This window comes from Rhipicephalus microplus, chromosome 7 (assembly GCF_043290135.1).
Source record: "Rhipicephalus microplus isolate Deutch F79 chromosome 7, USDA_Rmic, whole genome shotgun sequence".
Classification (NCBI taxonomy): Eukaryota; Metazoa; Arthropoda; class Arachnida; order Ixodida; family Ixodidae; genus Rhipicephalus; species Rhipicephalus microplus.
The window spans coordinates 4,235,357-4,379,535 of record NC_134706.1 but is presented as its reverse complement, the minus strand read 5'-3'; the positions used below and the strand labels follow the sequence as shown (position 1 = coordinate 4,379,535).

At 43.7% G+C, this 144,179-nt stretch overlaps 1 protein-coding gene and 7 non-coding genes across 8 annotated transcripts; all 8 read left to right on the top strand.

Annotated features, from left to right (window-relative positions):
* Positions 1-54,761: 54,761 nt before the first annotated feature.
* On the top strand, positions 54,762-94,921 carry LOC142766801 (GTP-binding protein Di-Ras2-like). Its single transcript, XM_075868021.1, has 5 exons — positions 54,762-54,863; positions 84,198-84,430; positions 87,966-88,133; positions 92,042-92,383; positions 93,251-94,921. The coding sequence occupies exons 2-5, from the start codon at positions 84,260-84,262 to the stop codon at positions 93,386-93,388; spliced, it is 819 nt and encodes a 272-aa protein (XP_075724136.1). The 5' UTR covers positions 54,762-54,863; positions 84,198-84,259; the 3' UTR covers positions 93,389-94,921.
* Positions 94,922-113,215: 18,294 nt separating this feature from the next.
* TRNAT-CGU (transfer RNA threonine (anticodon CGU)) lies at positions 113,216-113,288 on the top strand. Its single transcript has one exon. It is a non-coding gene; the product is annotated as a tRNA-Thr (tRNA).
* Positions 113,289-113,670: 382 nt separating this feature from the next.
* Positions 113,671-113,743, top strand: TRNAT-CGU (transfer RNA threonine (anticodon CGU)). Its single transcript has one exon. It is a non-coding gene; the product is annotated as a tRNA-Thr (tRNA).
* A 382-nt stretch (positions 113,744-114,125) lies between these two features.
* On the top strand, positions 114,126-114,198 carry TRNAT-CGU (transfer RNA threonine (anticodon CGU)). The gene has a single exon. It is a non-coding gene; the product is annotated as a tRNA-Thr (tRNA).
* A 382-nt stretch (positions 114,199-114,580) lies between these two features.
* TRNAT-CGU (transfer RNA threonine (anticodon CGU)) lies at positions 114,581-114,653 on the top strand. Its single transcript has one exon. It is a non-coding gene; the product is annotated as a tRNA-Thr (tRNA).
* A 382-nt stretch (positions 114,654-115,035) lies between these two features.
* TRNAT-CGU (transfer RNA threonine (anticodon CGU)) lies at positions 115,036-115,108 on the top strand. The gene has a single exon. It is a non-coding gene; the product is annotated as a tRNA-Thr (tRNA).
* Positions 115,109-115,490: 382 nt separating this feature from the next.
* TRNAT-CGU (transfer RNA threonine (anticodon CGU)) lies at positions 115,491-115,563 on the top strand. The gene has a single exon. It is a non-coding gene; the product is annotated as a tRNA-Thr (tRNA).
* A 382-nt stretch (positions 115,564-115,945) lies between these two features.
* Positions 115,946-116,018, top strand: TRNAT-CGU (transfer RNA threonine (anticodon CGU)). The gene has a single exon. It is a non-coding gene; the product is annotated as a tRNA-Thr (tRNA).
* The last annotated feature ends 28,161 nt before the right edge of the window (positions 116,019-144,179 follow it).

The window sequence follows — 144,179 nt, the reverse complement described above, 5'->3', positions numbered from 1 at the left end:
TACAGTAGCTGCAGGCAACAACGACCGTCACCCGTTCACACCCCGGCAGCAATGAACAGTTGCAACTTAAATCATGAGACCTCGATAAAAGATGAGATCACCTTGGCAAAAACAGGCTGAAAGTCGACTAGCCCAAAATCGAGAGAGCATCAGTCAACGAAGGAGGAAAAGAAATTGATGTAAAGGCAGGGGGGTCAACCAGGTGCAAAAAATTAATGAAAAGATGAAACAAAAATAGTGAGGATGGATTTAGATGGAGCACTACCAGATTTATCAGATAAAAGAGCATACAAGTGTGCTTGCGACCGGTGAACCTCCGAGGGCTAGATTCCTGTACGCTTAATTGCCGGGTTTTGTAGCGAGAGCTACGTTGGACGCCTTCCATCACTGTTTTAGGTAGTTAGTGGAAAAGACAGAGGAAGGACGGGTCACATGCTTCGAGAAGCATAACCGTACAAGAAACCTAGCAAAACAAGAAGGTTGACCGCACTTCTCGCTACTCACATACAGGCATGACCCAGTTAAGCCACAGCCATTTTTTTTTTTACTTACCACGCCACCACCAACGAAAAACCCACGCCAAATCACGAACTGCTTGAAGTGAGAGGAGCTTGCTCGGAGATCATCGGGCAACCCGTGAATCCTCGGTACAAATTCCTGTACCGTTATATAAAGACGCGGCCACGTTGCTATTTGTATACGCATTTTTATACGCAATGTTTATTATTTACATTTTGACGCACTATATACACATATTTACATTTTGATGGGCTACATACACAATTTACAATTTGATGGAGTATATATACAGTATATACACAAGTGTACGTACGTTTCTACGAATTACAAGAAAGGCATCCCTCGATAAGTTTGTGGGCCCGTTTACCTTTCAAAATGACTGTTTTGTGACCTGTAAAGTACGTGGCTGAGGGATCTTCGATGGTAGGATTCAAGTGAGAGAGAGTTCCAGAAGGCAACTTTGGTACAGGTCCCTTTGACGGTGGTGGGAAATGGCAGTCGTACGGCATGCATCAGAGAGTGTAATGGCACATCATGTGTTGGGCTAGCCAATCGTTTCGCATGACGTCCACCTTGTGGTTCCTGACGAGTACGAAGAAGCCGTGTCTGTACTCGGGTCTTTATCGATGCATCGCCTTACAATGCAGCGCTCGTACAATGCTGATTTTCCGCTCAAATTACCGACACCTTCACTAGCATTTCTTGCCAAGCGGCCTGTTCAACGCTCTCTAGTTGGAACAGCAAGCGCTGAGCAGCTGTTCAATGTGCACATATTCCGTAGTAACGAGAACGCTCCCATCCCGCCCAAATCACCTTCCACCGACGATTCAGTACCCTTCGAGAAAATGGTTTCGGTGTAATAAAAAAAAAGTTTCCATCAGAACATTGCCTCAAATAAGAAACGCGAAAGTCAGGTGTACCTTCAGGATCGTTCTCTCGGGTTTTCTCAGCAGAACCTCGCTTCAAAATACAAACGAAAAAATGGTGTTCAAAGTGTCAGCGATTTTCATCGTCTCAAAGTGTCGTCGAGAATGCCTGCTCGGTCGGTTTGGGGGTTTCTCCTCAGGGCGAGACACCAATGGCACTAACACTATTGTCTTCAAATAAAAGGCACGCACATCGCGAAAGCACGCAATCTTCTTTTAAAGGTATGCGGTGTCAACAATTTTTTTACCCTTTTATCGTTGTTAAGCACTTCGTTTTTTTCTTATCCTTTGATAGAACTAAGAACCGCGATTCACACATACAAATTCAGAATGACAGCATTGGTTGTCGCTCCTTTTTCTGGGTGACTAAGCGCATCTCGTGGTAAACGGATGTTCTTGTCTTGGCTCCGCGAAGATGGGTGTTAGTGTTGACCCTCGATGTTTCTGGTCGTCTGATTTTTTGTGGTGCTATGAAAGAATGAATTACATGAAAGTCACACGTATCTTATCAATTCGCCTAAGATGTCTGAAAGGTGAATGCCACCTTATCTTTCTTTCTTTCAGTAAATTGTATTGATCGAAGTGAAGGTGACGCAAAGGAAAATTTGAAGGCCATATGCTAACCAGTGCCCAGTCATGCATAATTAAGACCGGTGATGTGCAGAACACATGAAACATTAGTGCATACATACCTTATTTTGATATAAATGCGTTCTAGTCTAAGAACAGTACATTTGAAGAGCGTGGATGTGTACATAAAAACAGAACAAAAAAAAACGACTCACAGGGAACCAACGCCAAACTATAATCGACTCTAATCATACAGTACTTTCCGATCACAGAGGAATGAATTCCTTGATATGAAATCTACTTTTTTGGTGTTGCGATGAGAGGTTCGTGCGCGTCTAAAGGGAACAGCAACCAAACCTGCCCTGCGCGAAGAAAGGGTATCTAAGAGCGCAGCATTTTTCAAGGTAACCATATAATACAACGTTTTCCCAGCAGTATTCACATTGGAATTCGGATAACCTCGCCTAGGTAGCCAGTCTTGCAATTAGACATGTGATACACAACCATAATCACAAAGGTGCTTTCGTAGAAACGAAATCTGCTGAATTAAACGGCATTTATAGCGGCTCTGTGTTTATATTACTTTTTCCGGTTGTTCTTTAGTTGGTTTCTTCAGTGGAGATGTTACCACCTTCATTCATTTTTATATTTATACTTTGTGTTCTATCGAACAAGCAAGAAAATACTTATTGATGGTTCTTTCAGAGCAGGGAAATTGTAATTAGGTTTTTCACATTGCCGTCGCTTTGTTTGCATAGAGCTTGAAAGATTCAATTTGATGCCATAGAAAGTAGTAAAATTTGGTCGTGAACGGCATCGGTGAGCAAAAACAAAAACAAAAAATATTTAAAAAATTTAAAAAAAACCTTTCTTTCTTTAATAACTCTCGGGGTTATCGTGAGCCGTGACAATGATAGTGCCACATGCATGTTGACATCCCGTCAACATGCATGTCGGCGCCACAGATGTCACCGACTTCCTCCTACAGGACGTGGTTTCGCAACATGTAGCTCCACGCCAGCCGCTTACAGACCGTGGCCGCACCTTTCTATCAAAGGTCATAGCCAATATCCTACAGTCATGTGAAACGAGGCAGAAGCTCGCTAAGTCGTACCACCCGCAGGCAAATGACCTCACGGAGCGTCTGAATAGAGCACTTACAGAAATGCTTGCGAAGTATGTTTCTTCCAACCACTCGGACTAGGACATTGCTTTGCCATACGTGACATATTTGCATATAATTTTTCTCGCCAGGACACTGCAGCTTACTCTCCTTTTTTTCTGTTGACCTGAAGACAACCTACATTACCCCTAGACACAGTCATTCCGTCTACCGTGACACGGACCAGCGAATATGCCTTTGACGCTGTCACTCGGGCTGCCCATGCACGTGAAATCGCCCGCACTCGCTTTCTGGCCTCTCAACAGAACCAGCAGCGTTTCTACGATCAGCGGCACCGCGAAATGCACTTCTTACCCGGTTCATTGGTCCTACTGTGGTCCCCGATCCGTCAAGTCGGCTCGTCGGGAAAACTTACCCGCTACACAGGTTCATATCGAGTCCTTCGTGAGGTTACTCCTGTGACATACGAAATTGCCCCTGCTGCCTCATTGCCTTCAACTGCCCCACAGACCACCGATATCGTACATGTGGCACGCTTGAAGCCTTAACACTCTCCCGCTGACGTTGACATCTAGATGCGCCGAGACGGCGCCTCTGCCGCCGGGGGTTATGCTACATGCATGTTGACGTTTTGTGGGACGATGCGCGTGTGTGCGGGACGAAGAGGACGAAGAGTGGTCTCCGCTGGGTGTCTGGTCAACCGGTCACGCCGCTGCTGCTGGTTTGAAATATATTTCACCCACAGCCTCGTCGATACGGCGTCTCTTCTCTTCCATAACAATATCATGCAATGCGTTTGACCAAGAACTTATAATCACTTTGTTCTGCAGCCAGTGGCCGGAACAAAAGCATTATTTCTACGATGCAGGAGCCTCTACGAGTTTCCTTCTTAAATGAGCACAGTGATGCGTGCGCTCATGCTAAGACGGAGGCTATGTTTGCGCGATCAAACACGAAAACTGAGCGTTGGCAGCAGCGCCGGCGTTTCGCGTCGGCGGCGTTAACACGAGTGATGCACAGAAATCAACATCCCGGGATGAAGCCACCACGTGATGTCGTCGTGCTCTAAATTATCAGCGCGAGGATGAATTTATCGACAACTCAAAGCGCATGGACACAAGTGATGCAAATGAGTCTTGCAGAGACTCGAAAGGTGGCGGCAGGGTTGAGAAAGGGATATTAGACTTCCACTAATTCGTAGAACAAAGCCACGAATAAATTCGCACAGATTTTTCAGGAAAAAAAGCCTCTCAGTTGCTAAGAAATTCGTCCTGGTCTTGGGATCGATCCCAGGACCAGCGTGTTTTTGGGGTAGTTTCTCTACCGATTGAGCTAACCAAGAAGATAGCAATTAGCACCACGAGAGCAAATTTATCGATAACTCTAAGCGCATGGACACAAGTAGTGCAAATGGGTTCTGCGGAGACGTGCGTTGCGGTAGAAGAGTTAATTAGAAGGGAAATTAGATAACCACCCGTTTGTGGCACGAAGCCTGGATTTGATCCCCGTACTACGGACAAGTTTTTCGGCAACTATGAGGCTTCTTTTTCTTAGAAATACGTGTGGATGTCCTTGTGGCTTTGCAGTTAGTTGCCTAATTTCTCTTTTGGAATCCTTCCAACACCTTGCATGTCACCGCAGAACTCATTAGCATGTTAACCTCTAGAGTTGCAAATTTACACGCACGGAAGAAGCCACAAGGCACACAAGTGCACAAAAAAGGAAAACAAAGCAAGCTATAACTCTATCTGTGAACTATATCTACAAAATTATTACAAGAAATGGGCGTAGCCTCTCAAATAACGAAACAATACAGCTCATAGGAAAGCACATCAAATAATAAAGTTGAAAGAGGGAAAGAACGCACACGCGCAAACGCATACACACGCACGCATGCAGCTCTTCAGGCCATTTAACGTCTGTGGTGTTGATAACAATGGAGGTGCAAAAAAAAAGAAAACTTGGGAGGGGTGAAGCACGCGCTGTGTACCAATGTTTCCCACAGCAAAATATTGACTATTTGCTCGCCACAAATCAACTAGCACACCATCACTTTGCAGGTATGTTTCAATAAGTGGTGTTTCAAATATATAATGAGATGTGCATGTCTGTTGCTGGTTTTAAACAAAAAATTTGGGTATCTTGACGAATTTCGTCAGGGTTTCTGACACCGCTGCTGAGCCAAACGTAATGCTTTAGGATCTAAGAACGAACTTTTGAGTCATAATTTGCATGGTATGTATGGTGGCGAGTAGTGCCGTTCGCCTCATTTTCGTGGCGCGTAACCGTTGATGGTGGACCGCCACGACGACATGGCACGGCGACATGATGCGCCGACACGCCGAGACCTCAGGATGTTTCACCACTAAATAAAAGTAAGACATGGACGATGAAGACAATGGTGGTATTATTCCTTCAAACAAGAGAGACAGTAAGCTTCGAGAGATCAGCTTTTGTCAGTTGACTCTTTCATGCCGAGACAGAGACAGAGAGCTCTAATCAGAATGCAGAATTCGATACAAGTTCGTGAATTATTTGGCACTTTTGTTTTTGTTTGGGGAAATTTCAGATCGTTAGTGGCTTACGTTATTTTCATTTTTCTGATCCGGACAGCATCAGCCGGTACTTCTCGAAAGTGCCAACTCCTGCAATAAATTATGTAAATTAAAAAAAGAATCTGTAGCACGTTACCACACATGGAAGCTGAAAACCTTATACGACACTAATTCATTTATTTATTTATTCATTCATTCATTCAATTTGAAGTGCTAAATTGAGAGTCTTTTGGGGATCTCAATTATTATGAAGTCCTGCGCAAAGATTTTGAAGACCTGAAGTTCATCACCTTTACAATAACTACTCATAAATTTTCTTACTAAATAGCTAACCTATATACTAAACGTCCCGCTCCCACCATGACTACTTCCTCGGCATGAAGAATTGATAAATAACAAAAAAAACGCTTCCTTGAAAATTGCACACTATGAAGCCTGCCATTAAGTGGTCGAATTGGCAGGGTTTACTTGAATATGTTTATACAGTTATCATTCGACAAGCGATATTTTCTTATTAATTTTATTCAGTCAAGAAGTGAACAGGAAAAAAACTTTTAAATGTGTATATTAGGTAGGGGATAGAGAACAAACTGTAGCGAAACGCGGTGGCATTGCACTGATGGGCCACAGCTGAGCTTTACGCAGTGAAATTCGGTAAGCCTGGTCTTCTTTTCGATCTAGCGCCCCTTCATCTTAGTGTATCTTCTGCTTTCAAACGAGAATGAAATGCCGATGTCGCCCCGTATCCGTATACGAGATGTACGGTGCCTTAGAATATGGAGAGCGTAAGGGCTTATAGTCCACTATACATATAGGGTGGTGCACAGGTTACCGCAAAAAGCATAGCTTTCTACACGCTTACATATAACGACTATGATATATGTTCTTGGTTTTCTACTTTGTCTGTACAACGCGAGTACAAATATTCCCGCTTTCCATGACTGCAGTACACACTCTGAACACACAGGCCTTCGCAAAGCCCACTACCAAGCTGGAGCGTCTAAAAATATGGAGTTCTTCGTGACATGCCGATGTACGCGACCTCTCTTCCAGCCGGCCCGGTAGTCTCTCAGAATACGGTCGCTGCGAGAACACCAAGAAAAACCAAATGACAGGCTGCGTGGACAGATGGAGCATGGCGACAGGCCCCAGTGAAAGCACTCTCGAGGTTTTCCGATGGACCCCGCCAACACTCGGTCACTCTCCGAGAGAGCTCGCGAATCTATCCTGTCAACCGAGTGTATGCCAAATGCTGACCGTTGCGGAGTGGTCATCGGGAGGCCGAAACAGAGGAGCCGATCAATGGGCACGTCGGGTGCTGTTTGTTGGCCATTGTTTCGGTGTTTTTCGCAGTGGCTTTGTTCACACTCGTCTTCTCAAACTCGCGAAACTCTCTGTCCACGTCAGTGTTATTTATTTTTAATTTACTCTGAAGGTTCGAGAGCAGTATTAGGGGTGGTAGGTAAAGTGCGGAGAGTATAGTACATATACATTGGATCAATGCGTCAATTCTAGTACCGATAAAGAAAGTTTTGAAAATTCAATAAAAATTATGACGCTTGCATACATTACAAGCCACGCAAGGCTTCAATCAACGAAACTCTCCTAAGTCTAATCTGCCGCCTTTTACGTTGTTGCTAGGTTTTAGCTAGGTGATGCGATGTTGCGTGTAGGTTGTTGCTAGGCTCTAGCTAAGTGATGATTTCCAGGTGATTCTGAGCACGGAGAAGTTAGAGTTGAAGCATAGGCACTCGCAGACTGCGCATATATCTCCAAACTCCAGAGAGTGAAACTCGCGCCGAAACAGTGCAAAAATTGCATCGCATCTATACGGGCGCGCCACTGTTCGTCCAGCGCTTAAGGATCTTTTCGCAGCCGCCATTGCCTTTCCAGTTCTCTTGTATTTTCACGTTGTCTGTACCGCCGAAGCAGTCCGTATACAGGTACTTCTGCGAAGCTGAAACGTGCGGTCACGCCGCTTATTACCGGGTTAATCTCGACTGTTGACAGAGCTATCCTCACTTTATATTCACTTCTGTCTATAAACGTTATTGGTGTTTCACGTCCATCTGTTACCTTCTTACTGTTCGAGAACCAGCGGTAAATAATAAGTTTGGCCAAATTGATGTTTTACATGATGATAATATTGTTATGCGGTGTGTTAAATAAATCAGTACAAGCACATATGCATGATATGCAGATATACAATGTCACTCAATCACCAAGGTGAACTTATCATTTGGGAGTGAATTCATCGTGAGTAAAATACGAACTCCGGTTATTTCATTCTCATTTCGAACATCGGTTATTTCACTGTTCTTCCGGGCATTCTTGACTCAGTGCGTACCGTTGCTTGCTAATCTAATTATCAGTCTATGAATATTCGCTTATTAATTGTTTATTTAAACTTATTTTACGTTAGTTTTTGCATGCTATGCCAAAACGTTAAATTCTAGCTAAGTTGCTACTTAGGCTGATACTATTTACCACAAAAGACTGCTCGCTCCAATTTATTGAGCTATAGCAGTCTGTTGTGTGAGATTAAATAATAAAACGTGATTTCAATTCAGCAGCGGGCATTCACTTTTTTTTCACCAAAGCACATTATTCAAGCTACAGTGAGTTCATTCTTCAAAGGAACTTCAAAAATGCGCTGATGTGCATGTTGATGCATGTATTGAGGCCAGAAGTGAGCATGCGCAGTGAGGGTGTGGACGGCGTCGCCACCGAAGCGCGGCATCGTGCGACTAAGAAATGTTCCGCATATACAACGTAGTCCCTGTGAGAAAAACTTATTTCATATTTCAATCGTAAACTTGGAACTAACGTGAAGGTAAAAGTGGTCTGCAACACGTTTCTAAGTATTCACCTAATGGCTTCAATTAAAGTGCTTATTTTGTCGCGAATCGAGAGGAAGTCACTTTAGGCGCCCACTCCTTCTTTGGTACCATCGAGCTGCTTATAAGCTACGCAAAAAAATAGGGGGGGGGGGATAACAAGGGTGCATGAAGATGTGTCCGCTCATAAGCACGCATCATGACTTTTACTACTTTGTTTTCTCTTCGAGTGCGCCAGAAATTCACAAAGTGGGGTCAGCATGGGTCAGTGCACCCTCCACAGCATTAACAGACAGGGAGATTAGCTATCGATATCTTCAAATATATGTGATTTATCGGGTAGAGCGCATGCGCCTTTTCAACCGCATTCCCTTCGTGGCATGTGTAGATGCGTATTTATTTGAACACTTTCAGTGTGTTTAAATCATCACACTTAAGTTTAAGTTAAACACTCTCCGGTGTGTTTGTCTCCCCGTTGTATGCACTGTTTTTCGAAAATGGCGTCAGCAAGTGCGTGGGCATTCGCGCCACCCCGTGGTGGCCGCCTCAACTATGCAGTTCATGATTCTAGAATTAGCCAATCGCCGTAGAATTCTGGTTTATAACATGGCTATTTGGGTTTACGACACCATTTGTCGAGAGAAGAGGGAATGATTTCTAGCTGACTTGCGGAACTAATTTTGAACTCTCAAGCCACATACCACACGGTGATTTTCGGCTCTCGTACTCTGAAATGTCTTGATTTCCGAAAGACAGCATTTTCTGATGATTCTGAAATATGTAACCTTACCTTCTTAAGGTGCACCTATAAGGCGCTCTGCAGTAGATGTGTGTGGATTCATTGTAACCCCTCTGAGTTCCTAAACGTGTATCCAAATGTAAGCACACTGGTGTTGTCGCACATCACCCTAACAAAAGCGTCAAAAGCGTTGCCAGGCTGAGCGACCGGGAATCGAACCCATGCCCTTTGAATTAGCAATGCAGCATCACAACCACTAAGCTATTTGCCGGAAGATTGGGGTACAGGCAGCAACTATAGTGATGCAGAACTATCGAATGTAGTATGAATACTATCGACATTTCAGTCACTATCAAACTACCAGTGGTAAAGAAAATGAACTATGCATATGGATATCAACAATAGGTTATTTTTGCCGATTTTAAACCAAACACGTGGCTGTGTCGTTGAACACATGTTTTACACGCAAACGGCCAGGGTTTGATTTTCACTCGACCTGGATTTTTATGATAAATATTACTTTCCTCTTTGTTGATTTTTCGGTCATTTACAAGATGATGATTTTTCGCTCACAACCAACAGCACTCATGCGCGGAAGCCAGAATTTCTGCGAAACGAGCTATTTAACACTATTAGTTAATATTACAGAAATGAAAACAAAAACGAATAACTACTAGTGGAGATAGAAAAAGGCAATTCATTTTATGATAGAAATTCAGCAAGATTCGTTTGCTGCATAGATGGCTGTGGGCGAATAAATTGAGTTGCCGACAGCCTAATCACAATACATATGTACACCATTGCCAGATTAATGCACGACACTCGTCTAATGATCTCTTTGCGTGTGAGAGAAGGGCAATCTTCGAATTAATAGCGTGCTGGCCTTCGGTGATGGTCGTGTTTCGCTGTGTTTGATGTTTATTTTTATGTTGTTTTATTTGTACGCATATGAATTGTGTTCTGTCTGAACTGCGATATAAATGGGGTAGCGTGACTGACCCACTTAAAGATTTACTTTTTTGTCGAGCAGCTGGAAAAAAAGACCGCGTAAATAGTTGAGGTACTACTTTGTGCACATCACTGCTCTGCTTGCGTGAATACGAATGCGCGGCTTGGTGGCTTGGTCTTATTTGTACTTCAAACCGGCCATTGAATACGTCAGTTCAGGCTTTGCGGTATCACAAGGATTTCGAAATGGCCCACATTTCACGAGAACAATGACTAAAATTCTGCATTAATAACCCTACTTTTAGTACTTCTTTCTTTTACAGAGCCCGCCAATTGCACTATGTGATGTTGCTGAACTAAAAAGTGTCAACTGCATTTCAACGATTTTGTCCAAACATGGTATGATGATCATAGCTTGCGCCTCACCGACACGTGGACGCATTTTCTTACTAGAACGCCTTCAAGCCTTGTAAAACGAAATCCTTGTGTATATGTGTCAGCATAAGTACAAGCATCTGATATTGGGACATAAGCTGCCCTCTGAGAACCTGCATGACGTTTGCATACATGTGGACATGGTCTGGCTCGCGGGGGCTACAAAAGCTGTACACTATGCGGTTTCGTCCATTCGCCGCTATGTGCCGACTCAGTTCGATCCCGAGGCCAATACCATGAATAGCAAGGACAACACTGCACTTATCCTGTGCATTTAAGAAGAGTAACTTGCAGGCGAAGGTCTTATTAATACTATTATTATTATTATTATTATTATTATTATTATTATTATTATTATTATTATTATTATTATTATTATTATTATTATTATTATTATTATTATTATTATTATTATTATTATTAACACCTACACAGCACAGAAAGGACAAAACACTTACGTACGACGCGGATGTAGACTGCACTAACTTCCAACAAGTAATCTACTATTAGATTTTAAGATTGATTTTAAGTTAAGGATTTTAAGATTAAATATCGACACGCCATAGGTTCTTGCTTCGTTTCAGTCGACACAGTGACCCTCCTTCTTCCGAAACCTTTCTGCGCTTAACTCACTTTTGCACTGCCCCCGAGATCTGGCCCCCATTGATCAAGTGATGGTGTCATTTGGAGACAACAACGTATGATCGGAGTCATTCAGTTCTTCTTATAGTCACGAAGCTACCACTTCAGTTTCATATGGAGCCAACGCCCGCCGCCAGAGTCGCAGCTGCGCATGAGAGGCGATGTGAACGCTCCTATGGCTGGGGCTCCGTGTGTCACAGCCTCGGTGTTTTAGCTTTTTAATGTTGAATTCCATTCAGAGAGCAGGAGCAGAGGGGTAAATCAGTGAGGAGAGGGAGTTCATCATTTATATGGGTATAGCGCACTATGACAAGGACACAAACAGAGAGAGACACATACACAGCGCTAGGAAGCAGAGCACAGAGAGCAGGGTCACTTGATCTGCCACTGGAATGCGGCACCCTCCAGGAGAGCGGGCGAGAGGGTGGCAGTGACGTTCAATGGTCACGTGACTCTTGTTGACTGCGCCTACTGCGCTTTTCAGGCTAGGGCCCTACAAACTGCTCCAGACTGCTTTCGGTGCAGTAAAAACGCTCTAGTTCTACCAATGGATGATTCCTGTTCGACCAGTGAAACACCCCGCTCTCAAGAGGGCACTTTCAGCGTTACTCTCAGTCCTGCTGCACTCCCAATGGAATTAGCCATTAGCTTCTGCAACGGTCATTTCGATTTCACGCTTTAACGTTTAGCATTCAGCATGCATAGGCACCTTCTCAAAGGCGTTTTCTGTTTTAAAATAAGTGCTTGAGGGGGTAAAACAGCTAAACCAAGCAGCTCATGGTAACATAGGCCGAAACAAAATTAGGGGTCTACGAATGAATACCACGGTATGATTATTACGAACGTCGTAGCGGGGGACTGCTGAAAGACTTTTGCCACCAAGCCTCTATTGAATGCAACTGAATATCAGTGCGAAAGTTTTGTTGCATTTCACCCCCATCGAAATGTGGCCGCTGTGATCCAGGCAAGCACCTTTCGTATCAACACTGTGGTGCGCACAGCCTTTCAAGTTCTGGTTGACAATAAACACTGTGCATTAAAAGTGAACTGCCTGGGGTGCCACTTGCAAACCACACAGGAATACATGTTGTTCGCCGGCAATCCACACCAATGCACCCGCAAGTGAACATGGTTTTTTTGGTTCGGACAGGTTGCGCATTGCGACAGATACTTCGGCCGCACATTCTCAATTTGTTAAACAGTGAGTTTTGGCTGAATTCTTCTGGCTGCAACTTACTTGAACAAAACAGCCCAGAGTAATCATTTAGCTTTTTTTAATGATAAGCTGTTTTCAAGGGGTTAAGATATTGTAATTTTACCACCGTTGATATGGTCTTCATGATCAGAAATTGGAGAAAAAGAAACAGGTTTATTTCTCAGCAGAAAAAAAAGAGAGAGATTGCTGGAGGAGAAACTACATACAAGCGTGATCACTTATTATTTTTGCGTAAAAAAACACATACATAGAGCACCAACTCATCAGGTCACAGACCCCCGTTATTTTGCATCTGTTTGGGACTGACGTGGTCGTTTGCATGGTGGTCGCATTGTGAATGAGCGGCACTGGGGTTTGCGCTTCACGAGATACTAAGGAAGTTCTTCAAAAAAGCTTGAAACAGCGTCAGTCTTCCACGTTGGCTTGACGTGCATTTGGGGCATGGAGTCGCCGTTTATGTTAAAATCATGCGCAGCAAGATTTTCCGAGGCCTCGAAAGGGTTCGCGTACACACGGATATGCATCGACTCAAAGCTAAATTCACCTCTTTCCTGCAGGAGTATACGGCCCACTTCCATTTCTCGCGCCTGCTACTTGTCTAATGGTGAAGAAAAAAAATGGCAGCATATCCACGGGGTGAATGATGGAGAGTGGGGCGAAGCATCCGTCCCTCCATTCGTTCTTGCTTCCGTCCGTCTAGTGTCCGTCTGTGTGACCGTCCATGCGTCCATCTGCCCGTCTGTGCGTGCGTCTGTTCGCGCGTCTGCATGTTCATCCGTGCGTCCGTCCCTGTGTTCGACCATGCATCCACCCCTGCGTCGATCCATGCGTCCATTCGTTCGTGCAGCCTTCCGTGCGTCCATCCATGCATCTGTCTGTGTGTCCGTTCGTCCATCTAGTCAACACTCCTAGTACCACCATCTCGCATCTTTTCATCATATATTCCGCATATAGAAGCACCGCCATCCAGCGGACATTCCAAGGACTAAACCAGAAGTGGCACACACACACTTTCTCACGGCTTGCGCTTCGTGTCTACTTCCCATGTTTAACCAACTCGAGTTCATGGTATATACTAGTTCACTGTATTCATGGCTATGCGACCCAACGCTCGTTAAACCTTTCTAAAACCAAGGAGGTTACACCCAGCGAGTATAACGTAGCAACCCTTTCTTGTCAGATAGTGCCCAATGTGCATGCCAATGGCTGCTAATTGGGAATGAGAGACAGGAGAATTCGGCTTTTAGATAACGCGCACACTGAGAATTTTTTAGTGCTCAACAACGCACAGGAGAAATCTTCCACAAACACCACCTTTGCAGGTCAAAGCGTAAGATTGGTTACGCACTACGACTACGACGAGGGACTAACGGGTACCGCTTTAAGAAGCTTCGCCCCTAAAACCACACCATTTCGTAACGGAACCCCGGCATGCAACACGCGATAGGCATCCTCGTCCAGAAAAGATGTTTCCACTAACCTAAACACATCATATTGTTACCGGTACATGTCGTGCAACAATAGCAGCTTGTCTCAGCCTGCGTGATCATAATTACACGCGGATGTCACGGATCATCACGTATGCGGCACAGCAGTGCCGTGTTGCGGTGATTTCGAGCAGCGTGAGAAGCTATTCCACAGCTTGAAAGCGCAGTTTCGTTACCATAAAAAGGATTGAATGACTCTGGTATGACTTTGCGTTGCAATGTGTGACGTCATACCGTAACTGTTTTTTGCGTCACTCGCGTTGATATAGGGGACCTTTAGGTGTCCCTAATGTGCTCTGGCGCCCTTCGTGGCGGCCGCCAACGAAGCTTCGCGAATAAGAAACTGTCTGATTCGCTGAACTCAGAGTACTTGGCAGGAAAAAATAACGGTTGAAAACTATGACCTCATACGGGCGAGAAGGCATTCTGTAAAACTGCGAAAGTTGGGTTGTCAAATATGAAAAAAAAAAGAAAGATGCCTGCTGGAAAGTGACGCAGGCCAGCGGATCGTTGGTTGTCATTAACGCGAAGCTTAAGGACCTTGTTCCATAGTGGTTCAGAGCTATATCGTGTGTTTGCCTCTATTTCCATAACCACCCGAAAGAAAAGATAGAGGAAAAGAACCAATACAATGGAAGAGGAAAATAGAAGAGAATGCATGCCTTCTCCTGACAGCTCTGACAGCAGCCCTGATAAATGATCTCTCTTTTCTTCTTAAAACCTCTTTTTTCTATTTTATTTTTTAGCCGCTGGAAGAGAGCTTTCTCAGATACGTGGGAGTAAAAACGTCCAATGAAACTATCATCATAGATTTTTCGGCGTCTATTCTCCTTTTGTCCGTGAGCACTGATAGCATTCGCAAACTATGCGCGCTATTAGCCCCCTCGAAAGAACGTCTTTTTCTCGTCTTCTCAGGGCCACAGGAGGCGGATAAGAGGCTTATAGAGATGTTTTTGAAACAGCGGTGAAATTGAATACGCCCTTCGCATCAATGCGTGTGGTATACGTTATTCACTAAGAGCATTCTGCTATGGCTCCCGGCATCCCTCAGCGACCTTCATATGAGTGAAATAGCTCGGTTGGTTTATACGCTAAAACATCACTAGCTAATGCTCTCTGGCCTTGCTGTAAGTAACCAAGCCTCGTGCGAACTGAATACATAAGATATCATGATGGTTACTGCTGCTGAAGACGTCGCTAGTAAAATAATGTGAATGTTAAGAGAAATTGTTAACGCGTTTCATTCGCGGCTTTTCGAAGGCACTGCATTGCAAAGCATACGCTAATGGAATAATCCTGATGTTTTCTTTTTTTTTGTTGGTTTTAGACAGATACAGCTGTACCTTAACTGCTTTCATCATTGTGCACTCAGCGGGACATTACTTATAGAAACACCTAAAGGATGCTTCGCTTGTATCGATTGCACATATATGAGCTGTTAACTAGTGCTACTTATGCCCAGGCAAGCTAATCGGGATGCAACAGTCACGAGGTTTAACGATGGCTACGGTTGAATCATAATATTTTTTCTGAGCAAGCTGAGAAACATTCGTATGCTACACACTATATCCTGGAAAGTGAGACCATATCGATGATTTTCTCCGGTATTTGCCTGAAGAACATTTACAATGAAACTTTGTCATTGCGGGTAGGTGGCGATGGCTGCTGAGCCGAAGGCAGCAGATTCCATCTAGGCCGCGGTGGTCGCATTTTGGTGAGGCGATGCGGTAGACGCCTGTATTGCTACGGATATATATTTCGCTGATGTTCCGAGAATAAATTTAGTTGCGAGTGACAACCTTCCTGTTCTGTCCTTGAAGGGGTCGTGAAAGGCTCGCTTTAAAGCGACAATGCGAAGCCACTGACATCCACACGCACTAACTAGGTGACGTCTTCATAAGTAATGCTTTGCCTATCGAGGAACATGGAACTCTTCGGTACTTGCGAGTGCGTGCAACTGAGACACTCATCAGTTGTCTTTGTCATACGCAATCTTTGCTAACTTGAACTCTGACGTCATATTAAGCAGCGCCCTTGTGGGACGCGGATCGCGTAGGGCAGACGCCGATGAGCGCCCCTTGCGCGTGCTCGATATGCCATATAGTTCCGCGTTCCTCGATAGGCAACTGAGCGTCTATGCAGCTCCACTCGGGCTGATGATACTGTTAGAACATGTGGCTGCCGATGGTGCTGCATTGTCGTTGTAAAGCTACCGTTTCACGACCCCTTTTGTTTTCTTTCTCGATGGCATGCGTCTTTTTGTGCTTCCGTATGAAAAATCGGTGTCTACACGATTGGATTTCAATACGTATGGCGTATCGTGGTTCGCGTCTGGCGTCTGCGAGACGTGACAATGCATTCATTTCACGCTCACTCCGTGGCGCCCTATGTCTATTTGACGTAATTTGACGGCGCTGGGCGCGTTCAGTGTGAGCGACGCTGTCTTTCGGCAGCAGAAGACTTACACTTGCTGTAAACAAAGGATTCCCACATGGGAGGAATGGAAGGCGCTCCTATCGTCTCAGGATCTGGACGCACAGCTTCGCTATATGAACCAAGGTGCCAGTGCTCTGGCTCTGCGTAGACGCGCAATGTGATGGCCGTGCGGTGGCCCAGGGTCTGTAAAGGACCCAAACTCACTCGCCCAAAAAGTTTTACTCCTTCCTCCTCTGTGTGAACGAGGCTTAAGAGTTAGGTGTGGGTAAATAGCAACAGCTCGATTACACGTGTCTTTGTTGGTGCACAACAATTACTTGCCATTTGCTTATTGTTTGTTTTTTGGTATCTTCCTCACTATACTCGGCGGAAACTTTTTTTAGCACCGAAGAGAAAGCTACGGAGCCAAATCGCGTGCATCCTACCACCAGTTAATGTAGTTAAAATGTAGCGCCCGTATATTCAACGTAAAATATAAATGTTCCTCCTCTATTTTCTATGTGGAGCTATTTGAGACAGGAAACAGCTCACGCAAGTAAGATATTCATAATTCTTTCAATTTAATTGTTGTGACATCGCGTTTTTGAACGCGCGTGAAAGTACCGCCTTTATACATGCACCTCAAACACTAAGTGGCGTCTGCGTACACATGAAACGCTGATGGTGCGCCCCCGTCACTTTCCACAGCTTTACAAGACGCGCGCCAAAACAGACTACGTCGCGTAGTGCTACATCTGTTGATGCTTCACCTACGTAGCTTTCCCTTGAGTGCCAAGAAAAGTTGTCGCAGAGTATAGTGTACGTATCAATACCGGGTTATTCACCATCCTTTCCCATCTTGACATTTCGATGACAGCTCGAATAACGCTCAATCCTCCTTCCTGTCATTTTGCTGCCTGAAAAACTGGCTGATCTCAACAGGAAAGTTGGCCCTGTTGTAGTTATATAGAATGAACAGGATAGCGAATAATTGAAGAAAAAACTTACAGAGTCCATTATGCACTCACCAAAGGCTACTAAAATGCAAATATAGTCTTGCGGAAGCTTTATAGACAATAATGCCACGTGCCATGCCATTCTGCGCAGCTGCCACTGTAGAGCGACAGCCGTCGCGTCATTTAGATAGGCTAGAGCGGACTGCGATTAACTTCCGATGGGCCCATCGTATCAGACAGTGCAGTATCTGATGATAAATGTGCGCATGTTCTGTGTTGTCTTCTCAGCGCTTAAATAACTGGCAGCGCATAAGCTGTGGGTTGTTCTTTGGTGGAACGGCAGCTGTGCGTGGGCACGCCGCTCCGATCCTGTTAGTGTTCCTTTTGTGTCCTAAGCGAGAGGCACAAGTACGCCTCCTTACTAATAAACCTTGTCTGCCGCACCCTCGTCTTCTGTGGCTTCTAGTTACGACGACGCACGTGACATCTGGTGGAGGTGGAAATCGTCCCGGTGACAATATGGGGCCTTCCACTGCCTCCAAGATTGCAGGCACCTCACCTGGGTTGCAATCGCTGAACAATTCCATTCCTTTTTTTATGATTTTCGCTGCCATTAGCTGTGTGCGATTGGTGAAAACGTGCACGAAGTGCTTTTCGACCAATCGCAGATGGCTAACGGCGGCAAAATGCGTGGAAAAAATAATTGGAATCGTTCCGCAATTGCACCCATGGTTTCCCATAGCCTCCGGCATCGGACCACCTTGAACTAAACGACATTGTCGTGGGAGGACGTGATAATGACGTCAAACGTTCAGGTTCTTTGTGATGTCATCCTGGCGTCATATCGTGACACCGTGCAGTGATAATTTCTCGCATCATCTGTCCCAGACCCTGCGGGAAGCCCACGCGGGGCGGCGCAGACGCCAACATCGAAATTTTGTGTTGGATCAAGCATCTAAGGCCTTCGCCTTAATAAGTGACAGGTAATACTTAAATTTAATCATCGTTGTCGCCAAGCAGTCACCTCCAGCAGGATCTCAGCTCGCTACTGCCGCCGTAAGATAAGCTGTCGTGGAACGGAGCAACGAAAAGCGTGCCGACGTCTCGCGAAGAAGACGAAGAAGAGGTGGGATCGGAATGCGTGCTATCGAGGTGACTCGACGTCGTGCTCGAGGTCACGCGCTGGCGTTCGCACTCTGGGCACGAGCCGCTCGTCCTGCTCGCGCTCTGACCGTTCCATACCTGTCGACATTGGGAATCGGCCTGCTAGGAGCGAACGCTGCCGGTGCTTTCAACCCACTTCTACGAGGATTCTGCAAGCTGGAGTTGTGCGACATGTCGACCACCGGTGCTGGAAGGCGTGAGCGAAGCAGAAGGCCGAAGCCGACGTTCGGTTCCTCGAGCAGAGCTACAAGAAACTTGCCACACAACATGCAAGCGACGCTCGAAGAGCTCTTCGCCGATCTCACGCTGCAACGTGGTTCTAGCGAGCACGAGGGGCGTCGGTGCGTACAGGAGGAGGGAAACGCGCCAGAACCACCAGTTTTCAGGCGTCGCTCCAAATGTGACCATCCGAGTACACCAGACAAAGCGCCAAGTGAGACACCCGAACATCTTCGACCATCAAACGCTACCAAGTCCTCGGCCAGAAATGATTGCGGAACAAACGCACCCAAAGTTTTCGAAAGCGGAACCATTTTCACGGACGAAGCAGAGAGAAACGCTGGGCGAAATCCGACAGGTGCTATCTCTGCAACCAATGCGTCGTGTCCGCTGAGGCAGATACGAGAGATCCTGCAAGAGAATGGCCCTACTCGGGAAGATGACCTGCTGAAGGCACTGGGTCCGTCATTGGCTCGTGTGATTTTCGAAGAGCACAGTACGCTGACCGCTTTCCTGGGCCAACATCCGGGGTTTCAAGTAGTTCGCGAGGATCTCTACACGTTCGTCTACTACAAAGACCCCGAAGAGAACAGAGCGCGTGGCCGGTCATCTCTCACCGAACCCAGAGCTACCAGAGAATCATGCGAGGAGACAACGGTGCGGGGCAGTGGTAGACGCCGGCCGGTAGGAGTTCGAGACTCGGCATCTCAGAGTGCGTGTTCCAATTCATCGAGCAGCGACCCTTACCAGTCTGCTGTGGATGGGGAGGAAGAGCGAGAAAGACCTCGATGCCCATTGAAAAACAGATTTACTAAGGTACCCGCAAGTTCTCGACCGTCACGTTCGAGGCGAGGGGTGAAGCAAGTGCGTGACGCTGTGGTCCAGACACAGGGTTCGTACCCGAACACGGTCGCAGAGTTGGAATACACGCTGCAGAAGCGAAAGGCTGAAATCACTGAGCTCCACGAGGCACTGAAAGCTCTCAAGCAGAGCCAAACCCGCGAGCTGCAGCAGCTTCGTACTAGTATCTCAAAGCTACTCAAGAGGCCGCCGCCAACTCTACCATGGAGCGTGACGAGCGCACCCAAATCTCGCATCGGTGGGAACGAACGGAAGCCCATTGCCGAAGCTGGAGCCTGCACGCAGGACAGTCTCCTGCCGCTGCCATGGGCAATGCGCCCGCGGTATCTACCGCTTCGTCGCAAACCAGAAAAGCAGAATGCTCGAGCCTTTAACCCGACGCCTGAGCCACTGCCCTCGGTCGATACGGAGCCTAGAATGTCCAGACTTCCACCACTGCCAGTGTTTCCCGTGATTCCCGGTCCTCTAAACTACTCGGGAGCCACGATTGACAATCAGTTCAGAAGATCGGCGATGCAGTCGCCAGAGTTCCCCAAACTTCCAAGTCACAACCCGAGGCCCCGCCATCGAGTCCCCTCCGTGGATGGGAAGTCGAGAAGGTCTCTAACACGACCCCCTATAGAAGAGTTTCTAGAACTTCCAGGTCGTGATAGAAGCCAGTGGTCTGGACCAAGGTTTCACAAGCCGAAAAGGTCGGAGCAGCAGTTACCCGAACAGCAGTTTTCCGAGTCTCCTGGCCGTCAGACGTCAGCAAGTGTTCCGGATCCGGACTTTCAGTCGGTGACGTCACGTCCAGGTGGATACGCCACGGGGAGCAGGACCAAGCAACAGGCTTCGGCGACAGCGCGAAAGGCGTCCCAGGAGTGCTCCAGGAACACTGAAAAGGAGAATCACTGCCAAACCAACAACTCGCGCCGAGGCCATAATGAATTCTCCCGAATGAATTTCAACGCCATCGTGGCACTTATGCTTGGCCACGCAGAAAGCACATCGCAGGCAAGGCCATGAAAACATGCGCAGATGGTGTCCGCGATACGTGTGCGCATGATGCTGCAATGTTCCATAGGCTCTGCGAGCTATATTTTGCTTTTTTGTTCTTCCTTTGTTGATATTATTCTCAGGGCACGACATGTTTCATGAACACCGTTGAACTTATCGAGATATGTGCATGTGTTTGTGCCATCATAGAAGTGCAAGAGTTATTTGCACTCTCTGCGTGTATCTTTTTTCTGCAAGTGCCGTTTCTGCTATAAAATAAAAACCAGAAATGTAAAAACGAATGCGTGTATGGCGTCGTCGTTTCAAGTAAGGAGGTTTACCAAGAAAGAAAAAAATGCTGGATCAGCTGTTGCAACATTCCCCGTGCGAGTGTAAAGCCAAGGTGAACCTATGGTTAAAGGTAGAGCCTTCTTCAGGAAGGAAGGAACAAGAACAACAAGAGAGCAGGTAGGAAGGTTAAGCAGGCACGTTCCTGGTTTGCTACCCAATGCTGGGGCAATGGGAAGGGCGAGTATAAGGATAAGAGAGAGAGAAAAGAGAAGAGAAAAGAACAAAAAAATTGTCAGTCAATGGGCTGACACATTTGCAGCGGTGGCACTACACAAAGAGCCTCCTCTAGTGATTCCTAATAAAAGAGGAGGTGTTCATATTGGGCTAGCGTAAGTGCGCGGCTATTTGAATAAGAGGTCACTGATCTCGATGAAAGTAATTTTCTCCTGAATGAATATTCGGTGTGTGACTTCGATAGAACTTTCCAACGTTTAGTTATCTTAAGGGGACGAGTAACACAAAGAGGAGCGTTTGAGCAGTATCGTCGTTTCGAAACAATTGTTAAAGACGAAGGTCCTTAAGCCATCGGTCGTGCGTCCGCGATTTATGTAGCAGTAGTAGTAGTAGTAGTAGTAGTAGTAGTAGTAGTAGTAGTAGTAGTAGTAGTAGTAGTAGTAGTAGTAGTAGTAGTAAGTAGCCACCTCTCGTGTAGTCCTTGAAATGTCCGCTGGATGGTGGTACTTCTATATGATGAACATATGACGAAAAAATGCGAGATGGCGGTACTTGGAGTGTTCACTAGATGGACGGAGGGACGGGCGTATGCATGGAAGGATGCACGGATGGGCAGACAGACAAGCAGACGGATGGATCGACGGACATGCGGACGGAAGGACAGACAGAAAGATGCATGGACGGACGCATGGATGGACAGATGCATGGACGGACGCTCGAATGGATGCATGGGCCCACGGATGGACGGAAGCAAGAACGAACGGATGGACGGAAGCGCAGATCCACTGACGGACGCTTCGCATCAATCATCATCATTCACTCCGTGGATGTGCTGCGAGTTCTGTTTCTTCTCGTAACTATGTCATATGGTGGTTTTGGGACGTTAAACCCCGCATATCAATCAATCTCGTAACTAGGTTTTGTGTGAAAGTGATCTATGAGGAGGGAGGAGGAGGAAGAAAGGGTTATAAGCCGAAAGACAGAGAGGTTAGCCAGTTCTTAGACCGGCTGGCTACCCTGTGCTGGGGAAAGGGGTGAGGGGAATAAAAGATATTAAAAAGAAATATCTAGCCGCCTACGACTTTTAGCTCTCCTGGCCGTTTCGATATTGGTATCAATACCAAACTTGGTGTGACATAACATGACTGTATGAAAAACATATTTGACTAGTCATAACATAGAAATCATGACGTATATGTCATGAATGTCATGATCTACATTTCATGGTCCTGCAGATCTTGTGGTGGTTTCGTTCACATGCACGTTGCAAAACTGGTATCAAATGGCACGATTGCGTGGCAAATACAAGCGACAGACCCTAACATGAAAATCATGGCATGTGTGTCATGTAACAACATGACTGCATGCTATGCTCATGATGAGCTCGCGGCCGTTTTGCTAGCTTCACATGCACCAAACTCAGTATTACGCGACGCTAACGGACGACATAGGTAAATGACACATACAAACATGATAATCACGACATGCGTGTCATGTAACAACATGACTACATGCCACACTGATGATGCGCTCACGGCCGTTCCACTAGCTACACATATGCCAAATTTGGTATCACGTGACGCCAATGAATGACGACGGTATGTAACTGGTGCAAACATGACAATAATGAGATGCGTGTCATGTAAGAACATGACTACATGCCACAGTCAAGGCGCGAATACATTTGGACGTGACGCGGTGCGCGTGCTTGCCGGTGTTGCCACGCCAGCTGCCGGTGCTGCCATATACTCTTAGACGCGCGCCACACTGCGTTGCTTTGACGCATGCGTGTTTCAGCACGTCCGGCGTCCCTCCGTCACGAGAAGAGGGAGACGCAGTGTTGTCTGGGTAACGCATCAGCGCGAAATGCAGCATGTCTCATTTTGCGCCAGTTGCCGTCGGACCGCGCCGACAAACGCTGGTCGCGCCTGGCGTCAGACTATAGTGTGCTCGCGTGCACGCTGTGCACAGCGTGCGCGTCTGTCAACGCTACATTGGAGTAATTGCCCTTCATCATGCGCTCGCGTCCCCGCCACGGTGGTCTAGTGGCTAAGGTACTCGGCTGCTGACCCGCAAGTCGCGGGCTCGAATCCCTTCTACGGCGGCTGCATTTCCGATGGAGGCGGAAATGTTGTAGGCCCGTGTACTCAGAGTTGGGTACACGTTAAGAACCCCAGGTGGTCGAAATTTCCGGAGCCCTCCACTACGGCGTCTCTCAGTATCATATGGTGGCTTTGAGACGCTAAACCCCACATATCAATCAATCAAATCATGCGCTCGCGGCAGTTTTGCTAGCTACACATATACCAACTTTGGTGTTACGTGACGTCAGTGGATGACAAAATATATGACTGGTGCAAACATGATAATCCCGACACGGGATCATGTAAGAACATGACAACATACCACGCTCATAGCGTTCCCACAGCCGTTCCGCTAGCTCCACATATACTGAATTTGTTATCACGTGAGGTGAACAGATGACGATGGTAAAGGACACATCCAAACATGATAATCATGACACGGAAGTCGTGGACGGCATCATTTACCTCCGCATCTTAACGTTGGGCTGATATTAAAGAGGCATATCAACATTTCTCCTTCGTGCTTCGCATATCACTGATTCCCTTTGTACGTGGGATCTGTCATTTTTTTTTTTTGGCACTGGAGGGAAAGCTACGGAGGTGGAGCTTCTGCACATGCATCACTACGCGAAGTAGTCCGTCCTGGCGCGCGTCTCGCAACGCTATGGAAAGTGACGGGGACGCACCATCAGCGTTTCATGAGGACGCAGACACCGCTTAGCGTTTGAGGTGCACGAAAAAAGCGGGACTCTGTCGCGCGCTCGAGAATGCGAAGTCACAACGAATAAGCTGAAGTAAATACGACTATCCTAATGCTGGAAGCTCCGCACAGTCTAAATAGCTCCACGTAGAAAATAAACAGGGAACTTCTATATTTCACTGTGAAAATACGGGCGCTATTGTGTAACTACACTCCCTGGTGGTAGGGTGCCCACGGTTTCAGTCTGTAACGATTGCTCAAATGCCAGGAAAAGTTGTAACCGAGTATAGACTCCAGCGTTACTGTAGTGAGAACTATACTCGTCATCACCGTACATTGTCTCCACATAAAATCGATGTAGTACTCGTAATAGCAGTGTTTTGCAGTTACTGTAAGCTATACACTGTCCGAGGTTGAACAGTTTCGCATGGCCCATGGTGAGAAGTTCTGCGCAAGCGTGAGAAGCAGTGACGTCATACTGCACACAGCTGGCGCGTCGAAGGCCTGGAAGAGTGACACGTCACTAGACGGCTGGCGATTGCCTCACGCGACATCTCTCGGTAGTCCGTTCATCCGCGCGTGGTCCATTCGTCCGTACGTAGCTCATGCTACGCTTACCCTGGCATAGCCGACGCAGGGCCGGACTAGAGGCGAGCGCCTGCCGCTTCTCTACTCTGGCCGCGGCTAAGCAACTCCAAATATTTTTCACTGGATGGTCGCACTTGTGCCTGTTGTGCATGAGTGTCTCGGCTCTCATATTAACCATCTTTCTTTTCATCATCACGCGACGAAGCAATCTACGAGCTATCTTAGCTCGTGCATTGCTTCGTCGCATGGTAATGAAAAAAATGACTCACTCCTCGTTAGCGTGAGCTCACGCTCAGATGGCTCACGCTCAGATGGCAGTACGCACAGCACAGTCACAGCGAAACCTGGAAAAGCGGCGTTTCACAGCTTTTCTTTAAAATGTATTTGGTTAACTGCTTCATGCACACTTTCAGGGTACCCACTACGCCATAAATCATAACTTTTGTGTGTACAGGCATTCACTATGACATTCTTCGTCATTCTTTGGTGGAGCGTGGTATCCGCTGCACACTCGATAGAAAATGATGTGACTGATGACGATAAAGAATTATGCCTTGCGCTATCGTAATGTATTGTACCATGCGACGACCCCACGTTACGATTCGCATTGTGCGACACTTGGCTCTTCCTTAGCTGATTCAAAGCGCGTTATTGCCCCGCAGTGGTGGTCGAGTGACTAAGGTACTCGGCTGCTGACCCGCAGGTCGCGGGATCGAATTCCGGCTGCGGCGGCTGCAATTTAAATGGATGCGAAAATGCTGTAGGCCCATGTACTCAGATTTGGGTGCACGATAAAAAACCCCAGGTGGTCGAAATTTCCGGATCCCTTCACTACGGCGGAACTCGTAATTATACGGTGGTTTTGGGACGTTAAACTCGATATATAAGTTAAGCACGTCATTGCACACTATAATGCGATTCTTTTCCGGACACGAACCCTATGATTAGTTTGCAACGAGGTTCCGAGCACCAGCTTTAATAAAGAAAATAATAAAAAAACAGCGTATCTCAGCGGTAGAATGCTAGACTGGCACGCAGGGAACCAGAGTTTGAATCCAGATGCGTCCTTAATGTTTTATTTACTTACTTTTTTTTATTTTGCACGATAGTGGTTACGCACACCGCCGGCGCCGGCCGTCAGCTACGGTGCTCGTGATTCTTGTTGTGATCTCATAACAGATCTCACTGTAAAAGCGATTGGGAAACAATACACTTTCTGTGAACGTTTCATTGCGAGATTTTGTGCTGGTGGACTGAAATAAATCTCCTCGATAAGGTGCAAGACCGATATAAGGAACTGCGCGTTTCAGGAATATTATGACTATGATAAAAGTGTATTCATAAAGCACGTTTCAACGACCGTGCAATAGAGAAGCGAGAAATAGACAGAGAGAAATTAAGAATAAAAAGTGAAAAGTGAGAAAAGAGCGTCAAAGAGGAAGAAAGAGACAGAAAGGAGAGTTAGGAATGAAGAGAAAAAGAAGTCAGGGAGCGTGCCCAGCGCAGCTTTGCCTTGCACCACGAATCTGGAGTTTCTTGAAGTATATAATAATAATAATAATAATAATAATAATAATAATAATAATAATAATAATAATAATAATAATAATAATAATAATAATAATAATAATAATAATAATAATAATAATAATAATAATTTATTGCACACATTCATAAGAAATACAAAGAAACGGGCCTGTCTAAGTCCCCAGGACTTGTGTGACTAGGCCCGGCAGAGCCGGTTACAGCGATGTGGATACAAGGTAACAAACTATTGTTGTTTCCTTACCAACGAACAGACAAACGATTAACAGCATTACTTTTTACAGGTAGTAAATAAAAAGAGGAACAAAGGAGGGACACAGCATATGTGTCATACAAATATACCATGTGATTTCACAGCTCAGCGAGTAATTTTTTAATTGCCTTTTTGAACTCGCTGAAAAAAATTCGTCAGGTAGTGCATTGAAAGTTTTTGGAATATATACACTTCTACCTTGCAGATGAATTGAAATTTAGGGCTAGTAGTGCGACTTTCAAGAAACAAAGAACTTATTCATAACCACCGGTCTACACTATCGAAACTACGTTATGGAGTCTCATGCCTCTGCAAATGCTTAAATTGTTTATAAACTTATATGTCAATTATACGAGTGTATACCGCGGAATTCATTGTATCCGCATGCATCTTATGTCTGTTTTTGAGTTGTTTCATTGATATTGTTTAGTTGTGAATTATAACGAGAGTGACCTCTAATTCTTAAAATGTGTTATGTAAACTTCTTATGTTATTTATGTTTGAATTTTGTGTTTACAATTTCAGGTTGCTTGAAACCAATGTATTGAATATACATATTGTTTAAGCTTTGCACTGTCACGGACTGCGGAGGGACAAGGGCCTTTGTCAGGCTGTTCGCCTTTAGCCCTTTGCCCCTGCAGTGAGCTCTGTATCTGGCTTACTGTAAATAAAAATACTACTACTACTACTAAAAAAAATACTACTACTACTACATGCTTCTCCATATCTAGTAGAAAACCGGGGTACTAGAAAACGCTTTTTTTTTCTCTCGGGAGTCGACGCGTTACATATGGCACTTTAAAGTCATCACACCAATTGTATCTTAAAACAACTGTCTTAATAAACAAATCCTGGAATACACAAAAGCCCAAATCCTAAAAAATAGTACTGGCATCTATCTTACTACCGTAAGCTACACTTTTTGAAATAATTCGAAGTAAACTATAAATGCGTGTTTTCCAGCGTTCTGAGCAACATGCAAAAAAATTTATCCCATATCTCACTGCACTACATGCTAACGAATGAACTATGATTTTTTTTTCACTGGTAGAGGCACCGAGCTTTATATATTGAAAAGCAGACATGCCACACTTCTCAGTTTGGAACAAATACATGCCATGTGATGTTGCCAAGACATACCACTATGAAAAATTACACCTTGGTATCTGAATGTTTCGACATTTTCCACTGCAGAACATTTGCATGGATTGCAATGTTCGGTGTGAAGAAAAATTGGTATATTCATTTTTTGTGTTTTTATAAAGCTTCGAAAGCAGACAGATCAGTTTTGTTTTCTTTTCGTTTACAATTACGGAGTTTTCTTCAAACCATATCATAACATTATGAATTTCACTCTGGAGAGCATTAATCGTCCCATCATAATGTATGTGACGTGTTAATAGCACCTTATCATCTGCATACTGGTACACATTGGCTTTACGAATTCCAAAGGGGAAGTCATTCATAAATAAATTAAATAGCAATGACAAATAGCAACAATATTATTAAATAATAACAATATATTATTATTATTATTATTATTATTATTATTATTATTATTATTATTATTATTATTATTATTATTATTATTATTATTATTATTATTATTATTATTATTATTATTATTATTATTATTATTATTATTATTATTATTATTATTGGTGTAGAACTAGTGGTAGGAAGACTGAATATATTTTGTTTAGTAAGCGAGCACTGGAAGGAGCTTTACCTGGAAATCACCAGGCAAAGTTGGCAGAGCACTCACTTCTCTGCGATCATCAAAATCACTTTTTCCGTCTCCCTTTATGTCTCCTTATGTCGTGTGCACTCGCTGACATTTTCCTGCACTGCGCATAAGTATGCAGGATATGATCTAGACCGACGCTGAGGGAAAGGAGTGCCATCGTGTGGTGGGCAAATTTGAAATTGTCAACTTCGCTCAAGAGTCGTTTTTTTTTTTTGCGAATGCACCTTCGCTTTTTTTTCTCCGTTGTTCTGGGAGTCTGAAAATCATAAATTACGCCCTGCATATTACAGCTACTGGTTCACCTAGCAGTTATTTTTTTTAGACTGAGTTCGCCTTTTTTTTCTTTTTTTCTACCCGGGACACAGCCTCTGAAATTGTTTTACGCGTCATACTTTACTCACATGAGTAAGGCGAAAATTTATATCTCTTATCAAAAACGAAAATTCCCCGTCATCGTCATACAGTGTCAGTGGCGTACACACAAGTGATATGAAAAGTCATTATTAGATGACGTCATCATATGAGGTGGTATGTAATAACCGATATACGTCATATGACAGTACGATGCGACGTGATATACCCCGTGCCACGCGACTATATGACGTCGCAGCGATACGTTGACATATGACTGCCTAATACGTAGCCGTGTAAAAATACAGATGAACAAATTTAGTGACATCGTCACGAAGTCTTCGAGTGGTAGGGCGTTATTTGATGTGACGTACCATGTGACGATATGTCGGCGCAGATATACAGCACCCTATAACGTCTTAGACGTCACATATCAATATATGTTGGCATCATGATGTCATCGAAAACTGACTCTGATGTATCATAGCATATGACATCACATAGAAACGTCATCACGTGACATCATTCCTTTGTGGAAGATTGGCTGGCCTAGAAGAAGCAAAAAGCTTCCGGAAATGGGGTGCGGAAGGGTTGACTCGCAAAAAAAAAGCAAACTTGGACTTGCAAGAATTAGAAAGCGGCTTTTGCCTTCAAGTCGACTGAGGCGAATTCATAGCAGACCCCGGGAGTTCTTTTTTTATTTATTTTTAGTCATATAGCAAGAACACCTCAAGTTGTAAAGGAGAACTCCGGCATTGCACTTCATATTGTTCGAAGCATTCCCCGTGTAAGTTCACTCTCCCTTCAAGCGGAATTAACTTATACTGAGAACTTCGGTGCACTTATGAATATTGATCACCATGTCTCATCCTTTGTGAAGTAATGAGTATTAATGGAACGTTGCTTCGGACAGCCGAAGCTAGCTTACCTTTTGTCACCCCTTTGTGGAGTTCCCAAAAGACACTTTTCTTGAAACATTTCCTGCTGAACACATTAACGCATCAGCACATGCGTACCGGCGAATTAAATAACGCAAAGAGCTGCTACAGGATACGAAAACTTCAGAGGTGTGCGTAGCGATGGCGAAATTATTTTTAAAAAAGAAAACGAGTGTAGCTGGACAGCTTTCAAATAGAACTGACACGAACAACCACAGCAATTCCCCGAACCGTTCACTTCATTACCTGTATAAAAAACTGCGCTGCTTTCATTTCAAATGCAAAACTCCCGAACGCATTATTTACTAAATATATTTATCTTCCAATTATAAGAGAAAAATTAAAAACAAAAATTCAGTAATTTGGCGTTTCAAACTTTGTTCTTTTTATTTAAAAATCACAAGAAAGAGAATACAGGCCACGTTACAGCTGGCTATCTCACTGTCTTGATCTTATATAAAAACACTAAAACCAAAGAGCAAGAAACATTAACATAGCGAGAGGGGCAAAAACAATCAGGTGTACAAGTATCCACGTGGTCCAAGTCTATGTAAGTGTCTTTGAAGTATTTCTTGCTGCTGGTTATATTGCTGCCGATTTTGTTGTTGCTGCTGTTACCATCCTCCGCCCAGCCACAAAGATATGCCAAGAAACAGAAACCGCACCCTTCGTGCCAGTTCTGCGCTCTCGCACGACGACCAGCACGTCATGCCGGCAAGACAGCGTTCCGAACCGTGAGGGGGTGTTTAAGAGGGAAAACTCTTATGACATCACCACAACGGTGGCTTGCGGCACCGTAGATTTGTCCGCTGCCACCGTAGCTGGTGTCCGTAACCACTAATGTACGAGATAAAAAAATACACCAAGGACACAACGGGATTCGAAACCAAGTCAACCACTGCATAGAAAATTGCGCAAAATCTCTTGCGAGTGTGTAGCTGATACCACGCTTCTCCGAAAAATTACAAAGGATTGCATTATGAGTGCCGGCCTACTACACAAAGCGTACGATTATTTATGGAGTAGCGGGTACCTAGCAAGTGTACTTGTAACAGTCACCCAAAGAATATTTAGAAAAGGCTCTGAGAGGCCCTTCTTCCAGCTTTCGCCGTAATTGAGCTGCGCATTCCGCATAGGCCTGGCGGTTTTTTTTTTTTTACGCTAGTAAAGAACTACGTGTTCTACTCGATCGTGCAGTAGCGTAGCCAAACTCTCGAGATTATAGGACTTCGTGCAACGTATGATTTAGGATTACGGTAGTGTGTATCGTTTTTCGCTTATCGCTTCGCTCTCGTTCCTTCTTTAGTGTGTTTTATAAAGGTCTCTTCTTTTCCTTGAAAGCATCCTTCTGCATCTTTTCTCGTCCGTTAGTAGCAAACAACGTGACGAACGTCCATAACCGTCACACCGGCATAGGGTCTGAACTTTTCAACAGAGCTTCAAACGCCGCTATGGCTGTGTGAATTTAATTTGGGGTTTCCACGTAAAGGGTGCAAATTTGAATCTTATTGAATCCTCGATTCTTTTTAGGAGCGAAGCTCCTTAAGGCGTGGGCTGTGCGTCCCCTGTATGTAGCCACCTCTCGTTTGTTTCTTGCAGTGTCCACTAGATGGCGGTACCGTCTCCTGTATGTGGCCTCCTCTCGTTTAGTTCTTGCAGTGTTCACTAGATGGCGGCACCGTCTCCTGCATGTAGCCACCTCTCGTTTAGTTCTTTCAGTGCTCACTAGATGGCGGGACTTGTAGCTGATGATGAAAAGATGCAAATGTTATAAACTAGACTGCGGTACTTGTAGTTGATGATTAAAGATGCGAGATGTTATAAAATAGGAATGATGTCACATATGGCACGTGTCATTGGTGGAAGGCAATCGTTCGATTTAGTGCGGCGACGTACGCTTGGGGGAGCATTGTAATAAAATCGAGTAGGCAAAATGTACGGAAGATTTATGGTTTACCAGGTTTTCCTCCAGAGCTTCGCCCACTCATCATCATTCACTTCGTGGATATAGCGGCACTTTTATGTGTTTCCTTTTTTTCTCAATTCCTACGATAACTGTTACGGACACCGGCGGCAGCAGATAACTACGGCGCTAAAATTGGCCCCTGTAATCGCATAACTGTTTCCGCTGTAAAATTATTTGAACACTACCAAATATATTTAAAATTTTTCTGGTCACAATAATACAGCTGTGTTTCCTGCTTGCGCAACCGTTAAATATTTACAGTATTCTTTTCATATAATATGTAACACTTCACTTTCCCTATTTACACTTCCTTATTGGTAAGAATTGTTATAACTGCGATGTTAAGGCACGTTCACGACAGGGGTATGTACAACAGTGTTAAAAAATGAACACGCTTTATGTGCGTGCAACCTCTGGCATATAAAAAAAACTTTCACTTGTTGTGGAGTGTTTTAGTTGATGCGTGACCGAACCACATTATTATGTTGTTTATTTCACATCTTCGTTTCTGCCTTAACATGTGGTACACACAGAAAACTTTCGCTCCTATCCCATCGAAAAAGAAGAAATCTTTGGATGGTGAAAGCAAAATATGTTTTGTTGTCACCGTAAACACGGAACACGATTCTCGCAGCTCTGGTCGATACCGGTTATCTTTTTTGTTGTTGATGTTTTTACGTGCAACCTGCCGCTTTTGGAAAAGTGCAGTCTGAGACACGGGCACGGCAGATAGATGGGCATGAACTCACTTGTGTAGGTCTTCCAGCCTAATGTTGTGATATGTTGTGTGTGTGTGTGTTTTTGTGTGTGTGAACTGTCAACGGTGTGCTGTGCTTGGCATGTGTGTTTCTCGGCTGTTCGCTCTTTTCCCATTTTTCAGGCGTCGATCAATTTGAAGCTGTCCAGTCGTGCCACCTCGGATCACTATTGAACGTTGAAAAAGAAAAAAAGAAAGAATTAAAAGATGCAGCGACGCATGTGAAGAGGTCTTTTATACGGATCAACAAACAGCCTTTCAGTACGCTGATAATACGCCGTCCCATGGACGTAATTTTTTCGAGCTCCTATAGGAATGCTGTCTTTCTGTTCTGCACTGGTCAGTCAGCATCAACTCTTGACAAAAGTATAAAAATGGTAAATAGGCTGCCAAGAAAAGAAGCGTGAAAGGCGTACGTTTGCTGTAAGGAATAAGAACAGTAAACTGAAATTAAATGGTAGAATAACTCCTTCGGGAGCCGTTAGATTGTGTGTAGTTCAGTTAATATCAGTGAATCCTATAGGCGAATGCTTCAGAGTGGAGCAGGAAGAGAAAAAAAAAACACCAAGGCCTGCGTAGAAAGTGGAGCACAGTCACAGCGAAAACTGGAAGAGCGCCTTTCTAACCCGTTGCAAAGTTTGTCCTTGTTCACCGTGGTGCATAGCCACTGTTGGGGAGGGGTCAAGATTGAGTGGTTTTAAAAATATTGTGCAGACTTAGAATAATGTAGATATAATAGAAGGAATACCGATGACCCAGGAAATTGTGGTGCTTGATCTAATGCATATATTTAAATAAAGAAACAAATTTATTCTTAGAATAGAGCAATACTCCAATTTTTATACGTATATAACATTGTAGACACGCTAGAATAATAATACAGATTAATTACTCAACCTATCACTTTTAAACCTTCTTGGCGCTATCAGTACAAGTACGCTTGCAACGTACCCACTACGCCATTGATTGATTCGGTGGCTTATGACGACAATAGAGTACCAAGTACTCTAAATCGTTACCCACTTTCTCTACCCCCCAGCTATGGCTGAGCTCCTTGTAATAGTTTGGAAGCACTCGAGGACTCACTCGTTACGCAATTTATATTGTGGGACTCCTCGCTACACAATTCGCATTCTGTGATGCCTGGTTTTAGGTGCGAAGCTTCTTATTACCTGTATGTATGCATGTATATCGTAACGACCTCACAGCATATCAACGGAGTGAATGATGATGAGTGGGGCAAAGCTTCAGAGGGTTTTATTGGCAAACCGTGAATCAGCCGCTGGCCGCTTCCGTCCGTCATCTGTCTGTCTGTCCCTCTGTTTGACGCATGGATGGATGAACGGATAAATGGACGCATGGACGGACGCATGGATGGACTGACGGACGCTTCACCACACTCATCATCATTCACTCCGTTGATATGCTGTGAAGTTTCATCTCGCTCTTCTGCCACGCTATCTTACGTATGTTAACGTGGTTCCTTCCTAATATAACGCTCTTGTAAGGTTTTTTTGTGCACAGGAGTATAGAGCACTGGCATGGCACTGTGGTAGAATACTGGGTTGCCATGGAGGTTCGAACCTCGTCAGATACCGGCTAATTATACGCTGACGGAATCATGAGTCGACTCAGGCTAACTCCGACTCAGGTCAAACCGTCAGTCGGAGTCTGGATGGGTCAGGCTGTGTAATACATTGAGGAATTTGAATTCGAGCGAGTCCGAATAAGAAAGTTTAGGGAGTGTGAGCCCGAGTATGTCCGGTCGATCAAAGTTCGGTGCGTTCGAGTCGGAGTGAGCCCTCAGAGCAAACTATATTTCTTGACTGAGTCTGTGTGGGCTCCATTTTGTTTTATTTTTGTGCCGACATATACACACACTCAAGAAAAGGGTAGAAAATACGGCAAGCATAGCCATACCATACGGCAAGCATAGCCATACCAAGCATAGCCAAGTAAGCATAGCACTGTACAGCATCGTGTAGCAAGAGTTGAGAATGACACGGATGAGGGGCCAAAATCAAAGGAAGCTAAGCCAGAGCGACCAAGGTGCCCACCAGCCCGGCGACCCACCTTTGCACAACCTCGATCAAGCTAGGCTATATATATATATATATATATATATATATATATATATATATATATATATATATATATATATATATATATATATATATATATATATATATATATATATATATATATATATATATATATATATATATATATTGCCGATGAAAACACTAGACGCATTGAATATGAAACGTGGTCATTAAAAATGTTCGGCCACAATGATCCGCTTTAAAAGAAGCTACAGTAGGCGTCGGTAGACTTGTTCACCTCTACGTTAGTCCAGGTCAGGGGCACGATCACGATATCGGCCACACACGACAAGCAAAGGCGCCTATTATGAACTTTAGTCCCAGTGCAGCGATTATGAAGCGTAGGCTAAATCAAAGACGAGAAAGTGAACGTAATCATAGTCCCATTATTGTTGTTTTTGGGGGCATATTCCAAATCACCCACAAGTCCTAAAGAATTATTTGCAGTATTTTTACATCCACTTTTTGTAAATTAGTGACAACAGTGCAGCTTCCTTTGTCTTGTTGCAGTTAATTCGGAGGTTCAATCACTTGTGGCTAGTGTGGTTGTTCTTGTGTGTGTGCCCTAATTGCACAATATCAATGGCGATAGGGATACCTTTTGAGTGAAATACTATCCGCGCGCTCAGCGTCGTATTCAATTTGAATGAAAACGCTATTGATAAGTACACAAAACATTCAAGAAAAATGAGCGGACAGGAATTTTCCTTCTTTGCCGACAACGACAGCGTTTTTTTTTTTAAATCAAGGGGCTTACAAAGAAACAGATATAATTGTTTTTGCATCTTTCACATCTAAGCACATGGCATCGAATATAAACAATTTTCAAAGCCTAAGTTTTGCGCGTTCTTTGAGATGTGGAGGGACCACAGTCAGCGAAGATGCGTGGCTGTCTGTACCTCTTCCTTTAATGCGAACGCCACCAGCTGCTTCCTGAAGTCGCCGCTCGAGAAGGTCGGCTGGTTTTGGCACGCGAGACAATTTCGTTTCCTTCTTGGAGTGGCGTGTATGACCATCGCAGGCGCAGGTCGCGTGAATCTGATAGCCCTGCTCGTCTTGTTCTTTTCTGTTTCTATTTTTTGTTAGGTGTTATTTCTGCCGTTGAAGATGAGCCTTCTGTCGCCAAGTAAACGAAATTATATTGTGACATCCTATCTCGAGCTTCGACATCCTTTTGACAAGTTGAAAACGTCCAGGAATGAAATCGTATGCTTCGTATTTTATTGGTTTTTTTTGCTGCCCACAAAGTTCGGGGATAGCTTTTATATTCTCAAAGGTTGCATTTTGTGTGAGACACTTTCGAAGTTCACAATGTATACTTTCTTATATATTCTCTTTCTTGTGGTTGTTGTTCAAAAGTGAGAAAAGAAGTGGCTCTGTGAGCTAAGATAAAATCTTTTGCGAAGTGTTCTTGAAAGTTTCCAGCAGTTGAATATCGAGAACCTCGCACACTTACGGTGTAAGCTTGCATTCACATTTTAGTTTGGGAATGTTGAGAGGAGCCACGAAACTTTTGCTTTCAGAAAAGCCGAGTCGACATGTCTCGCATATCAGAGGGCCATACTCGTATTAGATTTACATTCTTTTTTATAAATGACATTTACATCTGAGGCGCCGCAGCTCACTTCACTGAGTGCGAACCTCTCAGGCTGGCTCTAAGTCTGCCTTTTATTTGATCAGACAGGGGTGCCCGGTAGACTCAAGCTCCTCTTTTTGCGTGTGCTTTCGGTAGAAGATAGATAATGTCGTGAAAATAGTGCTCGAAAATTTCAAAGCCTCACTTGCATGATCCTCACGAAGTGTTGAATGTCGAATGAGCTCATCTGTTTAACAGTTTACACGTTTGAGGGGTTATTTTTTTCTCTCAGCTAGTTTAACCGTAAAAGTAAATCACCATAGTAAGTAAACGTAAATCGAAGCACCAAGTAAATTGAAGATCCTTCAAACAAATTTTGACAATAATTGAAATGATTGGAGCGAAACGTAAAAAGTAGGTATTTTTCTCTAATCGCGAAAATCGGAGCGAGAGAAGCTTGGCCTGTGCTTGATGATGATGATAATGATGGCTTAAATGCATGCCTCACACCGACTTTGGGGGATTGGCTAAGAAACAAATAGTTTGATCGAGGGGATCACATACTACTTGTAGATATAATGAATTATAAAATACACACAAGCAATTAAATTTTACCAATTAAGAGATTTGCCATCAAACACCTTTCTTTTTTTCTTTCTTTCTTTCCTTCTTTCTTTCTTTATTCTTTCTTTCTCTCTTTCTTTCCTTGTTTTTTGCTTGCTTTATTTATTTATTTATTTTATTTATTTATTTCGTTCCTTATTTTTTTCTTTCTCTCACATTACGCAATGCTTCTTTTTTACTCTTTCTTTCCCAAATGCCAGGAACATGTCCATCATCCGCATGCTTGCTTGCGTGACACTTCGCTTGCTACAGGCCGCAACAACGATAAAGCGTTGACATCGTGGCACTGTTCTAAATCACAGTGCTTCCATTTTGGGGCATTGCTACAAAATGGAAGCACTGAGATTTATTTGACGCAGTGTGTAGTTTCATAAGGCACTGAGATATATTTGATGTAGTGTGTTATTTCATTCAAGCCACTAAACGTATTTCAGCATGATGTCCACTTCAATAAATGCTTGAAAAAATACTAGCGAAATAACTTTAAGATACGATGAAAAATAGAGAATTTAAGCCACTAAGCGTATTTGAACATAATGTTCACTTCAATAAATACTAAAAATACTCGCGAAGTAACTTTAAAATGCGATGAAAAATAAGGCATGTAAGCTACTAAGCGTATTTCAACATAATGTCCATTTCAATAAATACACAAAAAATACACGCGAAGTAGTTTTAAAATGCGATGAAGTATAAAACACACATCCAAAGGTTATTAAGTTTGGTAAACTCGGCTGTCTGGTCGGCTCCAAACATCAGATTATCCTTATTGTAATGAAACTTACTTCCTTTTTTTGTTTTTTCCTCACGTGCTTTTTTCTTAGTTTTGTCTTTTTCTTTTAAATTATTATTAATAATAAGCAATAGTGTAGTTACCATTCATTTGCCGCTACATGTTTTCTTGGCCAATCACGTAGATTGGGTATGTGCCATGGTACCCAAGTTACAAACAAACAAACAAATGCACACGATGATGAAATGGGAATTGAGAAGGCGAAATGATAAGCTGCCTTCATAAAACATCGCGTTTCCACATCACACATGGTTGTTGTGGCCGGCATTTAGAGAACGTCAACAATCTTAGAATTGCGGATATCAATACGCATGTCGTCGGCAACTCTTCAAGGTCAGCATCTTTGTACACTCACCGATTATTTCGCGTAGTGAGTACTACCCGTACCAAAACCTTTATCTCATAACTATCCTCGCTTGAAAAGGTGCATACTTACGGGTTACCCCAAGGAGACCTTGAAAATAATTATTTTTTTGGGGAAGCAAAGTCAGTGCCGGCAAAACAACACTTAATCAGCGCCCCACTCATCGAATGAGCGCATCACAAAAAGCTTGGTGGCAGCTCAAAAGCCACTCGGCTGCAGCACTTACCGGTACACAAAACACACGAATACAATTTTAAATAACGCACATGACGAAAACGTTATAAGAAAGCGAATTCGAACAATATGCATCCTACCATACCCTCCTAATGACGATGTCTCCATTGGTTCGACTGCAAATAGCGTTAACCATCATTCGCGACTTGTAGCCCGCGCAGGCTTATCATTACACACGCCATCTGCGGGAGCAGCTGCCAAAACGCAATGTCCAATTTCCGGACGCTCTTTCTAGCACTCGAGGTTCGTGCAACAGTTTGCATTCACGCTGCCCCCCTACATGTATCAGCGATTATCATCGCGTAGTGGTTACGATCGTTACTACACACATGTTGAGGGTCAGCGCACTTCCGGTTATGGCACCGGCGCCGGCTTGGGGATTGATTGCTTCAGAATTCAGAATCAAATTTTATTGTTACTATGAAGTAAAGTCATTACAGACAGTATACAGAAGGAGGTCCCGTAGTCGGAGACTGAATTGGGACCTCCTGTACATGATGAACATAAAAACAAATAAAACATAGCTTCGACAGGAAGGGAAAAATTACAATAATCATAATGATATGGGTGATCAAGCACATTTCATGATATAAAGAAACCATGTAAACACGAGATGTAAAAAGAAAAAAGAATATATATATATATATATATATATATATATATATATATGTGCACATATATACACACACATACACACACATATATACATGTGTGAGAGCATGCTTTAGGGGCTATGAGAATGAAGTGCTACGTGTTGTATTGGTTGAGAAAGAGCTTTTTTAATTCTTTTACAAACGAGTGTGGATTCATTACTTTTAAGATGGATGGAAGTGAATTCCATATGGAAAGTGAGCTAAAATGAGCGGTTTGTTTGCCATAGTTAGTCCGGGCTTTCGGTAAGATGAAGTTTTTGTGGTAAGCAATTCTAGTGTTGTTGGTATTGAGAAGTGAGTTGGTATTGAGAAGCTTATGCGTGCTTGCATAATATTTATGTATGTTTAGATGTGGAAACAGGGGAAGGTAGCTATGTCGAAGTCGGAAGTCAGCTGTAGGCTACCACATATAGGTATTCACTGCTCAGAGAAAACCTAACAAAAATTATGAGGCATCTCACCGAAAGGACCCCAGATGGGATGCAAAACAGCAGAAGTGCGCACGGCATTGACCCGGTTGAAACAGGCATCGACGCGGGTGCTGGAAGAATGGTTGGAAGCTAAACTCGGTGTAGTGTTTACTGCAGTAAAAGTTTGTTTGAAACGCAAAAAACACTGAAGGTGGGTTGGGTTTTGTGCAAGTTTCATCGCAGATAAACGAGCCGGAAGAGTGTTTCTACTCGGCGTGCAGTCGAGCGTGGCGGGTGTTCGAGAGGGTGAAGCGAGAGACAAGTATGTTACGAGTGGGCGGAAAAACCGGCAGTTGCGGAAGCTGCGGCATGCGTTTTTTCGTGCGTATTTCCCAAAACATTCAGTTCCGCCCAGCGCGACGAGCCATGTATGTTCTTGAAATGGCGTGTGTCAGCTATAATGCAGCAACGCATGACGGCGCATGTCTAAAAAGCCGAACCGCTTTTACCTTCGGACCGTTGGTCAGAACTTTGACTACCGTCGATTGCGCTCGCCGCTATATCAATGCGTCACGAGTGTTCTTGGATTTCCCCGGTACAAGCCCATCCAATTAAGAATTCACTCTTTAACCTACACGCTTCGGGTTTCAGTGTTCACATTCATTGCCACAAGCTACCGACGATGTAATTGGCTCATACATTTTGCGTGGGTCCCGAGGAAACAATTTCCGAGGAGTCATCGATAGTAATCACGCCGTAACTCTTGGGTCGAGGCCAGGCCATTCTCCGTTCGCAATAGAGGCTATTAGCGATGGCCTCGTTAGCGAGGCGCGCTCCCTCAATTGTCAGCAACAGCTGCGTTTCTTTATGGGCTGGACTATGCGGGATGGTCGTTTTTTCTCTGACTATACGTAACCAATTTCTGTTTACGTCTTGTGTTAGAAGGGTGAGAGAAAGGGTGAGCGGTGCTATTAATTCTCTTCACGAGGCGAGCTGATGGGGACAAGGACGTTGATTGGCGCATGCTTCCTTCCCGATGAGCCACAATTGCTACATTGCGAATTTTTTTTTAACACGACAATGCCAATCTCTCGACGGCGGAGACGATGCGGCGAGCGGAAGTTTTTAGTGACGGCGACCATCGCTTAGTCACTTCACCGTTTCGTTCCGTGATTGACTGTGACGCCCTTCGCTAACGACGAGAACTGAGCCCAAGGTACGGCTTCACAATAGACGCAAGGTACGAATGAACAACCCATGAAAGAAGGCAAGCCACCCCGGAAGATTTCGGAGAATGTTGCCGGGTGCAACGCTGTACGTTCGTGTCGATGCAAGAGTCGGAAAAGAATGAGACAGTTATTGAAGCTGTTCTTTATTGCGAATTTTGACTATATGTGAGATTGAAGTTTGTCATTACACAGGAGCTGAAAACAGAATCGCACACACCCAGCTTGGCTTGTGGTCTCGTGAGAACAGTGTTACACACCATAGAAACAAGGTAGAAATGGAACAGGTATACATACGAAAGCGGGGATACATGCTTCTTCGAGAAAAATGTAGCATGCAAAGACCAGCGCATATTCACGAATGCATGATTGTTTTTTGTCTCTTCTTTCTTCAATGTCTTTTAGTGTAGGCTACCTGCTCAACGCAACGTGGTGTTACATACGACACCTGTATCGCCACGCGTAAACTTCCCAGATGGCCTTAGGCCCGGTTCAGAAGAAAAAAAAAAGACGCCCTCAGCTCTTACAGTGGACCAAGAAAGGACCAAGAGAAGGCCAGCACAAACAGAGCAGAAAGACTAAAAGCAACAAACACAACACTTTCTAACTTCTTTGCTCGGTGCTACAACCAAAGGAAGCGATAAAGTACCAAACCGACACCCCTGTTCAGTCTACTGTCTCAAGCGCAATCAGGTGTCCGATCATCGGCCTCGATCTCAGAGATGTCGTTGAAGCTGATGAGCACAAGACTGGCAAGGTAAAGGGATAGGGAGATGTGCAAACGAGGGCATCGCAATCAAGGCTCAATTGCGTGATATGTCCTATATTGTAAGCGAAGGAAGGAATACCTACGCGTCGGGCCTTAGCGTGAGATCTAGAACGAGTGCTCTTCTGGGGAGGCTATGTGACGCACCACCACTTTTAACGCTTCTCCCGTCATAAGGGTCGTCGTCGTCACTGTGGCACTCGATTGGCAGGAAAAAGATGCAAGCCGCGCTATGATAAATGGGAGTTCGCGCACCTTCTCCCCTACTTCTTTTTCTTCATCAGCACTCCCTTTTCGTCTGGCGCATCTACGAGGCGCCTGCATTAGATTACGGGCCATGAAACGATTTGCAGCACAGTGTGTGCAAGTTACAACGAGCACGGGTAGAACCAAACCGCAGGCAAGGAGAGGAGGAGGTAGAAGGAGAGGAGAGACGGGTGAGTGAGGGAATGGGGAGAGTGCAGACAGAGTCTTCTGCAACAACGTTACTATGCGGCGTCTCTCATAAACATCAACGCTGCAGTAAGTTAGCCACCTTGGCCGCAGGCGTGTCCAACACGAACTAGCGCATTGCCATGCTCTTGGAAGAAAATGCAAGAAGATCTCGCATGCAACCAATAGCAAGAGGTTGCATAGCAAGACTTGCCGAGAAACTCTGCGAAACCACAAAATAAAGCTACAAGATGTCACTGAGGCTACGAATGTGGCTTTGTTTTTTTTACTTTCGAGTAAACGGGTGTGTCTATGCGTGTGTGTGGCGTGTTTGTGTGATTTAATTCGTAGTACCAGCCAATTCACTTAGTATAGAAAACTCAGTAGTGTTTTTTAAAGGTAAATAGCAACTCAATCATTGTAGTGAGATTCATCGAGGCAATGTTAATGCTAAAACTACGGGCAGTCAAGTCAATGTTACCTAACTTCACTCATCACTAGATTGGTCTTAACATAGACAGCTGCCAAGAGAGCTCATGTGGTTGGATAGTGTAGTAAATATGGTATTCAAAGTCACCTGAGTATGTGAAGTGTTCTTTTGAACTGCGTTGCTTTGGGGGTTGGCCCACACTTTCAGTAAGAAGTTGCACACACCTGAATCACACGAACTCCTTATCTTCATTTACCATCGCATGGATCATCCACTGGTATCAGGTGGTCCATATGTATGACCATATGGGCGACCGTGACGCCATGAATATCAATGGGTCGGAAGTTCACGCTCTTATTCACTCTGTTTTTTTCCTTGCCGTGGACGTGTCGGTGATCTAGATGCTGAAATGCATTTCTTTACTACGTCAGCCTGCTTAGGTGCAATGACAGTGCATATGGAAGAAACGCAGCCGACAAAGACAGCAGAGAGAAGGCGGAAGATAGAGTGGAAGGGGAGAGAAGCTGAGGACAGGTGTTTGGCAACTGCATGTCATCTCAGAGCCGGGGAGAGGGGGTGGGGGTTGATGTCGGTGACAGGCAGTACCCTCTTTCCCACGCCAAATCGATGCATGCCTCGACTTAGGCGCGTGTTAGCTTTTCCTTGCGACCGGCCTGTTGACGTGAATGCGTACAAAATGCATGCGGATGTAGATGGAAAGTTCGAGAACAGGCAGTAAGGAAAAAAAATATTCTGGCCTTGTGCCACTTATACATAAAAATCAACTCCACGAAGACAGAAATCTCAGCTGTTATTAAGCATCGGTAGCTACGATAAACATTCAGGACGGCATGAAATTCAGATGGGGAAATCTACAACCACCCGCAGTTGCATCCTTGAAAAAGACAAGTCCACTTGTCAAAGTGTCGTCTCCAGCACACGCCCTATGTGTACGAATTTGCCATGGCAAGCTTACATACAAGTAAATATACTGCATACTGCTTTCTATCGCGTTTCGGGCGTCCTATGTTTTGTTATGACAAAGTAGTGGTATTTCAAATAATGTAGGTATAACTTCATCAGCCCGGAAGATGGCTGCATTGTATGTCTAGTGGGTGCAAACGATTTATTAGAACGTTCTCAGAAAAAAAGAAACAATGACAGAACTTCCCGCGTTGTCTTCGCGCTGTTCGAAATGAAAGAACGGATCGCTTGCAATTCGCAAAAAAGAAAACAACATTCGTGGCAACTATGGGCAATGATAGACCAGCAGCTGTCTCGAGCACAAAAGTTCCTTCGCAAGCTGCATCGATGACTCCGGAGCTGCAGCACTCTCGAGAAAGGTCGTCGATATGGTTCTCTAATAGCACTCTGCCACCGTGGGAAAACACGCAGGCTCAGTTCGCCAAGACGGGGGCTCGTCTCAAACCAAACAGAGTTGGACAGCCATAGGCACCTACACATACCTCGTGAAGATCACCCAGGTACGCTGCACGCCACCTCTGGAGATCATGCCTACACTGAGAGTCGCGCTTTGATTGCTTGCTTTGCTATACCGAGCCAATGAATGCTCGACGTGAAGAGTAGAGTACAGGCGTTGCTTGTCAAAGCGTGCATCACTGTACATTTTCTACGTAGAAGGCCTATGAAGTATTGATTTCTTTGTTGCTGCACGTCATGTTAAGTTCGAGTTAATACAGCAGATTGCTTTTTTACTTATTATTCCCCGAAATTTCAGAGCCATGGTTATACTGATCTATGTACATTACTTCAGAAAGCACCAAAAAAAACATGATAAGAGAACAGAAACAACGCTTTTTGTTGGTCGATTGACAAAAAAACATGCTTGCCGAACGCTGCAAAGTAGTGTACTCGGTGAGCTGGTATGGATTCGTGGCGAGTCTTAGGGCGTGGAAAGCTGGATACAGAGAAGAAGCCTGTCTCGGCAGGCGTTCTGGGTGCCCAGTTTTCTACGCGCTATGGGCCTTTCTGCGCGCCACCCACACAGCCGCAACGCACGTGCCGGGACCTCTGCCGAACCGAAGCGAAGGGTGAAAGAGTCACGGTCGCCGATTTGCTCCCCCCCTCTCCCGCTTCGGTGCGGCAGGTGTAACGACACGTGCATTTGCACGTAGCGCGTGGAAAAGCCCTTGCGCACGTTGGTTCACAAACAAGCGCTTTGATGGCGACGCTGAACAAATGAGATGCTCAGTAAGCTGAGCTAAATACTGCTGTCACACGAAAAGCTTTGATGTGATTTGCACCGAATGACATTTACATTTGATGACATTAGTTGGCTGTCACACGGGGACGCCCAATGTCATTGAATGAAAATGACTTCAGAAAACGAATGAGCTAGCCAAACTCATTCGAATGAGTTTTCGCCGCGAAGATGTACTGTCGCCGGAAGAGGGACGTGAACAGATTATATATGAAAGGGTTAATAAATCGAAACAAGTATTATTATGGTATTATTATAGGTATTGTTTAATTTATTTGCATACAATTCAACTGAGCTGTTAAAAAATATTTGAATATTCTCGTTCACAGTGACATTCTCAAGAGGGTCTTCGGCCATGTCGGCCATGTCAGCCTTGTTCTCAGTGTTTACGCTAGCCTTTGGAGCTTGTAGCCGCTCTTCAATATCTCGTGACTGGTTAGCCTGTACTTCGATTACGATGTGAAGTTGCCTTTCTGGGTTAACATACCTGGCAAAAAAGGAGAAATACGCTGCGAAACGCTTCTTAGCCGATCGGCGCGAGAAGTTGCAGCGGCTTCCTGGCACTCCGCCATGTCAGCCAATGGCAGCACCGCTTTTCCTCATGATGACTTACTTGATAAAGCATGCGGCACTCGGCAACCTGTGGCCATCGGGTCACATGCGCCCTAGTGACCGCAGTATTTTAAGGCCCGATGCGATGTCAGGACCCAACCCTTCTTCCTGTCACTGCCTATCGGAAGGCCGACTTGACATGTTTGACCTCAAATGGGGTTTACGCTTGCAACCTAAGTTTGTAAGTTTCAATCTTCTGACATGCGTGCAGAAAATAAACCCTATCTCTATTTCCATTTTTTACAGCATTGCCAATACACCAATACGCCAACTTTGTTTTCCTTTCCTGCCAACCACCTATCTCTAAGAATAGTTCTGGAAGTTGGTGTCACTGCTTCGCTGTAGCTATAGGCACGCACAGAGTTCTTTTTGGGAGGGAGCCGGGAGGGGGGGGGGGTTACTGCAGTGCTTTATCTACTCTGCAAAAATCTGAGAAAAAGAAAACAAGTTTTTGAAGGAAACAAAAATTTAAAAAATTAATGAAGAATGTGCAGATCACGATGGCCTGCCTTTGCTCTCCTTATTTCTGAAGGGAAGGAGTGAAAGGGGAAAGTAAGGTTGCGAAGTAAATTGTTATTGATGTGTAACAGCAGGCGTCCTCGGCTGGTAATATTGTGGAAAATTTGCGTGGTCGTTACACTGCACAATAAAAAATGACAAGACAGGTCTGTTTGAGCAAATATATGAGGTTCACTTGGTGTCTTTCCATGATGTTCAAGGGTATGAAAACATATACTGATGTTGCCACCAGGAGTGGACTGTGATGCGATGGTAGATACCAACAATGTAGTGTACCGGCATGATAACTAAATAACTCGAGACGTTATCAAGGCTTTGGACATACAAAAAAAAATCAAGCATCAGCTTCCCGTCTGTAGCCTTGCAAAACACAGAAATTTTATCCTTGAATGGGTAGAGATATTGTAGTTTTGTGTATTTTCAATTGGTTACTCACACCAGTTGTCATACGTTTATGTGCGTATTTGCTATCTGTGTGAAACCACGCAGCGGTGTATATTTATGTTGTGTGCATGTGAATAAAAGTTTCATTGAGAGGGGGTGCTTGTGTTTCATTTTTCCGTGTTCGGATGTATTCGTCTTGATTTGTGGCCCCGTTTCAGTAGTATAAATTCAAACAGCAGCAATGCGTTCCTCATAGGAAAGTACACCATGCAAGCACGAAATGTTGAGCAGAAAAAGGGGTATGCATGGTTGATGATAGTTGCTGTGGGAGTCCTAGATTAGCCTTTAAATATAAGTAAAACGATCGGAGCGTATTTAGTGTTACACGAGAAATAAGATGAACACACTAACGTGCTGATGATATAGTTTTAGATACTCGTCTGCATCTATGAAAAAATTGTTCATTTATTCGCCATTTTATCCATCATTAAACAAAAATAACAAAAGAAAAAGCTTGAACACTGGAAAAGGGTCAAATGCAATCTTGTGCTTTCTACACTAATGCTTTCTGACCAGGATGACCAGAATTGGCCACTTACTGCAGATTCACTACATTTAAAAGGCAGCGACGAAAAAAAAATCACAGCATATCCTCGGAGTGAATGATGATTGGTGGGGCGAAGCGTTCGTCAGTCCGTCCATGCTTCTGTCTGTTCATTCGTTCTTGCTTCTGTCCATCCAAGCGTCCGTCCATGCGTCCGTCCATGTGTCCGTCTATCCGTGTGACCGTCGGTGCGTCAGTCCGTCCGTGCGTTTGTTTTTCCGTCTGTCCGTTCATTCGTCTGTCTGTCTGTCCATCTGTGCGTCTATTTGTGCGGCCGTCTCCCTGTCTGTCCGTTTATCCGTCCATTCATGCGCACGCCCCTCTGTCTGTCCGTCCATCAGTCCATCCGTCTGTCCGTCCGTCCGTCTTTCTGTCCATCTGTATGTCCGTCCGTTCATCCGTCTATCTAGTGAGCCCTCCAAATACGGCCATCTCATCTTTTCATTATGTATTCATCATATACAAGTGCCACCATCCAGTGAACATTCTAAGTAGCGCTCTTTCGGGTATGTGCTACCGGTGGTTACGCACTACAAAGAGGTATGCACAAGCTGGTCCATAGGGAGCTTCGCCCTTAAAAATACGATGGCTACTTGGCTACTCTTTAGCTATTGTTCTGGCGCTGGCACCAACATACTAATATACGCTATAACCAAGCGCAACTATATAAATAAGTGTAAAATGGTTATTAACAATGCCGGCTGCAACTCACGAGGTGTAATCACATTTTTTTTACGAGACATGGTTTTCCCATATTTATCAGAACTTACATAGGTTAGGCAGCACTGTTACATGTCTGACGGGGGACCCTATCAGGCTTTCTAGCCGCTATTCGCCTCAAGCGCTAATTCACTGAGCTGCATGGGTGGCGCCACCCTATAGGCGAGCGTTGGCGAAAAGTGGATACGCGCGGCTCATACAAGCATTGTGCAAAGCGCACGCATATCACTATTTTCGCAATCCTTTTTCAATCTGGTTTAACATTTTGACTGCCGACGCTGCCGCACTTGTCAGCCATGACGTTTTTTTTTTGTCCTTTCTGTTTTTTATTTGTTTGGAAATGACAGGCCGTTTTTTTTTATCACTGTGTGCGCGCACGATCTACGGCATGCGTTTCTTACGTGAATGTATCTATGCTGCTGTTTGCATGATCTGTTACTACGGACGCAATAACAAAAAAAAACATCTGGATGCGAAGGGCCCAGTCAGCCTGGTACGGCCCTTTCGTCAAGTTGACGATAGTTATAGCGCGAGAACAAAACGACGACACAGAGTTCTCGCGCTATAACTATCGTCATGCCATACCAACTAGCCCAAGCTGCCACACTTCTAAGTTGATTGATTAATATGTGGGGTTTAACGTCCCAAAACCACTATATAATTATGAGAGACGCCGTAGTGGAGGGCTCCGGAAATTTAGACCACCTGGGGTTCTTTAATGTGCACCCAAATCTGACCACACGGGCCTACAACATTTCCGCCTCCATCGGAAATGCAGCCGCCGCAGCCGGGATTCGAACCCGCGCCCTGCGGGTCACACTTCTAAGTCAAGTTGAGGTTGTGAGTGTCAGCGTGCCAGCAATGCAAGTCTTGATCCAATTATATAACTACCGGGATGCATCAGGTCACCTGATTTTTTTACTCTATTTTGATGTGTTAAACATTGTTTGAGCACAGTATGTGACGTATAATTTCTAATCTCTAACCATTAGAATGTGGTGATAATTCAACAAAAGTGAAGTATTGTATGGCTAATATGATGGCTCCTAAAAATATTAGCAGCCAGTTGGATACTGTTCTGGCTACTTTGGTTAATTTTGTGGCTATTTTTTTTCTTCGAGAATATGTCAACGCTGTTCCTGACGGGGTGACACCTGTCTCTGACACAATTATGGGAGCGCCAAACATACGTCATCGTTCTATCGACCTCAAATGCTTTTCGCGCCAACCAAATCGACCACACCGTGGCCATGACCGGACTCGCACATAATCAATTCGGCTTCGATGGTCACCGTTCTATGCACAAACCTCTCAGATGGGCGACACCAGATTGTCGTTCAAAAAACTATACAATCAATCTTCCCCAGGACGAGCAATGACCCTGTCTTGTCCTTCACTTGTATCTTTTCTGTTTTACACTGTTAAGTATCGACATGGATCAGTACAAATGTGCCCGAATATGTCAGCTTCTAAACCTGAAATTTTATGACTTTGTGGCTATTTCTGGGGCTTTGATAAATGCTTCTCGAGTTTTTTTCCTGGCATTTCATGATCAGTAGACGTTTCTTCAGGCATAGGCTACACAGGCGTGCGTTGTCTTATATTTTTCATGGGACAATCTATGCGATAGACTTGTGTTGAAATCTGACCACAGATCATAATCTCTATACTTGAATTAAAAGTAGTCATTGTGGTGATAGGTGTCAACATGTCTTTCAAAACCTTACGTCAAATTCCTTTGAAAAATGATTCATATATGAGATATGCGAAAGGTGTTCATTTCTATTGCAACGTTAACTCATAAATTGTTCAAACTCTTCCCCCTTCTCTCTTTCTTTTCCACTTCTTCAAAGCCTCAACCTTTTGCGAGACTAACTTCATGACTGTGGCCTAATAGTTGATGTCCCTGGCTCTGAGGAGGCTCAATGATTGGCCTCCTCTCAGTTAAAAAAGACCTTGGGAGCATCGTCTCGAAGTACATCAGCCCAGCCCTCCTACAAATCTTGGAAGAAGCATCAATGAAGCACCACTTGTGAATGTCTGCATCGTGTGTGTGTGTGTGGTGTGCAATGTGTGTCTCTTTCTCTCCTTCTTTTAGTCTTTTATTCTACTATCCCCATGTGAAACGTAGCAAACTGAACGTAATCTAGCTCACCTCCCTAGCTTCCTTATATATTTTTTTTCTCTCTCTCTTTGTCACTCATAGCATGCATGAACTCACTTCCTGCGCATAAAATTGGTCTTGACGAACGTGAGGCCTGATGTCATTTTGTAAAGCGTATATTTGCCAATGTCACAGACATACTCGTTAAACGTGCGGTCTTTTCATAACCAATATTGTCGTCATGTTGCCAAGCTACTGGTAACATGAATTAAGAAATGATTAAGCAAGAACGTATACTTCACAGAAAAACAGAACGTGGTTGAAAAAAAAAGCAGCAATGCCGTTGTTGCTATGGCGCTTTGCTCGCACGAACTCTGACCGAATGAGTGCAGATAATGGCGAGAGATCACCAGAAAAAAGAAACGACAATCTGTTATTTTTACAACTTGCTGTGAGTATAAAGCTACATGCCCTGATCTGTCCACTTGTCCTTAAAGTGCACCTTAAAGTGAACCGTTAAAGTGCACCTGAGGCTGGTACCCTTTCGGATCAAAGCAACTCAGATCTTGATGCACTAGCAAGCTAAACTTGCTCGTAAGGAAGACCACGCATGCACAGACCTCACCTGTATTTATCCGCCAAAGCCCTCCGACGGTGAGCAGCTGTTTGTAGGGCTTTCCGAAACACTCTGAGAACGCCTGTACAAGAACTACCAAACGCCGCGCTAATGGTATTGAACACATACATGGAACTGAAGATTCGAGCCAACGCTTGCAACAGACCTGGGAAGCTTGTACCATCAGGTTGTCGTACGATGAAAAGAAAAATTAGCACCTGTGTAGATTGATTCTGGCAGTTGTCTGGCCGTGGAGGCACTGCAATAAGTGGTCCCCAACAAACCTTCGCGCAAAAAGTTTGGTGGCGGATTGCGGGATGTTACCTAGCATGCAGCGAGTCAATTGCGAGCATTTAAAGTGGTAATTGCTATCAATAAAAACAAACAAGCCTGAGTTAATATAAAAAAGGGAGTGAATATCATACTGCAGCAACTTGCTCGAAGACACAGATGAAATAGAAAAAGAAAAGAAATAAAGAAAAAAGAAAGAAAGAAAGAAAGAAAGAAAGAAAGAAAGAAAGAAAGAAAGAAAGAAAGAAAGAAAGAAAGAAAGAAAGAAAGAAAGAAAGAAAGAAAGAAACCGGAGTGAAATGAAAAGATTCTCGGGATCATGCCGAAATGACTTCTTCCTTGGGGTTCACCTCATTTGCGTCGGATTATACGATTTCCTCTAGTAAATCTAGGGAGCAAAAGTTGGGGGTAAAAGCCCGTGAGATCTTTAACGATCACTGACTTGACTTCGACCGAGCCCCAAAAGAGACAAGCCCACAAAAGGAAGAAGGCCTCATTCAGTGTAAGCATGATTTGGTCCTGCGCGTTTTTCGTTCAACCCCACCCCACTTCCTCGTCTTCAGCGTTCAAGTTGTTCATTGCATACATGTCTCAATGAAGTCTCAGGGCTTGTTACATGAATGACGGCCATCTAGAATTTCTGCTTTTAACGTCGACCATGTTCCAAGACTTATGACTGAATCGGCGGCGCGCCTTCTTAAGCGAAATAACTGTAGGTTCGTCAGAACGCTTCCTCATCGTCATTAATTTCGATTAATACCGATGAAGGTACTAAGCTCGTTTAATATGTGAAGAGGCCTTGACAGTGCTTGCGACTAGCACGACATCTCCTTGGTCACCAGTGATCACGTCCTTCAATTAGAGCTGATCTCTTCGTGTGCTTTGCGGTTTCGAAAGCGTCTAGACCTAATGATGAAAAACGGTCGTTGTTAGTGGCACTACTGCGTGTCTTTAATCTTACAGGCACGGTTCGCCTCTTCTTTTCTCGACATCTCACCTCTATTACCGGGTTAGCCAATCAGCATTCAACCTACATAGCTTCTATCTATCTATCTATCTATCTATCTATCTATCTATCTATCTATCTATCTATCTATCTATCTATCTATCTATCTATCTATCTATCTATCTATCTATCTATATCTATCTATCTATCTATCTATCTATCTATATCTATCTATATCTATATCTATATCTATCTATATCTATATCTATCTATATCTATATCTATCTATATCTATATCTATCTACATCTATCTATATCTATATCTATCTATATCTATCTATCTATATCTATATCTATCTATATCTATCTATCTATATCTATATCTATATCTATATCTATATCTATCTATCTATATCTATATCTATATCTATATCTATATCTATATCTATCTATCTATATCTATATCTATCTATCTATATCTATCTATCTATATCTATCTATCTATATCTATATCTATCTATATCTATATCTATCTATCTATATCTATCTATCTATCTATCTATCTATCTATCTACCTATCTATCTATCTATCTATCTATCTATCTATCTATCTATCTATCTATCTATCTATCTATCTATCTATCTATCTATCTGCCCCGCCACGGTGGTCTAGTGGCTAAGGTACTCGGCTGCTGACCCGCAGGGCGCGGGTTCAAATCCCGGCTGCGGCGGCTGCATTTTCGATGGAGGTGGAAATGTTGTAGGCCCGTGTGCTCAGATTTGGGTGCACGGTTAAGAACCCCAGGTGGTCTGAATTTCCGGAGCCCTCCACTACGGCGTCTCTCATAATCATATAGTAGTTTTGGGACGTTAAACCCCACATATCAATCAATCAAATCTATCTATCTATCTATCTATCTATCTATCTATCTATCTATCTATCTATCTATCTATCTGCCGGCCTCCCTGCCTGCCTGCTCTCCCCTCTTGCATATTTGTTGCAAGTTACTCCTTAAAGCTGTTTCTTCTTATTTCTCGTATTTTTGTTCTTTCCCTGAACTTCTTGTCAATGCTCCTTTATTTTGATCACGTCTTCTCGTAAGGACGAGGCCAATACATTCCTTTCTTTATTTTTTTCGTGTTTTCTTCTTGTCTAGTGCTTTTGCTTCTTTCGCCCTTTCTTTCTGTCTTTCTCCTTTTTGGTCACCATCATTCTTGCAAACGTGCCACCTTCACTTTTCTCGGCGAGGCACGGCACCTTCACGGCCGCTCACTCGTTGACACCCGCTGTGGAACGAGCTCCCCGCCGAGACTCAAGGCATGGTTGCAGCAGCATAAGCAGTTTCTCCTCTTCCTCCTCCGCTCGTCTTCGCCTTCACCGCCGCGTTCATGCCTCGTTTATTCGGCGGCTGCCGGAGTCTCGATGGTAGGCACGCTTAGGCTCTTCGTAAGCGGTCGCCAGTCACGCAAAGCCGTTCGCCTTTGTGGCTGCGCGGTCTGCATTAGCACGAACTGCGTGTGAAGCCGCTGCAGCCACCATAATACTCAAGACCCCTAAGGCTGGGACCTCAGATCAGTCTCAGCCGATGCACATACGTGACCGCATAGGAGAACAGAAAAAAAAAGGTTGATGCTGCCTTCTTGTACTATCAAGCAGGAGGCCGAGTGCATAAAGCCAAAGTATTGAAAGTGTAAAGAACGAATTGCGGTATTGCATCAATCCCGTGCAGCGGAAGCACGATACGTCGACGCAAATATTGACTGACAGGAAGGCGTAATTGAAAGCATTCGTGAATCTTAAGCGGAAGCTGTACAGTACGTTGAAGGATAAAAAAAAAACTTTGTGCCAGCTGGCGGTCACAACATATAAATAGTTCAGGTACTTGTGGATACATCCTAAGCCTAAGACACAGTGGGGAAAAAACTGAACCTTGTAAGGAACCAGAAACACGTGCGCATTGTGGGACATAAGCGTTTTTGTTACGTAAATAATCAAAACGAAACGGTTACATCGCGCATCGGAGCAGATTGTATCAAAAAATGTACTTCACACAGAGACTACAAGAGCCTAAAAAATATTGCAGTTTTTTAGACGAAGAAAAGTGCCATTTGAGCGCATTGTCACTGGATTCTGAGTTCAATGACTGCATCCTAAAGCACGCGCAGGAATGCGAATGCAGCATGGTTCCTAGAAAGCGAAGTGAACTGGTAACAAATGTGAAGCGTTTTGAAAGGACCGACACAACGAAAGCACCAGGACACGTGTGTTGTCCATGTCAGTACTCTTTCATTTGAAAGGGTTGTAGCTTTTTTTTGTTCTGCCGCAACATCAAGACCGAATGTCTGCTGCTGTCCAGAACTTTATAGCAACCACGATTACAAATAGCCAGCGCAAGAAAAATGGTTGCCTTAGTAGCAGATCAGTTGGTATGGTGTTGCTATATGGCGGCACAACACGTGGGCTCAGATTGGATTCCTGATTCAGGCGGCTGCATATCAGTAGGATCGAAACAAAAAAAAAAAAACACGCCCACGTATTGCGCTTTTTTGCGTGCATTGTAAAAGAAGACCCAAGTAATGGAAGAACACCAAGACCTTTGCGTTTAGTGGCTTCCCCCGTAGTTCGGATGCGCATGCAATGGATACACGTTTTAGATTTCAACTAAACAAGGGGTAAAAAGATAATAACATCCCGAAAAAGGACTGCTCCTGCTATGGTAATTGTACTCAGTACCACCACCTAACTCTTTGTGGTACCGGGTTTTGGGGTGGTACGACGGCCGCTTAATAAAAATCCCTTGTTATTTTATCCAGCGGATGTGGTGGTACTGTCTAAAATCCACAGACCACAATTCGTTCTAGCATCGGCGTACCACAGTGTTAAGTAACCTATTACATTTCATGAAATGTTGTTGGAACTCGGAAACATAGAATGCCTCACTAACGTCAAAAAAGAGCCGTTGGCAAAGGCGCAAGCGGGATCGTCACTGTTTGCGAAAACTTGGGTCGTCATGTCATGACGTGATTCCTCGACATTGTTGCCTTTCAAAAGTGGGCAGACCTCGGAATACGTGTGAAACCACTATGCGAACCGACAGATTTTAGAGAGAGTGAAGAGAAGAGGGGATTAATACGATTGACTCAGAAAAAAAAGAGAAGTAAATTTTCTTCGTGTTCTAGTCGCATTCGACAAATGCAAAGAGGACCATGTGACTTACATATCTGCCCATTTCTGAATTGCTTTTAGAAGCTTGTTTTTTCCGCTCGCGGCTTCTCCTACGTCGGTGACGTGTACAGCAGTGTCACCTGTACACTTTTGCGATTGCTTCAAGGTCGCCTCTCCGGTGGTTCCAACAATGCTCACAAGATGACGCACCTCCCCCCCCCCCTCAAGGCCTCAGTTTTCCATGGCCCGCGCACTCGCCTCCTCGAAGTGGATTAAAAAAAAGGAAGTGAAGAAAAAAATGTGTCATGGTAACGGTCTCTCTCTCAGGAGGTCACTTTAACAGCGCCACACGGGGGAAGAACAGTGCGAGAGAGAAAGTAATGTGAAATAGGGAGTAAAAAAGGGAGATGTCAGTGGTGTTTAGTCTCACCGCACGCTCATGGCGCCACACACCACTCTCGGCATGTCCACTTGTTTTCTCTTCACCGGAAGCACACTTGGTCTCCGCTCGGCCGCATGTACAACCCACAAGCCAAAGTTGCATATGATGATAGCAGGTGTGTACGAATAATTCGCGGGTTACCCGATTATACGCAAGCAAGCTCTTCCAACAGAATTTACTTTGTCGATATGGCAGACATTTTTTTCTTGAAAAAGGCTCGTCTCGAACACTTTCTTGCAACGAAGTTTCACTCCTCTAATAGCAATATTCTGTCACCTTTCTGCAAAATATTCATCTCAATGAACTTGTGTGGGTCTTTTTATTTGCTTTTTCATGGCCTATCTATAGATACTATAGTCAGCTCAATGCCACGGCGACATAGTCAGTGTTTGTCATACAATTCATGGTAACCCATTTCCCGCGAAAGTCTAACCATTCTTTCGGGTGACTTATCATGCTCTCCCTTTTCTCGATCTCGCCAACAGGTCGGTGATGTCCAGTCACTGGTCACTACGGGTCCTGAGAGTCAGCTGAGCACCACGTCTAGAAGCGCACCTGGGTGCTTTCGGTGCACTAAGTGCAAAGTATGTCTTCTGCTTCTCACTCCCGCTTGGCTGACCTTTCCCGTGTAGTGGTCATACGGCCTATGTTACGTACTAATTTGTAAGTAAAGTGGGTGTGTATTTTCGGCGCACGACGCAAACTGGGACAGGTTAAGAAAATAATAAAGGGACATGATGTTCCTAAAACTGAGCCGTTTAACTATAGTTGGCCGTTCCCAAGGCCTCTTGCATGGCTTGGTAATATTTTAGGAGGCTCTCAATGGGCATGGCGATAGTGAGGCTGCTCAGAAAAAGAATGGACGTCTAAATGTCATGTTTTAAAAACAAACGAGCAAACATAAACTAACTAACTAAATAACTAACTAACTAGCTAACTAACGAACAAAAACGTTAAAGACAGTCAGCAATCAGACAACAATGCTTCGCCGCATAAAGATTACACTTACAGTGAAGCACGCTCTACAGGTGGACTTGCATGAGTACATTTGCCACGTATGCAATTCGGTGACGGGATGACACCCTTAAGGGATAAGAAGTAGCCGGCACCCTATTTGTGCAACAACAATTTCTTACATTAGTGGAGGGCACCAGAAATTTCGACCACCTGGAGTTCTTTAACGTGCACCGAAGTCTAAAACATGGGCCTACATCATTTTTGCCTCCATCGAAAATGCCACCGCCACAGCCGGGATTCGATTCCCCGACCTGCGGCTAAGCAGCCATCGCGTCAATAAAAAAACAGGAACGGCGGGAAACTTGACAACACGCAGGTGGGGCTTTTACCTTACTCTTTCGCAGGAAACTGAAGATCTGCGCAAGGGAATTTACTGCCTGTGGATATATAAATGCAGGTGAAGAATGAAAAAAAGGCAGGAAGTTCATAAATGCAGAAAATCAGTTATTTTTTTCTAAATATTTCGATGGTCTTTTTATGTAAATAGGTTCAATATGTTCAAATTTTCAAACAGCGCATGGCGTGCATATATAACCAGAAACAGACGACCATTACGGCTTCAAGGTAACGTAGTTCATTTTGATGTCCTTTTTTAATGTCTATATGGAGAAGTTGGTGCGAATTCATTGCGATGGCTGCTCCTCATTTTATTATATGATACTTAGGAGCTGTTTGCGTTTTTGTATAGCACCACCTACTCCTTTTTCACAGATGTGAAAAGCACAGAAACACAAACATTCACGAATAAAAAAAAGCTAGGCAAGGTTAATGTCAGCCCAGTCATATAAGAACACAAAGATGAACAGAGTGTAAAATCCCGTCACGTAGCTCCATAATTCTCGTAAAGTACATTTGCACATACATATGATACGCTATACAATAGCACCACACGCGTCCAGTCATTTAGCAGCACTCTGATTAAGAACGCCCAGTCATAGCAATGCACAATGTCCAATCATATGCATGAAATGTGTCCAAGCAATACTTTTTCGTAATTTACAAGTATACCACTCTATTCTGAGAAATTCTTACGGCTAGTACTACGCGTTTTCGTAAGGCACGTGTTGATAGTGGAAATGAAATTTTTCGGAGATTGAAATGCCAGTGCTATTATATCTCCTAATAGCTGTGGCCGCTGGTCCTGATATTGAGGTCATTGTAACAAATGTTTTGGACATCTTCATTTACGTGTCCACATGCACATTCTGGACTCTCCGATCATGAGATTTTGTGGAAAAAGTACTTTATATACGCTGCACCCAGCCAAAGATGGTGCATCGATGTAGTCGCTATCACAAAGTAGGGAACAAGCACGAAGTTATACTAAAAGACATACTAAGTTATACTAAGGGACTTACTGCGTGAGTTGAACATCCACGCAGTAAGTCCTAGTTCTTCAATACAATAATGAGTTCTTGCAGCACAAAACGTAAGAGAACGAAAGTATTCGTATAAGTGAAGTGTCCGTACAAAACAGTAAAGTTCACTAAGATGGCACGACCGATCACAAGCCAGTTGAGAATTGTCGCGTAAGTGCCGCGCCCTAAGTGCAGTTATTAAGCTAACAAGATAAGTTCTGCACAAACAAAAAGTTAGAGAAACGTGTGACCTTATTGAAAATATCCCATTTAGTAGCCCAGTTACAAAAGTACCGGGACAATAAAGATAACAAAGTTTGTATCAACTCTATTAACTTTGCAATATTTCCGATTTTGTGAAAAAACATTAGTGCGTTCAGCAACTTTTTAAAAATTATCTGTTAGCTACGTGCCCTAAAACTCTTTCTATAAAAGTTATGTGTCAAAAAAAGAAAAATGGATGGTACCCCTGCTACAGAAATTGGTATGACATGAAAGTGAAACGTGTCGCCACAACGTTAGTTGAACGTTTATTGTAAGAGATCAAAACTTCACAATGCCATTTGGTGTTTGACAGCTGTAGCAATATTTATTGTGAATGCACTCATATTCAGTGATGCATCTTCATTCCGACGACTAACGTCCATGATCAACGATTTAGCAAATCCTTGGGGTCATAAGTGTTTGCGTAGTTGTATTATTTAAGGGTGAGAGTGGTATTGGAGAAACTGGTGCGACAGCTAAGAGAGCGTCACTGAGTAGACGGCGAACTTGGGCTAATGTTGCCTACTCACGGCATCTTCGAATACTGAACGCCGCTGGCTGACTAGAACGAAACGCCATGAGTGTCGTATCTTCCCTGGCGGTCGGTCGTGACTTTTCACGCGGTGAGAGTAAGTAGGGAATGTGAAGTTACAGCCAGGTAATGTAGGCTTGCGTCGCAGAACTATTTTTGGTATGGATAGATGGTATGAGCGAAGCCGACGCTTGTAGTAAAGGCAGATGTTGAAAAGTAGCGAGAAAACATCTATGATGCCAACTAAACTTCTCGTCGCGAAATGGGTCGAAAAGCAGCTAATTTTTCGCAAAGGAGTCCCCAACGACAACCCTTATGTGATGTCTAATTCTAAAAATCGCGGGTCGAAATTTCACCGACGGAATGGATGATTTTACGTCCACGTTGTTTCATTTTAGCAAGCTGCTGTTAAACACAACAGTTAACATTTTTCATTCTTTTCCTGACCTGTTTGTCTGTTTGATTCATTTAAGTATATCCTGTTAATAAGTGGTATATACGAGCATGATGTAAATGGCGGCACTTCTTTTTTGTAAAACTTTGAGTGTCGCATTACTTTTGGCAATTATAGCCTTCATACATAATAATAAACGATTTCACGTCACAATTTGACGTTACATAAACGCCTTTACTAGATCGAGGCAATAACCTTGTACAAACATCAACACCGTAAAATGCTCGCGCAATTATTGCGACCGACAATTGACGATGAGCTGTCAACAAAACACTCCGACGCGCTTGATGACGCGCAACAAACAGATGTAAGCCTTTTCTTCCCTCCTGTCACGGGAGCCGAGTAAGATGTCGTTACCACGAATGTCAAAAGTGGCATGGTGCAGATAAGTCTCTATTAACCGCGCCTACCTGAACCTGTCCTACTCGAGAGCTTCTGGGTGACTCGCCCTTTATCCCTTGATACGTCTAGCAATCGTTTTCTCTTTGGGAAGCGGCTTTCTGGGTGGCAACACTTGCTGCCGCTAAGTATTACAACCGATATGTGGTTTACTTCGGAGCAAGAGCAGACGACAAACATTTCGATAAGAGTCACACGCTCGTGTTGTTGCCCTTGACAACCAATGTCGTTCCTGAGTACACAGAGAGTAGCGTATCATCTCTTTGCTTCTCGCCTGTATTTGATGTCTTGTGGCGATCGACACGCGGTCATTTGCTTCCTGATGAGCTCTTTGCCACTTCTTGTATAGCTTGGCCACTCCCACTTGCTTTTCTCAGCTAGGTTACCGCGAATGTAGTTTCACAATCAGAAGGCCATGCTTCGCACTTTTTATACAGGTGTTCTTCAGTAGTGTGTTCTTACTCATTTACTTGTTCGCTGTTATTCATAGATGCCGTCGCTCCCTTGTTCCTTTTTTTTCTGCAATAAAGCTGTTATGCTTGACGATTGCCGTGCGTCAGATACAGAGCTAGAAATAAAGAGGGAAATAGATAGGCGAAAAAGTAAGAAAGAGCGAGAAAGATGGAAGGTTAGAGAACAACTACAGAGGGAGGGAGCGAAAGATGGATATGGAAAGAACGACAGTAAAAATAGAAAGGCAAACAATTAAACATAGAGAGAAACTGGCATAAATACGTAGACTAAAGACACGAAAATAAGCGAGAGAGAGAATAACCATTTGCTGTATAGTATAGCAAGGAGCGGGACAGAGACAAGTGAAGGGGTAGAAGCCTAGCAGGCATTGGATTAGCTCGTTCCCAACCAGCTTCGCTGTGACTCAGCCTCTCATGACTTGCAATATGCGCAATTGGTTGAAGTAATAGTGTGCTGCGAGTGCTGAACACTGGACTTTACAGATCATAATAGAAGCGAGCGCTAGATTTCTTACATTATCCGCAGGTGCAGAGAGAACAATCATGCGCATGTGCCATCTGCTACGCTATTGGCTCAAAGATCACGCATTATCGCTCTATCAACATTATTCATGTCTTCAAGAGTTCACAAAACTCTGCTGACTTCAGCTGTCATTTCGCTGATCTCGTTGCTGATAAACTACCATATAACTGTCATATAGTATGACCTGCCGTATCCTGAAACCAATGCGCGTGTGATGTAATGAAAAAACCTGAGAAGGGATACGCACCACCATTCACCTGGCATTCGTCTGTGCCGTCTCTCCGCGCCGACGCCGCAGCATTCACAGCCTTCCTGTGGTGGTATTGGGTCCTCCTCGCAAACAAGCTTCCACACCACACACTGATGACCGAAACTGCTGTTTCGCAAGCGCACTTAGAACGACGTAAACGAATGAGTTGTGAGGCATTTCCGTTTTTTTTTTATATGCGTAAAGAACAGGGATATTAAACATACGGCCCGCTGACCTCTTGTCAGAAGCCTGCACATGACTTTCTTCTTTGACTTTTTAAAAACTTTGTGTAGCTGCATGACAAGCCTTAGAATATCTGTTTTTTTTTCTTGAGGCACAACTTCTGGTTGCTATGTGTTGATAAATTGCCGTCAAACAAAGCTCGAATTCGTTTTGAAGATTGATATTGATGTGTTGTTGGAATATGATACCCAATCCCCTTTAAGAATGACTCATATTTGGACTCATATACGACATATTAGAAGGTCTGCTGATATTGCCGATACTGTGCGCAACCAATGCCACCCCAACCTCGGTTTCCTTGTGATCTTCTTAACTGTCCTGGCCATTTGGCTCTGGCAGGAGAAAACGTTTCACGACAGTGGTCCGCCAACTGAAATGAAGCTAACCTTGCGGTATTTTATCGTTAACAACTACAGGTATAGAACTGCCATAAGCACATACGCGATAAATTATTTGGTTGATGCATACAATTTTTCATGACTTTAATGATTCATGTCGCGATATACAAAAGTAAGGAAACATTCATTTATAACCTCGAATGTGGCGGTGCCTGTACATAGTATGCATAAGCTGTCTCTAGAATTTTCGCCTGCTTTCCAATGATTTGGAGTTACCGTAACAGTAAAATTATGGGACCCCAAAGCTTCGCTTTCAAGAGTTAAACGTGATAGCGCATTTTGTTTTTACTGCGTATTTCGAACACTTAGCGCATGAAGCCTTTTCGAACTTTCTACCACCGACTACGTGGCCTTGGGAAACAGGCGAAGTAGCGTGTGGCCTTTTTTTTAGTGGGTTAGCGGCTTTAAACCACGAGGTAATCATTAGACCATGTGTTATGACGCCCGATTGAAACGGGAGCGTGTATCTTGCGTTATTATTGATACATTTCATGTTGTAATTTTTATGTTCGAAGCCTACATGTATGACACCTGTGTTTGTAAAGCATGTGTTACTTTTATTGCTTTTCAAAGCAGAGGAAGTTATTGTACCAGTATTCGAAAGCAGAGGCGTGGCCACGTGGTAGAACATTCGCTTGCCACGCAAATGACCCGGTTCGATCTCCACTCGAACCTAACGACCCGAGTTAGATCCTCGCTTTGACGAAGGATTTCATATAAGTTATTTTATTTCTATTGTTCTCGATTCTTAGGTCACGCATAAGATGGCCACGCATAAGGTCACGCATATGGAACCAAAGCCCGGTCCCTTAACCAGTAAGTTACGTATGCTAGCCTGAGCAAGCAAGATAGGACGCATTTGCGAATGTACCACGCGAAAGCGCACGAAACCAAACCCTCATATATGAGCTCGCAACTTACAGCACTATCCGTCAAGTAAAACAGCAATCGCAATCTTGATAATAATATGAGTGCGATAATTTTATATTTTTTATGTGTTTGCTAGATAATTTGTCAAATGTTGACAATGATAAATGTTTTAGTAAACATATGAAAAGGGGTTTGCTATGGCTGTGGCGATGGCTGCCTTTTTATGACATTTCTTGCTTATTTCATGCGTGGTGGAGGCCTGTAAAATAAGCTTGTTATAAGCACCAGTTGTAACTCTTGTAAGTGCTTTGTGTGTGTGCTGGCGTCATAACCTTTCAGAACCTTCACGCTTTCAAATTCCATGAAAAACACAGTTTCTTTTATCTTTATCTATGCCTCATTTCCTGGTGTGTGTGTGTGTGTGTGTGTGTGTGTGTGTGTGTGTGTGTGTGTGTGTGTGTGTGTGTGTGCGCGTCTGTGTGTGCGTGTGCGTGTGTGTGTGTGTGCGCACACACACACACACACACACACACACACACGCTGAGATGCTATGAGCATAAACTTTGACAAACATCTTTCGGTCGTTTCTGCTGTTATTTCTCTTTCTATAGCTTCGCCATCGTCGTCATCATCGTCGTCGAGTGTTCGTTGCCTCGTAAACGCACACGAGGTCGTAAAAAAGAGCGTCTAGATTTAGCGCAACAGCATTCTAGCTGCGTTACTGTGAACGCAGTCGTGCTTTTCCAAAACTTGCAACGCTCTTTTTCGGTGTTGGCAAAATGGCTGCCAAGAACAGTTACTGGCATGAAGCTCATATGAGGAACAAGAAGAAAGAGCTTTGTTATATAATGAGAAAAAAAAAAATTGGGACCAGTTCTACTCCAAGTTAAAGCTGTACGAACAGCGGAGCCATGAGCATGGAACAGCACGCTTAGACGGGACAAAAAAGAAAGGAATCGCGCATGCACAGCGCTATCATATGAGTTTATTGCCTCTAGGCAGTCAATAGTGCTGTTGAACCGGGGAAGCACCTGGTAGAGGGGGCGTTTCGCTTTAATGGTGCTATGACGCCCTTGTGTTTTTCCTACTTATTGCCTGTTCAGCGATAATGATAGTCAGCGCTGTTTATGTGTGCTTCCTTTTGTTTAAACTGAACAGTCCCATGCTGCCTGGAAAGCCAAAAAAGTCGGATAAAAGGTCCTAACATTCAGCTTAGTCAGAACACTTCTTTATCGCTACCGATTATAAGCCAAGCTATTTCTGTGACACACCAAGTGAAAAAAAACATTGAATCAGCTTGATTGATTTGTGGGGTTTAACGTCCCAAAACCACCATATGATTATGAGAGACACCGTAGTGGAGGGCTCCGGAAACTTCGACCACCTGGGGTTCTTTAACATGCACCCAAATCTGAGCACGCGGGCCTACAACATTTCCGCCTCCATCGGAAATGCAGCCGCCGCACATTGAATCAGCATAACTTAGTAATAATTATGAACGTCTATCTCTTCTCCTATTTCACAAGTAAGTAGTGCTGCAGTAGTTAATGTTAGCCTCTTTTAATATTTCGTGTTTCGTCTGGAAACGTAGGAGTGACAATGCGTGCAGCTCTGCGCAACCAGAGCCTATTTGTGCTTGTTTTTGTTTTTTATAACAATAATGGCCATCATCATGTGCCTCTTTTGTAAAAGATGAACACAAAAACTGCGTGATGGCAAGGTAGAAAAACAAGTGAGAAATACAGAATATATAAGAAAGAGAGATAAAGAAAACGAATATTAGAAAAGTAGGGAGGTTAACTAGACTAAGTCATGGCAGGAAAAGGATGCGTAAATCATAGTAATCATGATAGTGATAATGGCGGTGACAGTGGAGTTCTGATGAAGCTGCTGCTGCTGATTATGATGATGATGAAGATGAAGATGATGATGATGACGACAACGACGACGACGACGACGACGACGACGATGATGATGATGATGATGATGATGATATGGTGTCTTTTCTTTGTAATGCACTACCTTATTTATGACGACCTGGTTTTAAATAGCCGCGTACAGGCTCCCAAGATAAGTTTACAATAACTCTAGTTTTGCAGGAACATTCGTGCCTTGTAACGCTCTTCGTGTGAGCATAAAAATTAAAGTTAGCGTGCTCCTACTGTGTCTTCACTGATGAATTACCTTGGCAATATCATGTCCAGCCTTTATCAAATTTATTGAATTTATTTTGAACACTTCAGCTCTGTGGCTCTGAATGGTTTTCAGTTCAAATTTTCAATGTCCACTTTCTATTCCGAATATTTTTTTTTGAAGAGCAGCATTTCTGTTTTTCTTGAAATGTTCAAGTTGCGCTGTGGTACCCACACCATTGAACATTTTTTGTACTAAAAGGGCTATAATTTGTATCTGTACTGTATAGTGAATAAGCTTGAAAATTCTGAACACGGTGCTATTAGTTTTGAAAACAAACACCTATAAGTTAGGAAATGGCGATGACAATTTTATCGTGCCTCACCTCTCTCTATTCACTATCTCTGTGAAATAACCTTATTGGGCAAGCGATCTTGGGTCTTTACTGACTTTCGGCCACCGCATCGCACCTCTGCGTGTCCTTCACTCAACTGTTTTCATCTGTGTAGTTCTTTTGCTTTTTTAACTCAGAAGTGTTTTATGCCAGGGCCCAGCAGGGCTCTATTCACGTACTTCCGTCACGGAAGTTGCACTGAAAAATATATACTAAGAAATTGCAGGAAAAAAAAAACAGAAGGTAAGCATTTGCCGTTTGGAATCAAACCTGCAACCTCTCTATTCTCAGCGCGTGGCTCTAACCGCCACGCCGCAAAGAGTGCGTTGTTGGGAGTGCTAACGGCGAACCGTTTGTTACACCATACACTGTTTGGAAGTCCTCAAAATGTCGAAAGATTTGCGTGTTTTCGTTATCAGCGGCGAGATGGCGCGACATGCTCGCGTTGGGCGCGCTCTAAAGGTCGTTGCCTCCACGAAGCGGCGCCTCCACAGAGCGTGGTCTCTCCTGCACGCGCGCGCTTATCGGACATATGATTCGGAAGAGGACGAAGCACACTTTACACGCCACCGCTGCCACGTTCACGAAATGAGCTCGCTGCAGACACACGACGTAGAAACAATTGTGACAGTTATTCGCATTTGTCGTGGGCATACTCGTGCGCTCGTTTCGTGTGTCTTTCTGTATGAACAGTGGTCTTTAAGTGCCGAGCTGTGACAGTTGTTACTTCGCGCTCGTCTTTTGTAGTCTTATTTTGTGCGTGCTTCCTGCTTGAGGTGTGCGCTGAAAGTTTCGAGCTGCTTGCCGTTGTTAACGTGACCTTGAAATTTGTTACTGTTGCTGAAGCAATGCACAATAAACGCTCATGTACTTCTGTAAAGACACGCTTCTCTTTCGTCTTGTAACGATATATATATAAAAAGGGATCAGCCAAGTTTTTTTCCGTTGCCTTCGTACGATTCGGCATGTTAGTTCACTTTTTTAGGGACACACTTATACGAGTGAATTTCGCAAACTTTCTTCCAAGAAAGTCGCAAGCCAGCCGTGTGCCAACCAACAAGCCAGAAAAATCGCAATGCAACCACCTGGTCATGATTCCTGCGCGTTATAAACTTGCCGCAATATGTCTCTATTGCACTTTTTTTATGTACACCGAGCTTGGCAATTTAATGTAATGAAATGGCTAGCGTGATACCAAATGATTCAGCGATTCAAGGGTACTGCTTTATTTAGTGTGAAAGGGCAACACAATGTGGACAGTAAGCTAGGAACAAGACGCAAAATAGACAACGTCTCTTTCTGTTTTGTGTTGTAGTTTTGTGCTAGGAAAACACTAAATATTCATGCCGACAAGCCGGCCAGCATGTTGTGGTAAACCATTTTTTTTTACCTGACTGTACTTATTGCTTCCCATAACGAGTCGACGAAGGAAAATCTCACGTCCATTATTTGCAGTGGCAGTTTAATTTACCGGCATGTGCTTGGCACAAGTGGGACAAACTTTGCTGTGATCTTCGCTATCTCTCTCGTGCGAATACGACCGCTCGTGAAAAGCAGTAAAAATAAACTGCCTACGCGAACTGGTTGAGCCCACATGCAGATCTAGTAATGTGAAGTTTACGCACCCTAAACTCGTGTAACACATGTCTCACACGGATGTTTTCGAAACCCTTTGACCATAGGCGTGCGCAGGTTTTAGCAACAGGAGAGCGAGAAGGGAAGGGGTGTTTCACAACAGCCTTTCCTAATCGAGTGCTGAAATAAAAAAAACAAATTCGTCAAATCATACGTACCTGGGAATAGACATTATGCGAAGTATGAGGGAAGGTGACCGTGTTGAATTTTTTATTGGGCAACACATCATGAAATGACGCTAAATGTATGTACAAATGTTGAACGCACAGACGTATGGTGAAATATTGCAGATGTTTATATAACCAGTTGTTTGCACTTGCGCAACAATGCCAAATGAAACATGCGCATCAGCAACACCAGAAGCTGATATGAAGCGCTGATTCTCGCGAAGATGCTGGTCCTGCACACTGCTATACATAAATCAACTTCAGCGCATGGCAACTAACCACCATAGACATTAAACCGACGTGACGGCTGTATCAAAGGAGTACATATGTAAAATTCATAAAATTTTGCAGGCGGCACTAAAACCACTGTTGACATTTCATGAAGATTAGCGTCTATTTCAAAAGTGCTTCCGAGACCTGCAGCTATGTGGTAAAATGTGGTAAAATAGCGCTGTGGGTAAATGCTTCATTTCCACGTAGAATTCTTGGGTTCAATTCCTGTTGAGACCCTGACATTTATTCTTTGCATTCGTTGGGTCGAGGCTACCGATGTCGGGTATTTCTTCACGCTTTAGCGTTAAAATTTCCTATGTTCTCGTTGCTCCTGGGAAGAAACTAAGTGTCTATCACCTGTGGCACATACCCGCATGCCAGCGGTACATGCCCGCCCGTAGGTATCTGCCACTGTCTGGCGGAAAGTGTTTGACGACATTCGCGACGGGATTTTGACATTATTCATGTCTTGACCAGCACGTTATATTCGTCAAACCATCTTACCCTGTCATGCTAATTTTGGTTGACGTTAAGTTAAGGGAGTGGCCATGAAAGCACCCGAACGTAAGCGGCTAGATAGATAGATAGATAGATAGATAGATAGATAGATAGATAGATAGATAGATAGATAGATAGATAGATAGATAGATAGATAGATAGATAGATAGATAGATAGATAGATAGATAGATAGATAGATAGATAGATAGATAGATAGATAGATAGATAGATAGATAGATAGATAGATAGATAGATAGATAGATAGATAGATAGATAGATAGATAGATAGATAGATAGATAGATAGATAGATAGATAGATAGATAGATAGATAGATACGCTCAAAGTCGCTGAAGTTTGCTAAGAAATGCTTTGCATTTAAAACAAGCAAAATGAAGCGAGGACGTCCTTCTCACAACGGCCTTCCCTTCGGTCTGCACCTCTTCATGGAAAATCTTTGGACTAAATAATTGTAGGAATGCAGTATCAAAGGCCCCAGCCCGCCAATATCTCTAGAAAATATGTTTTGCCGTAACTCTGAACATTATGTAAAGACGGGACATGTCCGACTGAGTGAAGGCATGGGGCACACTTGCCCCTCCCCCTTTCCTTATATGTCTGAGGCAGAGGAGCAGGCGCCACCCCATGTGCACATGCCGTTGCTTTAAACCAATGCTTTACTGACTCAAACATCAAGTTTCAGTTCCTGTTCGGGTGCATTCAAAGGCCGCTGAGTCAATAGCTCATCGCAGTGTTCCAAGTATTACCTCGCAGTAATAAAATTTAGTCCTGTAAAGGTAAAGCCGTGAAGGTTGAAGCGCGGAAAGGAAGGAGGGGTGAGCAAAATGTCACCTAACGCTGACATTTCATAGAAGGCGTTTCCCATATTTTGTGTATGAACCTTTCGGAACAAAAGTTTTTACAGGACAAGATGTAGTGATGCATATTCCAAACTTTATTTCAATCAATTCTTCAAGAGAAGGGCGCGCTCCTTACTTTTAAACTACCATGCAGTAGTGTTTATGCTTTTCTCGTGCTCAATACATCACAGTTGACGCGGCACGATTAAGTCCTCAATGACATTGCTGCTAGGGCAGTCCACAAAAGGCTGAAATGGTATCGAGTTTTAACAGTTGCTGTTTCTCAGGAGCTCCAACTGCCACCCGCAAGACAGCTCCCTAAATTCGCATAGAACCTTCCACGTCTATACAGACACGTCCTGCAATGCCCTTTCACTTATGTTGCGTTTAGTTATCGACAAGCTCAATAATTCTGGATTGCGAAATACTTAGGCCTACTTCTTAAGTTCATGGTGATACGCTAAGCGCTAACTCCACAACAGTGTGTGGAATTTGAGGCACTTGCACGCCATTTACGACATTTTGCACTTCGTGAAAATCGCGAAAACTCCTCGCATGATCTCTGCCTGTCTACCTATAGACATGCCTACATTTATATAAGACTACAGCCTTATCCTTTGTGCTGACCCGCTGGTCGCGGCATCGAATTACAGCCGCGGCCACAGCATCTTTGATGGAGGCGAAAGTGCTTGAGGCCCATGTACTTAGTTAGATATAGGTGCACGTTAAAGAACCCCAGTTGGGCGAAATTTTCTGAGCCCTTCACTATTGGTGCCCCTAATAATAATTTGGTGGTTTGCGGATGTTGAACTTCCAAAAGTAATAATAATGTTCTTGTTATCGTTATTCTCCGTGACCTGGACGTCCAGAAGCCTTACAAAATCAATGTCATGTATGGAACCTCTTCTTTGTACATATACTGTATACTGAAGCAGATACTGGGGGCTGTGTTTATGGAGGTCGTTTTGTGCTTCTATATACCGATTCGGAGCCAGGGCTCGCTTCCAGTTGGCGTTTGCCAGTGCGGTAGACTGCGCATTCGAGCAGAATCTGAATCAATAGGTTTAATATTAAGCAAAAGGGTGGAAATAGCAGAAAGGGTTCGCCTTTGGAGGCGCTAATCTGAGCAACGCAGGAGTTCGCATCGACTTGATTTATTTGGATTCACTTCATTTTATTCGTTGCCATCTCTGGCCTCAAAGCGTTATCGCGTGTGAACAGTGCGGTGGTGAGCCGTGCTGCCTGCTGTCATACCTAGGTTGAAGAGATCCGCATGGCGTAATATGACCACACGCAATGCACGCTGGGTAAAGAAATAACAGTATGTATGTATGTATGTATGTATGTATGTATGTATGTATGTATGTATGTATGTATGTATGTATGTATGTATGTATGTATGTATGTATGTATGTATGTATGTATGTATGTATGTATGTATGTATGTATGTATGTATGTACGCATGCATGCATGTATGTATGTATGTATGTATGTATGTGTGTGTGTATGTATGTATGTATGTATGTATGTATGTATGTATGTATGTATGTATGTATGTATGTATGTATGTATGTATGTATGTATGTATGTATGTATGTATGTATGTATGTATGTATGTATGTATGTAGTGGTGAAATGAAGCTGTACTCGTCGTTTCGAAAATCGTTTAGGTGACGGGGCATATCAAGATGGGGCAGTGGCGAAAGAATTCAACGTGCTTGGGGACATTCAGTGCTCCTTCAGAGCACTGAATGTCCCCAAGCACGTTGAATTCAATGTGTGATCGACAACAAGGATGTCTGAATTGAAGATTCTGGAGTGAAAACTAAGTCGCGTAAGTGAAAGCAGATCTCCGCCATCTTACTAAAGGCATGGTAAAACTTTAGCTGACAGCCAACAAACAAAAGCGGTTCCCTCACACGTCCTATTGCTTTAATGTTGTTGGTTTTTTTTTGGACAGATAATACTCAGCGTGCCTATTTGTGTTTGTTTTTTTTGTTTTCTCAGCAAGCGTCGACGTTCTGGCGAATCATATTATACATCATGCTACCTGTACTTCTACCATCACTCTACTATACATTGCTTTCGGGCCTTAATAACAATCACGTTTTTAATAACTAACTTTGAGCAGCATTTTCTTTTCCAGAACAAAGTTACATTACATCTGAATGTTCATCTTGTGAAAATATTGTTTTGCTAAAATGAAATGTAGGAAAGTGATTAAAATTTGATGCTAAGAAGTAGCAATACCCTTTAACTCCAGATTTTTTTTCTTTTTTTTTGCATAGCCCTAAGTACTCACATTATATCTCGTCTAGTGTTCTGTAGGTTGAAATCTTGAGTAGACGAAGAATTGTGTGCTAAAAAGATCGCAGGATTCACAAAAAAAAGTGCAAAGTCTAGTGAACCATCCATTTAGACAATCTTTTGTACCTTCGTGTGTGCACGCTGAAGCTTCAGTATGGAGAGAAACAAAAACCAACTAGTCCGTCATTCCGTATTATTGCATCTAGACAAGTTGGTAAGCAGTTATAACTGTGAGCATCGTTAGAGATAGAAAAAAGAATTATTGAAGTAAGAAGCGTTTTTTTTTTCTATTCCTCTTTTACTCCCGCTTATCGTTCTCGCTGCTCACTATATTAAGAAAAAAAGAAACATATGCGACTAACTTCCCTGAGAGGTACTTTCTTTGTGTGCAAAACACTCAATACATAAAGTTAGTATGACTTTTTTTCTTGCTGTTCACATTTTTGTGTGTCTTACCTACTTTAATAAGACTTCCGCAGTTCCACAAGCAAATTAAGTTCCACAAAGTAGTCTGCAAGCCTTTACATAAGCCTTGCATATATCTCCATAGCAATGCACACGAACGATGCGTAACAATATCAAGCCTGTAACTCAATTCTCTTGCATAGTCCATGCGCTAAGATAAAAAATTATGACCCGCGACAACGAAGTATTTACTACGTCCCTAGATGAAAAATTTGAGAACACGGGATGTTTTTGGAGTTAGCGTTTCGGCAAGTAGACTTCTTCAAGGCTGAAACTACTTACCATAGTTCATGTATGAGCATGTTCCATACCCGTGTCCCAAAAACAAACAAAAAGGGGAGCGATGGGCAAGTGCGCAAGACAGAGTTGGGTAGAAGAAGGGGCGATGTGTGGAATCAGGTGAGTCGAAAAGAAAAAAGAACAAGAAAGGGTTAGTAAATGAAGCAAACATAAAACGTGATCAATCCGTCTGTCATAGGAATCGATACAGCACGAAAGTGAAATGTGCCTTCGTAAGATTACGGTAGGTTGTTCATAGCCCATTCGCGTACCAGAGCTTGCACAATTTACCTCTGTGTTTGGCAGTGAGAGCGCCGTTTGAGTTGAACGCAGCCATTACGTCTCCATCCTGACAACAAACGCCCAACATTGGGATTTAACCCTTGTGGTAGCTAGCCCTTGCAGTAGTATGAATAAGTACTGGCTTAAAACTTCATTAAAGCCAGATTATTATTATATTGTTAATATCATAGTGTAATTATTATTATTATTATTATTATTATTATTATTAATATTATTATTATTATTATTATTATTATTATTATTATTATTATTATTATTATTATTATTATTATTATTATTATTATTATTATTATTATTATTATTATTATTATTATTATTATTATTATTATTATTATTATTATTATTATTATTATTACAGCTTCGGTGCGCCCGCATTCTTGAGATCAGTTGAAGGATTTTGTTTTTTCTACCGTACTACTAACCATTTCTCCGTGCAGTCTTTATCTTCGTTGTATGTGCGACCAATTGGACCAGTAATCTAGATACGCGGGATCACTAAACATAACAGCCCCTATTATTTCCATTGCATAAGTGTCTGTTAGTTCTCCTTAATAGTGTGTCTAACAAAGAAAACGAGCTCTTAAGATTACACATCTTTCCTTCACAGTAAGCAAGTCAGTTGTGTCAAGAACGGCAGTCCACGAATACAGACTGATCCGGGTGACTGGTAATTTAGGAGATGGCGATGCGGTCGCAAATATCATGGCGACCTTACGAATTAAAGCGCTATCGGTTGCAAATAGCCGCAAATGGTGCTTTATGTTTAAAAATTGTTCAGTTTTTCAATGGAGTGACTGCAAATTCAAGCAAAGAGCCAGAAAAAAATCACAGATATCCACGGAGTGAATAATGATGAGTGCGGCGAAGCTTCAGGGGGTTTTATCGGCAAACCAAGAATCCTCCGATCATCCATCCATCCGTCCGCGCCTGCTGAGTGAGTCATAAAACTATACGGTCACATACCAATAGACAAGCATGTACAGACCCACGGCTTTAGGACTTTTGCCCCTAATATGCATTTTTCTTTCTTTTCACCGGGATTGACCATGTGCAACTCTTTAAGTGTCCCAAAATAGTGGCGACTCATTGCGTGTCGTGGTATCTGGCAGCCACCTGTTTGAATGAGCATGTTTTGCGCAAACAATGCTGTATCTAAAATAGAGTGGCCCGTGTGGCATTAGTATAAAATAATAAAAAAATAGCTTATAGACTTGCACAAAACCTGTACAAATAAGTCCTTTACTATCTTGCGATTAACGCACTGATGACATTAACGCGACGACACAAACTTTGCATGGTGTCATGAAGTGCACCAACATGGCGGTTTTAATGACGTCGGTGCATGCCATCTATACGTAAGCGTTAAGCACACTCCACCACTAAATGAGCTTTTAATACGCACACAAAGAATATCACATGATCCCATGTAGTGTGTTCGCCTTAACACCCCAAAGACTAAAGCGTTTTTCCTTCTTCGTCTCCTTCTTCTCAATCGTTTGTACTTATGCACTTCCCCTACTTCCCCCGACAGCTCTCTGCCCCTAAAGTGGTTCCGTAACATTGCCTCCAAAATCAGTCCACCTTTTAGTAACAAGCTATGTCACGGGATGGCGCCGTAGTGATGACACGATGACATTAGAGTGAACTCCCGAGTTCACGTCATCTGTGACGTCGTCGAGTGACGCCATCAGGTTAGGACGATACTTTTGCTTCACTTTGGTCACTTTAAGCATTTGATGAGGCGAGCATCTCAGGCTTCCACCGACAAAAACAAAAGAGCGAGACTTCTTTCTGAAAATGTTGATTTCAACGCACACTTAAGAGTCTCTAATATCGGCTATTTTGCCTAAGACATAAATATAGATGCCGCACTGTTAGGCTGCTTAGGCAATGTTTTCTTCTTTTCGTGTACTGCGAAATGAACTAATAAGGCCATGAAACATCGTATGCACCAACCAATTTGTTTACATGCGTATGCGTCCATCGTAGCACCATTCGCTTAGTTGTTAAATATGCAAAACAAGAATCCGCAATCTGTCGACAGAGGAGGAAGACGAAGTGATTCTCTTGTGGAACACATCTTTCGGTCTGTGCTGTATTTTCTGCGTTCCACAGCGCAACAGCGGGGTCTCCAGCCCCCTACATCGCGGTCATGGATGTACAATCCCCGGAGATCCCGCCCGGTACCAGTTCATCCACGGGCATTGCTTCAAGAAAGCGTGGTAATACATCTAGTGAGAGCGAGGACACCGAGCCGTACTCTGCATCAGACTACGAGTCCTCGGAAGATGGCTTCGAACCTGTGCTCTACCGCAAGGCCAAACGAAGAATCATGAACGCATCATCGGCATCAAGTACAGCCACTGTGAGGACAGCGCCTCAGCGATAGCCTCACTCCATTCTGTTTGTGCCGCAGACTACTACTGCCAATCTACGCTTCCTCAACAGGCAAGCACTGTCCTTGTACCTTGAAAACATTGTGCCTAACGAGATTAAGGACATCAGGATAAACACGAGGAAGAATATTTTGGCAATCGACGTGAGGAACCCGAGTGCACTGAACACGCTACAGCATGTGTCGGAGCTGGGAAACATCAAAGTCCGATCCATCATACCAGCGAATGGTGACACCGTAACAGGAGTTATCTATGACATAGACACTGAAATCACCAATGAAGATCTTCCTGTACTGATAAAACCAGTGAGCGAAAACAACGTCATTGTGCATGCTGGTCGCCTAGACAACTCTCGTTGTGTGCGAATAACATTCAAGGGTGACTGTCTTCCCTCTTACGTGAAGGTTGGCCATTTCCGTCACCAGGTTCGCCCATTCATTCCGAAGCCTATGCAGTGTTTCAAGTGCCAGAAGATTGGCCACGTGCAGGGCGTTTGCAGAAATTCCGCAGTGTGCCCCCGATGCGCTGAACACCACTCAGAAGACGACTGTAATGCAACTACGTTGAAATGCCCCAACTGCCAAGGCGCTCACAGTGCTTCCTCCAAGGACTGCCCTCAGATTAAGAAAGAGATTTATATTCTGAGGCAAATGGTGCGAGAGAACTCGACTCACAGAGAAGCTGCGCAAAAAGTAAGGCGAAGGCGCCGCCATCGTCGAAGGTCCTCACGAAGGACAGCTCAAAATCTGACGACAAAGTCAGAAACTAAGGTGAAATCGACAGGCGCGGCTCCTAGCACGGCAAACATCTGCGCTGAAAGAGAAGATGCCGGAAGATCTCTCTCTCCAAAGGAATGGCCACTCCTTCAGCCTAGACGATCTGTTGAGCCTCAACAGAAGCCGCCTACACGACGTGTTGAGCCTCAACAGAAGCCACCTCCAAAACAAGCACAAAATGCTGCAACAGCCGGGAAGCCAGATCATCGCGTGATGGTGATGCTAAGATCATTAGTGGACACCATTCGCATGTTGTTAAACGACATGAATACACCTTCAGCCAAAAGTGCCCTTCAAGTACTGGACGCGCTTAGTCCAGTGCTAGCAGCCCTAGAGTAGACCATGGCTAACCCACCACTGTCTTTCAGGGAGGAGGTTCGTAAAGCAGCAATACTGCAGTGGAACGCCAGGGGACTGAGATCGCGCATTGGTGACTTACGTCAATTTGTGTACGTCAATATGTTTCCCGTAATCGTCATCTGTGAGCCGAACTTATCGAGTGCAATACGACTCTCGGGATACGAACCTTTTATGTCGTCTACTGTTACTGAAAGCAGCAAGGTTCTGGTGTACATTCGCCGAGACCTCACTTACATCTTTCAACCTGTACCACCTCATGACGGAAACCAATACGTATGCTTAAGAGTGAAAAAGAGGAGGCTCAACATCACGGTGGTTGGCGCATACTTATCACCATCAAGCCGTTTCGATCAAAAAAGACTACGAGACATCATAGCGTTAACTCCTGACCCGTGTGTTATCATCGGAGATTTTAACGCTCATCATACATTATGGGGAAGTCAGAATACCAACATGAAGGGCAGAAGCTTGGTGTCTTTTGCCTTTGACAACCAACTTTGGTTACTGAACGACGGCAGTCCTACATTTTTACGTGGCTCCACATACAGTAGCTGTCTCGACTTGGCTTTTGTTTCGTGAAGCCTAGTGAAACATACTGAATGGTTCACGGATATAGAAACGCACGGGAGTGATCACATTCCAACATACGTCAAGATCAGAGGATTGTCGCCTCCTAAAGTGCGCGACATGGTTAAAAGAGTGGACTGGAAAAAATTTCAGTCTCGTATGGAAGACCAATGCCAAAAACACATATCCGATTTACAAGAGGCCATCCAGAGCACTGTAAAAGAGACTGTGTGTACGATCTCATGCCCTGCAAGATTCATGGACATCGACATAGAGCTGGAGCGGCTTCGAGCCTTGCGACGACGAGCTGAAAGAAGGTACCGGTGCACGAAGGATATAGAAGATTTACGGACTGCTAGACGTATGCAGAAGAAGATCAAACGTCGGTTGGACAAGCTAGCATTCCAACGCTGGATTACTTTCTGCGAGTCACTCGACCCTCGTAAGCCTTTATCGCACATATGGACGACGGTTAGAGGTTTGCGGTCATCGCCCATTCAGAAGTCACCATTCAAGGCCTTAGCCCTTCACCAAAATCGACCAGATGTGGACGTTGCTGAAGAGTTCTGTGCCGGATTATCAGGGCAAACTACAGCCATCAGCAGCTCACCACTTTTGAGCAGTTGTCCGCCACCACGTGATTCCTCTATGGACTTCCCGTTCACCATTCAGGAGCTCAAAGTAGCACTCGCTTCATGCAAACGTACCTCTGCACCAGGACCTGACGGAATCTCCTACAGAGCCCTGTGTCATCTGGGTGAGCGCGCGAGAATAGTTCTACTTCAGCTATATAATGATTGTTGGCTAGAGGGCACTGTCCCCTTAAGTTGGAAAACTAGTCGTCTAGTACCATTACTGAAACCTGGCAAATCACCATTGGTACTCTCCTCCTATCGCCCGATCGCATTGGCCAGTTGCGTGGGTAAAGTGATGGAGAGAATGATTCTCGGCCGACTCGAGTGGTACTTGGAGTATCATCAGATCTACCCAAATGCCATGGCTGGCTTTCGACGTGGTCGATCATCGATCGATAACGTCATCGATCTAGTCACGTACGTTGAACACGAGAAAGGCCATAAGCGTCTTTGCGCCTCTCTGTTCCTTGACGTCAAAGGAGCCTATGATAACGTGACACATGAATCCGTCCTTGCCGCACTAGAAGAGATTGGAGTGGGTGGCCGAATGTTTAAGTGGATACGCAGTTATCTCCAAATGCGATCCTATTTTGTGAGTACAGAGACTGGGAACACGTCTACACATTTCAGTTGTCGTGGCGTTCCTCAGGGTGGTGTACTGAGCCCTGTGCTATTCAATATAACACTAATTGCTCTCCATACGCACCTACCAAACAATATTTATCTATCAACATACGCTGATGACATTTGCATATGGACATCTGCGGTAACTCGCCTGCAGTTACGAGCGAAAATACAGAGAGCTGCTACTTCAACTGCTTTGTATCTACGCAATCGAGGCCTGGAAATTTCCTCCGGAAAGTGCGCTCTTCTGGCATTTACGCGCAAACCCATGTCGAATTACAGAGTATCAATTAACGGTCAAAATATACCATATCGTCGATCTCACAAATTTCTGGGTGTCATAGTCGACAGAGACTTATCATGGAGCCCTCATGTGTCGTATTTGAAAAAGCGATTGACAGGCATATGCCATCTTTTCAAGTTTCTCGCTGGAAAGACTTGGGGAATGCAGCCTAACGCTATGTTACGACTGTACAGGGTGCTTTTCCTTGGCTTTTTACGATACAGTCTTCCTGCATTATCAAACGCCAGCAAAACAAGTCAACGCATGATACAAAGCGTTCAGGCACAGGCGCTTCGAATATGTCTAGGTCTGCCTCAGGGTGCCTCAACAATGGCGACTATAGCTATAGCCAAAGACCACCTCGTGCAGACCCATATTGAAGTTGAAGCTTTGAGGATACACATAAGGCATGTGGGCCGGAATCCCCATCACCACCTAGCCTCTCTACCAGTGGATAGACCTCATACTTCCTTTTGTCGAACAATAACTACACATGGTGACTCCCTACCAACTGGTTTTACGCCCGCGGCGAGACCTTCAATTCCTCCATGGTGCCTCAAACAGCCAGTCATCTACCTGACAATAGCAGGCATTCAGAAAAAAGGTGATTTCTCAATACCAGCCCTCAAGCAGCTCGCATTACTTCTGCTTTACGAGAAGTACCAAGACTGCACCCACGTCTACACCGACGGCTCCGTCCTGCCAAAAAGCTCAACTGCGGCGGTCGTTATTCCAACGCACGCCACAACCATTGAATTCAGGACAGCTCATGCAACCACAACAACAGCAGCAAAGCTTGCAGCGCTTCGCGCTGCGCTGCGTTTCATTAACGACCAAAGCACGCAACGGTGGACGATTTTTTGCGACTGCATGGCGGCACTGCAATCACTTCTGTCAAATCTACGCCGTGGTCCACACGAGCAGTTGGTATTTGAAACAGCAGAAATGCTACACCACATAACAGAGAAAGGGCACCACGTTATATTTCAGTGGTTGCCAAGTCACTGTGGAATTATCGGTAACGAACGAGCTGATCAAGCTGCCCGTTCAGCCCATACAGAAGACAACGACCAGTCAATACCTCTCTCAAGAACGGACGCTGCTAGGAGGCTCCGAATGCTTACTCGCCAACGCTCCATGGCTCTTTGGAATGAGCCTCTCTTTACGCATGCAAGATTACGATCCCTTGATCCAACGTTAAGCATGCAGCTTCCAACAAAAATTCGACGAGGCGACGCTACTGCTCTGTGCAGACTATGGTTGGGAGTCGCGTTTACCCGTGCGTACGCGTTCCGCATAGGTATGGCCGACACCGCCGACTGTGCACACTGCGGAGATGAAGAAACAATTCGAGATATCCTGTGTGACTGCCCGAAATACAATCTGGAAAGACAACACCTTTCTAATAAACTAAACAGGTTAGATGACCAGCCGCTGTCAGAAGAAAGGATACTGCGCCATCGTCATGACTCATCGTCACAGAAGAAAGCCGTGCAAGCGCTACTGGGCTTCTTACGAACTACTGTCCTGTCGGAACGCCTCTGAGTGGACTGCTATTGTGTATGCGTGTGTGTCGGTGTTTTTCTCTTATTTATTTTTTAACTCTCCCTTTCTCTTTCGACCCCCTATTCCCCAACCCCAGTGTAGGGTAGCATACCGGATACTAGCATCTGGTTAACCTCCCTGCCTTCCTCTTTTCTCGTTTCTCTCTCTATGCAAAACAAGAAAGTTAACAGCCGTATATGGTGGTACTCAAGCCCATCTGTAAAATATTGTAGCATTTGGTTTCACAACGTATCCAGGCCTTCTGGACGAAGAAAGAAAGCCTTCAAGTGAGGCCACATAGCGATGAAAAAAAACAATAAAAACTACGGCTACAAAGAATAAGGCTTAACGTGACCCATGCTGGGGAGTTAAACAACGCGCGATCGATACTCGCTTATAAAAGCCGAAAAATTGAAAGTGGAACACAAAAAACCTTCTCTATTTTGTTCCCTGCTTAGGTGAATAGTGATATCGGCATGTCTGGAATATTTTCACGGCGCGAAATAACCCGGAGGCAATTGAAAGCGAGCCTCGCACGGCTGCTTAAACAGTAGCAGCGATGGATTTTCTCTGTAGCCATTTGTATTGTTCTTTTTTCAGTTTTGAATTAGTTCTTTTTTTCACAATAGTCCTAAAATTTCGGAATTCCGGACACAGCCATCGAAGGGAAAAAGAATTGTTAGAAACCTATATATTGCGGAAAAAAACGGGATTTTCAATGAGCATTTCGTGCTGAACTTTGTTAAACTTTCATTCAGCATAGGAGAGCGGCTCAGCATAGTTGCTTGTGATTAGAGTCATGGCAAGAATTGACGCAAAAAGCACGACTTTTCTGCATTTTAACGCGAACAAATTACTGAGCTAGCACGTTGTATACATAACGCAGGCGAATAATGAATCTCTTAGCTTCAACGAAGCTACAAGACTTCATTCTTGTGATACCACGTTACACATTCATCTTATTACCAACTCTTATCATGTTTTTACCTGTGAGATCATCTGTCACCAGGAACTGATACGAGTTTAATTGATTGATTGATTGATTGATTGATTGATTGATTGATTGATTGATCAATAGACTGGCTTATTGTTTGCATCTTGGCAATAAGGCGATAAGGATACAGAGCTCACTGCCCTGCAGTGAGCTCTGTATCCGGCTTACTGTAAATAAAAATACTACTATTACTACTACTACTACTACTACTACTACTACTACTACTACTACTACTACTACTGCTACTACTACATTAGTTCCACGACATTCTCCATTAATACGATATGCAGCCCTCCTCCACCTCCTTCATAACATTAATCAAGTTCTGCCTCTAAACTCTTGGTGTTAGGATGATGCTTTGGCAGTGTATAAAAAAAACGAACAGTGCAGTGAGGTCAACTTATTATTTTTGATAAGTACGTGCTGAAATATATTTAATAAGTATATGACGTATTTCTTTTTTTTGCTATCTATACAAAATGGGAAATTTTAAGGGGAGAGAGTTAAAAGATTCCCTCCCCCCCTTCTCCTGGTACGGTCCCGCTTATAATTTTGATGAAAGCGGTGCTGACAAAAAAATACAGACGCCTTCCACGATTTTTGTTGGTGCTTCAAAGCTATAACATCAGGCATCCCGAACTAACTCAATGGGCTACCTGATTTATAAACCACCGAAACAGACTGCTATTAACTGAAAAACTCCCTTGCTCACTCTTTTCTACTCAAGAAGACTGCAGAACTGCGTATATTTGCCGAGCCAGAACATAACACGCATTCTTTTACGCAGCAAAAAAAAAAAAAGGGGGGGGGGGGGGGGTTGGAGAGGACAAGAATATAAAACAAGGCAGAAATAACTGTCTATGGCAGGCCTGGCTCGACATCCGGGTTAAGTTATGGTCAATGTGCGTGGGTCTATTCTGATATGAAAACCATCTGCGTAAAGAAAATAATGTAGTTCCTCTTCGAAACTTCTTTTGCTTTCTACGGCGGTTATCGCCGCGCGTTTTGTTTGACTTCGATGGAGGTACCTTCGTTTGCGGAGTTTCTTTTGACGTGATTATGCTTTCAACATTCGTCTCCGGTATTTTAAAAAAGCGTTTATATGCGACACTTCTGTTCTAGTTAATCCTTATTTGGATTGGCACGTCTCCCATTCACATTTTCTCTGAAGTGCTGTATAATTTCTTGTCTAAAATGAGCTGCTGGTGTCGTCGGGCAGTGCTGACGAGGCTAAGAAAATCATTCGTCTTATATTGCCGTCTCCTATGACTTTGAAACTGCGCAGTATTGCAGTGATATTGCCAAAAAATTTGTATACACGAGACGACTTTCAGTCGATTGTGGAGCTCAATTTAAAAGCGTTGTTGATAGTCGGTCTGGTACTACGGTATCGCCAAGGCGTGGCGTAATTAATGGTGGAGGGTGTAGGGCGTTGCTGCTGCAATGCCAGATGACGCCTGCTCTGGAAGAAAGAAAATCGACTGAAAACGCGTAATCCACGTCCCTCGAAGTTTTGGAAGCAGTGATCATCGTTTTGAAAAAGGCAGTCATTTATTGCCCTAATTTTAAAAGAAAAGCTGGGTCATAAAGCGGTGACCACTAGAGTGCCGACATCATGGTACGTTGTTGCTGTTGCCATTAAAATATTTCGGAGAAATATTTTTGACAATTTGTGACGATTTCCAAACCAACTCCTGCAAACACCCTGTTGGTTGGTTAAATTCCGCTCATTTGTAAGTCACCTATTTGATAGTGCAAATATCATGGTGCAAAATCCAGCTTGGCCTTTTGGTTGAATTGATTTGAAGGTGGTCTTAATTCTAATAGCTAATATAGTTGGTTGTTTATTACAGCATAGTTAGTATTTGTTTATCGGCTGAGGATATAACGTTTGTAACGTCATAAGACTTCAAAGAGAGAGAGAGAGAAAAGGGAAATCTCAAATGAAGAAACCGTGTGCGTGATTCACTGAAATTGAAGTGCTTGGTTTGCTTCCACACGCCGGGCCCAAAACAGGGGGAAACCATGTGTAATACTTTCAACAAAAAAATATCGATAAATTTACCGACATTCATATAGGCAGTTAAATTGACTAGAATTCTAAGTGCATATTACTTCTTAAAAACAGCGAATTTTTTTTTCACCCGAATGCCATGAAGTGAACGCGCAGATCGAACGCCACTGATCACGGTATACTTGTTCGTGTTTTTTTTTTTGACAATTTTGTAATCACGTTGTTGTTTTTTGCTTTTTTAATGAAGGGGCTTATAATACTTTCACCTTAATGAACATAACATATTTCAAAACTTCCCACAATCATGCCGAGTGGATCTAAAAATTATGGGTAAACGTGCACAGCCTAGGATCATGGGAGAAGAGGAATAATTTAGGAATATTATAGGCAAGATGACGTTGTGTCTGATTTACTGCATTCACTCATAATGTTGTTATATTTATGATGTAAAAACCTGGAGCGAACCAAGGACCGTTATTTTTGCCATTGCACAATGTCAAGGCTTTGTTTAACGGGGACATTGTTGAACCATAGAGAACGGAAGGTATCTCTGCAAGGCTGCTTTCAAGTGTTATGTTATAAATTTGAAGAAAGACCTTTTTGGTGTCTTAGTTAGTGGTTATGGGGTACCAGCGAAAGCTTGCCCTAAATGTGGAGGGTTTAGATTATCTCACTCGTCCAGACACTCATTGATGGATGGCACACCCCATTCATAAGACTACTCTGAACTTTGTATTCAAATACTTCTCTTTTACTACTTCTTTGCGAGGCATGTTGTGAACAGCTCGGTCAGAATCTGGCACAATGGAGGTCAATAGCGTATCTAAGCTGTGCTTCCGTTAGCCGTGGCCTGCTTCAGCCTCCAAAACATGCACCCTTCCTCCGTCGTCATTATCTTCTAATTTCGCAACGCACAAAAGCGATCGCTATCGGAGCTCGCGATGCAACAGCCTCTTTTATTTTTATCTCGACGTGAGCGCCACCTGTGTGGTGTTTTATATATAGACTTAGCGCGATCGATAATGGCAGCGCATAATCTCGTAAGCATGTTCCTGCCCTTCAGGCTCTTGTCTCACGTGCTTTTGGCTACATAGGGTATTAATAGGAGCATCTGCGTGCCACTATGTTGACCCAAACGTTACGTCCCAAGGTTTAGCATCTCAGCCAATCGGAGACTGGCACAACATATTCGTGCATGCACTCTACTGATTGTAGGTCATTAAAGAACCCCAGGCGGTCGAGTTTGCCGGAGCCCTCCAGAACGGCGTCTCTAATAATTATAGGGTGATTTTAAGACGTTAAATATCACATATCAAATTAACCTCAGTGCAGGAGCGAGGTGTAAGATTTCTGATGCGTTTGCCTTCTTTGTCTTTCTCAGTACGTACTGCCACGCACGTTTCATATTTTTTGCTTTTGTTGGATTCAGCTTTCACTCACAAGGCCAGTCGGAAATGCTAAGCGCAAAGTGCGCCTTATTGTTCAAGAATATTTTCAATTATTGTAGATTCTCTTGCTAAGATCACGCGCAAGACGCCAACACTCGACATTATTCCAGAGCTTGCGCAACCTCCACTGATAAGGCTAGAATATTTGGTGGCACATGTATAAATGCCGTTAGCCACTGAGCCACCGAGGACTACGTCCACTGCAGGACAAACGCCTCTGCCACGTTCCTCCGGGACCAATTTGACTGGCGGAACACGGGAGATGTCTTTGTCCTGCAGCCGACATAGTCAGACTGATGATGATGATGATTTATGAGTGCTGACGCGCTTCGCCGCGTGTCAGTTGAGCGACGGCCCATGCTCTGTTGACTGCTATCAGCTACAGTTTGAGTTTGTCATTTTTATGAGCATCAATTACATAACACTTGTATATAGATGATGGTTTCAGAGTATCAGTACTGAAAACGTGAACCTTAGCTTAAAAGTACAACAAAATTGAATTCAAAACAAATGGCAGAAAATTAGCTAGTGGTTGATTGATTGATTTGGAGGTTTAACGTCCCAAAACCACCATATGATTATGAGAGACGCCGTAGTGGAGGGCTCCGGAAATTTTGACCACCTGGGGTTCTTTAACGTGCACCCAAATCTGAGCACACGGGCTTCGACATTTCCGCCTCCATCGGAAATGCAGCCGCCGCAGCCGGGATTTGAACCCGCGACCTGCGGGTCAGCAGCCGAGTACCTTAGCCACTAGACCACCGCGGCGGGGCAATTAGCTAGTGGTAATAATACACATATATAATAGGCAAAACGAGCAGCAACATTCTAGAACGGGTGAATGCAAAATTAAGTAATAAAAATACAATAAAATAAAAGGCACAATTCATGCAAAATACAATACACAAAGCAATGCAATGCAAAGTAGAACAAACACGCAGAACTCATACGGAAGGAAAGCAGAAAAAGTGCACAAAAGAACTCGAAATAAAAGATTTTACACATGAAACAAAAATAAACACAAATAAAAGAAATGTAGACAATATAAGTAAATGTATACGATGACAAAGGTGAGCAATCAGGAGTTAAAAAGAAAGATTTTATTGATATTTTGAAAAGTGAAGTTGTGGGCACCAGAATTAAGTTCAACAAGTAAACTGTTCCAAAAATAAACAGTGAAGAACTTCGATGTTTTCTTACCGTGGTTGCAGTAAAATACGGGGTGCCAACTTTAGTGAAACGAGCATAGAAAACTGCGAAAATCGGAAAGTGGCTGCTCTAATCACACTGTTCGTTTCTCGGTCACAGGTTCTAACAAATAAAGAGTTTCACCTGATCATCCAGTCTGCTCCATTCGTCACGTTATGAGCCCGTGACAATACAGACTTCACGAATGACAATAAAGTGCAGCCAAATCACCTGCCTGAACGCCGTCGAAAAAGCGAAGCTTATTTCTCTCCCATTCCTCGTCAGGCTCTGGAATTTCTATGTTATCGCTAGTCGTTTGAAGCATTATTATGTGTTCTAAGAATTTCTGCGTTGTGTCCCGTCGGGTAGCGCGCCTTGCACGGGAGTGTGAATGGTCTTCACCGCCCTGCAAAAGTAAAACGTCGCAAAAATTTCGAAGACTGCTGCGCCTGACTCTTGCTTACAGCTGCCTTCTGAAGCCCCTATCACCGAGTATCGCCCTCGCCTTTGTCGTTGCGTCTTCTTCTATACCGAACATAACTCTTGCCACTTAGGTACTCCTACCATTTCCAAAAATCATTACCATCAATCCTTTAAATCGAGCATCACCCCAGCCACTATCTCGGCTACACATCGCATTTTCCTTTCTAGCAAGCTCCTCTGTCACATTTTAGTCCTGGCATGAGCAGCAGTCCTGTATTGCGCAATTTATGGCGGAGTCATGGTGACATGAGCGCGAGCAGTGTGTACTGGTGGCAAGGTAGGTCGAGAGCAGTTGCGCCACGATAACTTCCCAGTGCGTGCGTAGTACTGCACAGCTTGGAGCAGAGCCGTGCTTGGATCGGATAGAGTGTGAAGCTGCGGGCCCTCGCAGGTGTGTCTGCTGGGTAACGCGAAGTCACGTCGTCTCTTCACGGAGTTTTTCACTCGCGATGGACATATTACAGCCAGCTTAAACTGTTCCACTCTTTCAAACAACATCTCTACCCGCAGGTTAGGCGAGGACGTCGACTCCGGCTGGTCAGTGTTGGCGCTCCGACGTGGTGCGGACGGCGATGACCGAAGAGAGCGAGTACCGCATCCGCCTGGTCACGCTGGGTGGCGGAGGCGTCGGCAAGAGCTCCATCGTCAAGCGCTTCTTGTTCAACACGTACTCCGACCGCTACAAGCCCACCGTGGAGGACCTCTTCTGCAAGGAGTACGACCTCGAGTCCATGACGCTCAAGGTACCGGGGCATTCGTTCTTCTATTTCAGTTATTCTCATATTTCCACGTGGTATATGCTGACGTTAAAAAAGACGGAGCTTGGGCCATTAAAGATGAGAGTCTTTGTTGGGTGAACTTCTGAGCCAACGCCTCCGAAAGAGTACTATGCCTGGGACGTGAGCCGCAAAATTGCTGCCAAGGTAAATGCAAACTGGTAGTGTAACTTCCACAGAAGCCCATGTGTTCAGTAGTTGGTGGCTCTTTGCCACCGTTACCCTCTTCGTATGGAGTGGACGACTAACAGCAGACAAAAAATAAAATATGACGTCACAATCCAAGGCGGTGGCAACATCATGCATTTGCCTTACATGACGCGAAGCCTATTTTTTTTAATTGATGAAATTTTACGTGCCGTTATAAGTGCGCAAATTTATTGCACCTTATGGCTCACTAAAGGCGTGCGCGAGAGAAAAGGAAGGCTAACATCGAAGATTGGGGAAGTAAGGTTGTTTCATTAGTCAAATAGTGTACTTGCAACATACGCTAAACACTTTGCAGCTGAAATCGTGACACAACGAAAAATGTGCCACTGCATCTTCTTACGGCTTCTTACATAGCTCAAGAGCAAGCACTGCGCATACGCGTCTTCTTTTACCTGCCAACAATGGTGGTTTTGGGACGTTAAACGCCACCTATCGATCAATTACCTGCCAACAAGCTCGTTCGCTCGCATCAGGGGATCAAGTGTGCGTGCACTGCAACGCCAGAAAAAAATGCAAGGCAGCACATAGGCAGTTGCTGCGGAAACGCACTTGCCTGACTAAAGAGTTTTCTATTTTACGAAAACTTTGTCCCATTCCGTCGTGCATGATGAATTTCTTGGTAAGCTTTTTTTTTCGGAAGTTTATTCTGTTGTGACTTTGTGTTACCGTGAGCTGGATGCCACGATGCCAACTTTCTTCTTTCATTTGGATGAGAGCTAATGTTAAACCTTTTGTGAACGTGTTGAACGTGTTTGTGAACGCCGGTTTCCTCCTTCTCAAATCAAGCGCTCCTTGGGCCATTCTAGTGATTCTGCATTGTGTAGCCCGGAATTAGAGTCGACATTTTTTTTCGAAATATTTGCCATATATTTCTGTTTGAATCACACACATGGAATTATTAAGGTCAAAGCACCTATTTATTTATGTTGTCTATTAGTGCTTTTAAAACCAAGTTTGTCGTTTTCACTTCACACCAGCGGAATGTAACCTCAGTACCAAATTTCGCTTTTGGCCCCACTTCAGCTCTTCTAGCATAAGCTCTTCCTTCCTTGGCATCCTTCTAGATAGTATATATAAAAGTTCAGAGGCATATTGTTGACATAAAAGAATAGCATATGGTATATGAGTCTTGATTCAAATGCGCCCTTACTTTTTACGGATTACATTACTGGCTCTTAATCATTATTTTGTTCATTATCAGGTTACTCGTGGTATAATATGTTGAAAAAATACTTATAATACTCACATTTCATCATTCCAAGTTGTCCAAGGCATGCTATTAGAATATTTACATCCAGATCACATCTTTTCAATGATAAACTTCTACTACACAAGAATTACAAACTTACTCTTACTGAAATCACTTAAGGCAACCTAGGCACTTCTTTGTACAGACTTATTAATAACGAACTTCACCTGACAATATTTATATCTTACAATTTTATGAATTATAATAACACACAATTCGCATTAATTAACAACTTTATTTTATCCAATATTTGTGCTAAATATGGTAAACAAACTGTAACATTCACTTCCATCTCAATATGAAACACTCTTCCACTTAACATAAAATCTACCGGTTCATTTCATCCATTTAAATAAACAGCTGAAAATGTATATGATCCAGGTGGGCTAACCATGAGAGTTATTTTTTGTTTCGCTTAATGTGCCCTCTTGTACAGTGTTTTTTTTTTTTATGGGAAAGATTATTCAACTGCGGTATCGCTTCTTTGTTTCTTCTTTTTTTATACCTTTCGCTTTCATTTGATATGTTAGGATTACACTATTTCTTGCTCTCATTTGTGCATGTTTGTACTATATTTTTCGTTTTATTGATACCTTTTACTACTGTTGCTATCAAGTGTTTATTACCACATTGCGTTTGTACGGGAAGTCCCGATACAGTCTCTTGGCTATGGGAACTCCTCCTCTATACTATACGCCTGTTATTGCGCCCAATATTTATTAGTAAATTCTGATTTTGATTCATGCCGCGCAAAATGCTTAACTTGACCATCGGTGGCGTCAGCACGAGTACTGCAAGGAATCATTGTCCGGTGACGGCCTCATAGATGGCCCAAATTTCTGACGTCATGATAGCGTCAACGCTTGACACCATTACGTGGTCAACCTACCTAAGAGTGCAAAAAGGTTAAAATAGGCGCAGAAAGAAGAAATGTACGCAGTGACGTGTCCCCATCCTCTTTCTCCGCGTATTTTAACATTGCTGTGTTGTTAGTTATTCCAATGTATGCCCACAAACTAGTCCTGCTCGCGATGCTGCTTCGTCATAAATGGTCTGATCACTGAGGCAGCACTTGAACCCATAGAGTTTCTTACAAGTACACCAAAGGGAACACTGGCGCTAGTGTCTATGGGAGCCGCAACGTATGGCGCTTCATCGAGCATATGAATGATAGGTAGTACACGGATTAATCTAGTCTTCGTACTTTGCGTTACTGCTGGCTTCACTTAGCTTAGCTTGAAGTTATTTTGTGATTAAACGACAATCAGCAGTTGTTTATCAGCTACGCATCACCACCTTGATCTTTTTAGTCTTGCCAATATAAAACCGGTCACGAAGTTCAAAACTGTTTGTTCTCTTATTCGAAACGAAACCGAAACACAGCCACAGCCACAAGTGCGATTTGAAACCCGCAAGTACACAAAGAGTAGACAAGTCCATGTACTACCCATAACTTTCATGCTTGCTGAACGATTGCAGCGTCAGAGTCCCCTCTAGTTGAATTTAGAAAATGATTTGTGGCATTTAACGTTTCAAAACCACCATAAGATTATGAGAGACGCCGCGGTCGAGGGCTCCGGAAATTTTGACCACCTGGGGTTCTTTAACGTGCTCCCGAGTTCGAGCACATGGGCCGACAACATTCCCGCCTCCATCGGAAATGCAGCCGCCGCAGCCGGGATTTGATCCCGCGACCTACGGGTCAGCAGCCGAGTACCTTAGCCACTACACCACAGCGGTGGGGCCAATTTAGCAAATCTATGCGGGAACCAACGGACACCTTTCGAAACAGGGCGGGACAGGATCAACGCATATATTGATAAGAACAAGATTGGTTCCAGCTTATAGGCGTCTGAAATGAATGCGAAAGAGAGATCCTAAATTTTTATTAAGTGAGTTACGTAACTGGTGAGAGGGGAGCTGATATAAAAAATGATGGTCATAAGAGTAGTCACTTTTATTTCTGAAACCCTATCTTACCGCGTAACAGCAGCGAATGTCACACGTGTCACATGACACGGAACGACTGATGCGCATGCGCAGGTGGACATTTTGGACACCGCGGGTGACCACCAGTTTCCGGCGATGCGCCGGCTGTCGATCGCCAACGGCCATGCCTTCCTGCTCGTCTACAGCGTCGACTCAATGGCATCGTTCGAGCTCGTCAAGCAGTGCTTCCAGGAGGTTAGGGAGCACAAGCCAGATTATCAGGTAGGGAAACATTGTGCTACTCAGAAACTATGCTACTGTGGAGTGAGCTAGAAATTTAAATATAAAGCCTGATTAAAACTGAACAGGACGATGTGGCACAGTGGGCGTGCGACGCATGCTGGGTCACAACCGCTAGAAGAGAAGGAAGAAGAGGCGTTCCACCAATAAACCATTACCGAACGCACGTCAGTCTCTCTGTCCTCTACAAAGCCTGCACACAAGCGAGAAAGTTCACCGATGGCTACGATGCCCAATGAGAACTCGGAGAGCAGTTTTAAGGGCTCGGATTTTGTAATTAGCGTACGCAAATACTTTTACTTTGCTGGCGTGCACCTCTGGATACTGGCGGCGTTGAGCTCTTTTAGCAGCAGTGCACTTCCACCACTTCCACCAGTTGCGTCGCTCATTGTTCAAAAAAAAAAAAGCTGCGTAGTTCTTTCTGAACAATTAGCGACAGCCTCGCTAACCATGAGACCACGGAAGACAGCGCGTTGATGCGTCCTGCTACAGTCCCACACGACGAGATTTCCCCATTTCTTTAAATATGTGGTATTATTATGAAGGTAAAGTGCAAACAGTGGTAGCATATCCAAGCTTTATGTGGGTGTAGGTGGCTCTCAGAAAGGCCCTGCAACACTTTTTGAGCGTGGTCAGAAAACACTACCGATCGGTAGTAGAGGCTCCCGACAACACGTGAGCCCAATATTATAGTGCAGCACGCGGCCCATGGAATTCACTATGAATTACCAAAGTCCGCTAAAAGATACTTTCTATTTTCTCGAGGAATTGCGGAATATGCCCCAGAAATCACACGTAGCAAGCCCATCTATCAACCATTATTTGAGCATGGTGCACTCGCTCGTTACAGAGACCGCCGTGGGAGGCCTCTACTTGTCCACGCGTGCACGTGCGATAACACTGAAAAAGCCGCACATTTGAAGGAAAGGAAAGAAAAAAGTGCTCAAGGTCACGAGGCACGCGTGACGTTTTTCTGTGGCCCTGCCATCTCTCCCTGCTTAGCTTCCAGCGCTTTCGTCGGGATGAGAGGAGAGATGATGCAATTGCAGCATGCGACAAACCTTTGTAACTCCACTCGCACCGGACGGATTCTTAAAAATTTTGCGACTTTGAATTCGTGAGGCAATAAGCTCTTCCAGCGAATTTATTCCATGGTTTCTTGAAAAAGTGTTTCAGGGCTCCTTTAACATAACGCGCCCTGTTGTTTCGAAGCCATAGACCTAGCGACGATATCGGCGCCCAGCCGGCCGCTAGCTGAGGCCACCGCCGGTTGCCGCAATGGACTGTGCTGCTCATGCGCCGCGTAGTGTGTCTCAGCAAAACCTGTCCCTGGCTCGTATATTTCTTGTGCAGCGCAAAATTTTGCCGTTCTTACAATTTTCTGGACGTTAATCTTTTGCTAACGGCATGCGGCCACTCGTCATGTTTTCTTTCCCATTGTCTTTGTCGCGGAGTGCTCTACGCAGTTCTAGGATGTCATTTTCCGCATACTGTAACTTGTGTCGCACGCCTGCTGACGTTTACTAAAAGAGTTTGTTCTGATATGACAATGCGAACGTACTTCGTCGCTTTTCATAACTAAGAAGAGTTCATCGAAGCGTTGCAAGCGCATCAACATAAACTAAACGTTCTGGCCTCATGTAAGCAGTGTCGACAGATTTTTTTCTTTTTTTTCTTAACACTAAGATATGCTGTGTGACATGAAGTAAAACAACACCCATTTGACGTCAGCAACCATCTTTTTACCGCGTTCTCACGCGCCGATGATTGCTGTCCAACACGAATATACTTGGAGCACGCAGCAAGCAGCCCCACCAGCAGCGCACTCCAACCAAGATGACGGCAGTACCGCTGTCGGAAACGCGAGCGTGCGAGATAATCTGATGATATCAGTCAATTACTGTGACCCACATCTGCCAGAGGATTTTTGTTTGGGCTGGATAGATCTCGGGTGTTTAAAAAGCTGCGCTGTTAAAAAAGCAGGCTGGTGATTGTCTCCCAAAAAAGGCACCACACCCACGAACTTGTAGAGGAGAGAAAGAACAGAGATGAAAAAAAACACCAAACAAATGCAAATTCACACAGGGCATTATCAATACATAGGGAAGACTTCACAAAATAATTAAGAAGTGGCGGAGCTAGACGACGTGAGCTTAAAACTAAATATACGCACGACCAAGGAATGCCCCAAGAGGCTTAGAAGGGCAAGTTCCCACATTTAAAAATTCAAGATTACGGTTTTAAGCAGGCAGTCTGGGTGGCTTAGCCATTTTTTTTTCTTTTTTCTACTATCACTCTTGAAGGCCGGGCCGATCATTCATGCCTAACACCTGACTCAGGGCAAACTTTTGGCGTGACTTCAAATCTCGCATCACTTTTAGCCAACCGTGCAACGCACGCGTGGACTTCTTGTTTATGTGGAGAGTAGCTCGTTCCGAGGAAGCGAAAAGCAGCGTACGAAAGGCAGCTCTGATCCAATCTCGGTATAGAACCACCGATGGCTCCCAAAGCCCCGGATTATTCTTCGGTCTCGAACCACCGGTGGTGCCGCGTGAAGCCAGCGCATAATGAGATCCATCGGCGAGACGCTCGGTCAACAAGACAGCTTCAGTTTACCGAGTGTCGCCTGGTTGCCTTGATGTCGGTGACACCGCGCCGTCTCATCAGGTGCCAATCTATTTCGCTAAATCTGTGCAGTGCCACAGAAGCTAGGATGATGTCGTTACTGGACGGATTCAGTTCAGCTCATTCGAACAACCAGCTCAGCGTATATGTCGTGATCTTGAGAGAATGTGTATATCCTCGTTGATTTGATTGATATGTGGGGTTTAACGTCCCACAATGACCATATGATTATGAGAGACGCCGTAGTGAAAGGCTCCGGAAATTTAGACTACCTGGGGTTCTTTAACGTGCACCCAAGTCTGAGCACGCGGGCCTACAGCATTTTTGACTCCATCGAAAATGCAGCTGCCACAGCCGGGATTCGATCCCGCGACCTGCGGTTCAGCAGCCGAGTACCTTAGCCACTAGACCACCGCGGTGGGGCGAGTATAGCCTCGAATACTTGGCCAAGGAGTGAGATGCAAAAGCAATGAACAAACAATAGTAAGAAAGACCATTATAGCCAGAAAGGCGAAGCACTGATAGTAATTTCGAAATCAGTCTAATGATAAATCTACTCGCTACACCACAGAAACCTGGAGGCTTACAAAGAGTGTTCAGCTTAAATTCAGCACGACGCATTGAGTGGGTATGGAAAGAAATGGGTAACCTTAAGAGACAAGAAGAGATCAGAGTGGGTCAGGGAGCAAACCAAGGTTAGGAATATCATAGTTGAAATCAAGAAGAAATGGACATGGGCCGGGCACGTAGCGTGTATAGGCTCGATAACCGCTGGCCCTTAAAGGTAACCGGTGGATTTTCAGAGAAAGCAAGCGGGCGAGGAAAAATGGAAAGTTAGGGGGCCAGATGAAGTTACTCCTATCGAAGCGATTCTTTCCCCGACATCAAGCCTGCCTACGGCCAGTTTACGAGCGATCTCCAAGCACCGGCATGGTTCAGTGGTAGAATACTGGGCTGGCACGCAGCGTACAGGGGTTTGGATCTCAATGTGTGCTCGGTGTTTTTTATTTAATAAGTTATTTTCGTACTTTTGCGATACTGGTTACGGACACCGGTGGCGGCGGACAACAACGGCGCCATGCGTGACCCGTGTTGTCCGCCACCATCTCATAACAGCTTTCGCTGTAAAACGGTGCAATTTACGCCCTCGTACGTTCCTTGGTTTCATTATCCGTTCGCTTTCATTCGGGTAATTAGAGGTAATTTAGGGTAACACGAACAGAGATCTAACCACTAAATCACATTTTCTGTATTCATATTCCCAGGAGGTCCCAATCATTGTGGCTGGCAACAAGATTGATCTGCCCGCCGACCGGCGCCAAGTGAGCAAGGAAGACGTCGCCGAGTGGCTGTTCTGCGACCTGCCCCGGCTGCGTGCAAAATTCGTCGAGTGTTCGGCCAAGGAGAACACCAACATCCGGGAACTCTTTCGGGGATACCTGCACCTGGCTCGCATACCGCACCTCTCGGCTTCCGAAGCCCCGCCCCACCAACTGACGCACGCCGGCGCGGCGGTCACGGCTATAGGCGGCCTGCAGCGAAGATGCAGCGCCCGGGTCTCGGGTCCACGCGCTAGGGGACTAGCTTCTTTCTCGTCCTCTCTACAGGTGGGCGCTTCACCTACATCAGCCATGTACACGACGCAAAAGCGCATGGTCAGCGTCGGTGTAGCGTGTTCATCGTGCGGATTCGAATGTCGCGGGTTCAAACTAAATTGCGGCGGTGACATTTTAGAAAGCGGCGACATGCTGTAAACCATTGTACTGGGCGAAGTCATTGCACGGAACACCATATGGCCGCAATTTCTTGAGCCCCACGGTATACGGTGAGCCTCATAATAATATCTTCCGTTTGTAAAACACCGGTATTATTAGTAATCATAGAAGTAAGTACTTTATTTACATTAAGCACATCACAGAGCACAGTGCAGGATCAAGGGCTAAAGATAAAGGTAGTAGGCCATATGTTAACGATTGCGATTTCATGAGGACGGCATGGTTCAAGTTAAAGAGTTAAGTTTGTTATTACTTTACCTGACAAGCCAACCATAGCATGGGCCTCAGAAAGAGGTCAGGCCAACAACATACACTTGAGGTTTAGTCCTTCACAGCTAAATTTAGCTTTAATTAGGCTGGAGATATTCAGTTTAGTTCACACAGTAAACAACCGATGACCCCAGATGTTCCTTATTTCACTAAACGTTCAAGGACAGCTGTCCACGCCAATGGTATATCGGACAAAGTGTCCCACTTACCGATCTCCTCACTGAACACATAATAAACGTTTCATTCGCTCTTTCAAACGTTCGCTTGTCGTCATCGTCGTCCAATCGTGCACGCTGAAGTTGTTTGACAGGAAAAAGCATATATCACACAGAACAAAGTTGTTATTTTTCATCCTTGTGAAGGCGGTAAGCAATATTAACCCTCCTGTTCCTAACGCTGCCATCTTTTACGGTGCTGTTCTCGTCACAGGCGTCGCCTTCGTCTGCCGTCCCCGAGGAGCAAGCCATAGCCAAAGCCAAGCCCAGGAGCCGCTCGCTCATCCGCAGGACGAGCAAGAAAGCATCCAAGCTGAAGGAACACGGCGTGGACGACTGCACCATCTCGTGACGCGTTTATCACATGAAATAAGCCAAAGCCAAAGCCACGGCCGGTCGCTCTGCTGCCGTTGGTGAACAGGCTTGTCGATAGGGTTGAACACGCGGGCAGAAGTGTATAGGATTGCGAAAAGCATCGATTTCACTTCGCATCCTAAAATTGTTTTGAAATGTTGCTGGAAAGAGATGGACGTGGATTGACCAAGCTGGAACAACGCTGCCAAGGGCATCCGATTAGTTCTGAAGCCCGACCTAGTCGGTATGCTATCTTAAAAAAGGATATCGTTGAGCATTCACAAGCAGGCCAATCGTCAGAAGAGTGGTGTGTTTGGGTTTTTTCATGTGCCTTTCTTGTGTTCTCATTTATACGTGTTAGAATAATATGTCAACAAAACATCTTATAACGTTGCCATATCAATCACGACATTTCCCGCATATCATATAAGAGTGATTTCATAAACGGGACTTCACATTAAGATTAAAAAACATATCCGTACCGACTTCCACGATAGCTGAAAATATCCACGCGGATGCTTAAATACAAAGCTTTTGTTTCATGGCTATCTTGAAGCACATGGTAACTACATTCCCTTCAAAAAGAAAAGAACCTTGTGACTATCCACGTCCACGTGGATCATAAACATGCTTATAAAAGCAAAACAAAAAATAGAGTGAAGATGGTTATGGGCGAGCCTTCGAGCCACATGTTTGAGACCCCCGAGTTATATCAATATGGACATCTCACGTGCATGCATATTGTGTCAATCCGCCTTTAAGTTTGCCTGGGCGACCCTCTGCCATTTTGGTAGGGTTTTGGCGGGGCCAAATATAACCAATATTGCCACAAGGAAAGCCTCCGAGATCAACCAGTGTTTCACGACTTTACCGCTAGGGTGAAGGGCGCATGTGCCGTGGCATTGTGAAGGAGGTGGAATCGGTTGAATCGCCAGCTGGTCCTCATATTACAAGAGAACGCACGCTATCTCCGAATGTTAAAAGGAGATAATAACCGACATAATCGGGCTGAGGTGTAGTGATTCTGGATAGTTATTGCTTCGAATGAACCAAGCCAAACGTTTGCTTCGTGTACCCTTTTTACGCGCCACCGTAGTCGCCAGCGTGAGCAGCGGGGCTGTGAATGGAACACCTGCATGTCACGTGATCATTGTTCTACATACGTGTTATGTATGCTGCGATAAAAGGAGAAGACGAGTGTTGTGTAAGATCAGCAAATTGCAGTTCAAGCTGCGTCGGCGAATCGTTCAAACTTCTTCACGAATCGCTAAACTGGTGTACGAGTCAGACTGCATGCCAAAAGGAAATGGTGTTACAAGTGGCGATACAGGGTGTCACTCCTATGATGATTTCTGTGCGCATGCTGCTTCACAGCCGAGTAATATTGTTATTTCGCCGTACTGTTTCATGAATGTTGCGTTGTTGTACCGTCCCGGTCCTGACAAGGTTTGCCGTCGGCACGTCTGTTGCACGTGTCTTCTCTGGAAGTGCGCCGCAAAGCTTCTTTTTATTATTGTTTTACTATTATTCTTCTTTTTCAGCAATTTATTATTATTATTATTATTATTATTATTATTATTATTATTATTATTATTATTATTATTATTATTATTATTATTATTATTATTATTATCTACACATAAACATATACACACGAGAATGATGCAAGGAGCAGGCTTGACGTCTACCACTGAGAGGGGTACAGTGCATGTCCTATTCTCAGTGGAAGTGAACATATCAATAAGGCATTAAAAATACAGACAAACGAAAGTAATAGCCAAGGGGCTAAAGATCACCGACAAAAAGAATTATGCACCGTCATTCAACGTGAAAGCCGTAGGCAATGCGCAGCTTCTACATGACACCCCCGTGCGCAAGTTTGTGCGACTTATGAAGCGTGAAAACTTGGGCCTGTGTGATTCGCTCCTCGAAATAGCGCGCTTTAGAGAAAAACTTTAGTGTCGTGTTTTCTTTTTTTTTGATTTCCCTCTTTTGCTAATTTTCCTCTTTTCTCTCTCTCACTGCAACATCTCTTTTCTGTCATTTTCATTCCCCTTACCCCCTTCCCCTGCACCTGATAGCCTGCCGGTTCAAGACCTGGCTCACCTCCCTGCCCTTTCGCTGATTTCTTTCCTCTTCCTCCACAACGAACTTAAAATTGAACTGCAGTCGCGTTGATCGTTAAGGCTTGGTTCAAGGTGTTTTTTTCGCACGCCCATTTCTACATTATTTGCAGTGGTTTAAATTAAGGAAGTCCAGAAACAGCATTACTTGTTTGTTTCCTTAACTTTTATCTTGCGGTTGCTTACTATATATATATATATATATATATATATATATATATATATATATATATATATATATATATATATAAAAGTTTTAAATCGTCGGAGGTGCACGGACTGCTGAAAGTACGAAGACTATTTTTCAACCAGTGAGTGTTCCAGTGATGTTGTAAAAGAAAGGGTAGTTCAGATGTGTTGGCAAGTTGCGAATTGAACGGGAGGTGGGCGTCCGTGCTTATTCATGTAATATAGTTGACCGATATGTGTACAGCATTTTTATGGGAGTTGTTTCGAGCTCGAACATATCTTGTACATTTCGGAAGTATACACACATACCTTACTCTAAAAAATGTATCACAGAGCCACACGAAGCTGTGGCTCATTTTGCTCCATATTAGTGTGCATACGTATGTAGGATTATTCTTATTGTCCACTGCTTACAGCGTTATGTATCGGTGGAAGTCTACTTTTTGGTGGCACTTACACCAAGACATCGAACTCTCTTTTGCCTCTCTGTCGTTTTGTGACATTGTGCTTTCTGACTACGTAGGTGGCATGGAGGAGTCCGAAACGTTGATTGCGTGCTTTTGTGTGTGTTTGCCAAAATGTGTCTGTAGACTCCACCGGAGCATTATTTCTTTTTTTCCGATCAAGACTTCCCTTCAGGCTGCAGGTAAACTTGCACAACTGGCTAACACGGGTAACTGTTCTATGAAACTTGTTGAATACCCTCACACAGTACGTGTACAATTATATAATGCAAGCATGCGTCACGTCATGAACACGTCATACAACAGTGTCATTGCGCATTCTCGATGGGCGAATACCGTGTTAGCCTTGTCTTGTTTACCGTGGACGTACGGGGAATCAATCAGGCGACCGTGTACACAGTGATAAAGTAAAAACTGTGAGTCTGTAGAATGCTTGTGAACACATTACTACTATGGCTTGTTGAAATCAGACGTGTATCACTGAGAGTTATAATTAGTTCTGGTGTTCTATTGCTAGGCAGTTTTACAACAAGGTCTACAGCCTTAGCGTTGCTTGAATCGAACGTACTATTTTCGTAACTTAACGTGCGTGTATTGAGACGTTAGTATATGGCGCACATGCTTTGCGCACGCTACCATAAAACTATTAAAGAAGCATAGGATCTCCAGTCAGCCATTAAAAATATTCCTGCAATTTTATGTTCAATTTATATGCATAGACATCATGCAGTATACATTTCTCTGTCGTACATTGATAATAATGCTCATAGTTGTTCTAATATTAAGTTCCTGCGAATCATGAAAAGGTTTTTCGTCATTGAAAAAGCACCCCAGTGCTGCATTCACTAGATGCAATATGTCCATAACGCTTGGAACACATCTGTAACATCCATGTAGAAGCAAGCGAAGGACACGTTTCAGGAGAGGCGAACGCTTTTGCGTGCTTAAAAAAAACCATGTTTTGGAATGCAGGTAAATGTCCTTCATTTAGAATGCTGACATGGCTCTAGTGTGAGTCTAGTTGGTTCATTACCTTGATCGAGTCTTTTCCAGCGTCAAATACAAGGGGCTGACAGAGCGAGAAACAAGACTCCAATGGGCTCTACATCCCAGCAGTGAATTCACTTCTCCCTTCCACGCAGTATTTAGAGTTAATCCTTCAAAAGATAATTGTACAGACGTATCTGGGAAGCAGCCTCTGTTTCAAGGGTGTAACAACCTGTGTGGGCTGAAGAACAAACCAAATGACGTCGCTGGGGGCGTTTAAGACGTTACCTGTGTACACGGCATCGCCAGACAGTGTGGCCTGTTGTGTTTTACGAAAACATACGTTCGACACTCAAGTGTTGGGTTTTGGAAGACAACTGGGAAAGTGTTCGGCACCCACAAAAAATGGTGTATACTTAACTGTGATTTTTCGATCGAGTGTTTATCCCCCTTGTATGATAATGTTGTCTCTGTGAACCATACCACCTACATATCTCTGGCTATCTTCGCTGTTCGAATTCTTATCACACTGTTTGTGTTGTCTACCCCGTTCTATATATGGCGCCTCGTGTACCTGTTGCGGACTACACACGCGCGAATTTGTGTAGTCTTTGTTAACGTGGAAATTTGATTCTGACAAAACGCAACGTAGTGCCGTGAAAGAAGCCGTAGTGATTGAGTGAGTGTGGTGAAACTGAATACGAGCTGAAATTTTATGTAGTGAGACGGCAATAGCATTTATCTTAAACTTCGCTACAGCGCGAGACCAGATGTGGTCAAAAGGAAAGAAAAAAACAGGCCTGTGCGGAACGCATAGCACAGTCACAGTAAAAACTTGCAGCGCAGACTTTATGGCGTTTTTTTTTTTACACTTTTAGGGCAACTGCTACAAGCACATTGGCGTGGCACTTACTACTCCACAAGTCATCATATTTTTTGTGAAGTAGAGAAGCACTCAATACGCCATTGTTCGCTCTTCGGAGAAGTGTGGTACGCGTGACACACTTTTAAAGCATTTTGCGCACTTTTGTGGTGGTTTGGCTAACTACAATGAACAATTACGGCTTAGCGTTTGCTACTGGGTTGTAAGCATCATTAAGCGACCCACTCGTTACGCAATCAGCATTGTGTGACGCCTGTTTGTTGCATCACTCTTCTAAAATCCTATTATACTCTAATACACGCGTTAATGCAATTATTTCCCCGACATGACGCTTGTGTAGGTTGTTTGCGAAGAATTTCCAAGAATAGACATGTAGGATACTAAGCTGCCCTTGAGAGATCGCGGGTTTGAACCCCATTCTCTCCGAGTTATTTTCTTACCTCATTTTTCTTTATTTAGCGCAATAGCGGTTAGAGAACTGGCAACGGCCGTGGAAAGCTATGGTGCCGTAAACGGTCATTATCTTGCTCTCATAACAGCAAGGATAGCGCTAATGTACAAAGACTAAGGCGTGGACACGACACACACGGTCTGTGTGTCCGTATGCCTTCCTTAGTCCATGCCCAGTAGCGCTACCCTGTGAATTTCCAATTCACCCAAAAGAGAGCTCTCTCATAACAGCTTTCGTTGTATTAAATAATAGCGTGGTCGTGTTCTGAAAGTTACCACCGCGAATAATTCGGAATCGCACACATGTGCCATGTATAAAGAGCGCGACACGCGCAAGACACAATGATGCACCAAGGCAACATTGTAAGAAACTTGGAGCGTGAGTTAGCTTAGCCTTCAGGAGTAAACCACGGTAGAGTAATCGCGTCATGTGTGCGTCTGCTTCTCAAGTGCTTGTCTGGCTTCGTTTCTCGGTGGATGTCCCAACCATGCCGCAAGGAAACGAACCTTTGTTTGGCCGTTTCCAACTATTCTAGAATGGGCCTACAGCAAGTACAGCTGTCAAGTGCCCACTGTGTCATAATTTGGACGGTGATATTACAGCACCGTCCACATCTCTTGACAGCCCACAAGACAGGATGACGCGTTTGTGGAGACGCCACTGAGTTGCGGTGGAGTTCCACACGCTGCAGTGAAATTACTCTGTCTTTCTTTTTTGTTCTCTTCCCTCTTTCTCGTGTTTCTTGTCCCCTTCCCTGATTCCGCATTGTAGGGTAATCAACTAGATGTCCTTCTGGTTAACCTCCCTGCCTTCTTTCTCATCTGCTTCCTTCCCAGGGATCCTTCTCAATCAGCGAATGACCCACTACGCGTGCTTAAGGCAACACGCGAACTTACGCAGCTGCTCGCTTTGTTGATGCTTTTGCACCACTGATGCTGATTAAATATGTCTGAACGCTCTCTAATGAATGGGCCCATGAAACACCCGCCCGTTGCGCAATACACACGTTTTTAAACATGGCGCGACTTGATGCTTCTGTCGCGCAGCTTTACATACGTTTTACGACTCCCATTACATGATATTGATATATTGTATTTATTTTCGAAGTAGTTTCAAGCAATGCCGTAGCGCTCTTGGAGGATGCCTACTTTAAATTTTACTAGAACCAAATATGTTCATGGGTTATTTTATTCACATCTTTCTCAATTTCTGCCCACGGACAACGCTGACTTTCCGCTCGCAACCAACGACACTGACGCCGACACTGGGAGTCCTGTGAAAGGAGCTCTTTAACACTATCGCGTAAAGATTACACAGAATCAAAATTGACAAAGATAACTGAATTATTTGCAGTGAAAAAAATTTAATTACGATATACTAGTAGAATCTTTATTCCTAATTGCAACCTAATTGTGCATCAGTGAATCTTCAGACGCACTTCAGAACAACGATTTTAGTTACTTTTAGTAACATAACATATGCACGTTTACATTGTTGCGTCTCTATATCCCTGTGTCTTACGCATGTCGTGGTTCTTGCACGTACACAAACGTACTTCACGATTCTTGAACAAAATTTCTGACTCGAGTCAGCGCTGCCTCATGTTCCTTTTCCTTCCTTTTGTGCGTGTCTGTTTCGCTGTAATGAAGGTGAAGATAGGTGCACTTATTTGGCTGTCATACGATGGAATGCTACATTTCTGACCAGTACGGATTCTGGGGGCCAGCATGTAAGGTTGTATCACATATCTTATCGTCCTTGTGGTCATCTGAGCTTTTGGGGCATTGTTTATAAAAGTGAAGCTACTTGAAGTGAATCATGCACTTTTTTTGCAAAGCTTCTACGACTTGTTCGTTTCGGTAAAGCTATCAGCGCTGAGAATTAACTAGCTGTAAGGTTATGTCGTGATCTGGCTCGATGGTAGTTTGAAACTCACGCTACACGTTAATGTGACGTCAACCCAGCAAATACCGTGAACACAGTTGTCGACATGGTTTTGATTAAGCGAAAGACGTTCGTTGTGTTCCACTCTATCCAGCTTCATTTTTCTTTACCTAAAATACTTGCCTGTCCGCAACGTATTCATGTAAGTAACCGGAAAACGAGCATATCCTGTTTTTATTTCCACTAGGTGACATATTTTCAATTGAGTAAACATATCTTTTTGTCGCTGATAACCAGCCTTCACGTGTTCAAGCTAAGATGGAGACATAGACGTAAGTCATCCCATCCAAATTACCATCTTGATTTTTTTCTGTTTTTTATAAACCATTGGTTCAACAAGACCAAACTGTATCTTCAACATTGAAGTGTGGTTGCAACTTCTTATTTTGTGTGTATGTACTACATATCATTGTAGGCAGCAAAGGAACGTGTAAATAGTGTCTATGTGCGTTATACAATAATCGAGGGTGAAAACGTGTCGTCTCTTTTTTGTTATTAGCTTTATGATTGTAATGAACAATTGTTCGTAATAACCATGTCAGGGCGCTGGAAATTTGGCCGCTTAAAGGAAATATTGGGTCTAATTTTTGTGTCCCAATGAAAATCACGCCGACGCGCAACAAAATATAAATGCTGTAAAACGAAAGCACGAGCATTGCTTAAGCCTAAATGTGTGCTTTTCAATCCATGAATAGGGTGCCCACCCAAAGACCACTAATTTGTCTCAATAAATTGTCTCAATAGGAAGAGGTTGTGAGAGTCGATGGGTAACTGTTAAAAAAATGACTAGGGTAATGTCGCGTTTACCCCATTGCCCACTCATGCAATAACTCCGAACCCTTGTGAAAGATTCCCGTTTATGGTTTTCTACTCTGTTAACAGATCTCCCCTAATGTGTCGTGCTTGTTTGAGAATCCCTTTGCGAAAAACGTTTGGGTGCGGCTCCTAAATGTTGTAGGATTAAGCTTCAGCTCAGCGTCAGTTAATTACGTAATTATTCATTTGCGTGTTAAATGCTTAGGATTAAGTTCGAAGAAAACTAGTGAGCTAGTGAGCCAACTTGAGTGAAAGATGCCAAACGTATGGAGATGGTCAACTCGCGTTGACTACTCATAATTATATAGTTGTTTTGGGACGTAAAACTCCAACAAATATCATTATTGTACTATAATATATTAACTTACATTATAATATATTGTGTAATACTGTATTCATTGTTTAACGGAGAATTCACGACTGGAGGTGAAGGTGTACTTCCATAAAATTGTGGACCACTAGTTTTACTCTTCATTAACTGGTGCACAAAAAAATAGGATGTCATTTATAACCCTGAACGAAAAACATAATATAGGTCTGTGAACTGTCTCTGGGTTGTGAAAATCAGATAAATTGATTGAATTATCACCGAACATGCATGAAAATATTAGCATATTAAGGAAAGTTTCAAGCGACTCACGTTTAAAAAGTCATTTGTTCACTTCAGAGTGAAGTAGAATATATACTGTGCTTTAGACTTTGTTACGTATGCACTTTGCGAAGTTGCATTCCATCTATTATTGTTGACTTGAGCCACAGGAAACAGCTAGATGACTTCAATTTTATCTCATATATTTTAGTTTGAAGCAATCGGTGTTCCCTGTAGGTTAAACCCCACATATCAATCAATCAGGTGTTCTCTGTAGCCATTATGTCAAAATTGCTTCTTTTTAAATAACAAACTTAACACATTTCATCATAACACGATCAATGTTACTCGGCCAAAGTGAATTTTAAATTCATGTGTAGCGATGTTGAAAGAGATTCTTCCGAGGTAGAGCTTTCTAAAAAAAGGATCGATGGTGCAATGCCTTACGAATATACAGGATGCTCCAGCTAACTTTCATTAGGGTTTTTTTTTACTTTCACAAACTGCATATAGAAGCTGGAACAAAAATAAAGCAACCTTAGTATGGATGAAATTATACAACATTGCTCAAAGAGTGACACAACTTCTTTATTTAATAAAATTTTCTAAAACTGCCATTCAAAAGTTATACTCTTTGTCAATCACTCCGTTTGGCGGATCGAAAGTTGGCTCAGCACAGATGAATTGTTACAATGTTTCTGAACAAACACTACATAACCTTTGCATCAAACGTTTTTCGCACGATTTACTTATTAAAAGAGTTGAATAAGGAATATTTGTTACCTATAATTATCAGCTTGACAATTACAAAGATTCGTATATTGACTCCCTGCATGCAGCCCATAATAACACGACCAATCCGACATGCATAATTCATGACTTTTTTTTTCCTGGCGCAATTTAGCTGAAACACCTATAAGGAAGGGAAAGGAGCTTTATGTCAACACAAAGCATCAAGATAAAAAAAAAGATGCTTCTTGTTCCAAGCAACAGTGAAGTGTAGAAAAAGTAAAGTCAGTAGCTTTGAGAGTGTTGTGAATGCAGTGCCGGCTGTTTTTCCTTCGTGAAGACTACACGTGGCATGAACAAGTGGGTTGCGCCGTCAACACTGTGTTCGTGTGAATAATAAATGCTCTGCGAATCAATTCACGGCTCGATTGCGTACTCTCTGTCTCGGCGGTCATCGTGTTCTGCCACAGAGCACGAGGCTGCATGTTCAATTCGTCGTCTTGGCAACTGGCAAATCGCAGAACGAAGTGGGCTAATGCGTAATTTTTTTGGTATTTTTATCACCGCTTACTGTTGCTAGGAGGTGCCACACAAGACATACTATACAAGGTGGCATCAGCCGGTAGCTGCGAACTTGTTAACTAGTGTGTAGGACGGGAAAGGGGAATCTACTTTTTATCATCGTGACACCTGTGAGCTGCCTTTTCAATACAAAAGACATTTCCACAATGTACCACCATTGTCTCAATCATCACCTAGAATGTCAGCATAACCAATGATATCGCTATATTGTAGGTGGTCACGTCACAAGCGTACGTAAATTGGGGAGCTGAAACAAATACGGCTATATTGAATCATGACGTGGCCACACGCAAATAGCCTTGTCTTGCAGTTTATCTGGCGCTACTAGCAAAACTTGTGGCCGCTACGCGAAGTGGGGCTAGTACTACGAAAGTAGCGGAGCTGGTGGCCTTACCTTTCTTCTTTCGGTTCTCGTCGCTTTCGCATTACCCTTCCTCACCCTTGCCTCTCTTTCCCATCTCCCTTATAAGCAGAACTATGCATAGCACTGCTGGAGTGTACCATCTCCTCTTGTCCTTTTCCTCGTCACCGTCACATCACTCATCGTTACTCTCACATCGCTTTCTCTCCCCCTTTCTGTGCTGCCATATACAAGGCTATGCTATGCTTTGCCCTCTATACCCTTGTCATTGTCCTCCTCCCATTCTTAACCATCCTTCTCACTCTCACTTCCCCTTCTCACCGCCTAGTTATCAAAGGTCACATTGTGCCCTATCCTTCTGCCTAAGACGACTGAAAGGCGAAAATCATCTCAGTTGACAGTATTGATCGTTTTCCCCAGAGATTTCTGCGCCCAACATGTTTGCTCTGACTGCGGGATCATAGGCATTCAAGTTTTCTATGCCTCAAGGTTATATACAGAGTCTCTAGGATCAAATATTTTTTACTAACTAAGCTATGATGTCATGTGTGATAACGTCATCAAGTCCAATCGCGTTACGTAGAGTTATGATGACGTCATAAATTGCCAATGACATGTCACGCCTTGTTGTCTTCATCAAGTCAAATTATTTTCGACGCGCGAAATTTATGCTGCACTGTGCCGAGCACAAAGTAACTTTCCTTATCGGGCGTCATAGCACCCTTTAGTAACCCTGATGATGCAACCACGATGACGTGCGAATTTAGGGGTTTGTACCTTCGACAACATCGATGTCTCAGCGTGCGCGCCACTGAAAACTAACGAGGTATGCCCGCAAGGCGAACGCTTCAATCCTTCACAAAGGTCGCGCAACTTATTTTTGGGACCTCGTTAGCGAACTTGATGGCATTGCAAAAAACTCGTTTGTAGTACTCCGACAAGTGCATCGCATGCTCGCGTTCCTGCTAGTGAATGAGTGAATGCACGAGTTTAAGGAGAAAAAAACTTCAACTTGAGGTATACAGTATGGAGTACTGCTGCACTGACACGACGCAAGAGAAAAAATTGGCCGCTTTCGGAGTGCTTAGCTGCAGCTGTCGTCGAAAGACGATAGTCTTCTGCCAGCCATCTTTTTTGCGCTTAGCGTCGCATATTCAAGTGAAGTGTAACAAGCACTGGCTCTTTGGAATTACGTATGTATGTTTGTTTTTTCAATAAATGAACACACCTCCTAATACTTGCGTATTGATGTTGCACCTCGGATATGCGTAACATTTACTCTTTGATCGACAATTTTCACAAGTACAAAATCAGCCACCAGCTCAAAAATTCTTGGCGTTGAGCAAGGGCTTAAACTTTTACCGGGTGGCTCGATCGTGTGACAGACAGGCTGTTCCTCGAAGATTAGATTAGGTTAGATAGATAGATAGATAGATAGATAGATAGATAGATAGATAGATAGATAGATAGATAGATAGATAGATAGATAGATAGATAGATAGATAGATAGATAGATAGATAGATAGATAGATAGATAGATAGATAGATAGATAGATAGATAGATAGATAGATAGATAGATAGATAGATAGATAGATAGATAGATAGATAGATAGATAGATAGATAGATAGATAGATAGATAGATAGATAGATAGATAGATAGATAGATAGATAGATAGATAGATAGATAGATAGATAGATAGATAGATAGATAGATAGATAGATAGATAGATAGATAGATAGATAGAATACTCTTCATTCTGGAACATGAGCACAAGACGCAGGCGCACGCATCCTGTTGGCAGCCCCGCGCATATGCGCGCGCCTGTTCATGGTGATAAGTGGACGGCGCGCACTATACTATCACCAAAGCTTGCCGCCGTTCGGGTTTCATTTGGCACCGATAGTACATGCCACCGAATTGTGGTACAAAGGAACTCATTACTGTTTCAATACAATCGGTGGCTGCGTTGACTAGTGATTTCTCGGCATTGACAATTGTGGCGACATATGCATTCTTCTTCCATTAGTTGGCTCCACTCACGAAGCCGAGGACCTGGCTATCACGGTAACTCTGCAAGAAGGAAGAAGGGCCGCCACAATTTTTTCAGACTCGCGAACTGCTATCAGGTCATTCTCATCTGGCTTTGTCTCCACAGCAGCCGCTAGTAATGTGAATAAGACGACTACTGAGGTTAACGAGGATAAAAACACCCTAACACACATCGTATGATTTTCAGCGCAAACGAATAACACCTCGTCCTCCCCAACTCTAACGAAACAGCTTACCAGCTAGCGCGCGAACTACTCGCGGCGGAGACCGGTCCTCTCCGACGGAAAAGAAAAGGGGAGTGCATGGACCGTTATTACTACTCCATGAGATCACCTAAGCTCACAAACCAGGGCACCGGGTCTTACCCTCTCCTCACCATAAATTGTATAAAGCGCTAGCGGTCACACTTTGACAACTACAGACGAAAACGGACGTACACCAGCCATGCTAATTAGAATCGACCAAGGCTTTCTGCCCCACTGTCAGCACATATGCTCTGACTGTGCTCCTTTATTCGGAGTCAGGATTTCCAGACAAACCCTCCTTAAAGGCTGCAATGCGCAACGCGGAGTGCAGAAGCCAACTCCTAAGAGTTCAGGGGGCCCGGGACATCGCCCAGAGGCTCCAGCTTTCGGCACTTCTAGGGGTGAAACCAGCCGGCTGAGCTAGCAGGTCCTCCGGTCTCGTTTTACTTCTGTCTCTTCTGGACCATAATAAAATTCTCACTCACTCATTAGTGCTTCAACACTGGGCTCCAACGATTCCGTCTCAAGGATCGAAGTACACATTCATGAGCTTGAAACTCCACAAGATCATGCAAATCTCCTTCATTTACGTCATTCATTCAATTCACCTCAAACAATATATTTAAGCAGCTCCACTTGACGGGCACCAATGAAACAGCGACGCCAGTGGTGTTCCCCTGGTCAGGATAACGAATTTCCGCATTTTTCAATTCTTGGAAATGTAGCTTGTAACTGCTCTTCATTGGGCCCTTTTTGTTAAGGTTTAAGGTGGTAGTATAGCCACCAACTTCTATAACCGCAAGGTATCACGTGACAGATCTGTGACCATGGTAGAACACGTACAATTTGTGGGGCTTACCGTTGTTTCATTCTTTTTAGTAGAAGTTGTTCGAAGTAGGTCTTACACAATTGCAGTTGCACTGATGCTGACGAGAATTTTTCGATAGGTGACACTAATTCATGTGGCACATACCAGTTTATAGGGGTAACCTCGGTTTTAGGGCACCTGTGGTGAGCCGTAGAACATGTGGGCACCTGTGACGCCTGTGGCGCATACTTAATTATGATACTCATAGGCCTCCCCACGAATCACAGATTTGAAAGACTCAACAATGAACAGCTTGGTTGTTTAAAGCTTAGCCACACTAATTTTTTTTTGGTGAAACTGCATCTTCTGCGACTTCTTGGAGAGTATACTTAAGAATTACGAAAAACGCCTTGAGAATATTTTATCAGAAAAGCCTCTTTCATAGCAACTAGCTGCGTTAGAGACTTTGCCAGTGTTTGCACACTTTCGCATAGATCTTGGTGTGGATGTTCTTTCTGGAGAAACGTTGGTAGGCAGAAACAGCACGTCACGTCAAAACTATACTTCGAAACCTTTTCACACGTTTCTCATATTCACCCGAACGTGGGATGCAGCATATGCGTAAATCCCCTGTTAAGCCTACCGAGATCACTTAAGAAGTTGCAAAAACACTAGCTAGCTGCCCATATGATTACGTGCCGGATTACGCTGAGTTTTATTGCACTGAAATACGGGAAGGACATGTGCGTTTTTTTTTTGAAAACTGTGGCTCGACATTGGACTGCATCTCACTATATAGCTGAGCTACCCGAATTCCGCTTCGAAGAATAGGTATATCAAATTGGAGCTTCCCGGATTACCTGAAAGCCCAACTTCGCGTTTCTGTGTCGATATTGGCGTGTATTCGTTCCCGTGGGATCCCAGCAGCTTACTTCCGAAAGCCACGGCCGCAAATTTGCGTTGCAAAAATAGCACATTACTCGGGACCATTCTTAGTCCTTGATAAAACCACATCGTGGTGATATTGGCAGCCTACTTCAGTTGTGCCCCTTCACTTTTTTACTTGTGCGCTTGCGTGCGTATGTCAGTTCATGTGCGTGTGTCTGTATGTGTGTGTGTCAGGGAGAGAGGTAGAGATCAAAATAATTTGACAATTTTGAAACCTTCAATACAACGTCGTAATTTCGTATGGGTATCGCAAGTCCGTCTCGGTGCAACTGCTGCTGACCAGTTCTCCGCTGCTGACCAGAATGTCGAGGGGTCAATCCCCGTTGTGGCCATCGCATTTTTTTGTAGGTGAAATACTAGAGGCCCGTGTACTGTGTGATGCCGGGGCATGTTAAAGAGCTTCAGATGGTCGGAATTGCTGAAGCCTTCCACTCACATCTTAGTTTTGGGTCGTGAAAGACCAGATATTTCTACGTATATCGCAGAAGGAATCAATTCCGTATCTGTAGGTACCTGTTCAGCGACGTTATTTATTATAAGCGATGTGAAGTGAGAAGAGATGGTTCGTTAACTAGCTGGGTTTAGTTAATTAGTATATTTGTTCACTCGTTTGTTTGTTTGTTTGTTAGAAAATACGTTACTTTTCGACAACCTCCAACCTTAGTTAAATTATTTAAGGATATCGCATGTACTCTATCTTTTAAAACTATGTCAATTCTTCGATAGAAGAATTGGATACTCTGTAAGTCCTCGTTTGGATCACAACAATTATTGTTGCACATTTTTACGCTGACCTGCTAGGTACCCGGGACACTGTCGTTTATTTTTTATAAATTGTCTTGTAGTACATTTGCTTGTTATTCCTTTTTTTCCCTCTTTTGTAGGAGTCTTTGAAACTTCCCCAACAGGCCAAACGCCAGACTCATCTAGGAATTAAACGTTAAGTGACACAATTGTCGTTAGTATGCAATACTGTTAGTATCAAAGCTTTGTTGTTTTATTGTACCATGCTCAAACTGTGCAGAGGGCACTCCGAACAGATACTTCGTAAACGAAGTCTCCACGTTCGTGTCAAAGCACACCAGGCATAGTTCGTAGCACTAGCATTCGATTAGTCATAGACAGTCAATCTACATTGGTGCACGCAATGAGCGGCGTTCTTTGCGTTTGCAAGGTCTAGATATACGCGACAAGCATTCCCTACGAAAGCTACACACCACTTCTTTCTTTCGATCAAGACACCGGTTCATCAGTAATGCTGCAGAGTCTTTACACAATGGTGCCTTCGTTCTTTTCGCTGCAGGCGTTGATTGCTTCGTCTGCGATTTGGATGACTGCGGTGCGTGGTGCAACAGAAGAGAACGAAGAAGCAGGGGACTAATTCATAGTGGCGTCTAATCATGTGGACTACACCCGGGGGGGGGGGGGGGGACTCAATTTTTTTGCAATGTTACGCTGCTCTAGCAATGCTCGTTGCGATGCTGTCACTTGGACCTTATACCGAGTGTAACGGCGACGGAAAGACCCACCGAGAGTGTCCATATAATCGTTATTTCAATAAAAACTTCATTGAAAGCAAGCGGAAGCGTCACTAGGGCTGAGGTGCACTCATCGCTAAGTTTACCCACATAGTGCTCCCTAAGCTTGTCACCCTATATAGTTTGACCTAGTTAAAATGTAGCTCGTTCTATTTGTGTCGATGTAGCGTCCGCGTAGCAAACGTCTCTTCAGCTTCTCTCGTACGTTGCGATCAGGAAAATATAACACTTCGTTCGCCATGCCACCGAACCTGATTATAGCGCTCGTCGTTAATGCCAACGTTGGGAGGGACGTGCCCGCAAGGGCCGGACCCGGATTATCGATTCTTTGGAGAGAGTAGATTATGTCGGATTGCCGATTCGGGGAACGGGGATTACTTTTTCACTATTATTACTTCGAATGGCTACAGAAGAAATAGTCGAAGACACTCTTGGAGCGTCTGGACGCCCGCTAATGGTAAGAAGCGACGGTATCGCCCGCGAAGCACGTGTTCAAGAGCAATTTACTCGGAAACACTGCTACCTTGGAGTGGGGCTCTGATCTCAATAGGCGCGGGGAAGTTTGCTTTCTGGACAACGTCTACTGAGCCGGTATTACTGAATGATATTCAGGCGTTATTAAAAAAACAACCACATGCAAAGGAGAGACACAAACACGACGACACGGGCTGCACTTGTGATTTATTTCAATTATGACACCAATCGATATATAAAAGTGACCCACACATGCGCAATAGCCAGCACTGCCTAACCTACACACCTCTCATACAGTCTTATCTCAAAAGACCGCAGCTGTGTTGAAGTGTCAGTAATATTCATCACCTGACATAGTGATACAAAATGTTTTCAGTAATTTAGTGCTGTCTGATACTTGCTCTTTCCCAGGATCGTCCCCTCATGACGTAACGGTTCACATTTGCAGACCTTTCAATGCGCAAAAACATGCGCGAATTCATGTTCTTTGTTTAGATTTCAGTCATGTTCGAGAACTCGTACGTTCATTTCACCCCCCTTTAAAATAGGCCAGCTATCTCCCCGCATACAGCATCCATGCTAAAGCTGAGCAACTAAACATATATAGTAACAAGCAGTGCAGTGACGTAACAGCGTAGCTTGGCCGTGCAACGGCGTCACTACGTAGCTCAGCAGCGGAACGGCGTAACAACGGGGCTCAGCAGCCTATATAACGTCTTAACAGGGTAGCTCAGCAGCTAACGGTGCTACAAAATAGCTCAGCAGCGTAACGCCTTTAACCAGGCAGCTCATAACGACGCAGCTAGCTCATAAGCTCAGCTAGCATAAGCTCAGCTAGCTCATAAGCTCACCAGCTAGCTCATAATAACGCAGCTAGCACCGTAGTAACCTGGATTTCTAGAATAACGGGATAGCAACGTAGCTGCGATAGGTTAGCAGCGTGGCGGCGTAACGACGCAGCTCAGCAGCGTAACGGAGTAACAACAAAGCTATCCAGAGTGACAGGGTAATGGCGTACCTTAAGCATCATACTGGTGTAACGACATATCGTAGAAGCTTACCGGCATACAACTTGGCGTGGCATCGTAAAAACGTAAGTCCGTTGCTTTCCAGCGTAATGGCGAAACAACGTCGCTTAGCCGAATATTGTTTGCAGTCGGGCTAGAATAACGTTTACTGTCGGGCAACTTAATGGCCGCTATTATATGTTTTCACCAAAATTCAAGAAAACATCACACATGACATTTATCGGGTATAGTACGCAAGTGTAGGAACAGAATTTACTGTTATCGACCAGCGAGGCATCTGTTTTCATTTCACGAGGCAGAAATGAAAAAAAAAAACAGAGAACTTTGCAATAACCGTTTATTTCTCGCCTTCGTCGTCCTCGCGATGAATCTATTACGACACTGGTGCACGCGAAACGACCGTATTCCTAGTAGCACGCAGCGCCATTAGAGTTAGGACGTATCTAAACGCTGCCGCAGTTGCAAATGAAGAAAAACAGAGGGACCGTGTTTACGTATAGAGATGCTAGGAAAAGCTCACTCGAAATCACAACGCTGCTGCACACTTCACCTACTTCGAGGGCTGTCTCCACCAGCTGCTTGAACATGGAAAAACATCGAAATCTTAGAAACGACATGTTACGAGAACTAGCTTGTTGTTACGCGTGCTATACAAACATGATAGAAGATTAAGAAAGCACGAAAGTAGGGAAAAAGGGCGAATGAAAGAAAGGCAGGGATATGAAAGGACTTCCACATCTAAGTATACGCTAACAAGAAATCGTCATTGCATCTTGTATGTCATGCAAGCACGTTGTACGTCACGCAGGTTGCAAAAACACATCACCTTCTCGTACATATTTGGTAAGACAAACGCATTTAACACATCAGCGCTACCGCAAGCCATCAGCATGTTAAATGGCCTTCCTGATGATATCGCCTCTGATAGTAACCCTAACACGTTTTCACACATACATGAGGTGCATTTTTTACATTAGGGGCGTAACGTTTTTTTCACGTTTAAATTTCAATGTTTGTCTATTTTGAGGAGGAATGGCGTTTTTTTTTACGCTAAAGCGCTGTAACCTGCAACTGTGTATGCTGTTGGCTTCCACTAACGTAGTTTATTGAGTTTGAAGCCTTCTAGTTTATTTTAGTGGTTTGTTTAATTCACTTTTATTGTCATTCTCCTAATCACACAATGTTAGCTTAAAGAATCTACCAGGGCAGACGAACGTAGATAAGTGGGTTCCAATATCAGACAGCTCACTCAAATATTTGGGTTGCTCTCAAAGTTATTTTTTATCTCCTTGTTTTCCTCACCTCACAGTGCAGGGTAGTCAACCGAGTGGTTAACTTCGCAGCTCACTGCTCCCTGCCTTTCATAACTTCTATTACTTTTTCATCTTTCTTTTTTCATGCTATCACATAAAGCTCGGCGCACAGTGAACACCGAAAAACAAAATAATATCTGAAAGAATAATGAAGTAATAATAAAAACGTAGAACACTTCTCCCTTCCCCCCCCCCCCCCGTAATCTTCTGGTGCAATAAAGTGCATCTAATATAAACGCAAGTGCCAACTTTATTACACACGCCTGTGGATAACGTGTGCTTTTTTTAATTGAGAATCACGCAAGTATAAACGCTGAAACTTGAGCAATATTGGTGGGCGCTGCGGATGGGGTTGAATTTTGGCTGTTTCAAAAATTGTTTAGGGCAGCAGACAAATGGACAGACAAACAGACCGACCGAGATATTTGCGTCGAAGTACCCCAATAAAGACTATCGTCTTTAAAAGCAATTATTGCGCATATCTGAGGCATAATAACAACACGTCAATATTCTGTGGTGTGACCCTTTTTACTAGGGAAGGCACACATAATTATTTCTAAGGATCGTAGCGTTTATAACGCTGCGCTGACAATGCAATGCTGCGCACAAAAAGGCATGTGTTTCCAACGCTTTGCTAAGACAACATCGTGGTGACACTTGCCCGTCGCTTTGAGTTCTCCACTTTATCGCCTCCGAGACGGGCACGCACGCCGCGTGCTTGCTATATCAGAGGCCATCCTTCGTTTTCCAACATAGCTGCCAGATAGCGCTCACGTCTCATGTGACCCAACGCTCTCGTTCGCCTCCGCTGCACGCATCGAGCGACTCTAACGCAGCGCCTCCAGAATACCATTCACCAATTTTCTCGCCCAGAACATCAAATAAACGTTTTGTTGACTCTCTCCAGACGCAAGACTATCGTCTTTCGACGCCATTTGCAGTAAAACATGCAGATACGGGGCTAATGTTTTCTTCATGCGCTTATATATATATATATATATATATATATATATATATATATATATATATATATATACACGGAAAAACGAGCCCTTAGGTATACACTTCTTTCCCTTATTTCATTGAACGAGGGTCTCGTACTGGCAGACTTGGTGTGTTTAGGTTGTATAAGAGGGACAATTAATCAGCTGCCCGCTCATAATAAGTTCACGTGCTGCGTGACGCCAAACATGCGAATAAGAGTGTTTTCACACTCGTTCTTTGGCTTATAGATGGCGCTGACTGTCACTCCCACTTCTAAATTCACAGATAACCCCAAAAAAGTGGATGGAGGGAGGGCCGCTGTGATAGCTCAGTGGTTAGAGCATCGAACGCGTAATTCGAAGGTCGTAGGTTCGATTCCTGCTCACAGTTGGTAATTTTTTCATCCACTTTTCTTTCTTCTTATTTACATTCCATTGGTTTTAATAACTTCCCCTGTACATTCCTTGGCATTACTGTCTGTTATATCTCATTAATATTGTGTTAAAACACGGAAAAACGAGCCCTTAGGTATACACTTCTTTCCCTTATTTCATTGAACGAGGGTCTCGTACTGGCAGACTTGGTGTGTTTAGGTTGTATAAGAGGGACAATTAATCAGCTGCCCGCTCATAATAAGTTCACGTGCTGCGTGACGCCAAACATGCGAATAAGAGTGTTTTCACACTCGTTCTTTGGCTTATAGATGGCGCTGACTGTCACTCCCACTTCTAAATTCACAGATAACCCCAAAAAAGTGGATGGAGGGAGGGCCGCTGTGATAGCTCAGTGGTTAGAGCATCGAACGCGTAATTCGAAGGTCGTAGGTTCGATTCCTGCTCACAGTTGGTAATTTTTTCATCCACTTTTCTTTCTTCTTATTTACATTCCATTGGTTTTAATAACTTCCCCTGTACATTCCTTGGCATTACTGTCTGTTATATCTCATTAATATTGTGTTAAAACACGGAAAAACGAGCCCTTAGGTATACACTTCTTTCCCTTATTTCATTGAACGAGGGTCTCGTACTGGCAGACTTGGTGTGTTTAGGTTGTATAAGAGGGACAATTAATCAGCTGCCCGCTCATAATAAGTTCACGTGCTGCGTGACGCCAAACATGCGAATAAGAGTGTTTTCACACTCGTTCTTTGGCTTATAGATGGCGCTGACTGTCACTCCCACTTCTAAATTCACAGATAACCCCAAAAAAGTGGATGGAGGGAGGGCCGCTGTGATAGCTCAGTGGTTAGAGCATCGAACGCGTAATTCGAAGGTCGTAGGTTCGATTCCTGCTCACAGTTGGTAATTTTTTCATCCACTTTTCTTTCTTCTTATTTACATTCCATTGGTTTTAATAACTTCCCCTGTACATTCCTTGGCATTACTGTCTGTTATATCTCATTAATATTGTGTTAAAACACGGAAAAACGAGCCCTTAGGTATACACTTCTTTCCCTTATTTCATTGAACGAGGGTCTCGTACTGGCAGACTTGGTGTGTTTAGGTTGTATAAGAGGGACAATTAATCAGCTGCCCGCTCATAATAAGTTCACGTGCTGCGTGACGCCAAACATGCGAATAAGAGTGTTTTCACACTCGTTCTTTGGCTTATAGATGGCGCTGACTGTCACTCCCACTTCTAAATTCACAGATAACCCCAAAAAAGTGGATGGAGGGAGGGCCGCTGTGATAGCTCAGTGGTTAGAGCATCGAACGCGTAATTCGAAGGTCGTAGGTTCGATTCCTGCTCACAGTTGGTAATTTTTTCATCCACTTTTCTTTCTTCTTATTTACATTCCATTGGTTTTAATAACTTCCCCTGTACATTCCTTGGCATTACTGTCTGTTATATCTCATTAATATTGTGTTAAAACACGGAAAAACGAGCCCTTAGGTATACACTTCTTTCCCTTATTTCATTGAACGAGGGTCTCGTACTGGCAGACTTGGTGTGTTTAGGTTGTATAAGAGGGACAATTAATCAGCTGCCCGCTCATAATAAGTTCACGTGCTGCGTGACGCCAAACATGCGAATAAGAGTGTTTTCACACTCGTTCTTTGGCTTATAGATGGCGCTGACTGTCACTCCCACTTCTAAATTCACAGATAACCCCAAAAAAGTGGATGGAGGGAGGGCCGCTGTGATAGCTCAGTGGTTAGAGCATCGAACGCGTAATTCGAAGGTCGTAGGTTCGATTCCTGCTCACAGTTGGTAATTTTTTCATCCACTTTTCTTTCTTCTTATTTACATTCCATTGGTTTTAATAACTTCCCCTGTACATTCCTTGGCATTACTGTCTGTTATATCTCATTAATATTGTGTTAAAACACGGAAAAACGAGCCCTTAGGTATACACTTCTTTCCCTTATTTCATTGAACGAGGGTCTCGTACTGGCAGACTTGGTGTGTTTAGGTTGTATAAGAGGGACAATTAATCAGCTGCCCGCTCATAATAAGTTCACGTGCTGCGTGACGCCAAACATGCGAATAAGAGTGTTTTCACACTCGTTCTTTGGCTTATAGATGGCGCTGACTGTCACTCCCACTTCTAAATTCACAGATAACCCCAAAAAAGTGGATGGAGGGAGGGCCGCTGTGATAGCTCAGTGGTTAGAGCATCGAACGCGTAATTCGAAGGTCGTAGGTTCGATTCCTGCTCACAGTTGGTAATTTTTTCATCCACTTTTCTTTCTTCTTATTTACATTCCATTGGTTTTAATAACTTCCCCTGTACATTCCTTGGCATTACTGTCTGTTATATCTCATTAATATTGTGTTAAAACACGGAAAAACGAGCCCTTAGGTATACACTTCTTTCCCTTATTTCATTGAACGAGGGTCTTGTACTGGCAGACTTGGTGTGTTTAGGTTGTATAAGAGGGACAATTAATCAGCTGCCCGCTCATAATAAGTTCACGTGCTGCGTGACGCCAAACATGCGAATAAGAGTGTTTTCACACTCGTTCTTTGGCTTATAGATGGCGCTGACTGTCACTCCCACTTCTAAATTCACAGATAACCCCAAAAAAGTGGATGGAGGGAGGGCCGCTGTGATAGCTCAGTGGTTAGAGCATCGAACGCGTAATTCGAAGGTCGTAGGTTCGATTCCTGCTCACAGTTGGTAATTTTTTCATCCACTTTTCTTTCTTCTTATTTACATTCCATTGGTTTTAATAACTTCCCCTGTACATTCCTTGGCATTACTGTCTGTTATATCTCATTAATATTGTGTTAAAACACGGAAAAACGAGCCCTTAGGTATACACTTCTTTCCCTTATATATATATATATATATATATATATATATATATATATATATATATATATATATATATATATATATATATATATATATGCATATTTGGGACATGCCGGTGACGGCAAAAATCAGCGGATAGTCTCCATAAAGTTGTTATTGCAATAAACTCACGCCATCTTCTGCTAAAGGGAACCATGCGTAGCGTAGATGCGAAGCAGCGGGCGCCGCTAACGCTTACACTATAGCGGTGGCGTTGACGCTGGCGCGGCGCTGCGCAGGCGAGAAACCTGGGGAGGCGCCAAAAGTTCGAAGCGCGTCTGCTTCAGTTACCGTCTGCAACCGTCGGACTATCGTGTCTCAGTGATTCGAATAAGCGATACAATACGCCAGGGCCAGACAGACGATCAGCTATCCCCTCTTGCGAGCGCAGGCTGCTGCGTCACTGCGGCTCCGACGGCGATAAGGAAGCTCACGCCATTTTTATCAAATCGCACCGGGGCACTGTGGCGCTATCATGATCGGACAAAGACCCGAATTTCACGTACGCTGCTTGATCGAGATGCTATCGGATAGCGCACATTTACGAACGGTTAAGCATTGCGCATAGGCGCGACCAAAGCAGCGGTTCGCATGTGACAACAGCGGCGGTAGAAAAACGTTCACCCATTTAACCGCAAGTTCACCTTTTTAGTTTTGTGTGACTGCCCACTGTATAGCGTACCGCAACTACCTTTGTGCAACGTGCTGGGTCTGTTCGACATCCGACATTCGCACTAAGAGAGACTTCTGCTCAACCAGCGCTACTTGACGTCGCAGAAGGCCATTCAAGCTCTACGACGCTTTTTGCCAACCACGGCCTTGCAGAAGACGAACTGAAAATGTAAGTGCAATTAACTTACTATGTCTCTCTGTAGCTTCAAAGCATTTGCTTAGTTAAGGTGTTCTGCTTGGCTGGTTGCTTCGAGGAACAGTGCAAGGAAAAACAGGACAATAATCGAAATCACTCGCATCACTGAGTCCAAACAATGTTGTTGTGAGAAAAAAAAAAGCTTACGTTCAGTGACAGTGGCCACTAGTAACTTCAAAAAAGTAACCCACATCTAAAAGACTAGTAACCTTGCCGCTAAAGCTATCACTCATTTTGTACACACATGATTTCGTGAGATCTTACCTAATTCAAAACATTAGTAATTTGGCTATGCTGTTTTTTTATAACCTCCGAGTGCTTGGAGGAGAAATTTAGCAGTGTTTGCCAACAATATCCGTCAAGATATTCAAAGCCAGTGTTGAATTTTTTCTCGAGCTTGTAAAAAATGGCACCGATATGTCTTGCCTTAAGTCGTCCCTCACGAAGTCGTGTGAGTACAAAATGAGTGATAGCTGTGCCACAAAGGTTACGCATCCGTTAGATGTGTTTATCCACTTGATGCTTCAGTTGTTTGTGGCGTCCTGACTTCTTCATTGTGTTCGTGTTTGCACATCTCGTCTTTTTAAAGTGTAAGCGGACTTTAGTGCCGGCGTTAACCATCACAGTAGTATAAAGACTACTATGCTAGACATCCAACCCGATGGTCACGTGTTAGATGCCGGTTTCTCTTTACATTGATGCATAGTCGCTGAAGGTCCCGCGTAGTTACATCAAGGTACATGCAAAAGAGCACCAGGTGGTCAAAATTTTCGGAGCCATCCACAACAGCGTGCCTCATGATCATATTGTGGTTTTGGCGCGGAATACGTCAGTGATTGGTTTTACACTTTTTGCAAAAACCCACGATGACATTTTGTTTAAGCGAAGCTCTTTCAGCCAACCATTAGGAGCAAACAAAAAGCTATCGTCATCACAAAACTTCACTCACTCTCTCTCTCTCTCTTCGTCCTCCTTTTCATCTTGTAACTGAAGTAAGAGCGCGCACACAGGCACTAGAAAAGGAAATCGCACAGCCTGTCCTAGTGTCCGTGTCTGTGTACGCGCCCGTATTTCTGTTAAAAGATGAACCAATACCAACTAGCCCAATTATCCGTGCTTTTTTTTTCATGCTTCTGCCTCGACCTCGTAACACGTACGCTAATTGGTCAGGCAGGCGCGGGATGCGCCAAATCCTGATGAACGACACAATAATCTGACAGAGAAAGAAAGGTGCGGTAAAAGGTGAAATGAAAAGGACAAAAGGGGAAGAAAAGACAGAAATACAAGAAGGTACAGAAATATATAGAAAAAAAACACTTTAAAGACGTAAAAAATGTAAAGACTAAAAAAGAAAGGAAAACTCCATTAGAAATAAAGAAATAGAGGTACAGGGGTAAAGAAGTAGAAAGAAAGTGGAGGCAAAAAATATAAAGAATGGCGGAGAAAGAGGAGATAAAGAAGGAAAAAAGGAGTAAAAAACGGAAAGAAAAGGAAGAAAACAAAATATGAAATGACGCGAGGTAGAAGAAGAAAAAGAAAGAGAAAGCATAACAAGACACGCTGCCCAGCTGCGCATTTCCTTCAGGCTTGACACAATTTGTGCGAAGCCACAATAAGTCACAATAATTAATTTTGTTCACTTAAGGAAAATTGCCACAAATGAAGCTAGCATAAGAAGTATAAAAAATATATAAAAGATAGAAAGAAATTATTAGAGTGCATGTTAATTTCACACATGAGAAGAAAAAAGCTAAAGGACAGCTTTAAACGTGAATTTACAGCACTTGATTTATTGTGTGGCCGGACACAAACCAAAACAAACTTGCATAAGACATTTCGCCCCATTCCTGAATACGCAGAAAGATCTGCGTCTCAACTCTTCAAATATTCGAGTTTTGAGAAAAGCGATTAAGATTTCGTGAGCGTTTCCTTTCGTCGATGACACCAATTTTCCCGAGGTGTGGCTGGAACTTTTTTTTTCCAGCCTGAGAGATCCGCATGCCAGTCGTATAATTATCGTTGATGTGGGGAGCTGCTGCATGAATTTCTCACGAGGTCGATGAACTATGCGAAATATTAATGTCCACGCCACGGCGGCTGATTTTTTTTAATTCATTCGCGCCATCAATCTGTAATGTAAAAGCATCCTTGTTCATTTATTTTTTTTCATTATGTGGAATATTTCCATAGGTGTGCGGTTTTCGAAAGCACCACTTATTGAGTGGTCTCTGATTATTTAACAAACTACGTGTTAACGGAAGTCTGAAAATCTCCTCGCTTTTGACTCACCGTGGTGGGCTCGTATTCAGGCCACGTTCACGTCACCACCAGCGCGCCCGCCGTTCGTCATGCAACAGTGATAACGAGATGAAAATATGCAGCGTTGATAAAGATTGTAGTTATATGGCGGAAGTAATCTCCGAATAGTTTTTTCCCTGAGAATGTAAGAAAAAAGTTAGAGGTATGCCATTATAACTGGTTGTTTATGAATTGTTACGTGAAAATAACAGAAGTCAGTTCGTAACCACAGCACAGCTCACACACAATGTCAACCTCATCATTTATAGCTTTAGGCGTATTTTAGGGTATGTACCACTATGCCATGTTACCATCAGCTGAAACCACGAAACAATATGTACGTGTGTATGTATGAGTATATTAATTATGTATCTGCATAAGTGTGCGTTTACTACTTGTTTTAATTACGCATAGCTATGCTGCTGTTGGTAAAAACACTTGTGATTCCCCCTTGGTACCACTCCTGCATGGGCTCAATTTTGAGTTCGCAGTAACCTGTAAATAAATAAACAAATAAATAAAGTCATAGCTTTGCCGCAAAGGCGAAGCAATGAACGCGATAGCAACAAACTGTCAGGTCACGCGCAGAATGGCAATCACATCGACATGTGTCCCGCGTTTCTCATGCGCAAGTGACACATGAAGCGTACTCACAGGTACAGATGTACGCGAATAAGCGTCTTAGTCGCTATGTCTCAAAAGCGCGCCCCTTTCGCAAGTGGAGGCTGTGCAACGATTGTAGAGATCTTTGTGCGCACCGTAACTACAACAGTATCGTTCCAGTGCAAGCCCAACGCCAGCCAAGGCGTATGATCCTCCCCACCGGGAGATAAGGGTGCGCAAGAGATTGTCTACTCCCTACTCCTCTTCGCGGGCCAAAGTACGCGCGAGAGATGAGAACCGCCGCGTGGTCATTGCGCCGATAATGCTGAAAATACCCCAGAGATGCCCGCCAACAGCGGCAAGTGGTAGATATAAATAGCTGGCTGTTTGAACGGTGAAGGAGGTGCCCCACGGTGGCTCAGTGGCTAACGCCTCGCATTCACGCCGTAAAGGTCACACGTTCGATTCCGCGCGCTGTGTCTTTTCTGGATTTTTTTTCTTTCTTGCATTTTCATATATGTAGGCAAGGGGATGTAATCTCCCCAATGCTATTCACCGCGTGCTAACAGGAGGTTTCCGGAGGCCTAGAATGGGAACAGCTAGGTATAAGAGTTAATGAAGAGCACCTTAGTAACCTGCGCTTCGCCGATGACATTACATTGCTGAGAAACTCAGGGGATGAATTGCAACTCATTAGGGAGTTAGACAAGGAGAGCAGAAAGGTGGGTCTTAAAATTATTCTTCAGAAAACGAAAGTAATGTACAACAACCTCGGTAAGGAGCAGCGCTTCGAGATAGGTAATAGTGCACTTGAAGTTGTAAAAGATTATGTCTACTTAGGGCAGGTAATAACCGCAGAGCCGAACCACGAGATTGAAGTAACTAGAAGAATAAGAATTGGGTGGAGCACATTCGGCAAGCACTCTCAAATTATGACAGGTAGATTGCCACTATCCCTCAAGAGGAAGGTATATAACAGCCTTATCTTGCCGGTACTTAGCTACGGAGCAGAAACCTGGAGACTTACAAAGAAGGTTCAGCTTAAATTGAGGACAACGCAGCGAGCAATGGAAAGAAAAATGGTAGGTGTAACCTTAAGAGACAAGAAGAGAGCAGGGTGGATTAGGGAACAAAGGGGGGTTAAGGATATCATAGTTGAAATCAAGAAGAGGAAATGGACATGGGCCGGGCATGTAGTTCATAGACAGGATAATCGCTGGTCATTAAAGGTAACTAACTGGATTCCCGGAGAAGGGAAGCGGGTTAGGGGGAGACATAAGGTTAGGTGGGCAGATGAGATTAAGAAGTTTGCGGGTACAAATTGGCAGCAACAAGCACACGACCGAGTTAACTGGCGGAACATGGGAGAGGCCTTTGTCCTGCAGTGGACATAGCCAGGCTGATGATGATGATGATGAGGAGGAAGAGGAGGAGGAGGAGGATATATGTAGATGAGTTTATATATACGGGGCATGACGCCGACGCCAGCGGTGAAATCCAGCCGAGAGTGTCCTTATATTTGCTGTCTCAATAATAACTAAATAAATTAACACCGGGGGGGGGGGGGGGGGGGGACTTCACATTAGCCGCGTAAAGCTCATGAAACAGTGAAGCTTGTTGATCTTAGGCCTTCACATGGCCTCTTGGATGATGCTAGGTCTTTCTTCGGTGTGAACAAATTATAATCGACTGACAGACTGTCACCAACCATGGAAGAATTTCCAAACTGCAGCACCAAAAACTAACGTGCACAACTGACTGTAGTACCAGCGGTCGCAGCACGGGCCTTTCGTTGTTCGTACTCGGCTCCCGCAGCGGACAAACTCGGACTGTCTCGTTGTTGGCCGTGGCTGAGAAGCAACAGCGGAAAGAGCTTAGTTATGCGTAATAAGCAACGTCACAGAGTGTCTTTTTTTTTAACACCCGATGTTTTGCCTCTAGCTTTAAGAGCCTCGCTCTTGAAACGGTGGATATTTGTTCCACAAGAATAACCCTCACTTATCTTGCGCTAATTTTCTTGTTTTATAACCATGATTTCGGTACTTCCCGCTCAGTAACTACGCACGCAATATCAGCGTGACACAGCATTGTTGATAAAAAAGTGGCGTAAGCCACTTTTTCAAAAAAGTAATGTGAGAAAACCAGATAACATTTGTAGCTGTAGGACAGAAATACATCCCAAACACTCCTTTTTTTTCTTAGAATTTAAACAACATATTTCCAACAAATATTTTAAATTCATTGTGCAGGTAGCTTACGTGCAGTAGGACACATTAAAGAAGCCCATACTTGCAACCTCATTTTACAAACATTTCCTCTCGATAATCGGCCTCGCTAAACAAGCCGTCATTGGTGATACGGCGAGACAGAGGGAAACAGCGGGTCACATTGCAATGGCGCAGCTATTTGTGCGACTCCCACAGCTCCGCTTAGATGTTGCCTCGCAAAGCTTGAAAGAACATTCGAAAAAGCAAGCGTTGTTCGATAAAAAGCTTTTGTTCGAGCAATCAAGTTCAATGTTTCCCGCGAGACAGTAGAAGCAATCTTGACCAAACCACCACGCAAAGAACATGCGACGGCCTGTGAGAAAAGGCAGCCCAGTAGGTTTAAATGTTTACCGAGCCCTAATCTTGTTTGTGAACAAAAGGCAGCGTTCTTTCTCTCGGAATTCTCAGTGGAGTGAGGCACCGCTAAAACAATGATGCAGAACCTCGCGAACGAGAAAATTGGTGTCTAAACGTTTCATCTGTCTTCAGAAGCCGCTACTATAGATTGGAAGCTGAAAATGCAATTTGATATTTGTACGAAGTTTTTGCTTTATGAATTAAATGTAGAACTCGAGCACTAGCAAAAATTTCTGAATAAAGTAAAACATATGTCTTCAGAACAGGATAATGAGAACACAGATGCATAGCTGTAAGGTTCATGATCATTCCGAATTACGTTTTTCTCTCTCTAATCGTTCCATGTCAGTTCTTTTGTTCAACAATTATGAATCCCCCGGTTTTCATATAATTAGGCCTAACAATGCAATAGGCGTAGCGCTTTTTTTCATTTCCGCGGCGTATTTGTTTATCTGTCCTTTTTTTGTCAGCCATTGTCACAGCATCTTTGATGCTATTATGAATAAAGCACAGTGAACATTTGTCATTATAGAGAAACGCATGATGAAGACGAAATATACTGTTAGTATTAAAGCGTCAAAAGTGAAAATATTTATTGGGCCAATATCGTCCAACAGATGTGCAAATCCTCTCAGTGCAACGATCGATGCTGGCGACAATGTCGTCATTTGTGCTTTTAAATCGGCACATGAACTTTTCAAAAAGACGAGGATAGGAACACAATCAATTGTTAGGCGTTTTATCCAACTCACTCGAAGTTATTAATGCGTAACTTTACATTGGTCGTCGAATGCAAATAGTGGCTGTTGGCGGCGGTGGCGTCTAAACAGATGACCAAAGAAAATCGTGATCACGTGTTGAAATCACAATGACGTCGTAGTGACGTCACACGTCGCTAAAATTTGTGAAGTCACACAGTGACGTTGTCGCATGACCGCATCGCTTGGTTAGAGGGGTGGGGGGTGGGGGGGTGGGGGCAGTGCAAAATCAAGAGTTGCAAAAAGACTCCAGCGCCTCCAATGCCGGGAGCTGTGCGAAACTATGTAAACTAAGCTTCTTCGTTATGCCACGCAAAGCTGACAGAAATCTATTATAATCGTCAACCGGCATTCTTCGTTTTTTTTTCACCTTTTGCTTCACCCCGAAACACGTGAGCCATTTGTCCTGCATGGGATGTGATAACTCTGAGAGAACCAGTACAGAAATAGGTAAGGATGAATTAGATGCAAAAAGAAGAAGCTATTACGGGGATAACCACTATGGTAGCTAAGTTGGTAGAGCATCGTTTGCGTTATTGGAAGGTCGTAGGTGCAGTCCCTGCCCCGGCTAGTTATGTTTTTGTAGACTTTTCTTTCTTCCCATTTACTGTAGTAGCATTTACTACTACATTTCCTGTGATTCTTGAAGTATTTTTTTTTCTTTTTCGTGCGTCTATTTCACTCTTCACTTTCTTTCTCCTCTTTCTTTTCCATTCTTCCTTCTCTTAGTGCAGGGTATTTTCTTTCTCATCTGTCTTTCCCGTTCTCCCTTTCCTAAGTGCAGGGTAGCAAACCGGATGCTCCAATTTCTGGTTAACCTCCCTGCATTTGCCTCATTTTATTCTCTCTCTCTCTCTTCATTGATTTCCTTGAAAGTGTTGTATGTTATTTGATATTAAAATATGACTTTTTGGTTGCTTCAAGTTGCGGGCATCCCCAACATCGAGTCTGAGATCTTCCTTAAACGATGCGTATAGTTCATTCCGTTATCTAACCAAAAAATATAATAAGCTGCACTATCTACCATCAACAACAACACAAGGAATGGGGAGATGATGGTGAGTCTGGTAACGCCGTGAAATGTTATTAGAAGGCCTGACATAAAATGTGACACACGTCGTCGTAAACAAGTGAGATCGCTAGAAGATTGCGATGCTCGAGAGGAGGCGCACGTCGAAAAAGAAAGCCCCAACAACCCCAAAAACAATAATCTTATCCTTGGAACGAAAATCGGGAACGTTCAATTACGCGGAAAATAAAAAGAAACGTAGCACTGGGTAAAAAAGAAGGAAGCCGGTAAACATTGGTGCGGGAATTATCAATTATGGCCCAAGCTCAAGGTTCCACCGACGTGGGGTGACCGGATGGGGAAATAATAACGTAAGGACGGCGCCTGCGTCGATTTATTTATTTATTTATTTATTTATTTATTTATTAATACTGTCAACTCTCATGCGAGAGTCCTTAAAGAGAGGGTAACATAACAAAACATTATAGCAAAAAGAACATTATTAGCAAATACACAAATACAAAATGGGTCAAGATCAAACGCTACAATTGTACAGATAATCATCCAAGGTCTGTTCAAATTTCTACAAATTGTTCTGGTCAACAACACTCACCGGCAATTCATTCCACATTTCAATTGTATTAGGAAAAAAGAAGTATTTGACACTATCCGTATATGAGACCTGTACGTTTGAATGGCCCCGTTGTGGTTGTTTTTTGAGATCTTTTTACCTGGTGGCAGTAAGTATACTTCCTTGCTAATATTTATTTGGCCATTTAAAATTGAAATAATAGTTTCAGACAATTTTTCTGTCTGCGCGTTTCTAACAAATGGAGGCCAGAAGAATGGAGCATTTCTGTAACTGATTCCGTCCTTCGATACCGGGAGCATATAAATCGCACCGCGTACCTTTTAGTTTTTTCTATTTGTTTTTTTAGTAATATTGATGAGGGCTCCATACCACAGACGTGTACTCAAGAATCATGGCAGAGCATTCTCGGTTCATATATTTTTTTTTATATGCGGAGCATTTTGTAGTCTCACAATGTCGCGCTTCGGCGTCGGCGGCGGTGGCGGCACCATCCACACCCCCACTGCGCAAGCTAACGTCTTGGGTCTCGTACTGCATACTCGCGTCTCGTGCCAACTCCCGCTCCCCTCTCCCTCTCTCGCCTCGCAAGGCCGATGCAAGCACCGTCTGCTAGTGAAAAAAAAATGTCACCACCTCCTCAAAGGGAATCGTGAGGAAATGCGAATACACTGCGTAGCGTCCATACGGCATTTCTAATGTGAGAATCTAGCGTTAGAATACTTTTTTTCTTTTTTGTCTTACACCGTACAGCCAATAGCGCCGTTCACCGCGCGTGGCATTTTTTCTGTCGCTGAAAACGTGGTATGCATTTCCAGCTCTAGTAGCTAGCGAGCACGGTTAAAAATACTATGAAGTGAACAAAACAAACTGCGTTTTTGGATCGGCGTTTCACAGCGGCGTCTCGAGCTCACACTTACGGATGTTCTCGAGAGGCACCTAGCCAGCGAACGGTCGAGAGTGAGGCGCGAACGGGCGGGAAAGTTGGGCGCCGAGAAGAAAGAGCGAATGGCGAGAGATGGAGTAGCAAAGCAATGCACCTACCCTCTCCTACACTCTCTCGCACCACATGCTCCGGTCGCTAGGGGCGAGGATAAGCGTGCACGCCCCAAACTGTTGCTATGATATAGGGAGAAGAGCGGAGAGTAAGAGCGGTGCCGCAGATGCCACGGACAACGCCGGATGCCTGACATAGCCCGACTAAATAGGGCATTCGCATTTAAAACCAACTGCTCGCGCTGCAAACATTCACTGGCCATCCCCACGGTCAAGGGTGTCTTTACTTGGCTTTCGCTTTACTTGACGGTTTGCTTCACTCGAGTAGATGCAATCGAAGCAACAGAAACTTCAAGCAGTAGTGGGGCACAACCTAAAATCAGTGTTCTACCACTCGTTGAAGGCAACGCTTCTCCTTCACTCAATAAGTAAGAATAATAAAGATTAAATAACAATAAACATTCCCAAAGCATACACAATTGCGCACCATTCACGCGAAGCCTGACAACTCTGAGACACATTTACGCGATGCGGATGGCACTTTTTATAAGTTTCCTTTGACAAATACTGAAAGGATCAGTGAAAGCACTGCTTTTAGAAAAGCGGAGAAGAAGTCACTGCCACACATCACAGAGTGGTAGCAGTATTGAATTTACTTTTCATATAAGGGACATTTGCGTCATAGTATTTGTACATCTCCGCACTGAGTCCTAACCTGTCAGACCAGCTTTGTACCAGCTTTTATCCTATAAGACAGGAGTGGCAGGATCGACCCACGGTCATTTCCTTTTTGTACGGTAGTGTTTCAATGGAAAAGAGGCGAAATTGCGTGGATAGTGCTCATAAAGAGAAACACCCGATTTCTGTGATTATCTCGAGGAGTTGCATGCAAAATGAAACGGGTTCCACTTGACATGATTTGGCAGTCAAATGTTACACCTAACTGGCGTTAATGCAAAAGCATATCTCCATCTGTTTGGTAGAGAGGGGTGTACAAATGAAACGATGTCCCAGAAACCTTAGATTTATTGAAGATCCTGCGTACGGACTTCTATCTCCGTAAGGTATGAAGACAATTGAAACACAGTGACCACGAATAAAAGCAAATAAATACACGATGTTTCGGCGCCTGTACAGGATCCTTGTTTCATTTGTCGTCATATCTGTTCCGGACCAGATGGGTTTCCGTCGAACTATCAATTTTATTAATGTGGTATGAGTGAAATTACGCAAAAAAAGGAAAGATCCGAGAACTTCCCCAATTAAGAAAGTGAAAGCAAACAATCTTTGGCATTGCATGTCTCACAGCTTTCTTTCTCTTTATTTCTTTTTCAATATTTTTTCTTATTTTATACCCCAGGTGGTCAAAATTTCCGGAGCCCTCCATTACGGCGTCTCTCATAATCAAATGGTGGTTTTGGGACGTTAAACCCCACAAATCAATCAATCAATCTTATTTTATATTTTAGATCTATATATATATTTATAACTATCTTTTAGATCGCAAGCTTCACCTAGACAAATTAATTTTGACTGGCGATTTCAATGGCCCGTGCATTGACTGGAACAATTTTGCATCTTACGGTCGTGACAAAAAGCTTTGTGACTCGCTCGTAACTATGGCACTGTCATTTGACCTTACTCAAATTGTCACTTCCCCTACCCGTGAAAAATGAATACTTGACCTTGTCTTCATAAGCGACGAATTTCGCAAAAAGGGATACCACAGTTAGGTTGTCACAGGTTTGTCTGATCACAATGCTGTAGTTGCGTACCTCAACATAGTGTGCCCGCCAAAACGACCTGAATTGAAGCGTGTGCTTGATTTTAGTCGTGCCGATGACAACTCTATTATCGATACGCTGGCATCGAGTTTTGAAGATTTTTTTTCCTAGCAGTGAACACAGTGATGTAAATGTACTCCTTGGTCATTTTCATGGTATAGTGCAGGAGTGCATATCAAAGTTTGTGCCTCAAAAGTGCATTAAACGCAATCCAATACATCCGTGGTACACACGGGAAATCATTCAACTAACTCGCCGCATAAAGCGACTTCGCAAAGGTCGTCCTCTTTTGTCAGCTGCGTGACCACCTCTGCTTAATTCTTTGAAGTGTACTTTGAAGGCGAAAATGCAGGAAGCGAAAAATTTCTATTTCAACAATACATTGTCACGGTTTATGGTAGAAAACCCGGCCAAATTCTGGAAGTCTATTAACCCGAAGTCATCTGTTCAGTCTTGCTTCCTTATAAATGACCAATCATGCTCCGATTCTAACACTATTGCAGAAAGCTTCAACAACTATTTCAAGTCCGTTTTCTCTCGTGATGATGGCACTATCCCAGATTATGTTTGCAACTTTGTTCAGTCTACAACTCCAGACATCACAATCTCTTGTTCAGGTGTTCACAATTTGATACTAAAACTAGATGTGACTAAAAGTTCCGGTCCTGATGGCATTCCTAATACGTTCTTGAGGAGGTACTCCGAATGGTGCGCTCGTTACATGACTGTCATTTTTAATAGATCGTTTGCGTCGGCCACTGTTCCCATACTTTGGAAGACAGCTCATGTTGTCCCGTTATTTAAATCCGGCAATAAGCAGCTCATTCCAAATTATAGGCCAATTTCCCTAATTTCAACAAGCTGTAAACTACTGGAACATATCATTCATAAACATATTGTTGAGTATTTGGACGCAAACAACCTTCTGTCCCGGTGTCAGCATGGCTTCCGAGCTGGATTTTCTATAACAACGCAGCTCCTAGAATTCACCCATGACATTGCCACATCACTTAACAAAAGGGGTCACACAGACGCAATTTTCATAGACTACTCGAAAGCTTTCGACAACGTATGTCATAAAAAACTTGTTCTAAAACTTAGTTCCTTTCTTAAAGATTCTAAATTACTCGGTTGGATTGCGGATTACTTGCATTCTCGATCTCAGTTCGTTACTTTCAACCAGGTGCAGTCATCCCCTGTTGAAATCACATCCGGTGTGCCGCAAGGCTCTGTGCTAGGGCCTCTCTTGTTTATTATATTTATTAATGATGTTGTTAATGTCATCTCTGGAACCCCTGTAAACATACGTCTGTATGCTGATGATTGCGTACTGTATAACTGCATTACTACCTTTCAAGACCAGTCAGTGCTCAACAACGTATTCTCGTTATTCTGCGATTGGAGCTCAACGTGGCAAATGCCCATAAATTACAAGAAAACTGTAGCTATGACTTCTCAAATAAAAAACAGCCTCTCAGTTTCAGTTATAACTACAATGAGTCCACCCTAGCACATGTGAGTGAATTCAAATACCTAGGCATCACCTTTACACATGACCTTAAATGGAGCAAACATGTTGATCAGATAACTTGTCAAGCTCTATGGAAACTTGGTTACTTAAAGCGAAGATTGGAAAACTCGACAAAAGATTGTAAGTTAACTGCCTACAAGACACTAGTGAGACCGATACTCGAGTACGCCTCTGTGGTTTGGTCGCCTCATCTTGAGCAAGATAAAAACAGGTTAGAATTTGTGCAGAATAAGGCTATACGGTTCGTTTTTAACCGCTATGATCGGAACTTCTCCCCGTCTTCACATGCTCATTTGTTGTCACTTCATTCACTGGAACAACGCCGTACACGTGAGAGTATTATCTTGTTGCACAAGATTGTACACAACATGACCCACGTTCACGCGCCCTTATCTTTCGCTGATATACCAGCGCGTACAACACGTAGTACAGACGCTTTGAAACTTGTACCCTTCAGGTCTCGTTTGGATTGTTTCAAATTCTCTTTTTTTCCGCGTGTGGTGGAAGTTTGGAACAAGCTTGATGGTGCATTGCGTAGACTGAACACTGTAGAGTTCGCGAAAAATTTTATGTGTAAGTCACATAAATTTGTGCGCACTATCGTTTGTTTCTGTGCTTTTGTTGATTTTTCTGTACCCGCTTCTGCAATGTCCCAGGCATGGGACAGCAGTATTTGTAAATAAATAAATAAATAAATAAATAAATAAATAAATACCTGCTTTGCTACTTTTTTTCTATCACATTGCGCAATGCTCCCTTCCAACCTTTTTTTTTTCCTTCTTCCACACCATGAACTTGTCCTTCACCCACGTGCTTTGGTTGGGCAGCACCTATTTTGCTAGGGCAACGACGATGAGCGTTCGTTTATCGTCAGGCAACAATGAAGTGTGAACTGACAGGTAACATCAATAATAAATCATATTGGCGCATCAGAGACCACCGGCGTGTCCTTTAATGGGAAACAGTTACTTTTGGAGAATGGTTTACACGGGTACGCTTGAGACCGTTGCACCCTTAAGTGCCGCAATTCTCATCACTCTGCCTATGTTTCCCGCAGTGCGCCACACCATTAACGAAACGTGTAACTCATTACAATCTTCTCTTGCAAGTGGGCGTACACGCAGACAATATCATTGCAACCTCGTAGTCCGCCTCGGTGGATCGGTGGCTAGGGTGCTCGGCTAGCGACCCGAAGATCGCGGATTTTATTCCGGCCGTCGTTGTCGCATCTTGATGTAGGCGAAACGGTAGAAGTCCGTGTACTACTGTACGATGTCGGTGCATGTTAAATAACACCAGATGGTGCATTTTCTGAACTCTTCACTACGCTGTCTCTCATGATCGTATCGTGATTATCGTATTGTGGTTTTGTGACGTGAAGCCCCCCATATTAGTATAAATGCCACCTCGGAAACGATTATTGTGCACCAAAGCAATGTTCGTGCTGGAAAAACACACGCTATCACCGCAATTCTCATCGAACCATAGCATCACAAAAAGTTTGGTGGCCAGCGAAATGTACTCAGCTACCATAATTACACTATACAAAAGGGGAAAAACGAAAAAAAAACAAAGCACAGAAAGTAACACAATTCACGCTTCAAGGAAAGGCCAAGTGATGGGATTTATATCATATACAGTCCTGATTATGTTGTCTGCATTCGTTCAGCCACCATTAGTGTTGACCGATTTTCGCGCGACCTCATAGGCTTATCATCGCATCCGCGATCTGCGTGAGGAGATTCTTGAAATAGAAGTTCAGTTTCCGGACGTCGCTCCCGGTCCTTGTAGTTTGTGCAAAAGTTTGCCCTGATGCTGCTCCCATGCATGTATGTTCGTGCCGCCATACTGTTGTTAGTTTTACATGCGAACACGGCGATTGTCACGTAGTGGTTACGATCATTACTAGAGCCTTGTTGATGCTCACAGCACTTCCGGTTGTAACCTAAACTTTTGGTTATGAACTTCCGGTTCTGGCACTTTTGTTGGCTTTTCACCTATAATTGCTTACGCGCACTTGCATCTCCTTTATAGAAGTTTACATGTGGACACACGCAAAGGTACAGCTAGGTCACAGCCATAGTGTTTCCTAATAATACAGTACAGAGAACTCTGGCACTCATTTCTATGGCAGCTGTTAGGCATGGCGCTCCAGCCAGAATGGTAATTGTGAACAGTGCACAGATTTGTCTGGCCTTGGTTCTTTCGGCTCCGTTTCACTCTATGTAACCTGGAACTGCTCTGTCGCAAGACTAAGTTCAGCAAATGTTCCCCAGTCTCACTTTACCACCTTAACGTTTTTAGTTTCACCACTTCAAATTAGCTCACAAAGTTCTCAGCAATCTATTCTTTTATCCGAAATGAACTCAAAAGCAAAAAATAAATAAAGCCCAACGAGCGTTCGAAGCCGCAACCACAAAAATTAGGAAAATTGGTGTACCATCATTATGCATGGTGGCTTAATGATCGCAGCGCGAGTTTATTTTAAGTGTTGTAGAAAATTTTATGGGGACACTTGGTCATACCAAAGTTACGAACTCATTACCTAACTAAAACAAAGCAAAGAAAGGAAACAAAATTAGAACTAACCTATACGTATTTATACTCAAATCATGACAGGTAGATTGCCACTATTCCTCAAGAGGAAGGTATATAACAGCTGAATCTTGCCTGTACTTAGCTACGGAGCAGAAACCTGGAGACTTACAAAGAGGGTTCAGCTTAAATTGAGGACGACGCAGCGAGCAATAGAAAAAAAAGGTAGGTGTAACCTTAAGAGACAAGAAGAGAGCAGAGTGGTTTAGGGAACAAACGGGGGTTAAGTATATCATAGTTGAAATCAAGAAGAGGAAATGGACATGGGCCGGGCATGTAGCGCGTAGACAGGATAACCGCTGGTCATTAGGGGAATTAACTGGATTCCCAGAGAAGGCAAGTGGGTTAGGGGAAGACAGAAGGTTAGGTGGGCAGATGAGATTAATAAGTTTACGGGTATAAATTGGCAGCAGCAAGCACAGGACCAATTTCACTGGCGGAACATGGGAGGGGCCTTTGTCCTGCAGTTGACGTAGTCAGGCTGATTATGATGATAATGATGATGATGATGATGATGATGATACGTTTTCATGATTCGCAGTCCTTGGTATTTTACGAGCCTCACTGTGCCGGCAGAGCTGGGGTACACAAAGACGTCATGCGCGAAGTTTCGGCACAGGTGGAGTGATCTCAAGTTTTGTATAAAAGTGTCAATGAAACTAAAAATTAGGCGTCTGATGACATCAGCACTGACGTCAGGACGACGATGACACCTGTAAGTTCATGGTAGCGTCAACCCGATGAACGCATATTATCACTATGCGATTGCGTCATAAAGCGACGTCATCGCATAGCGATAATCTTACACGTTCTCCGTGTTGATTTGGCCGTACCGACGGTATAGCTTTCAACCGTTTGTGGTGGAATCTAAGCACTTCGCCTTAATGAATATCTCGTTCTTTACCAATTCCTACCCTTTAGGCTTTTTTTTTTTACTCTAGTAGGCCGTTGCACCTGAAACAATATACTGGCCAACTAAAAACATGGGCGATGTTGGAAGACACACATAGCGTCAGTGTGTCTCGCCCTATTCCGTCAATGTATTTGTGCGCCAGTAGAATGTTTCATATTTATACCCAGAACCAACAACTTCGGCTGTCAGCGCATTGCGGCTGGTACACCACTATAAAACGATTCTGTCGACCCATATAACCAGGAGAGTCCACGTCACGCCAGGAGTATCCATTCGCACACTCCTTCCATCCAGTCTGAACCACGGGCCTGGCTCCATTCTCGAAGTTGACTGCTCTTCGTCCGCGGGGCTCAGTCAATCACCAACAAAATGGGGAAGCTGCTAAATGATACTCGCCGTCGACGATATTGCCACTGTGGCAATCAACGCTCTTCCCGTGTTAAGAGCCTTAATGTCACCTCTTCCCCCTTTCCCTTCTACCATGCTTTTATGTGAAAAAAGCAGTGCAGTGGCGAGAATCGGTTTTGTGTACCGAGGATAAGAACTAGGTTCCTTAGCCATTGGAAGCCGAGAGAAACACAGTGGTCACCGGCAACTGAGGGGAAGTCCTAGCTAACGAGGTCGTCGGTAATGGCGCCAATAGCAAGCCAAGCATGGCAGGCTGGCTCTGGTCTTGACCCAAGAAATACAGTGCGGTGGCTATCGATGCATCTTCGGAAATGATTTTCTTCTCAACTCCGGCAAAATGTATGAGCGATCTATATTGCCACGTTCCTACGAAGTTTTAATGACTGCATAAGCCCAAAGCGTATAAATCAAAGAATTTGCTCTTTACTGCATGATCTTCAGTCTTTTTTTTTTTTGCTGTAACAAGGATAACTTCAATTAAGTCTTTCTGGGAAATAAGCTATAAAGCAAGCTAGACCAGACAAGCGCCCTCACTACAGCGCCTCTTTTCTTTCGTTTTATCTTTCTCAACTTGTGAAGAAAAAGCCGTGGCTCAAAAGCAACAAAAGTTATGCCAGGACACTGAACTGGCGCTAACAGAGAACGAAAAGGAAAGCAAATGGCTTCCTTCCTTTTTTTACTTGGCACTACAACCCAACCTTGCAATAAATTACCGACTAGGCTGAATCGACACTCTGGTTCAGTTTGTTGCCATAATTTATATATGAAGGCGTGGTATCAATCAGCTAGCTTATTATCGGCCTCGATCTCAGATATCTCAATGAAGCCAACGAGCCCGAGACTGGCATATGACACCGGGACAGGGAGAGGTGCTATCGAGAGCGTTGCAATCAAAATGCAATCACGATGAGGTCCTGGATTATATGCGAGAAAAGGAACATACATACACCGGAACTTTGCGAACGAGTGCTCTGCTGGAGAGATTATGTCACGTACCACTTTTCGCGCTACCCCTGAAGATGGGTCATCATCACCGCCGCATTCGTTTGGCCAATATAAAAAGAAAGCCTGCCCTCCATAAATGAAGTTTCGCACATCTAACCCCCTCCCCGTTACTTCCGCATCCGTGTAGTGGACACTGGACACTTCCTTGCTGCTCCGTATTCGCCCGACGAATGTTCGATCTGCCTGGATCCTATTACGCGCCACGGAACAATTTGCACCCCAGCGTGCGCAGATTGGAACAAGCCCGGCATGAAGCAAAGCCGAGAGAGGAATCGGAGAGAGAGAGAAGGCACAGGGGGGGGGGGGTGAGAGAATGGGGAGGGTGTTGACGGGGTTTCCGACAACGAACTTAGCATGCGGCGCATCTCAATGGGTATCGCCGCTGCTTTATTCGAACCACCATAGCTGCGCACATGTAGTAGGTTCGCGCCAGAAAGGAAATTGGAATACTGCAGGTGACCGAAACGACGAGATGAGATTGAGGACCGCGATTAAATGTGAACCGCATTACCACTGATATTTGTATTATTTGCCTTTTTTCTTGTTTAATAATGATTTCTGTTTGTAAGGTAACTGCTGCCGGCGATACCATGAGATAGAGAGAGAACTGCTAGATGTGGTCCATATTGCAGCTGCGTTTTTTTATTTACTATGAGGCATCAGTTGGAGATCAATCTGAGCTTTCGTCATGCATTACAAGAAAAAAAATTAATGCGGAGACAACGCAATTATTGGTTTAAAGATGATTAATAATAATAATAATAATAATAATAATAATAATAATAATAATAATAATAATAATAATAATAATAATAATAATGGTCACTGAGGCTTCGCATTTAGCAGTTGAACGCGATAGCAATGGCCTGTTTCTAGTGCGTATACGTCAAACACTTAGTGCATGAAACGTTTTCGAACTAGCTATGCACCCACTACGTTGCCTTAAGAGTACAGTAGCGTGTGCGCCTTTTGTATCGGATGACTGGCTTCAAACCGCGAAGCCATTATGATGATCACATGTTCTGACGCCCGCTGGCAATGGGCGCTTGTGCCACGCCTTACTACTGCAATATTTCGTGTTCCCTTGTGAAGCATGAATGCCGGACCCGTGTGTTTGTAGAGCATGAAAGCTACTCACAGTGCATTTCCAAGCAGAGGAAGTTCTTTTCACAGTATGTTATATTCGCAAGCAGACGCGTGGCCGTGTATTAAAACATCCGCTTGCCACGCAAACCACCCGGATTCGATCCAAGCTCGCACCCAAACGTACCAGGCTCGGTCACCACTCTGAACCAGGATTTTTACTTCATCAATTTATTTGCATCGTTCTCAATTTTTTTCGGTGATGCATAGGATGATGATTTTTCCCTCACAACCAACAAAACCAACGCCGACGCCGGAATCTCTGTGCAATGAGTTTTTTTGACGCTATCGCGTAAATGCCTGACATTTTACATCCCAAAAGCCGGATATGATTAGAGGGACGCCGTATTGGAGGGACCTGATAACTTCGACCACCCGGGAACTCCCTATCGTAGACGTGCTTCTAGCATTTCTTCCCCATCAGAAAGCGATAGCTGGAGCGAAAACCGAACTCGTGACTTTAGGGTCAGTAGCCGAGCAGCGTAACTACGAATGCACCGACATTTGGGGCTATAATTGCGTACAGCCAGTAGTGACCAAGATTAACAATCACTCTGCCGTCTCTATATCGAACATTAGCAGTGCCTTAGCAAGCTTTATTCAGAGCTAACGAGTACATATGAGTAAATACGGCGTTCACGGTCAGTGCCACCTAGCGAGGCCCTGTGTTGAGCGGCATTGCGTTCATGGTTACCGCGTGCTTTGCATCAGAATTCGAACATCACTTTTTGCCACCGAATCCTGTTTTAAAAGCGCTAGGAAGGAGTACTTTTTCAGAATATTGCATGAGAGCGGACGAGCTTTTAATTGGGTCCTCCAAAATATGTATGACTGTGTAGTGGGCTGCTTCCATGTGAATATTGAGAAACCGAGCCCATCAACTGCTTCGCGGACAAGGTGAACAGCCCCGACGAGTTCTTGCAAGCACAAGCTGCGGATTGCGGCCTCCCATCTATAATAGAAAATAACGACTATTTTCTCACTAACCTGGTGTCCTTCGATGACATTACAAAGTATATGATGACGATGCAACGGAGAAAGAGAAAAAATGAATACGGACGGAGAGAGGCTGAGGATGAGCCGCGTGGGAATATTTTGGTGACAAGCATGGCCCACATCACCCACGTTACGCCAATGTGTGTGAAGACTCTGACGCGCACTTGCTTTTGTACCTGGCTTTTCACCATGAACGCGTACAAAATGTGTGCGCATGTAAAAAGGGCGCTGTAACAGGCAGTCAGAAAGCCATCCTGTTTTGGGCCACTCATACAGACAAATTCCCTCCGCTTAGAGATGAATCTCAGCCATTATGTACAATTGAGATCTGCGCTACGCATTCAGAATGGCTAGAAATGAGTTATGTGCGCATCTCTGTAGGGACTTCGTGTAGAGGACCTCCATGGCAGCTCTGCGTTGTTACATGGCAAGATATCAGGCATATTGGACGAAGGCATACACAGGTGCACCAGAACTGCTGCTATCTTATTCGTAAATGTGTTCAAAACAGGGAGCTTTAACTCTTCAACGCGCAGAAGCGTGTTGATACTGGCCTCTGGGAGCCCGCTCAGAAAGTTCATCAAAAAAGGTTGAGAACTGCGCGAGGGAGTATGTACTGCGCGTTCGGCATAGTTGGAGACTTTCAACTATCTATCTATCTATCTATCTATCTATCTATCTATCTATCTTTTTATATATATATATATATATATATATATATATATATATATATATATATATATATATATATATATATATATATATATATATATATATATATATATATATATATATATATATATATATATATATATATATATATATATATATATATATATATATATATATATATATATATATATATATATATATATATGATTCTTGAAAGTGATTTGAGTGTTCTCTGTTGTATTATGCAGGACTGTAAGGTATCAGACAAACGCAGCTCGAACAAACGAATGAAATTGAGGATGCGATGCAATGCTTTCAATGTTTGGGGAAGCTTATTCCATTCAAATGTACTACGATGAAGATAAGAGTGCTTAAGCTGATTGCTTCAGACGTTAGCCTCCAGAGCTTCGAGACCACAGTCACGACGGCAATGCAGGTAGGTGACGAGAATCTGGTGCGCAATACGCTCGCGGAAGATTACGGAACCTTCCATTCTATACAACTAGTCAATCTTGAGCTTTTAAATAGTTAAAGAAGGAACCACAGCAGAAATAAGTAAAAGCCAGGCTTTAAAAAACGGGACACTCTGGAAAATGGTAAGATCGAGAAAGAAAAGAAAAAAAGGAAGAACACACTGACGACAGGAACAAGCAAGAAAGAAGCAAGGAGGTAAAAAAGAAAAGAGAAGGGAGGAAAGAAAACTAAATAAATAATTTGAATAATAAATAAGAAAAGACGCAGCGGCTGACAGAAACAGTGATACAAAAAAGAAAGAGAGAAATAAAGAAAAAGTAAGAAAGAAAAATAAATAGAAATCAAGTAAATGAAGAAGAAAGAATAAAAACAAAGAATAAAAAAGCGAGAAAAATGCGATTGAAAAGATTCTCGGAGCGCTTCCGAACCGACTTTGTTGCTTGGAGTTCCCCACATTTGCGTCTTATTACGTGATTTCTCTCAGTGAATCTAGTGAGAAGAATTCTGGCGTGAAAGCCGATGGGGTCCTTAAAGATCACCGACTAGAGCTCAACTCAACCCCAAAAGGGAGACAAGTCAGCAAGAACGCAATTTTGTTCGCTTCCATTCATTTGGTGATTTTGCATTTACATCATTCTAAACAACCTTCCCCAACGGAACCCCTCGTTGTGGTTGTAGAATATTTTTTTTCTCGCTAGCATTTTTTTTCTTTGTACTAAGCTCGTTCATCGCATACATGCCTCAGTGAAGCCTCAAGGCTTGTTTCACGAATCACTACAACCTCGAACCCCTGGTTTAACACCGTTGCCTGACCTCTGCCTTATTAATGAAGTGGTGGCTGGACATCTCATGCAGAATAAATGTATAGTCGTCGGTACGCTTCCTTGACGACATTCCGTGCGATTGGTGTGATCTCCTAAAGCTCGTAACGTTTGTGGCGAGGCCTGTTGTCGTATTCAGTACAGCAGGTACAGCAGCACTGCTACCAGTATGCGCTCCCTGATCACCATTCGACACGTCCTTCAAATAGAACAGCTTTCTTCTTGCGCTTCGCGGTTTCCAAAGCGTCTAGACCTAATCAAGAACTATGGTCATTGTCATTTGTGGTGGATTTGTTTGTACAGATATTGTTCGCATCTTCTTTCCCTTTTTCCCCTTTCCCAGAGCCAAGTAGGCGACCGGAGTCCTTTAGCCTATCTATCTATCTATCTATCTATCTATCTATCTATCTATCTATCTATCTATCTATCTATCTATCTATCTATCTATCTATCTATCTATCTATCTATCTATTTATCTATCTGTCTGTCTGTCTACTTACGTCTCTCTCCCTCTATCTCTCTCCCTGTGTGTGCGTGCGTGTGTATGTCTGTGCGTGCGTGTGTATGTCTGTGCGTGCGTGTGTGCGTGCGTGCGTGCGTGCGTGTGTGTGTGTGTGTGTGTGTGTGTGTGTGTGTGTGTGTGTGTGTGTGTGTGTGTGTGTGTGTGTGTGTGTGTGTGTGTGTGTGTGTTGTGCACGCGCGCACACGTATGCGCACTTGTGAAAGGTGCAAACAACATTCGTGAATTCTCAGTGTATTCTCTTTTCCATCCCTTGAGACTTTTCGTTTAGCATGGAGCACAACAACGCATTTCTAAAATCAGAGCCCGAATTAACAAAACTTCTTTTTTCGTAAATGCACTTTCCCATTGGTCAGCCGACTCCACCACTGATGTCTCCCGTGTCGTGGCCAAAAACAAATCTTGTTACTAAATTTTCTAGCACATTTTTCTGTACATGTGACCAAGAGCTACATCCGGTTATGGCTACACTAAACTACTTCATGTGTAAGTTCTTGTCTGTTCTAAAACGTTTTGAAATTTTCTGCAAATCACTGGTGCGACAGCCCATTTTAATTCATTGACATGAATAACTAAATCTTGTGGCATCGCAACGACATTTTTGTTGGTAAAGGGACAATCAAAATATGACGTCAGGCAGGCGTCATCGGAGCAAATCGATTTGGCACCTTCATCCTCTTAGGATGCATGCATTAGCTTTTTTTATGAAGATCTGTTTTTAATGTTTTCACTTCCTTTCTCTCTCTCTCTCGCTCTATTTCTCTCTTTTTATGAAGTGATGTTTGATTGCTGTAACTGCCCGGAAATCGTCGAATCATCTTATTGATGGCCTAGAATGTTAGCACGAGCTGATAACTTGCCTTATATTTACGTTGGCTTGATGAAATACGCAATCGATAAACAGATTTCGCGCTCACAACTCAGCAAATAAAAAAAATTGCGTCACCCAATGGCAGTTCGATTACTCCTCATATCAAGACATACCATCGTTTATAAACAAAGAATGAAGTGTAGGGCCTGCTGAAAACAGGGAAAAGATCCTCGAAATGCAACAGGATAGAAAAAGGCGATGAAAGGACCTGCATGAGTAGGTCACGTAACCGCAAAATATTGTTTACGCAAGGCAAAGTCACTTGCACGTGGTATTTGTTGGTAACATGCAAATGAAAGGCAGCACAAAATTAAAGCAGCTTGCACCAAATTGCGGAAGGCTGGGTCACAGCAGGGCACGTTTAAGTTTCCCTGGTTAACCATCTATACAGAATGCTTGGACGGTCACTGAACGCATGCCGGTTCACGGTCATGGTATTTTCTATCTACGACACAAGCAAAACCTGGACCACAAGAGCTCCTTCGTAATGAACGCATGCACGAACAAACTTGAGAAATGGAAGCGCCCGAGTGCAGCAAATTTTGTCCTACGGCAACGCGCTTGTCTGTGGCGTTTCGTTCGCTTTCATGACCGAACCGATGAAAATCAGGAGTCCCCATACCTGCTTCCTTGTTTGGTTCGATTGCATATGCGCTTCTTACCAGGGTGGAACACACGCTGTACGGCATACGTGCTGGCAGCCCGGGAAATAATAAAGGAGGTGAGCCGGCGTACCTGTCTCCGAAAACGTATGCGAACACAGCACCGCGCCCTAAGGCAATATGCCCTGGATATTGGATCTTCAGAAGGAGCCCGTGTTGAACATACACGTAACATACACGCCTTACATGTTCGTTTTAGTTTCTCATGTATATCAAAGAGAGAACGCATTCCTGTCAGAGCTAGAGATGCTGTTGCTAGCGAGAAAATCAGGTTGCGACAGCCAGCTGAACAAGAACAAGACGAAAAGAGTAGATAAATGAGAGCTCTCGGAAGTATAAGGTCAGTAGGTACGAAATTGGTCCTGCAGAAATTGTTTATGAGTATGTGCCAATCGAAAAACTAAGCCACGATAAAAGTGTTTGATAAGTATGGTTGAATAACACTCGTGTTTGGTTTCAGTAATTTCACGTTATTAAAATGAGAAGAAAGAAATATAGCGTGAAAGGAACAAGAGACTAAGGCACCAACTCGCGCAAGAGCAAGTTTTTATCGATGACAGGAGAGCATTGCACTGCTTTCAACAGGAGTCCTCGTTGCTTTCGAGCCACGCATGCTTTTTTTCTTCTCAAGTTATGAACCAGCTCACTCAATGAAACTTTTTAATAATCGACGTTATTGAAACGCGAGCGGCCGAGTTGCAAGCGCTTACACTGTACACCGATTCGAGACTGGTACGAGTTTGCAGTTTGTGTCGATTCGAGAAACGTTTTATTTAGTGTGGTGTTGAGCCTCTTACGAAACGTTTTATTACGCTCAATGACATTGCATATCCAGCTTCAATACAACCTTCTACATAATGCAGCATTGGGCTAACTCAGCTGCTGCTTACAGGTGCACATAATACAAAGCGATAACGGCGTGGTTGAGATAGCTTCTTATTTGTCCTGTAACTGTTGTGCATCGAACAATTAAGGCTTTTTTTCAAATTGTTACGAACTGATTAGGAACACAGCATATGCTGTTTCTTCATACTGCTGTACTATGTAGTCGAATATACATGGGTTTCGTTTTTAAGTGTGAAGCATTTCTTCCTGTACTGCATCTATCTATGTATCTATCTATCTATCTATCTATCTATCTATCTATCTATCTATCTATCTATCTATCTATCTATCTATCTATCTATTTAGTGTTCTTTCGTTCTTCTTTTCTTTGCGCCTTTCCTCCTTTTCTTCTTTTCTCCCAGTCGCCGTCCTTAATTTTAGGGAACGTGCCACCACCACGTTCCACGACGATCGAGGTACGGCAGCTTTACAGCCGCTCGATCGTTGACCCCCGCTATGCAACGAGCTAGCTCCCCGCCGAGACCCGCTACGTGGCTGCCGCAGCACCAGCAGCAGCTTCATCCTCCTCCTCTTCCTGTTTCTCCTCCGCTCCTCTTCCCCTTCGCCACCACGTTCATGGCTCGTTTGTTCGGCGGTTGCCGGCGTCACGGTGGTAGACACGCCTAGGGTCTTCGGAAGCGGTCGCCAGTCACGCTAACCCCTGCGCTCATGTGGCTCCCCGGTCTGCAGCATCCGCGAACTACACATGGCGCTGCAACCGCCATAATGCTTACGGCCCTAAAGCTTGGTGCCTCATAGTATCTGGTTATTCACACTACGCGACTGCGTGGGAAAGCAGAAAAGAAAATGTAGTGCTGATCTTTTGCAAAATCACACGGGAAGTCGAGTGGATAAAGTCGGTGCATTCAGAGCTCTAAAAGCTGCTTGCACTACCTCGTTAATTTCGAGCTGTACGGAAGGTGCCACCTGGTTGCTTATAGGGGTTTAAAAGAAAGGCGAATTTGTAAGCATTTACGATTCGAAAGCGTAAATCCGCGAATATGCTGAACAAAAATATGGCTTATCCCTCCATCATAGAATTGGTTTGACACCAAAGTGAAACATGTAGCCAAAAGTAGTTGAGCAATTTAGTGCACTGACATATGAGACCTTCTACACTCACAATTGCTGTTTGATAGATCGCTGTTGGCAGATAGCAGCGCTTGATGAGAACAAACCCATATTGACACCTACTGGCACATTTCCGTTCTCACAACTAACGCCATGAATCCTGATTTAACCCTTTCGATAGCTGAAAATGTCAACATATACCTGGACACCGAATATGGTGAGTCCTGCGCAATCATGGCGTCAGCAAGCACGTCTCAAAATTCGATCCTTGAAAACGTGAAACGAGAAGAAAACGTGCTGCGCGCCATGTCTTCCTTCTAGCCTGGCCGTTAATTCTCCCGGGAACCCGGTGCCACAGGCAGGCGAGCATTGCGAGGATATTATATGCGAAGTAGCTTATGGTCGGGCTTGTCCCTTGTCCGGCATCGTAGCCACGCTAGTACTCGGAGCACTCACCAGATCTCTCTGTAGTAGACCGCCCACTACCCTCCGGTGTGTGCACTAGTATGAGTGGATACCGCTAGTGGCGCTGCACTGCTCTGCATAATAAAGGCTCGCAAAGCGGCTGTGTGTGCAACTACGAACGTTTACGGGGATTAATAAAGAGCACCTTTTATAGAATTTTGTCTACCTATGGCTGCTTCGCCGGGTTCTCTTTACAAGTAGGTGAGCATGATTTTTTTTTCTTTTGAGTGGGGGGGGCGGAAGTGAAGCTCTTTAGAGCCAAGCCTTCTTGTCGTCCACGTCCGTCACGCTGACAAATCGGAAGGTGAAACTGAACACCTGCACAACAAAAAACGAAAACATTTGTGTAAATATTCGATTTGATGCGTACATCAATTAAGTATATCAGAGCACAATATACATATGATCACCTGCAACGCCCGTCCATACGTCCGTTTACCCATCTGCCCATCCGACCATCCATCCATCTGTCCATCCATCTGTCAGTCCGACCGTCCGTGCTTCCGTCCATATGTCAGTCTGTCCATGCACGTGTCAGTCTCACCTTTTTACTAGTCGCCGACTTCCTCGTAGACATTATGGACTTAAGACCTAGCTTCGTCCACTCGCCATCATTCACTTGCTGAAGATGCGAGGATTTTTTTTAAGTGAACCTACGTTGCAAGCAAGGCTTGGACTGAAGCTGTCCCCTTTCGGTGTGTTAAAACGTTGACGAAATTACACTTCTCACTTCGCACCGAATGGGACGGTCGCACCATCAGCGCGTTGCTGTAGCTAATCGCTGAGTTTACGCATTACTCTACCGCGTCCGGCACTTCACCCTTTACCAAACTTCGTCCATACGGTGACCCCAACCCGCGAACCAAGAGCACTTTGAGATAAAAGCGTGAGAAATAAAATCGACATTTTTGTCCGTTCCTTCATATTTTTGGCAATGACACAGTAGGCTAAACGCCCACCAGCCTTCATCTTGAAACTAGGGGTCATAGGTTCGATGTATCTCAACAGAAATGTTTCTTCTAGGATTTTTTTTTGCTATTTGATGGCGTTAACTGTGCTGACTTACTACCGTGATGGAAATGAGTCATGAAAGTATTGGTGAACCTCGTGTAAAACACTTTCGTGTAAAAAAGAAAGAGAGAGAAAACTATGGCGACTCTCTTAAAGCATAGCTCAGATGGTCGGTGAGGGTCCGTCGTAAACGTAAAAAAGAACCATCGAAACAAACGACCAATAAACGACAAGCACGAACGCTGACTTGAAACTAAAGGCTTATTGCTAAAGAAACAAAATATGTACAGAAAACCAAAAAAAAACTGATGGCTTCGCGACGCTGAGCAGGTATTCAAGATATGCTCTGTTTTAAAGAGAGCATGCAAAATATCGCTGTGTTCTTAATTCGCGACACCGCTAATTGAATGT

Excerpts from the sequence above, each read along its gene's own strand:
- LOC142766801 (XM_075868021.1), top strand. The coding sequence starts at position 84,260 with ATGACCGAAGAGAGCGAGTACCGCATCCGCCTGGTCACGCTGGGTGGC. Across the intron at positions 88,134-92,041 it reads AGCACAAGCCAGATTATCAG|GAGGTCCCAATCATTGTGGC; the intron begins GTAGGGAAACAT and ends TCATATTCCCAG. Across the intron at positions 92,384-93,250 it reads CTTTCTCGTCCTCTCTACAG|GCGTCGCCTTCGTCTGCCGT; the intron begins GTGGGCGCTTCA and ends TTCTCGTCACAG.